Raw genomic sequence first — 127,715 nt, forward strand, 5'->3', positions numbered from 1 at the left:
TAGTAAGGTTTATGCTATTAAACATTCTTCAGATACTGATCAAATCTGGACTTTTCATCTCAAAGACGTTATCCATGATAGTAGTGGTTTAACTGATTCATCATATGTCCTACCATTTACAAAGCAGGCCCTAAAACAAATTTGTTTTTGGTGCCCCTAACACTGTAAAATTGCCACAAACTCCTCACTGAAATGTTTATTTGGGGTGGTTTCCTGTGCAGGGTCATACACTGTCCATCTCAATGATCAGTACTGGTCATCGTTTTTCATACATAAAAATAGCTTTACAAACAGATGAACAACCTCATCAGTCTGATAAAAATTGGTGTAGAAAAACTTTATTTTTCAAAATAACATTAACTGTTTAGTTTCATCAAAAGGTAATGATATAAAGGACAATATTATTAAACTCCAACTGTCGTATTCTATTAGAAAAATATCATTCACTTTATAATTCATGAATAGCAAATTGACCAAAAACCAGCTGTAACAAACAACAAGTTACAAACGATATCTGTCTTTATGTATTTTACATAAATGATAAAAAACACCTAAATAACTGTTAATAAATAGATAACAATTAATAACTAGATAACTATTAATAACTAAATATTAATAAATAGATAACAATCAATAACTACATAATTTTAAATAAATAGATAACTATTAATAACTAGATAAATAATAATAGCTAGATAAATATTAATCACTAAACTATTAAAAATAACTATTAATAACTAAATAACTATTAATAATAAGTAGATAACTATTAATAACTAAACTATTAAAAATAACTATTAATAACTAAATAACAATTAATAATAACAACTAGATAACTATTAATAATTAAATAACTATTAATAACTAGATAACTATTAATAACTTAATAACTATTCATAGCTAAATAACTATTATAACTTAATAACTATTCATAGCTAGATAACTATTAATAACTAGATAACTACTAATAACTAAATCACTATAGGTAATTAATAAACTATTAATAACTGGATAACTTGTAATAACTAAATCACTATAGATAATTAATAAACTATTAAAAGCTAGATAACTAGTAATAACTAAATCACTAAATAATTAATAAACTATTAAAAACTAGATAACTATTAATAACTAGATTCAAGATGACAAATATATTCTTCTTCTTTAATTTCAGTAAGTATTTGAGAAATGTATTATATAATATTCTTAAGTCAGTACTTCATTATATAATACTTCTTATGTCAGTACTTCATTATATAATACTTCTTGTGTCTATTTCATCATATAATACTTCTTGTATCAGTATTTCATTATATAATACTTCTTGTATCAGTATTTCATTATATAATACTTCTTGTGTCAGTACTTCATTATATAATACTTCTTGTGTCAGTACTTCATTACATAATACTTCTTGTGTCAGTACTTCATTACATAATACTTCTTATGTCAGTACTTCATTACATAATACTTCTTGTGTCAGTACTTCATTATATAATACTTCTTGTATCAGTACTTCATTATATAATACTTCTTGTGTCAGTACTTCATTATATAATACTTCTTATGTCAGTACTGCATTATATAATACCTCTTGTGTCAGTATTTCATTATATAATACTTCTTGTATCAGTACTTCATTATATAATACTTCTTATGTCAGTACTTCATTATATAATACTTCTTGTGTCAGCAATTTATTATATAATACTTCTTGTGTCAGTACTTCATTATATAATACTTCTTGTGTCAGTACTTCATTATATAATACTTCTTGTATCAGTATTTCATTATATAATACTTCTTGTGTCAGTACTTCATTATATAATACTTCTTGTATCAGTACTTCATTATATAATACTTCTTATGTCAGTACTTCATTATATAATACTCCTTGTGTCAGTACTTCATTATATAATACTTATTGTGTCAGTACTTCATTATATAATACTTCTTGTGTCAGTACTTCATTATATAATACTTCTTATCTCAGTACTTCATTATATAATACTTCTTGTGTCAGTACTTCATTATATAATACTTCTTGTGTCAGTACTTCATTATATAATACTTCTTGTATCAGTACTTCATTATATAATACTTCTTGTATCAGTACTTCATTATATAATACTTCTTGTATCAGTACTTCATTATATAATACTTCTTGTGTCAGTACTTCATTATATAATACTTCTTGTGTCAGTACTTCATTATATAATACTTCTTGTGTCAGTACTTCATTATATAATACTTCTTATCTCAGTACTTCATTATATGATACTTCTTGTGTCAGCAATTTATTATATAATACTTCTTGTGTCAGTACTTCATTATATAATACTTCTTATGTCAGTACTTCATTATATGATACTTCTTGTGTCAGCAATTTATTATATAATACTTCTTGTGTCAGTACTTCATTATATAATACTTCTTATGTCAGTACTTCATTATATGATACTTCTTGTGTCAGCAATTTATTATATAATACTTCTTGTGTCAGTACTTCATTATATAATACTTCTTATGTCAGTACTTCATTATATGATACTTCTTGTGTCAGTACTTCATTGTATAATACTTGTTGTCTTAGTAATTTATCATATGATACTTCTTTTGTCGGTAATTTATTATATATACTTCTTGAATAAGTAATTTATTGTATAACACTTCTTGTGTCAGTAACTTATCATATAATACTTCTTTTGTCAGTAATTTATTATATAATACCCCTTGCGTCAGTAATTTATTATGTAATACTTCTTGTGTCAGTACTTTATAATATAACACTTCTTGTGTCAGTAATTTATTATGTAATACTTGTGTAAGTAAGTTATTATGTAATACTTTTTGTGTTAGTACTTTATAATATAATACTTCTTTTGTCACTAGTTTATCATATAACACTTCTTGTGTCAATAATTTAGTATATGATATTTCTTGAATCAGTACTTTATTAGATGATACTTCTTATGTCACTATTTAATTGGATGATACTTGATGTGTCAGTACTTTATTAGATGATACTTATTATGACAGTACTTTACTAGATAATACATCTTGTGTCAGTACTTTATTGAATGATACTTCTGAGATTAATACTTTATTAGATAATTATTGTGTAAGTACTTTATTAGATGATACATCTTGTGTCAGTACTTTATTAGATTATACTTATTGTGTCAGTAGTTTATTAAATGATACATCTTGTGTCAGTACTTCATTGGATGATACTTCTTGTATCAGTGAGCCTATTATATATACATTTTTTTCTTATGTTGTAGAAATAAAATAATTAACTTCTCCCTTTCTGTTGAAATAATGTTAGAAGTGAAATGTATACCAGTTTCTTGACTCAGTGGTTTCTGTATATGCATTAGGAAGGTCGTGTTGTTTCTCCATGAACTAAGTATGATTAAAATATAATTACTGATGTGGTGCCATGTTAAAACCAAATCTCTACTGCTTTTTGTCTTCTATTTAATGATGGGGATGATACAACGAGTACAAATATAAATTTTGGCAGAGTAGGAGACATTTTCAGTTAAGACAGGTTTATGTTTCCGAGAGGGTGGTTAGTCCTTGATATACATTGCCTTCAGGTGTGGTAGATACAGGTAAGTTTAATACAGTTTAGTTTAGTAGCTGGTGTAACGTAAAGAGACCTAAAGCTCCCTTAAATCATACGTATATGTAAATGTTGTTGGTGTGGTTCATTTTGTATACATATTGAAAATCTGAAACCTAAGATATTACACACAACTTTTTATTTCTAACATTTCAAAGAGCATGAGATAAAGAGGCTGAATTTTATATTGTTGAGAATCAAAACAGAAAACTAATAAATGTTTAAGAGTTAAACATGCTTTTATCAGTTCATAAAGAAGAAATCAAACAACATATTTTTTCCCTATGTTTTTTGAATATTTATCTTGTAGAACATCTCACATTCTGGAAATAGAAAATTACTTTTATAAATGTTTTTTAGCCTCAATTTATAGGTTTTTTTCACTAATAAGTATCTTTAGTACAGACTTTAAGAGAGAGGTTTATTATAAAAGGATCGTGTCAGACATAATAAAACTTCTGTTTAACTTTATGAAACCTCATAAACTAAGTTATATCATTTTTGCAATTCAAAATATGAAGAAATCACACACAATGTCTTTCAAACTCAAGTGGCTCTCAGAGAATAATTAAAAAATCATAAATCTTAAATAATGAACTTTCATGCTGGCTTTTGAACCTCTTATTAGAGGCTTGGTCAGGGAACTGAGCATTTATATTATCCATACAATTGGAGAATGTTTAGAATTTCACATACATGAATGTTCTGATATTATGTTTGTCAAGAATTAAACATATAATCATGCTTATTTCAAAAAAAGACAAATTAATTTATTATTGTACCCTTTAAGAGATTAAAAAATGTCTTAAATGTAATGATGCTTACTTGATGAAACTAATGATGAGATATTTTTATTGCAAATATTCAGTAATAATATTATAATTATTGTAAGCCTCACCTTATGACATAATTACAATCTATGTTCCTATGTCTGGTCATCCTTTATCTCACACTTGTACATTTTAACAACATCCCTACATGCAGTGCAGCTTCCATCATTTATCTCACAGTTGTACATTTTAACAACATCCCTACATGCAGTGCAGCTTCCATCATTTATCTCACAGTTGTACATTTTAACAACATCCCTACAAACAGTGCAGCTTCCATCCTTTATCTCACAGTTGTACATTTTAACAACATCCCTACATGCAGTGCAGCTTCCATCATTTATCTCACAGTTGTACATTTTAACAACATCCCTACATGCAGTGCAGCTTCCATCATTTATCTTACAGTTGTACATTTTAACAACATCCCTACAAACAGTGCAGCTTCCATCATTTATCTCACAGTTGTACATTTTAACAACATCCCTACAAGCAGTGCAGCTTCCATCCTTTATCTCACAGTTGTGTATTTTAACAACATCCCTACAAGCAGTGCAGCTTCCATCCTTTATCTCACAGTTGTGTATTTTAACAACATCCCTACAAGCAGTGCAGCTTCCATCCTTTATCTCACAGTTGTACATTTTAATGACATCCCTACAAACAGTGCAGCTTCCATCATTTATCTCACAGTTGTACATTTTAACAACATCCCTACATGCAGTGTAGCTTCCATCATTTATCTCACAGTTGTACATTTTAACAACATCCCTACATGCAGTACAGCTTCCATCATTATCTCACAGTTGTACATTTTAACAACATCTCTACATGCAGTGCAGCTTCCATCATTTATCTCACAGTTGTGTATTTTAACAACATCCCTACAAGCAGTGCAGCTTCCATCATTTATCTCACAGTTGTACATTTTAACAACATCCCTACAAGCAGTGCAGCTTCCATCATTTATCTCACAGTTGTACATTTTAATAACATCCCTACATGCAGTGTAGCTTCCATCATTTATCTCACAGTTGTACATTTTAACAACATCCCTACAAACAGTGCAGCTTCCATCATTTATCTCACAGTTGTACATTTTAACAACATCCCTACAAGCAGTGCAGCTTCCATCCTTTATCTCACAGTTGTGTATTTTAACAACATCCCTACAAGCAGTGCAGCTTCCATCATTTATCTCACAGTTGTACATTTTAACAACATCCCTACATGCAGTGCAGCTTCCATCATTTATCTCACAGTTGTACATTTTAACAACATCCCTACAAGCAGTACAGCTTCCATCATTTATCTCACAGTTGTACATTTTAACAACATCTCTACATGCAGTGCAGCTTCCATCATTTATCTCACAGTTGTGTATTTTAACAACATCCCTACAAGCAGTGCAGCTTCCATCATTTATCTCACAGTTGTACATTTTAACAACATCCCTACAAGCAGTGCAGCTTCCATCATTTATCTCACAGTTGTACATTTTAACAACATCCCTACATGCAGTGTAGCTTCCATCATTTATCTCACAGTTGTACATTTTAACAACATCCCTACAAGCAGTGCAGCTTCCATCATTTATTTCACAGTTGTAGATTTTAACAACATCCCTACATGCAGTGCAGCTTCCATCATTTATCTCACAGTTGTACATTTTAACAACATCCCTACATGCAGTGCAGCTTCCATCATTTATCTCACAGTTGTACATTTTAACAACATCCCTACATGCAGTGCAGCTTCCATCCCTTATCTTACAGTTGTACATTTTAACAACATCTCTACATGCAGTGCAGCTACCATCATTTATCTCACAGTTGTGTATTTTAACAACATCTCTACATGCAGTGCAGCTTCCATCATTTATCTCACAGTTGTGCATTTTAACAACATCCCTACAAGCAGTGCAGCTTCCATCCTTTATCTCACAGTTGTACATTTTAACAACATCTCTACATGCAGTGCAGCTTCCATCATTTATCTCACAGTTGTGTATTTTAACAACATCTCTACATGCAGTGCAGCTTCCATCATTTATCTCACAGTTGTACATTTTAACAACATCCCTACATGCAGTGCAGCTTCCATCATTTATCTCACAGTTGTGTATTTTAACAACATCTCTACATGCAGTGCAGCTTCCATCATTTATCTCACAGTTGTACATTTTAACAACATCTCTACATGCAGTGCAGCTTCCATCATTTATCTCACAGTTGTGTATTTTAACAACATCCCTACAAGCAGTGCGGCTTCCATCATTTATCTCACGGTTGTGCATTTTAACAACATCCCTACAAACAGTGCGGCTTTCATCCTTTATCTCACAGTTGTACATTTTAACAACATCCCTACATGCAGTGCAGCTTCCATCATTTATCTCACAGTTGTACATTTTAACAACATCCCTACATGCAGTGCAGCTTCCATCATTTATCTCACAGTTGTACATTTTAACATCCCTACATGCAGTGCAGCTTCCATCATTTATCTCACAGTTGTACATTTTAACAACATCCCTACAAACAGTACAGCTTCCATCCTTTATCTCACAGTTGTACTTTTTAACAACATCCCTACAATGCAGTGCAGCTTCCATCATTTATCTCACAGTTGTACATTTTAACAACATCTCTACATGCAGTGCAGCTTCCATCATTTATCTCACAGTTGTACATTTTAACAACATCCCTACAAGCAGTGCAGCTTCCATCCTTTATCTCACAGTTGTACATTTTAACAACATCTCTACATGCAGTGCAGCTTCCATCATTTATCTCACAGTTGTGTATTTTAACAACATCCCTACATGCAGTGCAGCTTCCATCATTTATCTCACAGTTGTACATTTTAACAACATCCCTACATGCAGTGCAGCTTCCATCATTTATCTCACAGTTGTGTATTTTAACAACATCTCTACATGCAGTGCAGCTTCCATCATTTATCTCACAGTTGTACATTTTAACAACATCTCTACATGCAGTGCAGCTTCCATCATTTATCTCACAGTTGTGTATTTTAACAACATCCCTACAAGCAGTGCAGCTTCCATCATTTATCTCACAGTTGTACATTTTAACAACATCCCTACAAACAGTGCAGCTTTCATCCTTTATCTCACAGTTGTACATTTTAACAGCATCCCTACATGCAGTGCAGCTTCCATCATTTATCTCACAGTTGTACATTTTAACAACATCCCTACATGCAGTGCAGCTTCCATCATTTATCTCACAGTTGTACATTTTAACATCCCTACATGCAGTGCAGCTTCCATCATTTATCTCACAGTTGTACATTTTAACAACATCCCTACAAACAGTACAGCTTCCATCCTTTATCTCACAGTTGTACTTTTTAACAACATCCCTACAATGCAGTGCAGCTTCCATCATTTATCTCACAGTTGTACATTTTAACAACATCCCTACAAACAGTGCAGCTTTCATCCTTTATCTCACAGTTGTACATTTTAACAACATCCCTACATGCAGTGCAGCTTCCATCATTTATCTCACAGTTGTACATTTTAACAACATCCCTACAAGCAGTGCAGCTTCCATCCTTTATCTCACAGTTGTACATTTTAACAACATCCCTACATGCAGTGCAGCTTCCATCATTTATCTCACAGTTGTACATTTTAACAACATCCCTACAAACAGTACAGCTTTTATCCTTTATCTCACAATTGTACATTTTAACAACATCCCTACAAACAGTGCAGCTTCCATTGGAAAATACTCCATCACAAGGTTATCATGTTCAAAGTACTTGGTGCTCTTCATAATCAATCTTATCTAAGAGAAAGATCAGCATCCAGAAAGTCAACCTATACTTATTAAAATATCCATATCATGCTGCAGCTGCTTGAGATATGCTAAGTTTGAATTGCTATGTAATGTAGCTTAACCATTTGGTGGGTTTCGATGGGTTATGTATGACTTGTTGCAGGTTTATTCTGGATGATTTTGAAACCCCAAACTGATCCATATTCTTTTGTTTTCTAATGTCATTAAGTATAAGGAATATCCTCATCTAAACATATATTTATGATCTGAATGTATAAATATTTATATTCTCAAAAATAATTACATTTTGGTAGTATCAAAAATGTCATGTGATGATGTGATACATGCTGTTTCACAATAACTTGTCATGTGATGATGTGATACATGCTGTTTCACAATAACTTGTCATGTGATGATGTGATACGTGCTATTTCACAATAACTTCATAATGACTGTGGATGTCACGTGACCTGCTTACTTTTATATTTTCATTTGATTTAATTTAAAGTATTGAACACTTCGATGTTTACCAAGAAAAAAGATGTAGAATGCCAAATATATCTCCATTAACTTGCAGAAGAAAGCCTAACACATGAAGCAACCAAAATTGTTATGTCTGTAATGTTAACTTCACAAACTTTAACAAAATGTCTTTAATTTGATAATTAAGATCCCTGCACATCTTTAAAACAAATATCTACGTTCAAATGTAGAGCTTTTAACAAAAGTATGTCTATATTTAAAGATAGAATTACCTCTTTAATGAACATAATATGCCTAAACAGGTGTTGAGGGTCTTTGCGACTTGTCTTATGACTTATTTTGATACTCAAGCAAACTTTTCAGCTCCTGATTTTGATATTTCAGTGATAACACCTTGTGGACCAAATTAGCTCGCTGTGTTAGGATTGCACTGAAAGGGAAAAAACATTCACATGTTTATTTACTTTGTTGATCAAATTAACTCACTGTGTTAAGGTTGAACTGAGAGACAGAAAACATTCACATCTTTATTACTTTGCTGACCAGATTAGCTCACTGTGTTAAGGCAGCATTGAAAAAACGAAAACATTCACATATTTATTTACTTTGTTGACCAGATTAGCTCACTGTGTTAAGGTTGAACTGAAAGACAGAAAATATTCATATCTTTATTTACTTTGCTGACCAGATTATCTCACTGTGTTAAGGTTGAACTGAAAGACAGAAAATATTCACATCTTTATTTACTTTGTTGACCAGGTTAGCTCACTGTGTTAAGTCAGCATTGAAAAAACGAAAACATTCACATATTTATTTACTTTGTTGACCAGATTAGCTCACTGTGTTAAGGTTGAACTGAAAGACAGAAAATATTCATATCTTTATTTACTTTGCTGACCAGATTATCTCACTGTGTTAAGGTTGAACTGAAAGACAGAAAATATTCACATCTTTATTTACTTTGTTGACCAGGTTAGCTCACTGTGTTAAGTCAGCATTGAAAAAACGAAAACATTCACATCTTTATTTACTTTGCTGACCAGATTAGCTCACTGTGTTAAGGTTGAACTGAAAGAAAGAAAACATTCACATCTTTATTTACTTTGCTGACCAGATTAGCTCACTGTGTTAAGGTTGAACTGAAAGACAGAAAACATTCACATGTTTATTTACTTTGTTGACCAGATTAACTCACTGTGTTAAGGTTGAACTGAGAGACAGAAAACATTCACATCTTTATTACTTTGCTGACCAGATTAGCTCACTGTGTTAAGGCAGCATTGAAAAAACGAAAACATTCACATATTTATTTACTTTGTTGACCAGATTAGCTCACTGTGTTAAGGTTGAACTGAAAGACAGAAAATATTCACATCTTTATTTACTTTGTTGACCAGGTTAGCTCACTGTGTTAAGTCAGCATTGAAAAAACGAAAACATTCACATCTTTATTTACTTTGCTGACCAGATTAGCTCATTGTGTTAAGGTTGAACTGAAAGAAAGAAAATATTCACATCTTTATTTACTTTGTTGACCAGATTAGCTCACTGTGTTAAGGTTGAACTGAAAGACAGAAAACATTCACATGTTTATTTACTTTGTTGACCAGATTAACTCACTGTGTTAAGGTTGAACTGAGAGACAGAAAACATTCACATCTTTATTACTTTGCTGACCAGATTAGCTCACTGTGTTAAGGCAGCATTGAAAAAACGAAAACATTCACATATTTATTTACTTTGTTGACCAGATTAGCTCACTGTGTTAAGGTTGAACTGAAAGACAGAAAATATTCATATCTTTATTTACTTTGCTGACCAGATTATCTCACTGTGTTAAGGTTGAACTGAAAGACAGAAAATATTCACATCTTTATTTACTTTGTTGACCAGGTTAGCTCACTGTGTTAAGTCAGCATTGAAAAAACGAAAACATTCACATCTTTATTTACTTTGCTGACCAGATTAGCTCACTGTGTTAAGGTTGAACTGAAAGAAAGAAAACATTCACATCTTTATTTACTTTGCTGACCAGATTAGCTCACTGTGTTAAGGTTGAACTGAAAGACAGAAAATATTCACATCTTTATTTACTTTGTTGACCAGATTAGCTCATTGTGTTAAGGTTGAACTGAAAGAAAGAAAATATTCACATCTTTATTTACTTTGTTGACCAGATTAGCTCACTGTGTTAAGGTTGAACTGAAAGACAGAAAATATTCACATCTTTATTTACTTTGTTGACCAGATTAGCTCACTGTGGTAAGGTTGAACTGAAAGAAAGAAAACAGTCACATCTTTATTTACTTTGTTGACCAGATTAGCTCACTGTGTTAAGGCAGCATTGAAAAAACGAAAACATTCACATCTTTATTTACTTTGTTGACCAGATTAGCTCACTGTGTTAAGGTTGAACTGAAAGAAAGAAAACATTCACATCTTTATTTACTTTGCTGACCAGATTAGCTCACTGTGTTAAGGTTGAACTGAAAGACAGAAAATATTCACATCTTTATTTACTTTGTTGACCAGATTAGCTCACTGTGTTAAGGTTGAACTGAAAGAAAGAAAACATTCACATCTTTATTTACTTTGCTGACCGGATTAGCTCACTGTGTTAAGGTTGAACTGAAAGACAGAAAATATTCACATCTTTATTTACTTTGTTGACCAGATTAGCTCACTGTGGTAAGGTTGAACTGAAAGACAGAAAATATTCATATCTTTATTTACTTTGTTGACCAGATTAGCTCACTGTGTTAAGGTTGAACTGAAAGACAGAAAACATTCACATCTTTATTTACTTTGCTGACCGGATTAGCTCATTGTGTTATGGTTGCACTAAAAGAAAGAAAATAATTATAGTGAATTATCAGTAGAGTAAAAGTTTCATATAACAGGTTCACTTGATTCTGTTTGTGGACTTGTAAACTATGTCAAGTAGATCCAAGATCATGAGACTGAGACAGGAAAGAAACAAGCAGAACACATAAACTAAATGATACTGATATTAAGTATCTTCATTGATATAGAAGGAAGATTGTCACTGATCTCTAATATGAGATAAATGACCATGTACCTAATGAGAGAAAAGTGTTCAGATCTACATGTCATGAAGGTTGAATGAGAATGGAGTATTTGGTCAGTTAAAAAATCTTTACTTCAGTCTGATGGGTTCAGTTGGTTTTGCTGAGGTGACAGGAGATGTTTGTAGAAATAAAACAAATAATGTACCAGCACAAGTACTATCAGGTAAACCAAACAGTTTCTGTATTATTGATAAAGGATTAACTGACAAGAAAATAATGACCCCAAACTCTCATCCAAACTACAGAGAAATTACTGTACTTTGCAATAGTGTTAGGGCAAACATCAACATTGTATTAATCTTCATACTTAATACAACAGAAACTCAGAGGAAGTGTTTGACTTCAAGAAACAGTTAATATTTTGTGTGCCCTCCTATTGTTTTAATAACTGTAGACAAGTATATCATGCATGGTTGCAACATATTTAATCAAAGTATCCTCTGGGCATTTACTCCAAATATCTGTAATAAGCTCCTATAAAGTTTCTTTGGATGTAATAATCCATGATGATATATATAATTTTCTTTGAATGTAAGTTTTAATTTGTCACATCATTTGATTTATCAAATCTCAACTCTGTTCTAATGTGTTGAGTCTTACATAAGTAATTTTCATCTGTGTTTCATACTGTTACACATGATGTTTCACAATTATAATAATTCATTTTCACCCTAATTACTTGAAATATCCTATGAGGTATTGCTTCCGTCATATAATATTTATATAGTTTTCGATCACACAAATACTGAAACTACACATATACAAAATAATATCTAATCTCTATGATGAAATATAACATTATAAACACGTAAAAATTTCTTCAACATTTTTATTATGCCCACAAAAAATCAACACAGGATAATTCTTAATACACAAGTAGTATAATAACTCAGACACCTACTAGTACCTATCTAAACCCTGTTGTAAGGCTTCCCACAAATGCTGTCGAGTTTCAGAGATTACATTAAGGAATTTATTCCAGTAGATGGCATCACACACTGGATCAGAAACTGGTTTCTTCTTTTTGAGAACTGGATGAACAGAACTAAAACATGAACAATTCCTTTTCTTTAACAAACAGAGAAAATGGTAAATCTTAAGACAACACACATACATTGTTACAACTTACAGTATTACAGGAAATAAATGTTTACATAAACATTAAGCAACACTTCTAATAAAATCAAACCACTATGACACAAAACTGTACTCCATTAAACATTTATTACCTACAATGTTAAATTAAACATTGTGCTAACAACAGTAACTTATCATATCTTCTAATAGCTACAACATTAAGTTAACCATATTACTATCAATAGTACCTTCATCTATCTTTTGGTAGTGCAAACATTAAGTTAACCATGATACCAACAATCGTAACTTCATATATCTTTTGTTAGTGCAAACATTAAGTTAATCATGATATTAACAATAGTAACTTCACGTATCTTTTGGTAGTGCAAACATTAAGCTAACCATGATACTAACAATAGTAACTTCATATATCTTTTGGTAGTGCAAACATTAAGTTAACCACGATACTAACAATAGTAACTTCACTTATGTTTTGGTAGCTACAACATTAAGTTAACCATGATACTAACAACAAAACTTCATATATCGTTTGCTAGCACAAACATTAAGTTAACCATGATACCAACAATAGTAACTTCACATATGTTTTGGTACTGCAAACATTAAGCTAACCATGATACCAACAATAGTAACTTCATATATGTTTTGGTACTGCAAACATTAAGCTAACCATGATACCAACAATAGTAACTTCATATATCTTTTGGTACTGCAAACATTAAGCTAACCATGATACCAACAATAGTAACTTCACATATGTTTTGGTACTGCAAACATTAAGCTAACCATGATACCAACAATAGTAACTTCATATATCTTTTGGTAGTGCAAACATTAAGCTAACCATGATACCAACAATAGTAACTTCACATATGTTTTGGTACTGCAAACATTAAGCTAACCATGATACTAACAATAGTAACTTCATATATCTTTTGGTAGTGCAAACATTAAGTTAACCATGATACTAACAATAGTAACTTCACATATGTTTTGGTAGTGCAAACATTAAGTTAACCATGATACTAACAATAGTAACTTCATATATCTTTTGGTACTGCAAACATTAAGCTAACCATGATACTAACAATAGTAACTTCACATACGTTTTGGTAGTGCAAACATTAAGCTAACCATGATACTAACAATAGTAACTTCACATAACTTTTGTTAGTGCAAACATTAAGTTAACCATGATACTAACAATAGTAACTTCACATATATTTTGGTAGTGCAAACATTAAGTTAACCATGATACTAACAATAGTAACTTCACATATGTTTTGGTAGCTACAACATTAAGTTAACCATGATACTAACAATAGTAACTTCACATACGTTTTGGTAGTGCAAACATTAAGCTAACCATGATACTAACAATAGTAACTTCACATAACTTTTGTTAGTGCAAACATTAAGTTAACCATGATACTAACAATAGTAACTTCACATATGTTTTGGTAGTGCAAACATTAAGCTAACCATGATACTAACAATAGTAACTTCATATATCTTTTGGTAGTGCAAACATTAAGTTATTCATGATACTAACAATAGTAACTTCACATATGTTTTGGTAGCTACAACATTAAGTTAACCATGATACTAACAATAGTAACTTCACATACGTTTTGGTAGGTACAACATTAAGTTAACCACGATACTAACAATAGTAACTTCACATATGTTTTGGTAGCTACAACATTAAGTTAACCATGATACTAACAATAGTAACTTCACATAACTTTTGTTAGTGCAAACATTAAGTTAACCATGATACTAACAATAGTAACTTTTCACATAGTTTTACATTTGTTACCTTCTCGATGAAACATCTGCCATATAGTTTCTAACAGCCAGAAGAACATCTTTAGTTTTCAAGTTTTTTAAATAATTCTTTTCACTTGTCTCTGGAGTCAAAGTCCTGAACTGAGAAACAAGACTAAAGACATCTTCTTCAGTTTTTATTCCCAGCACCTAAATAAAAGTACTGTATTATGTGAGAAACTAAAACTATTTATAATAGATGTCTAACAAAGAGGCTGTTTGAAGGGCCAAGTTTCAGAAACAATGATATCTTTAGAATGTTGAACTATTACCTCTAATTAGAACATTGGAACAACTTGTTATTAATATATGTCTGTAGAGGATACAAGCTTGATGTTTCTTGATGACGAGAAACCCACTTAAAATAAAATATCTCTATAAATGGCTGGTGTGGGTATTAACACTTTTGCTGATAAGAGGAGAACAACGTTTCGATCTTCTCAACCTACAGATGACCTTGGAAGGTCGAAACGTTGTTCTCTCCTTATCAATAAAGGTGTTAATACCCATACCAGCCATTCTGAGATACAAGCTTGATGTTTGTTAACAAATTACAGCACTGAACCAAAACATTACTTATATCCTGAAATAGACATATTAATTGTATTATCAAGTTACTTACACAAGTCAGAAGTTAAACATGAAGGTAATAAATAGTGTAGCTAATTTGACATCACACTTTTACTGAGAATATTCAGTGTCGTAGAAAATAGAAAACGTGTAACTATTAGAGTTAGGTATCCTCTGTGGTGCAAATGTTTAATCCTGATACCATCTCACAAGATTTAGGAAAAGTAGAGAATGTGGGTTACAGTACATGTGCACTAAAGTTTGGAGCTGGTGTGTGTGGCTCAAATATTGAAATGTATTCTGTACACTTTAAACTGTGGATAAGTTGTTACTTTAACAGTCAGTCTCTTAACACTGAAAGTGGGTGTTATGTTACTACTGACTGTTCTATTATGAAACTCTGATCAAAATTAGACATGGTGGGAAACAGCTTTTTCATAAACCCAAATTAACAATGAAAACTATATATGCACAAATAATCCTCATAATAAAAATATATATAACAAATAAACAAATAATAAAAGTTTATACACTAATGAAACATTTATCCATACTGTTAACAAAACCAACATTAGTGAAACAAGATGTTATACGAGGTCTGTTCAAAAAATACGCGGACTGTTTTAATTGCGCGGCTCCAGTTGGTTCCAGGGGAATCCGCTTGGTGTCGCTAGGTTCGCACAGATCAGCTGATTACGACGCCATTTCCCGATTGCAGATATCTTCATTTGTGTATTAGCTACGCGGTTTTAAGTGAAGTGCGATTTTTTCGTTTGGCGGATTTCAGAATGAATGACCTGAAGTAGCAACAACTTGCTGTGAAATTTTGTGTTAAACTTGGAAAATCTGCGACTGAAACTTTTGCTATGCTTAACACAGCTTACGGTGATGTTGCTATGAAGCGTACGGCATGTTTCAAGTGGCATGAATGTTTTAAGGATGGTCGACAGTCCATTGAAGATGATGAGCGTCCTGGACATCCTTCCACATCAACTGATGACCCGCACGTCGACAAAATCAACACCCTGGTGCAAGCAAATCGACGTCTGACTGTCAGGAAGCTTGCTGAAGAGTGTGGGATATCAGTTGGATCTTGTAACAAGATTTTGACCGAAAAATTGAAGATGCACCTTGTTGCTGCGAAATTTGTGCCACGCCTGATGACGGACGAACAAAAAGCCCATCGCGTCCAGGTTTGTCAGGAACTGCTTGATCGTTCAGAAGAAGATGAAAACTTTTTGTCAAGGATCATAACAGTTGATGAATCATGGGTTTATGGTTATGATATTGAAACGAAGGTCCAATCATCCCAGTGGATGGGTGAAACATCCCCCAGACCCAAAAAAGCTCGCCAAGTTCGATCCAAGGTCAAGGTGATGCTGACAGTTTTCTTCGATGCTAAGGGTGTTGTTCACCACGAATACCTCCCCAAAGGCTCCACAGTGAACAAGACTTACTACATTGAAGTTCTGAAACGTCTGAGGGACGCCATCCATCGCAAAAGACCAGAAATGTGGAGGAGTGGCGACTGGTTTTTCCATCACGACAACACTCCAGCCCATTCAGCCCTCAGAACTCGTGAGTTTTTGGCCAAACACTCGATCACTGTTCTTCCCCACCCCCGCCTACTCACCTGACCATGCTCCTTGCGATTTTTTCTTGTTCCCCAAACTCAAAAGACCCTTGAAAGGAAGAAGATTTGAGACGATTCCCAAGATTAAGGCAAATGCGATGAAGGAGCTGGAGGACATTACAAAAGAAGCGTACCAGGACTGTTTCAACAAGTGGAAACACCGTTGGGATAAGTGTGTGCGTTGGGGAGGAGAGTACTTTGAAGGGGTCCCAGACCTGTAACTTCTAAATAAAGTACATTTTGTTTTATGACGTCAGTCCGCATATTTTTTGAACAGACCTCGTAGCTTGCACAAACAACAATACTTGATTATACTACTATTGATGTACGTTTTAGGAAAATAAAAAATGAAAGTTAATATTTCCATAGACCAAAATCGTATTTCCAACAGATATTCATTTCTCTCCACATAATGCTTTTCTTTACTTCTGTATATGTGCAACTTTACCTCACCACTAGCCTTATGCTTCTATCTACCTTCACCTGATACAGCTGTGTTGTAACATACAAATGAACATTTGAGAACCCTCCCACATTAGGAGTGCAACATACCTTGCAGCTGACTCCCTCTATACTGTAAAATACCATCACCACTTTGAGATTAGACAAAAGAGATGCATCACTAGTGAGGAGGATGGGTGGGAAGTGAGGTAAGCAGTTATCAGAAATACATCTTCAATGTAGAAAAGTTGAGGAACCAATGCAAAAGTTAGCTGACTGGACACTTTTCAAAAAGTGCTTAAAGAGACCCATGGACTGTGATATCCTAATGTATGCGGTTGCACGTGTGGAAGACAGCACCTCCTCTGTGCCAAGTCTACTCTTTATCTGCTGTAAAGATACATGAAATTGGGTGGAAAAGAAACTTATCCAAATTGTAATTGTTGTCAAACCATAGTAAATGGGCCAATTCCAAACCAAAATTAGTCAGCAGTGGGAATTATTTTTAATACTATTGTAGGAGGAGGTGCCCAACCAACCGCATATATGAGAACCTATGTTGGCTGGCTGGTCCTACACAGATCAAACACCAGACCACACAGGAGCCAACATCTAGGCAACAGTAAGATGGAGAGGAAAGACAGCTGGAAGGTTGGACTTCACGTGGTACATTTGTCCAGTCCAAAACCAGGTATCTGTCTTCTGGTCAATGGCAGAAAGAAAGTACTCACCATCTACATCAGTAGAACACCACCTTCCTTCTTTCAAATTGTTGACATTTAGGAAGAAGCCTCTTTGGTTCACCACTCCAGCAACAAGGCACTAGTAAGTGGTGAGAAGTCCTGTACTCAACTGGAAGAGAAGGGTACCAACATGTTGGGGAATTTGGAGGAATGCACCACTGTAAGATAATGTAACTGGTGTCCATGAGAGATGAACAATAATCCCACACTGCTTTACTCACAATAGTCAGTGAGTTGGTATGGTCTGATGCAGGATGTATTTATGAAGCAAGATAACACAAGGTAACCTCTAGCAGTGTTGTGGAACACCCCATCTCTTCAGTGAGTGTTACAGACCTGTACAGCTTATGGTGCAGAATTAAAGTTAAATATACTTTGACAGAAACCACTTGTCACAAAGTAGGATCCAAAGAAATAGAAAGGGGACACTATAAAGAATAAAATTGAAGTAAAAATTTACCTTTTCAGAGCCAATATAGGGCATGAAGAATAGCTATAAACAGTAAGAGATAAATAGATGAAGAAGAGATGGTCAAACAATGAAGGTAGTGCACAATAAGTGTGAAGTGTAGTCCACACATCAGCTTGCATGATGCCCTCTAACAGATGACAGAAGTGAAAGGCTAGAGAAACAAGTGAGATGACAGATCTGGTGAGAAGGTGCAGTACAAATCTTCTGATAACGAAGCATAAGCACACAAATAAGCTGATGAAGCACTAAGTGTGACAGGAGAAAGATTCTCATCAGACGAGAAGTTTCAAAATACAAATTGATGAGGAGAAGAGCTTCTGCTAGCAACATAACTAATAAGAAATACGATGTCCCCTTCATATACTAGCAACATAACAACATAGAGTCTCCAACAGACAAAGAAGTTAATCAAAATAAGAAATATGATGTCCCCTTCATATACTAGCAACATAACAACATAGAGTCTCCAACAGACAAAGAAGTTAATCAAAATAAGAAATATGATGTCCCCTTCATGTATTAGCAACATAACAACATAGAGTCTCCAACAGACAAAGAAGTTAATCAAAATAAGAAATATGAAGTCCCCTTCATGTACTAGCAACATAACAACACAGAGTCTCCAACAGACAAAGAAGTTAATCAAAATAAGAAATATGATGTCCCCTTCATGTATTAGCAACATAACAACACAGAGTCTCCAACAGACACACATAAAGATGGAGTGTAGCTACAGTGGAATAAAAGCTAGAAAACTGAGGTTGCCACAAAAAGGATCAGGAAAGTGGGAGAGATATGAGAAGAGATGACTGAAAGTGGTTAAAGAGTAAAAAACACAGCCACACAGAACAGAATACAATAATGAGAAGAATTCAACATGGAATAGTTTGTATAGGAGAAAGAACACATGGTAGAACATTGATGGGAGGATAGTTTGTATAGGAGAAAGAACACATGGTAGAACATTGATGGGAGGATAAGCCTAATGGTAAAGATTGGTCCAATCCTGACCGAAGATATAGAACACATGGTAGAACATTGATGGGAGGATAAGCCTAATGGTAAAGATTGGTCCAATCCTGACCGAAGATATCCATGGTAGAGCTGAAGGATGTGGAACCAGAGAATAGAAGAAGAAAGCTGTGGTTTGGGGTGGGTAGCAAATGCATCTAGAAGAAGGATATCCAGGTAGAAGCATAACCACCAGAATATGTGAGGCAAAAAGAACCATTCTGTAAGAATGAAAGATACAACATAGTTTCTACTGTACTGAGTGTATGGAAATGTTATGACAATAGTTTGAAAACTAACAGTCAGCAAGCTGTTAGAGTTCATTGTATATTTAGTTTAAATAGTTTGAACGCTAACAGTCAGCAAGCTGTTAGAGTTCATTGCATATTTAGTTTAAATAGTTTGAACACTGACAGTCAGCAAGCTGTTAGCATTTACTGTATATTTAGTTTAAATCAGTGGTTCTTAACCTTTTTCAGTGTTTGCACCCCTTTCAAATCAGTAATCATTTCTCGCACCCCCTGGAGAAATATAAAGCATACTCTTATGTAAAAATATAGATTTGCTTTAATTATTCATGGGCATCCTCGCACCCCTTGGGAATCATCTTCGCACCCCCTAGGGGTGCGGGCACCCCTGGTTAAGATCCCCTGGTTTAAATAGTTTGAACACTAACAGTCAGCAAGCTGTTAGAGTTCATTGTATATTTAGTTTAAATAGTTTGAACACTAACATTCAGCAAGCTGTTAGTTTACTGTATATTTAGTTTAAATAGTTTGAACACTAACAGTCAGCAAGCTGTCAGAGTTCATTGTATATTTAGTTTAAATAGTTTGAACACTAACAGTCAGCAAGCTGTTAGAGTTTATTGTATATTTAGTTTAAATAGTTTGAACACTAATAGTCAGCAAGCTGTTAGAGTTTATTATATATTTACTTTATGGGAATGATGATTCTAAAACCAATTCCAACAAAAAGCATTATTATAAAGTCTTTAAACACTGAAATATAGTTATGAGTGAAAAGTGGTTTGATACTTACATTAAAGATTGCATCCAAAGCCATGAGTAATTTCTCTTTGTCATCCAGTGGATCTGTAAGCTTCTCCACTTTTTGGTCTAACAGAAATTGCTAGAGCAGCAAATTGAGATACAAAGTTTAAAAGTAGCTGTGTAAAGAACATATTTACAAACATAAAGAAAGAGAACAGTTTGTAGCTCTACTATAGTACAGTATGGGACTGTCAAGTAGCACTTTCATTTTTTAAAGTATAAACGTTTCACAGGTTTAATTATTCTTCAATCATAGAATTATTTGACCAATGTACTGAGTCTTTTTACCACATTTCTTAATTATTTGGATAATTACTTTGAACAACTCTTGTTTCTGAACAGTTACTAAAATCAAAACACCATAAATCAGAGCAGGTCTGACAACAAATAATATTATACATTTTCATATATAGAGTCCAAATAAAATGTGATAGTTAGTACCTGCTTTCATTTATTTAAATAGTATTCACTTCTGATGTCATTTTTACTATCAGTGTACATCACCATGTATAATAGGTAAATGAACGTAGCCATAAGTCTACTTTTCAAATGACTTACACCAAAATGGACTTTATATATGTGTGGAAGAATGTGTAACCTACAGAAACCAGTGTTCGTATGTATCAACACTGTGGTATATTCAACATATACAAGTATGAATAGTATCCATCATTACTAAGAGGGTTGAGTACATTATATCATACCACCAGTATTAAATCTACTTACGTTTAAAAGTTTACAGTTGTTCATGAATCACATCTTGTGTAGTTTGATAGACAGATCTAGACTATTTAGCTGTGAGTTTAGCCATAAAAAGGTGGATAGTTTGGATTTTTAAAGTGAAATTATCACAGACTGTGTTGTAATGACAGATTAGAGAAGAATAAGTTGGTTTTTCTGTTGTGTTCTAAAGGAACTGAATCAGCCTGCATGGAATTTTATGAAGAAGAGACAGTTATTTACAGTTCTGGAAAAAACTGTGATAAACAACAGTTATAGTGATGATTTTGAGGTGAAATATTTGCAGACTGTATTGTAATAACAAAGCACAAAGAATATTTCATCATGTAAAATTGTGTTCTAAACTAGCTGAAACAACATGTGTGGGCTTTTATAAAGAAAAAAACAATTACATAAAGCTCCACATACAACAGTGATAACCAACAGTGTGAAGAATATTTCTATATCCATTTTACTTGTTTTAATATATTGTTTCAAAACAAGTGGGCTATGTGTTGTTTTTTTTATTGTTTAAATGTATCACCAACAAGTCACAGACACCTTATGGAAATAATCTAGTCCATACAAAATTAAAAACCTGACACTGTCCATGTAGCCATGTCCTATCATGCACTAGCTTATGACCTGTGCATACTGAAAATAGCCGTGCAGTATAAAAACTAAACAACACAGTCACTGATGTCTTTAGCACGGTTAAACATTCATGACACTATTAATAAAGTTTCCAAGATGATAACATAAAGAGATTATTATAACATGCTATTTCAATGATAAGGTCAAAACAAAAGTTGTATTATGTCTGGTTATGAAAAACAATGTTTAAGAATGATAACATGAAATAAATGGATGTGAATGAAAAACCTTGACGATGGTAACTTCAGAACGTTATTTACAATGAAGTAACACATCATTGAAACAAAAAAATTTCACATCTATATTGAAAGGAGAGGAAATTACTATTAAAAATACAATGAATTAATAACAACACAGAAAATATAACTTTAGGTAAGAAATGTTTTTACTTTCTAATAATAAATACATTTATTCTAAAAGAATGTGAGTGTAATAGCATTTCAACTATGTCTACACTGAATGTTACTTCATACAGACCATCTCTTGACAAAGAAGCTCCAACACATCTCTCACATCAGAATATGAAACATGTCTTTGTGCTGTATCCTGAGAAACAGGCGCTAAGTTATCACTGCACATTTCAGACACAGACTCTATAGAAAGAAAAAAGAAGTTATAATTGTAGAAACTGAAATAAACAACCATGAAATGGCAAAAACAAACTGACAATATGGACAAAAAATGATCATGTAATAGATGAACAAAGTTAACTGTTAATGTTAAAAAAAACCTATTAAAACATTATTATAGTTAAGTGAATAATTAAAATATAAATAATACAAACAACTATTAACCACAAAATTGTGAGTTAATTATGCAGAAACTGGCATGGTGTTTTAGAGGCAACTTTAACCTATTTCTCACATAAAACTCTGTTTTGGGTTGGAATCCCAAATATTTTGTTGTTGATGAAAGGTCTTCTCCAAATAAAGACTACCTTTGGTTATGGCACTTCCACTTTGAATTTGAGTTTCACTGAAATAATGGTTTTAAGCATTTTAATGACATCTGTTACACTCTATACATTAAGTATATATTCTTCAACTATTTATTGTGACTTTCATTGGTTGAAGTCTGATTAGTCATATCTATGCCTGTCAGTCACTAATTTAAGACAATACAAGAGGTTATGAAGAGAAAGTAAACAATCTTAGTCTTATGGTTCATTTTTACATTGCAGCTTTAGTGTCCTCTATTTTGGTATAGTGCTCATGAAACTCTGGCATTGTTGCAGTGTTCTTGTTTGGGATTGTAGTGCATCCCGTCATAGGACTCGGTGGGGTCAGTAGGAACTGAATCTTTCTCCTTTTCTTAAGGGTCACCAAATCCTCAAAATAAAAACAAAACCATAAAAAACAACTAATCTGTATAAGACCAGGTCTTGAACAGCAGTCTCTACCACATTGTGAACCTTTATATCATTTAATCATCCTTCATATTTTTGTCAACTCTGAAGGCAAATGTCTCCCTTTTTTATCAAGAAAGAACTAGAGAGCCTGCTGTCTTTCCAAAATCAGTCATGAAGCTACAATCTGGGGACATCTTGTTTGAAATATCTACTTCAAAGCACAGTGAACTCCTCTTGAATTCAAAAGCCATTGGGAACATATCCATTGAGGTTACTCCCCATGCTACTCCCATTGAGGTTACTCTCCATGCTACTCCCATTGAGGTTACTCTTCATGCTACTTTGAATTCCTCACAAGAATTTATTGCTAAGAGGCATTCACTGGTTTCTCCAACCAAGGTGTTTCTGCAGTGTGATGTATCTCCATTTGTAAATAAGAAAATACACTGCTTACCAATGTTATTATTTTGACATTTACATTTCCACATGCACCTGCCACTGTCAAGACAGATTATCTGAATTGTAAGGTACAGCCATATATTTCCAACCCTCTCACATGATTCAAGTATCAACAGTTCAATTGCTCAAGTGCATCTCGTTGTGGTAGCAATGATCATGCTGTCTATGAATGTCAACTGGACTCTTGCTGTGCCAGTTGTAATAGTTCCCACCCATCTTACTTTTGTTATTGACCTATGTGGTTGCAGGTGAAAGGGGTACAGTTTTTACAAATTGTTAATAACAATTATCTGGAGGCTCAAAAGTTGTTTTGCCCTTCTCCATCTCAGACTTATGTTGCTGCACTATATTCCACTACTATAGCAGATGTGCAGACAGTTCTTTCTGCACTTTCTGATCTTAACTTATAATTTGCATAACGTTAAGCCCTTGATTGATTCCTGTCATCCTGCATGTCTTTCATTACAGAAAAAGTTTCTGAAACCTTCCATTACAGTCACCTTTTAGCAGTTTTCTTTATATATGAATGACAGGCTGTGTGTTGGAAGAATGCGCAAAGTGGCACCATTGATTGTCAACCAGCACATGCCTACCGTGTATGTGCCATTCAACACATACTTGGAAGCTATAGCCATTTGTGTTTCCTTGAGGTGTACCATCAATATTTGTTCTCTATACTTGTCTCCTTGAGAGACCTATGATGCATCACACCTTGATGCTCTCAGTGAATGGTTGTCATCTCCCTTTGTAATTCTGGGAGACTTTAATGGACACAATCCCCTCTGGGGTGGTGTTGATACTGAATACATGAGCCATTTCATAAAGAGATGCCTCAGATCACAACCTTTCCCTCTTCAATACTTGTTCTTATGCTTAGTTTCGTGCACCTAGTTAGTCTATTACTGCAACTGATCCATCTATCTGCGCTTATTCCTTTTCTTTCTCTTTTCTTGAAGAGTTGACAGTGATCCTTGGAGCAGTGATAATTTTCCTATCATTTTGAAGGAAACTGCCTGTAATCAATGCCACCCAACCTGAGTGTGACCTGGTTCTCTTTCACCTCTCTCTCTTGGAACTTGATCCTTCTATTGTTAGTTTCCCATTTATTAACTGCATGGAAGCAGTAATTGATTGCATTGTTCAAGCAGTTGTTCATTTTATGCCTAGAATTTTGATGTGTTTCCCATGATATCCTCATCATTGGTGGTCTCCAGCCTACCAGCAGACACAGAAGACTCAGAAACAAGCCTGTGATACCTTTTATAGGTATCCAACTCATTTGAACCACAGTGCTTTCTAACAGGATCATGCCCATCCTTGGCAGGTCAGATGTCAGAGCCAGAAGGAATCTTGTATTAAGTGCACAACTAGCATCTCTCCTACCACCAGTTCCAAAGTTACATGGGATAAGATTCAGAAGGTCAATGTGAGTCATGCTTCCCACCCCCTTTTCCATCCTGCTTTTCAATGGCCTGGAAATTGATGATGTACAGATCATTGCTGATATTCTTGGTGAGTGCTTAACTTATCCATCTAGCACTTCTGTTTCTTACCCCACTTTCTTGGCCATCAAGCCTAATGGAGAGTGATTGCATCTTTTTTTTATGGGCAAATCATCTCTATGACTAATTATCCCTTTCCACTAATGGAAATAAAACTTGCTCTTCACTGATCTAGCAGTACATCAGTCAGACCTATGATGTTCACTATGAAATGCTGCACCATTTCTCTACTGCTTTTCTTGCTATTCTTCTGGTTATTTTTAATCAGATGAGAATGTTTTCCCCAATGATTAGTATCAGGCTACTGTCCCTCTTTTCTCTAAGCTAGGGAAATATCCCAAGATTCCTTCTAATTATCATTCAATTGCTTTGACTAGCTTTCTCTGTAAAGTATTAGTGAGGATGGTTAATATTCATCTTGTTTGGTTCTTCGAATAAAATAACCTCCTCTTGTACACCAAGCATGGGTTCCATCAACAGTGATTCATCTTAGCCCACCTGATTTGATTTGAAACCTTGATCAGTGAAGCCTTCCTCAAGAGAGTACATCTTGTTTAAGTATTTTTTTACCTTGAGAAGGCTTACAACATAATGTACAGGTATGGAATTTTGCGAGATCTCCACTCATATAGGTTGTGTAGCCATTTACCCATTTTCATTCAGAACTTTACTGGACAGGTGATTCCAAGACTTTGTGAATTCGACTTTTTCCCATTATTTTTCACAGAAAGCTGCAGTCCTTCAGGTCTGTGTCTTGAGTGTCACATCTTTCATTGTCAAGATTAATGTTATCACCACCAAATTTCCTGCTCCTGTTGCAAAATGGGGTCTATGTTGATGACTTCCACATCTTGTGTTTGTCATGAAACATGAGGTTTATTGAGCAGCAGCTTCAGACTGCCCTCAATCACTTGAAGAATGTTTGCCACCAATGAGGTCTACACCCTAATCTCAAGCTCTATCTCAGTGATACTGTTCTTTTACCATGAGCTTACTTTCATTCCTCACATAAAACAGCTTCATTGTTAAGTTTACTAGGGCACTGAACATCCTCTGTGGAGTTTGTCAATGTCCTATGCTTAGGATTTATTGTATTTTAATTTGTTTCAAACTAGACTATAGGTGTCTGGTCCTGTCAGAAACTGAGCCTCAAAGATGCTGGATTCCATTCACCCTCTGGGGTTCACTTTCTACAGGAGATTTCCACACTTCTCCAGTCCAGAGTTTCTACACCAAGTCCCATGAGCTTAATCTTCAGATCTGCTGTTTATAACTTTCTCTATAGTATGCTATTAAGCTTTGATTCTTAACACAGTATTCTGCCTGGGTTGGGTCTTTCTTTCTCAGTGATTTATTCTCTTTCAAAATAGATGGTCTTCAGTTTATTCCACCATGGCTTATCATCATTGGATTGGATCTGTCATTGGATGATGTTGTTGTCTCCATTGATCAGTTTATCCCATCATGACCTATCCTTGCATCACTTGAAGAAGGTGAATACTCCCAACTGGAAGTACCATCTTCTCTTTGTGAAAAATCTTTTGAACCATCCTTCTATTCCAATTTAAACACATGGTTCAAAATCAGGTGAATCTGTGGACTCTGCTATGGCTTGTTGTGGCTTGGTGGTTGTACTGTTTCTGTGTTCACTGTCAATTTGTATGCTATTTCTCCTGCCATGGATCATGCATAAGCAATGTAGCACACTGATTGTACTATTTACACCAACTCTCTTGTCCCTCTACCAGCCCTGGAATAGCTTCACGTTAGCAATCACCCTGTTATCATCATTATTCAACAAAGATTAGCCTATTTTTCTTCATCTTCCAATAATATCCAGTTTTTATGGATACTTGGCCATTTGGCATTCGTGGGAAGGAGCTTATTGACACTGCAGCTAAGTCTGTCTACTCTGGTGCCATTAGGACCATGCTTGTTCCATATATGGACTACAGTCAACTCTTGAAGGCTTGGCTTCACACCATCTTAGTAATGTGATAATAAGTTCTTCCAGATCAAACCTTCTGTTGATCTTTGGCCATCTTTTTTACCATAAGTATCAATGGGACAAATTTGGCTTAGCTAGGCTATACATTAGTTACAGTTTGTAATATATCTTCCCTAGCTATGCTAATCATTAGTTACAGTTTGTAACTCATCTTCCCTAGCTAGGCTACACATCAGTTACAGTTTGTAACTTATCTTCTCTAGCTAGGCTACACATCAGTTACAGTTTGTAATATATCTTCCCTAGCTATGCTAAACATTAGTTACAGTTTGTAACTCATCTTCCCTAGCTGTGCTACACATTAGTTGCAGTTTGTAACTCATCTTCCCTAGCTAGGCTACACATTAGTTACAGTTTGTAACTCATCTTCCCTAGCTAGGCTACACATTAGTTACAGTTTGTAACTCATCTTCCCTAGCTAGGCTACACATTAGTTACAGTTTGTAACTCATCTTCCCTAGCTAGGCTACACATCAGTTACAGTTTGTAATATATCTTCCCTAGCTATGCTAAACATTAGTTACAGTTTGTAATATATCTTCCCTAGCTATGCTACACATTAGTTACAGTTTGTAACTCATCTTCCCTAGCTAGGCTACACATTAGTTACAGTTTGTAACTTATCTTCTCTAGCTAGGCTACACATCAGTTACAGTTTGTAATATATCTTCCCTAGCTATGCTAAACATTAGTTACAGTTTGTAACTCATCTTCCCTAGCTAGGCTACACATTAGTTACAGTTTGTAACTCATCTTCCCTAGCTAGGCTACACATTAGTTACAGTTTGTAACTCATCTTCTCTAGCTAGGCTACACATTAGTTACAGTTTGTAATACATCTTCTCTAGCTAGGCTACACATAAGTTACAGTTTGTAATTCATCTTCCCTAGCTAGGCTACACATTAATTGCAGTTTGTAACTCATCTTCCCTAGCTAAGCTACACATTAATTGCAGTTTGTAACTCATCTTTTTTCGTTTTTTCTGGAATTGATCCAACAACATATGACTTTTGGGACACTCAAGTCACACTGTTACAACCATGAGTGGTGGCACCATTTACATGTCCTTTCCCTGGTGACACTGTCTAACTTAATTGTGTTTTTATGTTGTTATGGCCTTTTAAGTTTTTTAAGTTTTTTTTACCAGCTATTAGAGCTTTACTTGGTTTTTATCATGTATAATAATTTACTTTTGTATAGTTATTAGAGCTTTACTTGGTTTTAATCATGTATAATAATTTACTTTTGTATTTTTGTAACTTATTTGGTGCAGGTTGCCTTGCTGCTTTGCACCATAAAGTATAATTCCATTATGAATATACTTACAACCTTACCCTTACAACAGAACCTAAAGTAAACATTACTTTTAAACCTCTCCCAATGAAGATACATGATATAACAGCAGCAACAGATGTTCCACAGATAAATCACTTTATGGACTTTCAACATAACTTTGACACAAAATGGGTTAAGAATCTTAGGGTTAAAACAAACTAAAGTGTAAATATTAAAAAAGAAACCTCATAAGGTAGTGTAAGTGAATCACAAATAAAAACATCTTATAATGTTCCTAAAAGAGTTATTAAAACTGATAAAATGTAAAATCTGTAAATAGCCAAAGGATACTTTTAAAGCAATAGGCCACAGAGAATACTGTTAGTAAACGTCACCCAAACTCTTAGGGTGTTTTTTTTTAATGAAGAGTGAGGTTCACCATCACAACATAAACCCCCAAAAAGGAAAATTTGTGGGCGTTTGGTGATAGGTTTTGATCTCACTAAACACAGGCCCAAACTAATACTATTGAAAAATAACTGATAAAATAGGAACTTTAAAAAATAATCCATTCTGAATATTGAAATATGTTTATAACAAAACAAAAATATTTCACAACACAGTCTTTAGAAAAAAACAGTATTTCATGTCATTAGATCCTTCAAGTTAAACAAAAATAATTACATTGAAAGTAAGCTCAAATCTCATTTAAATTTTTATGAATAAATCAATTTTGATTGTATGTTCACTGACAGTATTTACCAACAATATTAACTTTTTATGAATAAATCAATTTTGATTGTATGTTCACTGACAGTATTCACCAACGATATTAAATTTTTATGAATAAATCAATTTTGATTGTATGTTCACTGACAGTATTTACCAACAACATTAAATTTTTATGAATAAATCTATTTTGATTGTATGTTCACTCACAGTATTCACCAACAATAAGCCCCTGATAATACTGGATATATGTTTCCATTCAGATAAACAATGAGAAAATTTTGTAAATAGAAGCAACACAAGTTACTATCAGAATACTTATGATAAGAATACCTGATGTGCAATCAAAAAGATTTTGAATCAAATCCAAAGCTGAAGTCTCTGATCTCTCAGAATTCTTTTGTAAAGATTCTTGTTCAGGGCACAGGAACTTCCTTAAAACAAAATGATATCCATGTCTTTCTTGACTACATACAGTGTAAAATAAAACATAAACAGTTCATAGTGTTCTCAAAATAAAAACCATGCTTATTTGGTTATTACACAAATACTTTATTTATACTGACTTCTGTATGCATGTTTCCTGGTATGATGGTATCACAGTGTCACCAGTTGCATATCTTAAACATGTAAACATTTATTTATACTGACTACTGTATGTATCTGACCTAGTATGATGATACCACACTGTTACCACTTGTACATGTTAAACATGTAAACATTTATTTATACTGACTACTGTATGTATCTGACCTGGTATGATGGTACCACACTGTTACCACTTGTACATGTTAAACATGTGAATATTTATTTATACTGACTACTGTATGTACCTGACCTGGTATGATGGTACCACACTGTTACCACTTGTACATGTTAAACATGTAAACATTTATTTATACTGACTACTGTATGTATCTGACCTGGTATGATGGTCCCACACTGTTACCACTTGTACATGTTAAACATGTAAACATTTATTTATACTGACTACTGTATGTACCTGACCTGGTATGATGGTACCACACTGTTACCACTTGTACATGTTAAACATGTAAACATTTATTTATACTGACTACTGTATGTATCTTTCCTGGTATGATGGTACCACAGTGTCACCAGTATATGTTAAACATGTAAACATTTATTTATACTGACTACTGTATGTATCTGACCTGGTATGATGGTACCACAGTGTCACCAGTATATGTTAAACATGTAAACATTTATTTATACTGACTACTGTATGTATCTGACCTGGAATGATGGTACCACACTGTTACCACTTGTACATGTTAAACATGTAAACATTTATTTATACTGACTACTGTATGTACCTGACCTGGTATGATGGTACCACACTGTTACCACTTGTACATGTTAAACATGTAAACATTTATTTATAGTGACTACTGTATGTATCTGACCTGGTATGATGGTCCCACACTGTTACCACTTGTACATGTTAAACATGTAAACATTTATTTATACTGACTACTGTATGTATCTGACCTGGTATGATGGTCCCACACTGTTACCACTTGTACATGTTAAACATGTAAACATTTATTTATACTGACTACTGTATGTATCTGACCTGGTATGATGGTACCACAGTGTCACCAGTATATGTTAAACATGTAAACATTTATTTATACTGACTACTGTATGTATCTGACCTGGTATGATGGTCCCACACTGTTACCACTTGTACATGTTAAACATGTAAACATTTATTTATACTGACTACTGTATGTATCTGACCTGGAATGATGGTACCACAGTGTCACCAGTATATGTTAAACATGTAAACATTTATTTATATTGACTACTGTATGTATCTGACCTGGTATGATGGTCCCACACTGTTACCACTTGTACATGTTAAACATGTAAACATTTATTTATACTGACTACTGTATGTATCTGACCTGGTATGATGGTACCACAGTGTCACCAGTATATGTTAAACATGTAAACATTTATTTATACTGACTACTGTATGTATCTGACCTGGAATGATGGTACCACAGTGTCACCAGTATATGTTAAACATGTAAACATTTATTTATACTGACTACTGTATGTATCTGACCTGGTATGATGGTACCACAGTGTCACCAGTATATGTTAAACATGTAAACATTTATTTATACTGACTACTGTATGTATCTGACCTGGTATGATGGTCCCACACTGTTACCACTTGTACATGTTAAACATGTAAACATTTATTTATACTGACTACTGTATGTATCTGACCTGGATGATGGTACCACAGTGTCACCAGTATATGTTAAACATGTAAACATTTATTTATACTGACTACTGTATGTATCTGACCTGGAATGATGGTACCACAGTGTCACCAGTATATGTTAAACATGTAAACATTTATTTATACTGACTACTGTATGTATCTGACCTGGAATGATGGTACCACACTGTTACCACTTGTACATGTTAAACATGTAAACATTTATTTATATTGACTACTGTATGTATCTGACCTGGTATGATGGTACCACACTGTTACCATTTGTACATGTTAAACATGTGAATATTTATTTATACTGACTACTGTATGTATCTGACCTGGTATAATGGTACCACACTGTTACCACTTGTACATGTTAAACATGTAAACATTTATTTATACTGACTATTGTATGTATCTGACCTGGTATGATGGTACCACAGTGTTACCACTTGTATATGTTAAACATTTATTTATACTGACTACTGAATATACAAAGTGAAAGTGGTTTTAATACATGTTACTTTAAGAATGTTCTCACACTATAAATAAAAATGATGTGTTGAAATTGATTTTACAGACAGTATTTTGACTACCTTTCCAAGCACTGTAGTTTTAATAATGGTCAATAAAAACACTAAGCAGTGACTTAAGTTGATAGTTAAAAATACAAACAGGTCAGGAGGTTCCCAAGGTAGTCCAAGAAGCTGTTCATGTATCAAACAGTCAGCAGTCAAGATCTTCTTAAGAAGTTCTTTAATTTCTGTATCTTTTAGGTTCCACACTTCATTATATTTTCTTCTTTCTACTGACTGAAAGTGTCTGAAATTGAAAGTAAATAGATTTAGCAGCTGCAAATAATTATTAAAGAAACCAGAGTACGGAACATTTTCATATAAACTGATTTTTATACAAGACATAGTAAAGTAGACACGTTCCCTTCCACACAATTAACATAAATCATATTAATTACAAATTAAACAAAACCATTAAAATAATACAGAGATAAACTATGGAAAGAGACTATGGAAAGTAATCAGAGATAACTTCATCTCTAATAATACCTTGTATAAATATTTCATTCTTTATAACTTCAAACAAACATCTTATGGCAGTTTTGGGTCAATCAACCAGACAATGTTAATTCTGTAAGCACATTACAAAGTAAAAACATGAAATTTAAAGTCTCACCAACATCCTTATGAAAGATTAATGTACTTAAATACAGCCTATACAACATGAAAACATGAAGATGAGAGTCTTACTAATGTTGGTAGCAAACATTCATGCAATCAGTTTTGAAAAATGAAAAGGTTTAATGTGGTCCACTTCAACAAGTGAGTGAGGGCAGTCAAAAGCTGCTACTTAAAAATTTCGTGTTTGGTGCCTGAGAAGAGATGTTTCAACATAAAACCTGTTTGCAAGAGTAGGAGAAAGGTGTGTAATAAGAATATTAATCTTGAAAGAGCATGGAAATAAGATGTTCTCTCTTGAGGAAAGCTTCCCTGATTGAGGTTTTGAGTCAAATCGGGTGGTTCAAAGTGAACTGCTCTTGTCAGAACCCACAGTGGGTGGGTGAGAGAAGATTGTTTGATTTAAAGAACCAAATAAACAAAGTATTAACCATTCTATCTAATACCTTACAAAGATAGCTGGTAAAGAGCAATTGGATAATAATTAGAAAGTATTTTGGGATCCTTCCCAGGTATAGAGAAAGGAAGGATAATAGATGGTGCCAAGCATCAGGAAACAATTCTCATGACAGATCTGGTTAAAATCAACTAGAAGAATAGCAAGAGAGATAGAAGAGAGGTGGGTCATATGATTATAGTCATAGAAATGATCAGCCTCAGAAGAAGAGTGGTGTTCTTGCTCTGCCTGAGACATGCTGGCCAAGAAGATGGAAGATGAAACAGAAGTTTTGAATGCACAAGAAAAGTTCTCACAGAGAGTATCAGCAATGTTTTTTGCATCAGTGGTGAATCCATAATGAAAGGAAAAAGATTCAGTTCTCACTGATCCTGTCCACCATGGAGCTCTAATAGGAGACACACTACAATGCCAAATAAGGACACTGCAGTAATGCCAGGGTTTTGTGAGTACCATACCCAAACACCAGCATCAGACACCATGTCCACAATACCCACTGGTACTCATTTAACCCTAGCCTAACAAAACCAGCTGAATGACCCTTGGGGGCCACCCTTCTACAGAAATTCTTGGCCAAACTGTTGCATTGAGGTTGGATCCTCTTTCTCCCTTCATGGATTGCACACACAGCAAACACATTGGTAGATTTTCAGTCATGGAGAAAGTGAACTGAAAAAACAGAACCTTGTCTGGAAGGTTTGCTTATCACTTGTAGGAAGAGAAAGAGACAGGTGAATGTCATGGTTCCAAATGTGGAAAACAGACAACCAAAAAAGGAAAGGTTGACTGTTGATGTAAAGATTACACAAGAGATCCAAAGTCTCAAATACATGAACAAAAACATTTCACCAAAGAAAAAATACAGAAATCCCCCATAAGAGAGAAGGCAAACACACATGGGACAAGGTTTCATCATCACCCAGAAAATCCCAAATACAGTGAAACCAAGTGTGTAAAGTAAAACATGAAAATTACAAATGAGCCAAAGTGGATGTAATAAAGAATCATTAGAAAATGAGGGATACAACACAATATATCTGAAATATCACGTCAAAAAATGTATCATGCATAGCTAATTCTACCAGAGAGGTAGGGAAAAATATAGCAAAGTTTAATATTGTAAAAAGGTAATCAAGTCCCAACTTATTCTGCTTGCTTAGAATGATGAGTGGGGCAAGTTCAGGAGAAGAAGGTTGACCTATACACTCATTGTGGATAACAGTAAAAAAATCCAACGATGTGTTTTCCCAATCTGCAGCCTGTGAAAATAGTGATAGAGGTATAACACCCATAGTGTAAAGACGAATCATAGAATTCATTGTAGAAATATGTAAGTCAGACAATAGTTTCTGATGTAAAATATGTGAGAATAACATAAAGACTGGGAAATGAAGTTAAATTGAAAGATTTCTTCAATGTAAAGAAAAATCAATAATAATGAAGAAATACCACTTTGGAAAATTAAACTATTAAAATCATGGATAGAACCAAAAGAAATAAAACACATCTGAACATGAGTACTGCACACCGGGAACTGATAGTTCTACTGAATAGAGGGAGTCACATGCATCATGAGAGTGTGTGTGTCTCACTTTGATTGGTGGAGGGTTGATGCATGAAGATGAGTACTGCAAACTGGGAACTGATATTTCTACTGAATGGAGGGAGTCACATGCATCATGAGAGTGTGTGTCTCACTTTATTGGTGGAGGGTTGATGCATGAAGATGAGTACTGCAAACTGAGAACTGATATTTCTACTGAATGGAGGGAGTCACATGCATCATGAGAGTGTGTGTGTCTCACTTTGATTGGTGGAGGGTTGATGCATGAAGATGAGTACTGCAAACTGGGAACTGATATTTCTACTGAATGGAGGGAGTCACATGCATCATGAGAGTGTGTGTGTCTCACTTTTATCAGTGGAGGGTTGATGCATGAAGATGAGTACTGCAAACTGGGAACTGATATTTCTACTGAATGGAGGGAGTCACATGCATCATGAGAGTGTGTGTGCCTCACTTTTATTGGTGGAGGGTTGATGCATGAAGATGAGTACTGCAAACTGGGAACTGATATTTCTACTGAATGGAGGGAGTCACATGCATCATGAGAGTGTGTGTGCCTCACTTTTATTGGTGGAGGGTTGATGCATGAAGATGAGTACTGCAAACTGGGAACTGATATTTCTACTGAATGGAGGGAGTCACATGCATCATGAGAGTGTGTGTGTCTCACTTTTATCAGTGGAGGGTTGATGCATGAAGATGAGTACTGCAAACTGGGAACTGATATTTCTACTGAATGGAGGGAGTCACATGCATCATGAGAGTGTGTGTGCCTCACTTTTATTGGTGGAGGGTTGATGCATGAAGATGAGTACTGCAAACTGGGAACTGATAGTTCTACTGAATGGAGGAGTCACATGCATCATGAGAGTGTGTGTGTCTCACTTTTATCAGTGGAGGGTTGATGCATGAAGATGAGTACTGCAAACTGGGAACTGATATTTCTACTGAATGGAGGGAGTCACATGCATCATGAGAGTGTGTGTGTCTCACTTTTATCAGTGGAGGGTTGATGCATGAAGATGAGTACTGCAAACTGGGAACTGATATTTCTACTGAATGGAGGGAGTCACATGCATCATGAGAGTGTGTGTGTCTCACTTTTATCAGTGGAGGGTTGATGCATGAACATGAGTACTGCAAACTGGGAACTGATAGTTCTACTGAATGGAGGGAGTCACATGCATCATGAGAGTGTGTGTGTCTCACTTTGATTGGTGGAGGGTTGATGCATGAAGATGAGTACTGCAAACTGGGAACTGATATTTCTACTGAATGGAGGGAGTCACATGCATCATGAGAGTGTGTGTGCCTCACTTTTATTGGTGGAGGGTTGATGCATGAAGATGAGTACTGCAAACTGAGAACTGATATTTCTACTGAATAGAGGAAGTCACATGCATCATGAGAGTGTGTGTGTCTCACTTTTATTGGTGGAGGGTTGATGCATGAAGATGAGTACTGCAAACTGAGAACTGATAGTTCTACTGAATAGAGGGAGTCACATGCATCATGAGAGAGTGTGTGTCTCACTTTTATTGGTGGAGGGTTGATGCATGAAGATGAGTACTGCAAACTGGGAACTGATAGTTCTACTGAATGGAGGGAGTCACATGCATCATGAGAGTGTGTGTGTCTCACTTTTATCAGTGGAGGGTTGATGCATGAAGATGAGTACTGCAAACTGAGAACTGATATTTCTACTGAATAGAGGAAGTCACATGCATCATGAGAGTGTGTGTGTCTCACTTTTATTGGTGGAGGGTTGATGCATGAAGATGAGTACTGCAAACTGGGAACTGATAGTTCTACTGAATGGAGGGAGTCACATGCATCATGAGAGTGTGTGTGTCTCACTTTTATTGGTGAAGGGTTGATGCATGAAGATGAGTACTGCAAACTGGGAACTGATAGTTCTACTGAATGGAGGGAGTCACATGCATCATGAGAGTGTGTGTGTCTCACTTTTATTGGTGGAGGGTTGATGCATGATGATATGCATGAGAGATGAAATTGATCAATTGCAAGGGATGACAAAAAGAAGGCTTGTGGAGTGTGTAAAAAGACGTTTTACATGTAGAGGGCAGTAGTGAATGAGAACAGCTAATGTAATGTATGAGAAATCACATTTTCTATAAAGATTTGTTTTGTAACACTGAGGTAAACATAATGCTGTGCTTTTGTTTTGATGTTAGACTTTTACAGGGCCTCCTGATAAAAATAATTCTACTTTTGATGAGTCATCTTTCTCTTTTATCTTTACCAAACTATGTTTTTGGTCCTTTTGACTTTCTTTATCATATAGTATTTACCTTGTATCTTTACAACAGCCAAACAATTCTACTTTGTCTCTCTTGATGAGTCATCTTTCTCCATCTTTGTTACCAAAGTATTTTTCTTTGTTACTGACGTATTTAATGACTGCATAATTCCACTTTGCCTGTTTAACAGTGTGTTTCTTTCCTTTCTTGTCTTTAGTAAAAGAGTTTGATATATATTTGTTTCATAGACAGTTTTAAATTGTCCACCAGTAAGTTACCTTGTTTTCTTGTTAAGCTGTTGAAGCTGAGAAACCAAATCACAGTATTCTTCTGTTAGATGACAATTCTCTTCTTGTCTGGCTTTCTCCAGCTTTTCTAATTTAGCTCTAACTTCGATGTACTGATCATGAAGTTTGGTAATGCGACGTTTCTGTTCTGACTTCATGATGGAATTTTCTTCATCACGTTTCTTGAGCACTTGATAATTATACTCTAACTTTTCCTGATTTAACAAGTAAACTACTTTTATCTGTTGCAAGTGTTGTTGGAGTACCTTCCAGGTAAGATATAAGAAAACATTAATATCCATATTACATAAACTTGAAATTGACTACAGATAAAAGAATTCAATAATATTTTTACATCTCTTATGTTTTTGGAGAAATAATAAAAACACATTAATGCTGGAATATCTCATGTATACACAATTTAACATTAGTCATGTTTTGACTATAAAGTCTCAAACTATAATGATGTATACAAAAAGATAGTTATTAAATATACTGTATATAAACTTATAGATATACGGTAAAAAATTAAACCTACAAACAGGGTATAGTATAAACATGTGCTAATAAAAGTTATAACTTGTAAGAAACTAAAATAAAACATCAACACATCTAGGGACAAATGAAACACAATTTACTAAGTTGTAATGACACCAACAATACAAATCAGAATGTTAAAATAATTATAATATATATTTTAATACTTAGAAAGATAAAAACAAAACAGTTAGTTAATTCATGCTCGATACAACATTTAATAAACATCAATGTTATTCATGAATAAAGAAATTAAGTAAGATGAAACCTAATATCAAAATATTCCAGAATTATATCATTTCAAAACCAATAACAATCAGCATTAATCTGTTCTAAACATGTCTTATGATCTAACTCTTTTATCATAAAGACAGAGTGCTAATTCAGTGGTTAGACCTCAGGTAACTAGCTAACTTATATAATCTTTCATCATCTCTACATCATTGCTAGCATCAGTTTCATAACCCAAACATACTTTAACGTGCTCTAACCAGACATACATTATATTAGCTCTTTAATATAACTAATATTTACAGTTCAACTAAATAACAGAAGGAATGGTAAAGAAAACTGTAACAAACTAAAAGTAGACCTCACTATAAAACAACACAATAATACTAAATAACCTACTACTGTATAATGTAAAATATAAACACAAACAACACAACAATACTAAATAAACTACTACTATATAATGTAAAATATAAACACAAACAACACAATAATACTAAATAAACTACTACTATATAATATAAAATATAAACACAAACAACACAATCATACTAAATAAACTACTCCTATATAATGTAAAATATAAACACAAACAACACAATCATACTAAATAAACTACTCCTATATAATGTAAAATATAAACACAAACAACACAATAATACTAAATAAACTACTACTATATAATATAAAATATAAACACAAACAACACAATCATACTAAATAAACTACTCCTATATAATGTAAAATATAAACACAAACAACACAATTATACTAAATAAACTACTAATACATAATGTAAAATATAAACACAAACAACACAATAATATTAAATAAACTACTACTATGTGATGTAAAATATGAACACAAACAACACACTAATACTAAATAAACTACCACTATGTAATGTAAAATATGAACACAAACAACACACTAATACTAAATAAACTACCACTATGTAATGTAAAATATGAACACAAACAACACACTCGTACTAAATAAACTACCACTATGTAATGTAAAATATGAACACAAACAACACACTAATACTAAATAAACTACCACTATGTAATGTAAAATATGAACACAAACAACACACTAATACTAAATAAACTACCACTATGTAATGTAAAATATGAACACAAACAACACACTAATGCTAAATAAACTACCACTATGTAATGTAAAATATGAACACAAACAACACACTAATACTAAATAAACTACCACTATGTAATGTAAAATATGAACACAAACAACACACTAATGCTAAATAAACTACCACTATGTAATGTAAAATATGAACACAAACAACACACTAATACTAAATAAACTACTACTATATAATTAAAATATGAACACAAACAACACACTAGTACTAAATAAAGTACTATATATAACTAGATAATAAACACAAACAACAGACTCATCTTTTGTATGTATATGGTACAATAACTACTAGCTATAACTGATAAAGTAAATTAAAGAACACAGTCTTACATGTACATCATTTTCTAGTTTTTGTTTATAGAGGTTATAATCTTCTGTTTCTATGAAATACATCTGGTGTAGTTCATGTCCAGATTCTTCAACTTGCTTCTCTCTGGCTATCAAATATTTACCCTGTAAAGAAAGACAGTGATACAAAGGCAGTGCACCTATAGTTAAAATATAAATAATTCTTAATAACTGTTCAGACTTCATATAAATGTGTTTTGTGTTAACAAATGCCAGCAACATCTGTAACAAGGTATAACATACAGATAAAGTTGTTTATAATTTGTGTAACAAAAACACACTTACTTCCTGCTCTACTGTATTATTCAAAAACGTTTCCCAGTTTCTCGTATGTTCAGTCATCAACTTTTGTTCATCTTTCTGAAATGCATCCTATAAAAGAAATGATACAGTGGACAAATGTTGAAAGATTAAAAGTAACAGTATTTATAAAGACATCCTTCTGAAAAATTATACAATGGACAGACACGAAGTACATCTTCCAATTTTCATAAGACATCTTAAAGAAAAAGTGAGTATGAGCAGGAACTGTTCCATTCAATTTTCAAGACATTAAATACAAAAGTCATATATACATGAAGTGTGTCTTCCATCTTTCATGACACCCTACAGAAAATTACATAATAAATGGAAAACTAAGTATCATGAAATAAAAACAGTATCATAACACTATCATATTATAAACTTGAACACTGGAGATTCATTTTTGGTTAAATATCAGACAAAATAAAAAAAAAACGATCATTATTACTACTCTTTGAAAGAGAGTTCAAAGGTTATGATAACTTTATATACATTCAAATATATTCATGGTATAATCTTATAATAAAATGTCTTATGAAAATCTTCACTATATAAAATATTATCTGATACTATAATACCTTAAGCAGTATTATTCAGTTATAGACATAACTTCAAAAAGATTAAATGACTTATTTTGACATGAAGATTTTAAAAGGAACTTACTTCTATATATTTTAACAGAACATTCAAAAGATTAAATGACTTATTTTGACATGAAGAATTTAAAAGGAGCTTACTTCTATATATTTTAACAGAACATCCAAAAGATTAAATGACTTATTTTGACATGAAGATTTTAAAAGGAACTTACTTCTATATATTTTAACAGAACTTCCAAAAGATTAAATGACTTATTTTGACATGAAGATTTTAAAAGGAACTTACTTCTATATATTTTAACAGAACATCCAAAAGATTAAATGACTTATTTTGACATGAAGATTTTAAAAGGTACTTACTTCTATACATTTTAACAGAACATCCAAAAGATTAAATGACTTATTTTGACATGAAGATTTTAAAAGGAACTTACTTCTATATATTTTAACTCCTGTTTGCTTGCATGTGATAAATCTGTAACCAGTTGATTAATTCTTTCTCTTATGGTACTTATATCTTCAACGTGTTTCTTGAGGGTTTGAACATAATCTTCATCTTTTAACCTAAGTTCCTATCAATATATATATAACATCATCTTTCTAATCACAATCAAACTAATAATCCAGTCTTTTCACTTGTTCTCTAATTAAAGATTTCCTGTGTTTCACTTTACTACCAATACCTTTTCCTGTTTACCATCTAGTTTTACTTTTATATGATTAATTATTTCACTGTATTACCAATAACTTTACTTATTTACCATCTAGTTTTACTTTTATATGATTAATTATTTCACTGTATTACCAATAACTTTACTTATTTAACATCTAGTTTTACTTTTATATGATTAATTATTTCACTATATTACCAATAACTTTACTTATTTACCACCTAGTTTTACTTTTATATGATTAATTATTTCACTGTATCACCAAAAACTTTACTTATTTACCACCTAGCTTTATATGGTTAATTGTTTCTATTGTTTTAACTTCCCTATATTTCTTAACTGTTATGCCAAAATTAACTATTTTTGTTTATCGCTGCTCTTGTATGCAGACTTTTTCTTTATGCATGCCACAAGCTTTATGCTCCCCACTACTGGGATCAAGTGATTCCAGTGTGTCTGTTACATAAATCATCATGCATTAGCCCTCCACCAATAGAAAAATAGGACACTCATGTGACTCCCTCTATGCACCTCTACCAAACTATCCCCTCTTGTTTGGAAGAGTTTGAGTTCAGATGTGCTCTTTTGTTTTTTGTTGCTGCATGTTGGACTGTTTTTGCAATTGAGTTTTGTTAAACCTTTCTCTGTAATGCATTCCAAAGTTAGTCTTACCACTAACTGACTAGAATTTTTCTCAGGTCTCAGGTATGGTTCACCAAAGGCTGGATTTACCTGCTGTTATATATTGGAAAATTAAATATTACATGGTCCAACCTTTACCCCCAAACTTTGCCAAGTCTCATAGTTAAATTGCTGAGCCTTTGCTGGCTGACAAAATCTTTGGTCATCTCTTTGCACAGTTTGCAGATCATTTCCATTTATAACAGGAGGAGAGTCTCATAGGCTTCATTTGGTCTTCATGAATTTCACATCTCAGATTTGTACTGTTTTATCTCTGTCACCTATTTCATTTCATTAATAGATGAACAATCCTCCCAAATTTTGGTTTTCATCCCTCCCTTGATATTTGGGTTCTTGTCAATACATTGATTGACCTTACCATTACGTGATGAGATTGGCATACCTGTTCTCCCTAGGATTTTGATTATTTCACCTTTTCCTTACATCGTGCTGTCTATTCGGTTTTAGACCAACAACTGTTATGTTAATTGTTACCTATTTCAAGGTATGTCTTTTTCACCTGCCCCATATCCTGCTTACTTCTTACCCTTACAAATTTCTCATGGTTTCCTTGTCATATACTCCTCCCTCTGCAGAAATCCTGTGAGGATTTTTGAAGATACCCTTGCCCTTCTTCACTTTTGCCTGCATCTCATCCTTCGCTCTGGTGCTTCTATGTAGTTTCTCTGTTGTTGGAACTGTATAAGTCATGATGCTGTACTGGTTAAGGTCTGTTTACCCTCAACTTGGAGATTTACATGGCTCCATTTCTGAGATGTAAAATATTTATACTGTTCCAGGTATGACTGAGTCTCACATGACATTGGCCCAACAGTATTACACCAATCAAAATATTGTAGCCCATTTGTTTCCATTTCTTTCTCCACTTCTGGTTTCTCCTGTGACCTATAAGCATCTGTCAGTAGTGCTCTTGCACCAGACATTCAAATATGTTCCCCATTCTTCAAAAGGTTCTTTTTTTTCCTTAGCTTTTTTTTTATTAACGTCTCCAAGAAAACCAGAGTTTAGTGACCAGTAATCAATTTCTCTTGCTTCAACAGCTTCATTTCACTATCCCAGTTCACCATGGAGTCTTTTCTCACACTGAGATGGATGTTTTCTCCTGAGTTGTGGATGAAATCAAGGTATGCCTCCAACAGTTACCTATGTATAATAATATCACCCGAGTCACACCATTATCTTTGATTTGTCCATCCTGGGTTGGTTTAAAATGTTTAAGCTCTTTCCTTCAAACTTCCCTCAACAACTTAAATGTTTTGTCAAATTGCCTTGGCTTTTGCATGGCACCTCCATGCTCAATGACTGAGATTTAATTATTACAGAGAAAACTGGCTCATTCCAGAGAGGAATCAGCCAATCCTACTTGGTAGCTACCTTCTGTGGTGGCTCGAGTGGGTTGGTTGGTCAAAGTCGAGAATTATTTTCTCTTACTCACTTTGTATCTTGTCCATTTCTTGACACAAATATCAGTCAAGCACCGTCTTCTCTTTTATAATTTAGCTCAACAGAACTTTTAGTTCACCATACTCTCTCAGCTCATGAGGTTTTATCACTTTTGAGGATGTGGTCTTTCATAACATCACTGGTTCCTCTCAGTTGTGCCCATATGGAATCCTTTCAGTGGGTGCTTCAAAAACACTGGATCCTTGATTTGGATCTCCTTAACACACACACACATTCTCTATCTTCTTCCATGCAAGATAATCTGCTTTGGTTGCAGGGATGCCACTTCCTTCTCTGTATCCAGGTCTACATCTTTACATGAATGTATATCCTTGGGGATGGAGAGCATAAGTCAATCAGCAGGAAAATTCAACCCATGGGTCTGCAGACAAAACAATTTGCATACTGTTCTCATACCTCTATCCATATTTTTGGCCCAACATCAATTCTTTCTTCACACCCAAAATTATTTGGGAATAATTCCTTTGGATGTTTCTATAGCAATAGCACATATCACCAACCAAGATGGCACCTGGTCCAGAGATGTATGTTTTTCGAACATGGATCTCTTTCTTGACCCTCACACATCACATTTGTCAAATTACATGTAAGGTGTGGGTGATTTCAATCTGGTCACAAATCATTTTTCACATCACAACAGGATGTACCCCACAGAGTGGGCATTATATCCCCTTATTTATAGGGACCTTTACCTTTAGACGATTTTCCACATGTAGATGTCTTTGCTATGATCATCAACATCTAAATGCCTCTGTTTTTGTCACATGTACCTCATCTACTAGCTTTGGCAGTCCATACCTTCAGCCTTGAGGGGTCACATAAATATTGTTATGTGTACCCATCTATACAACTCCTTCATTGGTCGACTACTCTAGTTCAGTCCACATCAGCTCAGTCTTGGGTTTCGAGATTACAAAGAATGTGCTTTCTTCCTGTTCTTTACCTACTTCTCCCTTCCATCTCTGATTACAATGTGTGTGCTTTCTTCCTATTCTTCACTACTTCTCCCTTCTTTCTCTGATTACAATGAGTGTGCTTTCTTCCTGTTCTTTACCTACTTCTCCCTTCCTTCTCTGATTACAATGAATGTACTTTCTTCCTGTTCTTTACCAACTTCTCCCTTCCTTCTATGATAACAACGAGTGTGCTTTCTTCCTTTTCTTTACCTACTTCTCTCTTCCTTCTCTGATTACAATGAGTGTGCTTTCTTCCTGTTTTTTACCTACTTCTCCCTTTTATCTCTGATTACAACGAGTGTGCTTTCTTCCTGTTCTTTACCTACTTCTCTCTTCCTTCTCTGATTACAATGAGTGTACTTTCTTCTGTTCTTTACCTACTTCTCCCTTCCTTCTCTGATTACAATGAGTGTGCTTTCTTCCTGTTCTTTACCTATTTCTCCCTTCCTTCTCTGATTACAATGAGTGTGCTTTCTTCCTGTTCTTTACCTACTTCTCTCTTCCTTCTCTGATTACAATAAGTGTACTTTCTTCCTGTTCTTTACCTACTTCTCTCTTCCTTCTCTGATTACAATAAGTGTACTTTCTTCCTGTTCTTTACCTACTTCTCTCTTCCTTCTCTGATTACAATGAGTGTACTTTCTTCCTGTTCTTTACCCACTTCTCCCTTCCTTGTCTGATTACAATAAGTGTACTTTCTTCCTGTTCTTTACCTACTTCTCCCTTCCTTCTCTGATTACAATGAGTGTGCTTTCTTCCTGTTCTTTACCTATTTCTCCCTTCCTTCTCTGATTACAATGAGTGTGCTTTCTTCCTGTTCTTTACCTACTTCTCTCTTCCTTCTCTGATTACAATAAGTGTACTTTCTTCCTGTTCTTTACCTACTTCTCTCTTCCTTCTCTGATTACAATAAGTGTACTTTCTTCCTGTTCTTTACCTACTTCTCTCTTCCTTCTCTGATTACAATGAGTGTACTTTCTTCCTGTTCTTTACCCACTTCTCCCTTCCTTGTCTGATTACAATGTGTGTGCTTTCTTCCTGTTCTTTACCTACTTCTCCCTTCTTTCTCTGATTACAATGCGTGTACTTTCTTCTGTTCTTTACCCACTTCTCCCTTCCTTGTCTGATTACAATGTGTGTGCTTTCTTTCTGTTCTTTACCAACTTCTCACTTCCTTCTCTGATTACAATGAGTGTACTTTCTTCCTGTTCTTTACCTACTTCTCCCTTTTATCTCTGATTACAACGAGTGTGCTTTCTTCCTGTTCTTTACCCACTTCTCCCTTCCTTGTCTGATTACAATGTGTGTGCTTTCTTTCTGTTCTTTACCAACTTCTCCCTTCTTTCTCTGATTACAATGAGTGTGCTTTCTTCCTGTTCTTTAAATACTTCTCACTTCCTTCTCTGATTACAATGAGTGTGCTTTCTTCCTGTTCTTTAAATACTTCTCTCTTCCTTCTCTGATTACAATGAGTGTACTTTCTTCCTGTTCTTTACCCACTTCTCCCTTCCTTGTCTGATTACAATGTGTGTGCTTTCTTTCTGTTCTTTACCAACTTCTCCCTTCTTTCTCTGATTACAATGAGTGTGCTTTCTTCCTGTTCTTTAAATACTTCTCACTTCCTTCTCTGATTACAATGAGTGTGCTTTCTTCCTGTTCTTTACCTACTTCTCCCTTTTTTCTCTGATTACAACGAGTGTGCTTTCTTCCTGTTCTTTAAATACTTCTCACTTCCTTCTCTGATTACAATGAGTGTGCTTTCTTCCTATTCTTTACCTACTTCTCCCTTATTTCTCTGATTACAATGTGTGTGTTTTTTCCTATTCTTTACCTACTTCTCCTTATTTCTCTGATTACAATGTGTGTGCTTTCTTCCTATTCTTTACCCACTTCTCCCTTATTTCTCTGATTACAATGTGTGTGCTTTCTTCCTATTCTTTACCTACTTCTCCCTTATTTCTCTGATTACAATGTGTGTGCTTTCTTCCTATTCTTTACCCACTTCTCCCTTATTTCTCTGATTACAATGTGTGTGCTTTCTTTCTGTTCTTTTCCTACTTCTCCCTTCCTTCTATGATAACAACGAGTGTGCTTTCTTCCTGTTCTTTACCCACTTCTCCCTTCCTTGTCTGATTACAATGTGTGTGCTTTCTTTCTGTTCTTTACCAACTTCTCCCTTCTTTCTCTGATTACAATGAGTGTGCTTTCTTCCTGTTCTTTAAATACTTCTCACTTCCTTCTCTGATTACAATGAGTGTGCTTTCTTCCTGTTCTTTACCTACTTCTCCCTTTTTTCTCTGATTACAACGAGTGTGCTTTCTTCCTGTTCTTTAAATACTTCTCTCTTCCTTCTCTGATTACAATGAGTGTACTTTCTTCCTGTTCTTTACCCACTTCTCCCTTCCTTGTCTGATTACAATGTGTGTGCTTTCTTTCTGTTCTTTACCAACTTCTCCCTTCTTTCTCTGATTACAATGAGTGTGCTTTCTTCCTGTTCTTTAAATACTTCTCACTTCCTTCTCTGATTACAATGAGTGTGCTTTCTTCCTGTTCTTTACCTACTTCTCCCTTTTTTCTCTGATTACAACGAGTGTGCTTTCTTCCTGTTCTTTAAATACTTCTCACTTCCTTCTCTGATTACAATGAGTGTGCTTTCTTCCTATTCTTTACCTACTTCTCCCTTCTTTCTCTGATTACAATGAGTGTGCTTTCTTCCTGTTCTTTAAATACTTCTCACTTCCTTCTCTGATTACAATGAGTGTGCTTTCTTCCTGTTCTTTACCAACTTCTCCCTTCTTTCTCTGATTACAATGAGTGTGCTTTCTTCCTGTTCTTTAAATACTTCTCACTTCCTTCTCTGATTACAATGAGTGTGCTTTCTTCCTGTTCTTTACCTACTTCTCCCTTTTTTCTCTGATTACAACGAGTGTGCTTTCTTCCTGTTCTTTAAATACTTCTCTCTTCCTTCTCTGATTACAATGAGTGTACTTTCTTCCTGTTCTTTACCCACTTCTCCCTTCCTTGTCTGATTACAATGTGTGTGCTTTCTTTCTGTTCTTTACCAACTTCTCCCTTCTTTCTCTGATTACAATGAGTGTGCTTTCTTCCTGTTCTTTAAATACTTCTCACTTCCTTCTCTGATTACAATGAGTGTGCTTTCTTCCTGTTCTTTACCTACTTCTCCCTTTTTTCTCTGATTACAACGAGTGTGCTTTCTTCCTGTTCTTTAAATACTTCTCACTTCCTTCTCTGATTACAATGAGTGTGCTTTCTTCCTATTCTTTACCTACTTCTCCCTTATTTCTCTGATTACAATGTGTGTGCTTTCTTCCTATTCTTTACCTACTTCTCCCTTATTTCTCTGATTACAATGTGTGTGCTTTCTTCCTATTCTTTACCCACTTCTCCCTTATTTCTCTGATTACAATGTGTGTGCTTTCTTCCTATTCTTTACCTACTTCTCCCTTATTTCTCTGATTACAATGTGTGTGCTTTCTTCTTATTCTTTACCCACTTCTCCCTTATTTCTCTGATTACAATGTGTGTGCTTTGTTTCTGTTCTTTTCCTACTTCTCCCTTATTTCTCTGATTACAATGAGTGTGTTTTCTTCTGTTCTTTACCTACTTCTCCCTTCCTTCTATGATAACAACGAGTGTGCTTTCTTCCTGTTCTTTACCCACTTCTCCCTTCCTTCTCTGATTACAATGAGTGTGCTTTCTTCCTGTTCTTTACCTACTTCTCCCTTATTTCTCTGATTACAATGAGTGTGTTTTCTTCTGTTCTTTACCTACTTCTCCCTTCCTTCTCTGATTACAATGAGTGTGCTTTCTTCCTGTTCTTTACCTACTTCTCCCTTCCTTCTCTGATTACAATGAGTGTGCTCTCTTCCTTCCTTCTCTGATTACAATGAGTGTGCTTTCTTCCTGTTCTTTACCTACTTCTCCCTTCCTTCTCTGATTACAATGAGTGTGCTTTCTTTCTGTTCTTTACCAACTTCTCCCTTCTTTCTCTGATCACAATGAGTGTGCTTTCTTCCTGTTCTTTTCCTACTTCTCTCTTCCTTGTCTGATTACAATGTGTGTGCTTTCTTTCTGTTCTTTACCAACTTCTCCCTTCTTTCTCTGATTACAATGAGTGTGCTTTCTTCCTGTTCTTTACCTACTTCTCCCTTCCTTCTCTGATTACAATGAGTGTGCTTTCTTTCTGTTCTTTACCAACTTCTCCCTTCTTTCTCTGATAACAATGAGTGTGCTTTCTTCCTATTCTTTACCTACTTCTCCCTTCCTTCTCTGATTACAATGAGTGTGCTTTCTTCCTGTTCTTTACCTACTTCTCCCTTCCTTCTTTGACAACCTTAATTATATATCTTATGTTTCCAACCTTCGTATTTTGATTTTTCATGCCTGGTCTTTATCTTGTCTTTGGTAAGAGGTTATTCAGTATCACACATTGAGCCCCTTCCTTGTTAACTAGTTACATCCACCCATCTTTACCGAATGCATAACAAAGCAACTTGAATATATTCCACAGTTGGGGTATTACTTGAAGATTTTCAGCTGTCAAACCTAAAGTGGTGTATATTTCTTAACTGGCTCTTCATAATGATCTTTCACCTACTACCATCACCACTTTGGTTAGCCTTGTGGTTCAAGTTGTCACATCTGATACTTCACTCTTTCACTTTATTGTTATCTTTATTATCAAATGGAGGAGATTCTGCAATCCACCATGTGAATCACTTCCAGTATGTTCCTCTCCTACCATCTCTGACATATTATTGTTTCCTCTCAATCTACAACATGTGACTTTGACACACTGCTCTCTTAGAATTAATACACTTTCATTGATTCACTGTGGTCTTATAATTAAAACACTTCTTTGACACACTGCTCTCTTAGAATTAATACACTTTCATTGATTCACTGTGGTCTTATAATTAAAACACTTCTTTGACACACTGCTCTCTTAGAATTAATACACTTTCATTGATTCACTGTGGTCTTATAATTAAAACACTTCTTTGACACACTGCTCTCTTAGAATTAATACACTTTCATTGATTCACTGTGGTCTTATAATTAAAACACTTCTTTGACACACTGCTCTCTTAGAATTAATACACTTTCATTGATTCACTGTGGTCTTATAATTAAAACACTTCTTTTACACACTGCTCTCTTAGAATTAATACACTTTCATTGATTCACTGTGGTCTTATAATTAAAACACTTCTTTCATACACTGCTGTCTTATAATTAATACACTTTCACTGATTCACTGTGGTCTTATAATTAAAACACTTCTTTGACACACTGCTCTCTTAGAATTAATACACTTTCATTGATTCACTGTGGTCTTATAATTAAAACACTTCTTTGACACACTGCTCTCTTAGAATTAATACACTTTCATTGATTCACTGTGGTCTTATAATTAAAACACTTCTTTGACACACTGCTCTCTTAGAATTAATACACTTTCATTGATTCACTGTGGTCTTATAATTAAAACACTTCTTTCATACACTGCTGACTTACAATTAACCTATGCTTTACAAATAATACACTTTCTTTTATTTGCAGCTGCCTTACAATTAATACACTTTCATTCACTGCTGTGTTACAATTAATACACTTTCATTCACTGCTGTGTTACAATTAATTCACTTTCTTTCATTCACTGCTGTGCTACAATTAATACACTTTCATTCACTTGTATCTTACAATTAATTCACTTTCTTTCATTCACTGCTGTGTTATAATTAATACACTTTCATTCACTTGTATCTTACAATTAATTCACTTTCTTTCATTCACTGCTGTGTTACAATTAATACACTTTCATTCACTTGTATCTTACAATTAATTCACTTTCTTTCATTCACTGCTGTGTTACAATTAATACACTTTCATTCACTTGTATCTTACAATTAATTCACTTTCTTTCATTCACTGCTGTGTTACAATTAATACACTTTCATTCACTTGTATCTTACAATTAATTCACTTTCTTTCATTCACTGCTGTGTTACAATTAATACACTTTCATTCACTGCTGTGTTACAATTAATACACTTTCATTCACTTGTATCTTATAATTAATTCACTTTCTTTCATTCACTGCTGTGTTATAATTAATACACTTTCATTCACTTGTATCTTACAATTAATTCACTTTCTTTCATTCACTGCTGTGTTATAATTAATACACTTTCATTCACTGATATCTTACAACTAATACACTTCTTTCATTCACTGCTGTGTTATAATTAATACACTTTCATTCACCAATATCTTACAACTAATACACTTCTTTCATTCACTGCTGTGTTACAATTAATACACTTTCATTCACTGATATCTTACAACTAATACACTTCTTTCATTCACTGCTGTGTTATAATTAATACACTTTTTACACTTGCATAAAGTTAATATATATATTAAATTGTACTAATAATAGACATTGTTGTAATATCATTCTGTTTTTTTAAGTTATGTTATGAAGTAATTTAAAGGCCAGTCCACATAACACATTAGTTGATGTTTTTCTTCAAGCTTCTATACTTGTCATTTCTAAGATCACAAATGACTGACACACAGAAATACTTCACTGATGGCACTAGGACTAATGTAGAAATAAACTTCTGTGGTTTCCTGGAATATAGACTGAATTATTGAAATATGTGATCTCTAGTACAATAGCTTTTGTGAACTAAATCAAGTGATTCCATACACACTGAGTGTCCCTCTAGCTATCTGATTCTTGTACTTATTACTTATCTTTGTTTTAAACGTTTAACAAAGACTCACACTCATTATGTGATTGCTACCACCAGTATCTCTCTCTAGCCAATAACCAAGTTACAACACTAACAATGTATCTTATAAGTATACAAAGTTATAATGAATTTATTAATTTTAGATACTTACATCTTGAAGTTCTGAAATAATTTGGTTTTTCTGATGTAACAAGTCACTACAAGCGTTATTCAGAATGTGCATTTTCTGCAAAACAAATTGAAAGTTAAAGAAGTGTATCTTAATAAAACCAGGTGAAGTAAAAAAAAACCCAAAGAAATGATAATGCCTTAGTTAGCACTGCTCCAGGGGTATAATTTTATCATATATTATTACTGCAGCATTCAACACAGAAAGATAGTTAATGTTATAATCCACATGGAAGTTGATATCACAGCAATGATAAGCTACATAGGAGGAAATTCCATTAGTGGATCAACTAATACTTCAAAAGCTCTGAGAGCTTCATGAAGTGGGGCGAATTTTATCTAGTAGTCTGTACAGTTCATGTATCTACTTGGATCAGGTAACTAACTCTAACAGTCAACTCAGGTTTATTATACTATTATTATTATACTATTTTTTCAAAGGAAATATAATGTTTTCAAGCAGTTTTCATAGCCACACACTTTATGATTTCTCAGACTTAAATATAAGATAATTATATCATGCTATGATCTACAAGTATTAGAAAACAATAAGCCTAAAATCTGTGACACAAACCAAAAAATGACAGGTTTTTTTTCAGTTAATCTTAATTTGTCTGTATCAATGTCTCATACAACATGCAGAAAACTATCTGTTAGAATATAAAGAGTAGATTTTCAGAAATTATGCATCACTTACAGTACTTACCATATAATATGTGCATATTAGTATATGGAATAGCAGATATCTATAAAGCTAATAAACAAAATAAAATCACAGTGAAAATGCAAAGAAGAGATATAAATTTACTTTATGTAATACTGCTGTGAACAGTAAAAACTACACTGACAAATACCACACCAACATTATTTATAAAATACCATGTGATAACTGCCACGACTTCTATATTGGAGAAACAAGTAGAAAAATGGAAACCAGATTCAAAGAACACAAAAAGTCACCTTCACACGTTTTTGAACACTGCAAATCAAATAAACACAACATAACCATAGAAAACATCCAAATACTATATAGAAAACAAATGCAAAATTAAAGAAGCCTTACTTATACAACAACTCAAGCCCAAAATAAATCAATACAAAGGAACATCTTTATACCTATATTAATAAATATAATCAAACATCTAAGCACACCCTGTACATTCCTACACTCAATTACACAACCACCTTCAAACATGTAGTCAGCTATCAGTCAGTTACCTCTTTCTTTCTTTGTGAACCTAATGATGACTGAAGAAGGTCAAAACATTGTTCGCTCCTATACATAAAAATTTTCTCAACCGAAACCAGCTATTTTTGCATATATATTTTTCTCTGCAAGTGAATTTTCTCGTCATTGCTGAATGAAAGATATATTCACTTATCTGTCACCTGTTGCAAAACTTCTGTTTACATTTTTCTAGATTAAAATTTCTGATAAAAACAATGTCATTTCAGGTCTTTTATGTGCCAGACAGTTTATTGTTGTTTACATAATCATAAACATGTTTATAAACACTGTTTGAATGTTTTATTTATAACTATGCAGTTGCTTAAAGGCTCTGTAACAAACCAAGGGTATCTTGTTTTCATGTCATTTATGTATGTATTAATTTAAAAAGGAAGTTACTGGTTGACAAACCACATCCAAATATAAGGTTCATTTCTCTTAATAAAATCTTATATTTTAGTTCTTCAGTTTGTAAGTTTCCTTTAACATTCAAGTAAAACTCTATTTCTCAGACAAACACATAGTGTATCAAAGATAAAACCTAGTATTTTTTATTTTATATGTGTAGACTAAATTCAAAGTCAAGCTATGTTTGTAAAATAACACCTTTGATAACAACAACTTTATTTTACAAAATGTAAAAACCTTTAAAGAATGAGTAATAGGAACACTATAACACCCTTGTTTTATTTATGGTGAAGCTTCTGATGCTATCGTCACTAACTTTGAGCTGCAGATCATGTAATAATAGGATTGACCATCATGTTCTAATGTTTTCCTCCACAAACTCAGCTAAAGAGGCAAGCATGTTTAACATTTGCTTTCTATTCTGTGGCTTTTGGATGTATGCATTATGGATGCTCGAAGTATTTTTGGATGTATGCATTATGGATGCTCGAAGTATTTTTGGATGTATGCATTATGGATGCTTGAAGTATTTTTGGATGTATGCATTATGGATGCTTGAAGTATTTTTGGATGTATGCATTAAGGATGCTTGAGGTATTTTTCTTGTGGCATAAAATAAAATTAAGAAAAACTTATAATTTTCCTATACTAAAAATTCAAACATTGGTAGACAGCATCATCCTTATATGGTAGACAGCATAATTCCATCCTTATATGGTAGACAGCATATTTCCATTCTTATGAGTGGAGATACACCTCATTGGAGAAACTCTGTGTGTGGAGAAACCAGAGGGTATCTCTCACTCAGGAATGTTCTTTGTGTTCATATCAATAATAATTCCTTGTGAGGAATCCAAAGTAGCATGTGGGGTAACTTCAATTGGACTTCCAATTCAAGAGTACTTTACTGTATTTCTCAGTAGATGTTTACACCAAGCTGTCCTCAGAACATTACTTCTTGAATGATTTAAGAGAACCAGCAATTTCTTCTAATCCATTCTGAAACAAAAAATGGGAAACATCCACCCTAAAAGTTTGTCTGAAGTAGGAAATAATGAAAGTACAGGTGTAGGAGGTGGAGACAGGGCAACCTTCATGATGATACACAAAAGCAAACTGATATGAATCCTTTGGCAAATTGATCATCATGTACCAATTATACATGGAGGGTAAAAATGGCATAAGGGTAAGGGATAAAACATACATATCTGATAAAGAAAATTCAAAAAGCCTGTAGCAGTTCTAAATGAATGCATGAGAAGGCATGGCATATTCAATAGGTGATTCAGGTTCTTGTCGACTTGAAAGGCTCAGCACGCTTGGAAGGAAGTGTGGGAAGGTCTGAAGATAGAGGTTCATCTGAATAATATTCTCCCTGCAAATAACTGTTGATAAATCTACTGCCAGATTACTCACTTCTGAGTCATGTGATATAGTGCTAGTTGCAGTTGTGATCACTGAAGTGGTAACATCAACTTTGGATTTCATAAAAAAAACAAACATAATCAAAATTATAAATAATGCAACTCTTATAAAATGAAAGCAAACTGAAGAACACATCCAAGGACCAGCACTGGTAAATGAGAAGAGATAGTTCAGTAAAGATATACACAGAAAGTCACATATGTTACACGTCATACTAGAGAAGTGATAGTTCAGTAAAGATATACACAGAAAGTCACATATGTTACACATGTCATACTAGAGAAGTGATAGTTCAGTAAAGATATACACAGAAAGTCACATATGTTACACATGTCATACTAGAGAAGTGATAGTTCAGTAAAGATATACACAGAAAGTCACATATGTTACACGTCATACTAGAGAAGTGATAGTTCAGTAAAGATATACACAGAAAGTCACATATGTTACACGTCATACTAGAGAAGAGATAGTTCAGTAAAGATATACACAGAAAGTCACATATGTTACACATGTCATACTAGAGAAGTGATAGTTCAGTAAAGATATACACAGAAAGTCACATATGTTACACGTCATACTAGAGAAGTGATAGTTCAGTAGAGGTATATGGAGGAAGTCACATATGTTACACGTCATACTAGAGAAGTGATAGTTCAGTAAAGATATACACAGAAAGTCACATATGTTACACATGTCATACTAGAGAAGTGATAGTTCAGTAAAGATATACACAGAAAGTCACATATGTTACACATGTCATACTAGAGAAGTGATAGTTCAGTAAAGATATACACAGAAAGTCACATATGTTACACGTCATACTAGAGAAGTGATAGTTCAGTAAAGATATACACAGAAAGTCACATATGTTACACATCATACTAGAGAAGTGATAGTTCAGTAAAGATATACACAGAAAGTCACATATGTTACACGTCATACTAGAGAAGTGATAGTTCAGTAAAGATATACACAGAAAGTCACATATGTTACACGTCATACTAGAGAAGAGATAGTTCAGTAAAGATATACACAGAAAGTCACATATGTTACACATGTCATACTAGAGAAGTGATAGTTCAGTAAAGATATACACAGAAAGTCACATATGTTACACGTCATACTAGAGAAGTGATAGTTCAGTAGAGGTATATGGAGGAAGTCACATATGTTACACGTCATACTAGAGAAGTGATAGTTCAGTAAAGATATACACAGAAAGTCACATATGTTACACGTCATACTAGAGAAGTGATAGTTCAGTAGAGGTATATGGAGGAAGTCACATATGTTACACGTCATACTAGAGAAGAGATAGTTCAGTAAAGATATACACAGAAAGTCACATATGTTACACGTCATACAGAGAAGAGATAGTTCAGTAAAGATATACACAGAAAGTCACATATGTTACACGTCATACTAGAGAAGTGATAGTTCAGTAAAGATATACACAGAAAGTCACATATGTTACACGTCATACTAGAGAAGTGATAGTTCAGTAAAGATATACACAGAAAGTCACATATGTTACACGTCATACTAGAGAAGAGATAGTTCAGTAAAGATATACACAGGAAGTCACATATGTTACACGTCATACTAGAGAAGTGATAGTTCAGTAAAGATATACACAGAAAGTCACATATGTTACACGTCATACTAGAGAAGAGATAGTTCAGTAAAGATATACACAGAAAGTCACATATGTTACACGTCATACAGAGAAGTGATAGTTCAGTAAAGATATACACAGAAAGTCACATATGTTACACGTCATACTAAAGAAGAGATAGTTCAGTAAAGATATACACAGAAAGTCACATATGTTACACGTCATACTAGAGAAGAGATAGTTCAGTAAAGATATACACAAAAAGTCACATATGTTACACGTCATACAGAGAAGTGATAGTTCAGTAAAGATATACACAGAAAGTCACATATGTTACACGTCATACTAGAGAAGAGATAGTTCAGTAAAGATATACACAGAAAGTCACATATGTTACACGTCATACAGAGAAGTGATAGTTCAGTAAAGATATACACAGAAAGTCACATATGTTACACGTCATACTAGAGAAGAGATAGTTCAGTAAAGATATACACAGAAAGTGACATATGTTACACGTCATACTGGAGAAGTGATAGTTCAGTAAAGATATACACAGAAAGTCACATATGTTACACGTCATACTAGAGAAGTGATATTTCAGTAAAGATATACACAGAAAGTCACATATGTTACATGTCATACCAGAGAAGTGATAGTTCAGTAAAGATATACACAGAAAGTCACATATGTTACACGTCATACTAGAGAAGTGATAGTTCAGTAAAAATATACACAGAAAGTCACATATGTTACACGTCATACTAGAGAAGTGATAGTTCAGTAAAGATATACACAGAAAGTCACATATGTTACACGTCATACTAGAGAAGAGATAGTTCAGTAAAGATATACACAGAAAGTCACATATGTTACACGTCATACTAGAGAAGAGATAGTTCAGTAAAGATATACACAGAAAGTCACATATGTTACACGTCATACAGAGAAGTGAAGTTCAGTAAAGATATACACAGAAAGTCACATATGTTACACGTCATACTAGAGAAGAGATAGTTCAGTAAAGATATACACAGAAAGTCACATATGTTACACGTCATACAGAGAAGTGATAGTTCAGTAAAGATATACACAGAAAGTGACATATGTTACACGTCATACTGGAGAAGTGATAGTTCAGTAAAGATATACACAGAAAGTCACATATGTTACACGTCATACTAGAGAAGTGATATTTCAGTAAAGATATACACAGAAAGTCACATATGTTACATGTCATACCAGAGAAGTGATAGTTCAGTAAAGATATACACAGAAAGTCACATATGTTACACGTCATACTAGAGAAGTGATAGTTCAGTAAAAATATACACAGAAAGTCACATATGTTACACGTCATACTAGAGAAGTGATAGTTCAGTAAAGATATACACAGAAAGTCACATATGTTACACGTCATACTAGAGAAGAGATAGTTCAGTAAAGATATACACAGAAAGTCATATATGTTACACGTCATACTAGAGAAGAGATAGTTCAGTAAAGATATACACAGAAAGTCACATATGTTACACATGTCATACTAGAGAAGTGATAGTTCAGTAAAGATATACACAGAAAGTCACATATGTTACACGTCATACTAGAGAAGTGATAGTTCAGTAGAGGTATATGGAGGAAGTCACATATGTTACACGTCATACTAGAGAAGTGATAGTTCAGTAAAGATATACACAGAAAGTCACATATGTTACACGTCATACTAGAGAAGTGATAGTTCAGTAGAGGTATATGGAGGAAGTCACATATGTTACACGTCATACTAGAGAAGAGATAGTTCAGTAAAGATATACACAGAAAGTCACATATGTTACACGTCATACAGAGAAGAGATAGTTCAGTAAAGATATACACAGAAAGTCACATATGTTACACGTCATACTAGAGAAGTGATAGTTCAGTAAAGATATACACAGAAAGTCACATATGTTACACATCATACTAGAGAAGTGATAGTTCAGTAAAGATATACACAGAAAGTCACATATGTTACACGTCATACTAGAGAAGAGATAGTTCAGTAAAGATATACACAGGAAGTCACATATGTTACACGTCATACTAGAGAAGTGATAGTTCAGTAAAGATATACACAGAAAGTCACATATGTTACACGTCATACTAGAGAAGTGATAGTTCAGTAAAGATATACACAGAAAGTCACATATGTTACACGTCATACTAGAGAAGAGATAGTTCAGTAAAGATATACACAGGAAGTCACATATGTTACACGTCATACTAGAGAAGTGATAGTTCAGTAAAGATATACACAGAAAGTCACATATGTTACACGTCATACCAGAGAAGTGATAGTTCAGTAAAGATATACACAGAAAGTCACATATGTTACACGTCATACAGAGAAGTGATAGTTCAGTAAAGATATACACAGAAAGTCACATATGTTACACGTCATACTAGAGAAGAGATAGTTCAGTAAAGATATACACAGAAAGTCACATATGTTACACGTCATACTAGAGAAGAGATAGTTCAGTAAAGATATACACAGAAAGTCACATATGTTACACGTCATACAGAAAAGTGATAGTTCAGTAAAGATATACACAGAAAGTCACATATGTTACACGTCATACTAGAGAAGAGATAGTTCAGTAAAGATATACACAGAAAGTCACATATGTTACACGTCATACAGAGAAGTGATAGTTCAGTAAAGATATACACAGAAAGTCACATATGTTACACGTCATACTAGAGAAGAGATAGTTCAGTAAAGATATACACAGAAAGTGACATATGTTACACGTCATACTGGAGAAGTGATAGTTCAGTAAAGATATACACAGAAAGTCACATATGTTACACGTCATACTAGAGAAGTGATATTTCAGTAAAGATATACACAGAAAGTCACATATGTTACATGTCATACCAGAGAAGTGATAGTTCAGTAAAGATATACACAGAAAGTCACATATGTTACACGTCATACTAGAGAAGTGATAGTTCAGTAAAAATATACACAGAAAGTCACATATGTTACACGTCATACTAGAGAAGTGATAGTTCAGTAAAGATATACACAGAAAGTCACATATGTTACACGTCATACTAGAGAAGTGATAGTTCAGTAAAGATATACACAGAAAGTCACATATGTTACACGTCATACTAGAGAAGAGATAGTTCAGTAAAGATATACACAGGAAGTCACATATGTTACACGTCATACTAGAGAAGTGATAGTTCAGTAAAGATATACACAGAAAGTCACATATGTTACACGTCATACCAGAGAAGTGATAGTTCAGTAAAGATATACACAGAAAGTCACATATGTTACACGTCATACAGAGAAGTGATAGTTCAGTAAAGATATACACAGAAAGTCACATATGTTACACGTCATACTAGAGAAGAGATAGTTCAGTAAAGATATACACAGAAAGTCACATATGTTACACGTCATACCAGAGAAGAGATAGTTCAGTAAAGATATACACAGAAAGTCACATATGTTACACGTCATACAGAGAAGTGATAGTTCAGTAAAGATATACACAGAAAGTCACATATGTTACACGTCATACTAGAGAAGAGATAGTTCAGTAAAGATATACACAGAAAGTCACATATGTTACACGTCATACAGAGAAGTGATAGTTCAGTAAAGATATACACAGAAAGTCACATATGTTACACGTCATACTAGAGAAGAGATAGTTCAGTAAAGATATACACAGAAAGTGACATATGTTACACGTCATACTGGAGAAGTGATAGTTCAGTAAAGATATACACAGAAAGTCACATATGTTACACGTCATACTAGAGAAGTGATATTTCAGTAAAGATATACACAGAAAGTCACATATGTTACATGTCATACCAGAGAAGTGATAGTTCAGTAAAGATATACACAGAAAGTCACATATGTTACACGTCATACTAGAGAAGTGATAGTTCAGTAAAATATACACAGAAAGTCACATATGTTACACGTCATACTAGAGAAGTGATAGTTCAGTAAAGATATACACAGAAAGTCACATATGTTACACGTCATACTAGAGAAGAGATAGTTCAGTAAAGATATACACAGAAAGTCACATATGTTACACGTCATACTAGAGAAGAGATAGTTCAGTAAAGATATACACAGAAAGTCATATATGTTACACATGTCATACTAGAGAAGAGATAGTTCAGTAAAGATATACACAGAAAGTCACATATGTTACACGTCATACTAGAGAAGAGATAGTTCAGTAAAGATATACACAGAAAGTCACATATGTTACACGTCATACTAGAGAAGAGATAGTTCAGTAAAGATATACACAGAAAGTCACATATGTTACACGTCATACTAGAGAAGAGATAGTTCAGTAAAGATATACACAGAAAGTCATATATGTTACACATGTCATACTAGAGAAGAGATAGTTCAGTAAAGATATACACAGAAAGTCACATATGTTACACGTCATACTAGAGAAGTGATAGTTCAGTAAAGATATACACAGAAAGTCACATATGTTACACGTCATACTAGAGAAGAGATAGTTCAGTAAAGATATACACAGAAAGTCATACATGTTACACATGTCATACTAGAGAAGAGATAGTTCAGTAAAGATATACACAGAAAGTCACATATGTTACACGTCATACTAGAGAAGTGATAGTTCAGTAAAGATATACACAGAAAGTCACATATGTTACACGTCATACTAGAGAAGAGATAGTTCAGTAAAGATATACACAGAAAGTCACATATGTTACACGTCATACTAGAGAAGTGATATTTCAGCAGAGGTGTATGTAGGAAGTCATATATGTTACACGTCATACTAGAGAAGTGATATTTCAGTAAAGATATACACAGAAAGTCACATATGTTACACGTCATACTAGAGAAGTGATAGTTCAGTAAAGATATACACAGAAAGTCACATATGTTACACGTCATACTAGAGAAGAGATATTTCAGTAAAGATATACACAGAAAGTCACATATGTTACACGTGTCATACCAGAGAAGTGATAGTTCAGTAAAGATATACACAGAAAGTCACATATGTTACACGTCATACTAGAGAAGAGATAGTTCAGTAAAGATATACACAGGAAGTCACATATGTTACACGTCATACTAGAGAAGTGATAGTTCAGTAAAGATATACACAGAAAGTCACATATGTTACACGTCATACTAGAGAAGAGATAGTTCAGTAAAGATATACACAGAAAGTCACATATGTTACACGTCATACAGAGAAGTGATAGTTCAGTAAAGATATACACAGAAAGTCACATATGTTACACGTCATACTAGAGAAGAGATAGTTCAGTAAAGATATACACAGAAAGTCACATATGTTACACGTCATACTAGAGAAGAGATAGTTCAGTAAAGATATACACAGAAAGTCACATATGTTACACGTCATACAGAGAAGTGATAGTTCAGTAAAGATATACACAGAAAGTCACATATGTTACACGTCATACTAGAGAAGAGATAGTTCAGTAAAGATATACACAGAAAGTCACATATGTTACACGTCATACAGAGAAGTGATAGTTCAGTAAAGATATACACAGAAAGTCACATATGTTACACGTCATACTAGAGAAGAGATAGTTCAGTAAAGATATACACAGAAAGTGACATATGTTACACGTCATACTGGAGAAGTGATAGTTCAGTAAAGATATACACAGAAAGTCACATATGTTACACGTCATACTAGAGAAGTGATATTTCAGTAAAGATATACACAGAAAGTCACATATGTTACATGTCATACCAGAGAAGTGATAGTTCAGTAAAGATATACACAGAAAGTCACATATGTTACACGTCATACTAGAGAAGTGATAGTTCAGTAAAGATATACACAGAAAGTCACATATGTTACACGTCATACTAGAGAAGAGATAGTTCAGTAAAGATATACACAGAAAGTCACATATGTTACACGTCATACTAGAGAAGAGATAGTTCAGTAAAGATATACACAGAAAGTCAGATATGTTACACATGTCATACTAGAGAAGAGATAGTTCAGTAAAGATATACACAGAAAGTCACATATGTTACACGTCATACTAGAGAAGAGATAGTTCAGTAAAGATATACACAGAAAGTCACATATGTTACACGTCATACTAGAGAAGAGATAGTTCAGTAAAGATATACACAGAAAGTCACATATGTTACACGTCATACTAGAGAAGAGATAGTTCAGTAAAGATATACACAGAAAGTCATATATGTTACACATGTCATACTAGAGAAGAGATAGTTCAGTAAAGATATACACAGAAAGTCACATATGTTACACGTCATACTAGAGAAGTGATAGTTCAGTAAAGATATACACAGAAAGTCACATATGTTACACGTCATACTAGAGAAGAGATAGTTCAGTAAAGATATACACAGAAAGTCATATATGTTACACATGTCATACTAGAGAAGAGATAGTTCAGTAAAGATATACACAGAAAGTCACATATGTTACACGTCATACTAGAGAAGTGATAGTTCAGTAAAGATATACACAGAAAGTCACATATGTTACACGTCATACTAGAGAAGAGATAGTTCAGTAAAGATATACACAGAAAGTCACATATGTTACACGTCATACTAGAGAAGTGATATTTCAGCAGAGGTGTATGTAGGAAGTCATATATGTTACACGTCATACCAGAGAAGTGATATTTCAGTAAAGATATACACAGAAAGTCACATATGTTACACGTCATACTGGAGAAGTGATAGTTCAGTAAAGATATACACAGAAAGTCACATATGTTACACGTCATACTAGAGAAGTGATAGTTCAGTAAAGATATACACAGAAAGTCACATATGTTACACGTCATACTAGAGAAGAGATAGTTCAGTAAAGATATACACAGAAAGTCACATATGTTACACGTCATACTAGAGAAGTGATATTTCAGCAGAGGTGTATGTAGGAAGTCATATATGTTACACGTCATACTAGAGAAGTGATATTTCAGCAGAGGTGTATGTAGGAAGTCATATATGTTACACGTCATACTAGAGAAGTGATATTTCAGTAAAGATATACACAGAAAGTCACATATGTTACACGTCATACTGGAGAAGTGATAGTTCAGTAAAGATATACACAGAAAGTCACATATGTTACACGTCATACTAGAGAAGTGATAGTTCAGTAAAGATATACACAGAAAGTCACATATGTTACACGTCATACTAGAGAAGTGATATTTCAGTAGAGGAATATGGAGGAAGTCACATATGTTACACATGTCATACTGGAGAAGTGATAGTTCAGTAAAGATATACACAGAAAGTCACATATGTTACACGTCATACTAGAGAAGTGATAGTTCAGTAAAGATATACACAGAAAGTCACATATGTTACATGTCATACTAGAGAAGAGATAGTTCAGTAAAGATATACACAGAAAGTCACATATGTTACACGTCATACTAGAGAAGAGATATTTCAGTAAAGATATACACAGAAAGTCACATATGTTACACGTCATACTAGAGAAGTGATATTTCAGTAAAGATATACACAGAAAGTCACATATGTTACACGTCATACTAGAGAAGAGATAGTTCAGTAAAGATATACACAGAAAGTCACATATGTTACACATGTCATACTGGAGAAGTGATAGTTCAGTAAAGATATACACAGAAAGTCACATATGTTACACGTCATACTAGAGAAGAGATAGTTCAGTAAAGATATACACAGAAAGTCACATATGTTACACATGTCATACTGGAGAAGTGATAGTTCAGTAAAGATATACACAGAAAGTCACATATGTTACACATGTCATACCAGAGAAGTGATAGTTCAGTAAAGATATACACAGAAAGTCACATATGTTACACATGTCATACTGGAGAAGTGATAGTTCAGTAAAGATATACACAGAAAGTCACATATGTTACACGTGTCATACCAGAGAAGTGACAGTTCAGTAAAGATATACACAGAAAGTCACATATGTTACACGTCATACCAGAGAAGAGATAGTTCAGTAAAGATATACACAGAAAGTCACATATGTTACACGTCATACTAGAGAAGAGATATTTCAGTAAAGATATACACAGAAAGTCACATATGTTACACGTCATACTAGAGAAGAGATATTTCAGTAAAGATATACACAGAAAGTCACATATGTTACACGTGTCATACCAGAGAAGTGATAGTTCAGTAAAGATATACACAGAAAGTCACATATGTTACACATGTCATACCAGAGAAGTGATAGTTCAGTAAAGATATACACAGAAAGTCACATATGTTACACGTCATACTAGAGAAGTGATAGTTCAGTAAAGATATACACAGAAAGTCACATATGTTACACGTCATACTAGAGAAGTGATATTTCAGTAAAGATATACACAGAAAGTCACATATGTTACACGTCATACTAGAGAAGAGATAGTTCAGTAAAGATATACACAGAAAGTCACATATGTTACACGTCATACTAGAGAAGAGATATTTCAGTAAAGATATACACAGAAAGTCACATATGTTACACGTGTCATACCAGAGAAGTGATAGTTCAGTAAAGATATACACAGAAAGTCACATATGTTACACATGTCATACCAGAGAAGTGATAGTTCAGTAAAGATATACACAGAAAGTCACATATGTTACACGTCATACTAGAGAAGTGATAGTTCAGTAAAGATATACACAGAAAGTCACATATGTTACACACGTCATACTAGAGAAGTGATATTTCAGCAGAGGTGTATGTAGGAAGTCATATATGTTACACATGTCATACTGGAGAAGTGATAGTTCAGTAGAGGTACATAGAGAAAGTAACATATGCTACACATGCCATACTGGAGAAGTGATAGTTCACTAGAGGTATATGGAGGAAGTAACATATGTTACACATGTCATACTGGAGAAGTGATAGTTCAATAGAGGTACATAGAGGAAGTAACATATGTTACACATGCCATACTGGAAAAGTGATAATTCAGTAAAGGTATATGAAGGAAGTCACATACATTACACGTCATATTCGAGAAGCGATTGTTCAGTAGAGGTATATGGAGGAAGTAACATATGTTACACATGTCATATTCGAGAAGCGATTGTTCAGTAGAGGTACATAGAAAAAGTCACATACGTTACACATGTCATACTGGAGAAGTGATAGTTCAGTAGAGGTATATGGAGGAAGTCACATATGTTACACATGTCATACTCGAAAAGCGATAGTTCAGTAGAGGAATATGGAGGAAGTCACATATGTTACATGTCATACTCGAGAAGCAATAGTTCAGTAGAGGAATATGGAGGAAGTCACATATGTTACACATGTCATACTCGAAAAGCGATTGTTCAGTAGAGGAATATGGAGAAAGTCACATATGTTACACATGTCATACTCAAGATGTGTATGGAGAAAGTCACATATGTTACACATGTCATACTCGAAAAGCGATTGTTCAGTAGAGGTATATGGAGGAAGTCACATATGTTACACATGTCATACTCAAGATGTGTATGGAGGAAGTCACATATGTTACACATGTCATACTTCTATTGGCAGAGAAGTGATGCATAAAGATTTACATAAGGGAACACAGTGGAAGAATTTGATTCCAATAGAGGAGGATAATGTCTGTAGCACACTTAAAGTAACTATTTTACATACAGAGGGCAGCACTGGATGAGAATATGTAATCTTGTGAAGGGAGGTAAATAATATGTCATAAACATGCAATTTCAGACAGTATGTAAAGTTAGATCTGTGTTTTAGAAATGTCATGCTGTTATTGTTTTGTATTTCATTAAAATATTTTTTATGTATAACACAGAACTCTGTTACTTCTGTCCTTCAATCATTAACATGGTTCATGTTTATGATTTTGGAGTAAATTTAAGGACAGCACTTAAAAAATAAATATGCAAATAAGTAAACCAGTATGAAGCACCAGCTACAGTGTCACCCACCAGTTGTGGCAAACATAGAAGTCACACAGAAGAACACACTCAATGTACACAACAGAAAGCTAACTAGAAATAGCAAATATGTGCAGATTAAATTAGACCATATTCAATAGAATTATGGGAACCAGGGGATTAAAAATGTGGAATGTAGCAAGTAAATTAAAAAATCACCCAAGAAAGAACATATACAAAATACCAGTTTTTGAGGGTATTCCAAAACTGGATTTGTTAAAATGTTTTTTTCTAAACTTTACATATTTCCAATGATTCTTATAAAGTCTACCAACTGTTCTCTGTATTACAAAGTCTACCAATTGCTCTCTGTATTACAAAGTCTACCAATTGCTCTCTGTATTACAAAGTGTACCAATTGCTCTCTGTATTATAAAGTCAACCAATTGTTCTCTGTATTACAAAGTCTACCAATTGCTCTCTGTATTATAAAGTCTACCAACTGTTCTCTGTGTTACAAAGTCTACCAACTGTTCTCTGTATTACAAAGTCTACCAATTGCTCTCTGTATTACAAAGTCTACCAATTGCTCTCTGTATTATAAAGTCTACCAACTGTTCTCTGTATTGTGTAGAATGGATGATACAGATTATCAAGCATAGTGAAAGAAGAAAACCAATAACAAACAGTTGTGGTAATACATTATCTTATCAACTGTATTATGTAATACATCTGTTACACTCAACTAACTGATGGAAAATGTTCTCTCTGGACTATCAAAAAGTGTTATATTAATCTACCTGTACAACATAATTGTACCTAGGATGTGTTCCATTGTTGACTGAAATACTTGACAGAAACTTACATTGAACCACAGGAACTGTGGATTGGAATACAAAGTTAATGAAAATGGAATAACTTTAAGGCCAGGGAAGGAAGGAACAGGATTTTGTGGGTTGTGTTTCTACAAATGTTGTTAAATAAGATAATTCTATCCTCTAAGTAAGCTACTGAAAACAAAAGAGAAAGTTTTGTTGGACTGTTTATTGTGGAAATGCATCCAACAGAATGAAGAAAGAAGTAACCAATATTTCTGTATTAGTGTACACAACTCTCAAGAACACACTTACAACAGACACACGTGTAAGTGATTTTGCTGTTGGAGCAGCATTGTGATACATATAGCATGGAAAAAACAGGCAATAACGTGGTGTAGCGAAGCAATTGATTCTTAAGAAAAGAGATATTGTGCAACTCATAAAGAATAGATAGGTGTTGTTTGAGCCATGAGCAACTTTTATTAGTATATACATGGACTAAAGTTTATTATCCAGACAGATACTGGAACAGAGAAGTGATTGATACATTTTAAAAAAATCAAATAGTAACATTACTCTAGGATAAATAATTTAACATGAAGCAAGGATCTTTATGAAGCTTCACTGCATGGTAGATCACTGACTTTAATGTACTGCTTCTTTATGTTTGTAATGTTTCTAGAATGAGACTTCTGTCAGGTTTTCAACAAAAATTCTGCTATATGTACACTACTTAAATACTTTTACAGTGCTATGTCAATACATACCAAACATAAGGCCATCCAATAATATCAGTACATTCATAATATTGTTGTCTTCTCAAACTAATAATGAAATACAGTCATACTTAAAGATTTTATATCGAACATATCACTTATGTTTAACACTTTTTTCATGAACCCAATGAATATTAGTAGAGAGAGTAAACCTTCATTCACATGTGAAGAGCAGATGTGTTCAGTGGAACCATTTCTGATAGTTCATTTAAACAGAAGTTCAACTGTTGTTGACTTGAGGTTGAAGAAAACCTTTTTAACTTGGTATTGTGCTAATGAAATTTACTTAATCATGTAGTCACTGACATGTTGAGTTTACATACAAATAACTAACAATGCTTAATAACAACCTGTATATTGACCTTCCACAACTTGGCTCAGAATGTCACATTAACAAACTTTCTATTATAAAATGAGAAGCCATTGTGTCTGTAAAGTGTCTCCCAGCATTTAGGGAATTTTTACAGTCCGTATTTATTTAAAACAACACCTGCCCTTATTTCCACTAGCTGAAACCTTTTTCATATCACTATAGAGAAACAATAATCAAAATCAAAACAACAAATGGCCAAGTCTAAAAAAGGAGAAATGTACAAACTGGTTTTATTTAGGATTGGTAACACACATAAAATGTGTAAAAATACACTTATATTCTTCAAAACGATACAAAAAACAACTAATGATGCATAATTTTGTTGAAATTCTATTCATGTGCATGTTTCCATACCAGATAATAAAGATTAGCTCATTTACTTTCTGATAAGTGCACATTACCAAAATTTGGCCAGCCACAATTACACTTTATTTTATAGCAAATTATAACTTTCTATACCATTTTTGTTATTGTAAAACCATACGAACTTGTAAATTCATTAATATACACTGAGTATAAATTTAGATAATGTGTTCTCTTACAACAAATGTTACTCACTCTCCTGTTCATAATAACCTCACCTGACGAAGACCATGAGCTGTTTTCATTTCTGCAGCGTTTTCCCACTTTTCAAGTAACTGAAAAAGAAATGGGTTATTTACAAGTTTCGGAATATTTAAACACTAACCTGTATAGACAGCTGTTATTTTGACTAAGCCAAAACTTTCTGTATCAATCACTTTGAAGCATTAATTATTTATTCATTTTCAGTATCCAGAATCATTTATATAATTAATTTATTAACTAGTACCTTTCTTTAAATTTATTAAGAATAGATATGTTTACATGTAAAAATAGAAAACAAATTACAAAATAAATTCACACAAAGAATATTCTAATTATAAAAACTACTGCACAGTACTCCATGAGCATAAATATAAATGAAACATGCCATTGACCAAAGACAACAGGATACAATAAAATGAAAAGCCTCTCCTTAAAATGTCTGAAATACATCAAAATGAAAAGCCTCTCCTTAAAATGTCTGAAATACAATAAAATGAAAAGCCTCTCCTTAAAATGTCTGAAATACATCAAAATGAAAAGCCTCTCCTTAAAATGTCTGAAATACAATAAAATGAAAAGCCTCTCCTTAAAATGTCTGAAATACAATAAAATGAAAAGCCTCTCCTTAAAATGTCTGACTGAAAAAGAAAAGATTATTGACATTAAAGAAGATGCCAGCTTATATTGAACATATATCTAGTATTAACCACTACCTTTATTTCATTAAAGAAGAAGCCAGATTATATTGAACATATATCTAGTATTAACCACTACCTTTATTTCATTAAAGAAGAAGCCAGATTATATTGAACATATATCTAGTATTAAACACTTCTTTATTTCATTGAAGATGAAGCCAGATTATATTGAACATATATCTAGTGTTGACCACTACCTTTATATCATTAAAGAAGAAGCCAGCTTATATTGAACATATATCTAGTATTAACCACTACCTTTATATCATTACAGAAGAAGCCAGCTTATATTGAACATATATCTAGTATTAACCACTACCTTTATATCATTACAGAAGAAGCCAGCTTATATTGAACATATATCTAGTATTAACCACTACCTTTATTTCATTAAAGAAGAAGCCAGCTTATATTGAACATATATCTAGTATTAACCACTACCTTTATACCATTACAGAAGAAGCCAGCTTATATTGAACATAAATCTAGTATTAACCACTTCTTTATTTCATTGAAGATGAAGCCAGCTTATATTGAACATATATCTAGTGTTAACCACTACCTTTATATCATTAAAGAAGAAGCCAGCTTATATTGAACATATATTTAGTATTAACCACTACCTTTATACCATTACAGAAGAAGCCAGCTTATATTGAACATATATCTAGTATTAACCACTACCTTTATATCATTAAAGAAGAAGCCAGCTTATATTGAACATATATCTAGTATTAACCACTACCTTTATATCATTAAAGAAGAAGCCAGCTTATATTCAACATATATCTAGTATTAACCACTTCTTTATTTCATTGAAGAAGAAGCCAGCTTATATTCAACATATATCTAGTATTAACCACTTCTTTATTTCATTAAAGAAGAAGCCAGCTTATATTCAACATATATCTAGTATTAACCACTTTCTTTATTTCATTAAAGAAGAAGCCAGCTTATATTGAACATATATCTAGTATTAACCACTACCTTTATATCATTAAATAAGAAGCCAGCTTATATTGAACATATATCTAGTATTAACCACTTTCTTTATATCATTAAATAAGAAGCCAGCTTATATTGAACATATATCTAGTATTAACCACTTCTTTATTTCATTAAATAAGAAGCCAGCTTATATTCAACATATATCTAGTATTAACCACTTTCTTTATATCATTAAATAAGAAGCCAGCTTATATTGAACATATATCTAGTATTAACCACTTCTTTATTTCATTAAAGAAGAAGCCAGCTTATATTCAACATATATCTAGTATTAACCACTTCTTTATTTCATTAAAGAAGAAGCCAGCTTATATTCAACATATATCTAGTATTAACCACTTCTTTATATCATTAAATAAGAAGCCAGCTTATATTGAACATATATCTAGTATTAACCACTTCTTTATTTCATTAAAGAAGAAGCCAGCTTATATTCAACATATATCTAGTATTAACCACTTTCTTTATATCATTAAATAAGAAGCCAGCTTATATTCAACATATATCTAGTATTAACCACTTCTTTATTTCATTAAAGAAGAAGCCAGCTTATATTCAACATATATCTAGTATTAACCACTACCTTTATATCATTAAAGAAGAAGCCAGCTTATATTCAACATATATCTAGTATTAACCACTTCTTTATATCATTAAATAAGAAGCCAGCTTATATTGAACATATATCTAGTATTAACCACTACCTTTATTTCATTAAAGAAGAAGCCAGCTTATATTCAACATATATCTAGTATTAACCACTTCTTTATTTCATTAAAGAAGAAGCCAGCTTATATTCAACATATATCTAGTATTAACCACTTCTTTATTTCATTAAAGAAGAAGCCAGCTTATATTCAACATATATCTAGTATTAACCACTTCTTTATTTCATTAAAGAAGAAGCCAGCTTCTATTCAACATATATCTAGTATTAACCACTACCTTTATATCATTAAAGAAGAAGCCAGCTTATATTCAACATATATCTAGTATTAACCACTACCTTTATTTCATTAAAGAAGAAGCCAGCTTATATTGAACATATATCTAGTATTAACCACTTCTTTATTTCATTGAAGAAGAAACCAGCTTATATTGAACATATATCTAGTATTAACCACTACCTTTATTTCATTAAAGAAGAAGCCAGCTTATATTCAACATATATCTAGTATTAACCACTACCTTTATATCATTAAAGAAGAAGCCAGCTTATATTCAACATATATCTAGTATTAACCACTACCTTTATTTCATTGAAGAAGAAGCCAGCTTATATTCAACATATATCTAGTATTAACCACTACCTTTATATCATTAAAGAAGAAGCCAGCTTATATTGAACATATATCTAGTATTAACCACTACCTTTATATCATTAAAGAAGAAGCCAGCTTATATTGAACATATATCTAGTATTAACCACTACCTTTATATCATTAAAGAAGAAGCCAGCTTATATTCAACATATATCTAGTATTAACCACTTCTTTATTTCATTGAAGATGAAGCCAGCTTATATTGAACATATATCTAGTATTAACCACTACCTTTATTTCATTGAAGAAGAAGCCAGCTTATATTCAACATATATCTGGTATTAACCACTACCTTTATATCATTAAAGAAGAAGCCAGCTTATATTCAACATATATCTAGTATTAACCACTTCTTTATTTCATTGAAGATGAAGCCAGCTTATATTGAACATATATCTAGTATTAACCACTACCTTTATTTCATTGAAGATGAAGCCAGCTTATATTGAACATATATCTAGTATTAACCACTACCTTTATATCATTAAAGAAGAAGCCAGCTTATATTGAACATATATCTAGTATTAACCACTACCTTTATATCATTAAAGAAGAAGCCAGCTTATATTGAACATATATCTAGTATTAACCACTACCTTTATATCATTAAAGAAGAAGCCAGCTTATATTGAACATATATCTAGTATTAACCACTACCTTTATATCATTAAAGAAGAAGCCAGCTTATATTCAACATATATCTAGTATTAACCACTTCTTTATTTCATTGAAGATGAAGCCAGCTTATATTGAACATATATCTAGTATTAACCACTACCTTTATTTCATTGAAGAAGAAGCCAGCTTATATTGAACATATATCTGGTATTAACCACTACCTTTATATCATTAAATAAGAAGCCAGCTTATATTGAACACATATCTAGTATTAACCACTTCTTTATTTCATTGAAGATGAAGCCAGCTTATATTGAACATATATCTAGTATTAACCACTACCTTTATTTCATTGAAGATGAAGCCAGCTTATATTGAACATATATCTGGTATTAACCACTACCTTTATATCATTAAAGAAGAAGCCAGCTTATATTCAACATATATCTAGTATTAACCACTTCTTTATTTCATTGAAGATGAAGCCAGCTTATATTGAACATATATCTAGTATTAACCACTACCTTTATTTCATTGAAGATGAAGCCAGCTTATATTGAACATATATCTGGTATTAACCACTACCTTTATATCATTAAAGAAGAAGCCAGCTTATATTGAACATATATCTAGTATTAACCACTTCTTTATTTCATTGAAGATGAAGCCAGCTTATATTGAACATATATCTAGTATTAACCACTACCTTTATATCATTAAAGAAGAAGCCAGCTTATATTCAACATATATCTAGTATTAACCACTTCTTTATTTCATTGAAGAAGAAGCCAGCTTATATTGAACATATATCTAGTATTAACCACTACCTTTATATCATTAAAGAAGAAGCCAGCTTATATTGAACATATATCTAGTATTAACCACTACCTTTATATCATTAAAGAAGAAGCCAGCTTATATTCAACATATATCTAGTATTAACCACTTCTTTATTTCATTGAAGATGAAGCCAGCTTATATTGAACATATATCTAGTATTAACCACTTCTTTATATCATTAAAGAAGAAGCCAGCTTATATTCAACATATATCTAGTATTAACCACTTCTTTATTTCATTGAAGATGAAGCCAGCTTATATTGAACATATATCTAGTATTAACCACTACCTTTATTTCATTGAAGAAGAAGCCAGCTTATATTGAACATATATCTAGTATTAACCACTACCTTTATATCATTAAAGAAGAAGCCAGCTTATATTGAACATATATCTAGTATTAACCACTACCTTTATATGATTAAAGAAGAAGCCAGCTTATATTGAACATATATCTAGTATTAACCACTACCTTTATATCATTAAAGAAGAAGCCAGCTTATATTCAACATATATCTAGTATTAACCACTTCTTTATTTCATTAAAGAAGAAGCCAGCTTATATTGAACATATATCTAGTATTAACCACTACCTTTATTTCATTAAAGAAGAAGCCAGCTTATATTCAACATATATCTAGTATTAACCACTTCTTTATTTCATTGAAGATGAAGCCAGCTTATATTGAACATATATCTAGTATTAACCACTACCTTTATATCATTAAAGAAGAAGCCAGCTTATATTCAACATATATCTAGTATTAACCACTTCTTTATTTCATTGAAGAAGAAGCCAGCTTATATTCAACATATATCTAGTATTAACCACTACCTTTATATCATTAAAGAAGAAGCCAGCTTATATTGAACATATATCTAGTATTAACCACTACCTTTATATCATTAAAGAAGAAGCCAGCTTATATTGAACATATATCTAGTATTAACCACTACCTTTATATCATTAAAGAAGAAGCCAGCTTATATTCAACATATATCTAGTATTAACCACTTCTTTATTTCATTGAAGATGAAGCCAGCTTATATTGAACATATATCTAGTATTAACCACTTCTTTATATCATTAAAGAAGAAGCCAGCTTATATTCAACATATATCTAGTATTAACCACTTCTTTATTTCATTGAAGATGAAGCCAGCTTATATTGAACATATATCTAGTATTAACCACTACCTTTATATCATTAAAGAAGAAGCCAGCTTATATTGAACATATATCTAGTATTAACCACTACCTTTATATCATTAAAGAAGAAGCCAGCTTATATTGAACATATATCTAGTATTAACCACTACCTTTATATCATTAAAGAAGAAGCCAGCTTATATTGAACATATATCTAGTATTAACCACTACCTTTATATCATTAAAGAAGAAGCCAGCTTATATTCAACATATATCTAGTATTAACCACTTCTTTATTTCATTGAAGATGAAGCCAGCTTATATTGAACATATATCTAGTATTAACCACTACCTTTATTTCATTGAAGAAGAAGCCAGCTTATATTCAACATATATCTAGTATTAACAACTACCTTTATATCATTAAATAAGAAGCCAGCTTATATTCAACATATATCTAGTATTAACCACTTCTTTATTTCATTGAAGATGAAGCCAGCTTATATTGAACATATATCTAGTATTAACCACTACCTTTATATCATTAAAGAAGAAGCCAGCTTATATTGAACATATATCTAGTATTAACCACTACCTTTATATCATTAAAGAAGAAGCCAGCTTATATTCAACATATATCTAGTATTAACCACTTCTTTATTTCATTAAAGAAGAAGCCAGCTTATATTGAACATATATCTAGTATTAACCACTACCTTTATTTCATTAAAGAAGAAGCCAGCTTATATTCAACATATATCTAGTATTAACCACTTCTTTATTTCATTGAAGATGAAGCCAGCTTATATTGAACATATATCTAGTATTAACCACTTCTTTATTTCATTAAAGAAGAAGCCAGCTTATATTCAACATATATCTAGTATTAACCACTACCTTTATATCATTAAATAAGAAGCCAGCTTATATTCAACATATATCTAGTATTAACCACTTCTTTATTTCATTGAAGAAGAAGCCAGCTTATATTGAACATATATCTAGTATTAACCACTTCTTTATTTCATTGAAGAAGAAACCAGCTTATATTGAACATATATCTAGTATTAACCACTACCTTTATTTCATTAAAGAAGAAGCCAGCTTATATTGAACATATATCTAGTATTAACCACTTCTTTATATCATTAAAGATGAAGCCAGCTTATATTCAACATATATCTAGTATTAACCACTTCTTTATTTCATTGAAGATGAAGCCAGCTTATATTGAACATATATCTAGTATTAACCACTTCTTTATTTCATTGAAGATGAAGCCAGCTTATATTGAACATATATCTAGTATTAACCACTTCTTTATTTCATTGAAGATGAAGCCAGCTTATATTGAACATATATCTAGTATTAACCACTACCTTTATTTCATTAAAGAAGAAGCCAGCTTATATTCAACATATATCTAGTATTAACCACTACCTTTATTTCATTGAAGAAGAAGCCAGCTTATATTCAACATATATCTAGTATTAACCACTACCTTTATTTCATTAAAGAAGAAGCCAGCTTATATTGAACATATATCTAGTATTAACCACTACCTTTATATCATTAAATAAGAAGCCAGCTTATATTGAACATATATCTAGTATTAACCACTACCTTTATTTCATTAAAGAAGAAGCCAGCTTATATTGAACATATATCTAGTATTAACCACTTCTTTATTTCATTGAAGAAGAAGCCAGCTTATATTCAACATATATCTAGTATTAACCACTACCTTTATATCATTAAATAAGAAGCCAGCTTATATTCAACATATATCTAGTATTAACCACTTCTTTATTTCATTGAAGAAGAAGCCAGCTTATATTGAACATATATCTAGTATTAACCACTACCTTTATATCATTAAATAAGAAGCCAGCTTATATTGAACATATATCTAGTATTAACCACTTCTTTATTTCATTAAAGAAGAAGCCAGCTTATATTGAACATATATCTAGTATTAACCACTTCTTTATTTCATTAAAGAAGAAGCCAGCTTATATTGAACATATATCTAGTATTAACCACTTTCTTTATATCATTAATGAAGAAGCCAGCTTATATTCAACATATATCTAGTATTAACCACTACCTTTATATCATTAAATAAGAAGCCAGCTTATATTCAACATATATCTAGTATTCACCACTTTCTTTATTTCATTAAAGAAGAAGCCAGCTTATATTGAACATATATCTAGTATTAACCACTACCTTTATATCATTAAATAAGAAGCCAGCTTATATTCAACATATATCTAGTATTAACCACTTTCTTTATTTCATTAAAGAAGAAGCCAGCTTATATTCAACATATATCTAGTATTAACCACTTTCTTTATTTCATTAAAGAAGAAGCCAGCTTATATTCAACATATATCTAGTATTAACCACTACCTTTATATCATTAAATAAGAAGCCAGCTTATATTCAACATATATCTAGTATTAACCACTTCTTTATTTCATTGAAGAAGAAGCCAGCTTATATTCAACATATATCTAGTATTAACCACTACCTTTATTTCATTAAAGAAGAAGCCAGCTTATATTCAACATATATCTAGTATTAACCACTACCTTTATATCATTAATGAAGAAGCCAGCTTATATTGAACATATATCTAGTATTAACCACTACCTTTATATCATTAATGAAGAAGCCAGCTTATATTGAACATATATCTAGTATTAACCACTACCTTTATATCATTAAATAAGAAGCCAGCTTATATTCAACATATATCTAGTATTAACCACTACCTTTATATCATTAAATAAGAAGCCAGCTTATATTCAACATATATCTAGTATTAGCCACTTTCTTTATATCATTAATGAAGAAGCCTGCTTATATTCAACATATATCTAGTATTAACCACTTCTTTATTTCATTAAATAAGAAGCCGGCTTATATTCAACATATATCTAGTATTAACCACTACCTTTATATCATTAAAGAAGAAGCCAGCTTATATTCAACATATATCTAGTATTAACCACTTTCTTTATTTCATTAAAGATGCCAGCTTATATTGAACATATATCTAGTATTAACCACTACCTTTATTTCATTAAATAAGAAGCCAGCTTATATTGAACACATATCTAGTATTAACCACTTCTTTATATCATTAAATAAGAAGCCAGCTTATATTGAACATATATCTAGTATTAACCACTACCTTTATATCATTACAGAAGAAGCCAGCTTATATTGAACATATATCTAGTATTAACCACTACCTTTATATCATTAAAGAAGAAGCCAGCTTATATTGAACATATATCTAGTATTAACCACTTCTTTATATCATTGAAGAAGAAGCCAGCTTATATTCAACATATATCTAGTATTAACCACTTTCTTTATATCATTAAAGAAGAAGCCAGCTTATATTGAACACATATCTAGTATTAACCACTACCTTTATATCATTAATGAAGAAGCCAGCTTATATTGAACAAATATCTAGTATTAACCACTACCTTTATATCATTAAAGAAGAAGCCAGCTTATATTGAACATATATCTAGTATTAACCACTACCTTTATATCATTAAATAAGATGCCTGCTTATATTCAACATATATCTAGTATTAACCACTACCTTTATATCATTAAATAAGAAGCCAGCTTATATTCAACATATATCTAGTATTAGCCACTTTCTTTATATCATTAATGAAGAAGCCAGCTTATATTCAACATATATCTAGTATTAACCACTTCTTTATTTCATTAAATAAGAAGCCAGCTTATATTGAACATATATCTAGTATTAACCACTTCTTTATTTCATTAAAGAAGAAGCCAGCTTATATTGAACATATATCTAGTATTAACCACTACCTTTATTTCATTAAATAAGAAGCCAGCTTATATTGAACACATATCTAGTATTAACCACTTCTTTATATCATTAAATAAGAAGCCAGCTTATATTGAACATATATCTAGTATTAACCACTACCTTTATATCATTACAGAAGAAGCCAGCTTATATTGAACATATATCTAGTATTAACCACTACCTTTATATCATTAAAGAAGAAGCCAGCTTATATTGAACATATATCTAGTATTAACCACTACCTTTATATCATTAAAGAAGAAGCCAGCTTATATTGAACATATATCTAGTATTAACCACTACCTTTATATCATTAAAGAAGAAGCCAGCTTATATTCAACATATATCTAGTATTAACCACTTCTTTATATCATTGAAGAAGAAGCCAGCTTATATTCAACATATATCTAGTATTAACCACTTTCTTTATATCATTAAAGAAGAAGCCAGCTTATATTGAACATATATCAAGTGTTGACAACTTCCTTTATTTCATTTATGTATTTCTTCATTATTATTAGTTAGACATTAATTACTAACTAGTTTAGGTCCAATGTTTAAGCTATTAATTTGTCTTCAGGGAAGTCAATCCTCACAAGAACTATTTTACTGGTACTTAGGATTCAATCTCTGGTATTCTTTACAGATGTCTGGTACATCCTACACTCTACTGGGTCATTAGAACTAAATAAACCAATAATGATTTCAAGAAAATATCCATTCATATGTTTTACTGCTAAACTAGGTCGTTTTAGTTAACTGGAGGCAGGACTATTCTTTAAACTTTCTTTAGCTCATGTGTGGCTCATACCAATTAATCACATGGCATTCTTCTATGACATAATGGAATATTACAGACAGATTGGTAAAACCATGTCTTGTAGACCTTTCATGATCAGGAATTCAATTACAAACATTATTCACATTGTATGTTGTAACTGGATCTTTAGGTTATTTGATGTATGATATTTCTGATAGTGTATGTTGTAACTGGATCTTTAGGTTAGTTGATGTATGATATTTCTGTAAGTGTATGTTGTAACTGGATCTTCAGGTTGTTTGATGTACAATACTTCTGATAGTGTTTGTTGTAACTGGGTCTTTAGGTTGTTTGATGTATGATACTTCTGACAGTGTTTGTTGTAACTGGGTCTTTACGTTGTGTGATGTATGATACTTCTGATAGTGTATGTTGTAACTGGATCTTTAGGTTGTTTGATGTATGATACTTCTGATAGTGTTTGTTGTAACTGGATCTTTAGGTTGTTTGATGTATCATACTTCTGATAGTGCATGTTGTAACTGGATCTTCAGGTTGTTTGATGTACAATACTTCTGATAGTGTATGCTGTAACTGGGTCTTCAGGCTGTTTGATGTATCATACTTCTGACAGTGTTTGTTGTAACTGGATCTTTAGGTTGTTTGATGTATCATACTTCTGATAGTGCATGTTGTAACTGGATCTTCAGGTTGTTTGATGTACAATACTTCTGATAGTGTATGTTGTAACTGGGTCTTCAGGTTGTTTGATGTATGATACTTCTGATAGCGTATGTTGTAACTGGATATTTACGTTGTTTGATGTATGATACTTCTGATAGTGTATGTTGTAACTGGATCTTCAGGTTGTTTGATGTACAATACTTCTGATAGTGTATGTTGTAACTGGGTCTTCAGGCTGTTTGATGTATGATACTTCTGATAGTATTTGTTGTAACTGGATATTTATGTTGTTTGATGTATGATACTTCTGATAGTGTATGTTGTAACTGGATCTTCAGGTTGTTTGATGTACAATACTTCTGATAGTGTATGTTGTAACTGGGTCTTCAGGCTGTTTGATGTATGATACTTCTGATAGTGTATGTTGTAACTGGGTCTTTAGGTTGTTTGATGTATGATACTTCTGATAGTATTTGTTGTAACTGGATATTTATGTTGTTTGATGTATGATACTTCTAATAGTGTATGTTGTAACTGGGTCTTTAGGTTGTTTAATGTATGATACTTCTGATAGTGTATGTTGTAACTGGGTCTTTTGGTTGTCTGATGTATGATACTTCTGATAGTGTATGTTGTAACTGGATCTTTAGGTTGTTTAATGTATGATACTTCTGATAGCGTATGTTGTAACTGGGTCTTTAGGTTGTTTAGTGTATGATACTGCTGATAGTGTTGTCATGTGACTGCTTAATATTGCTGTTATTTACATATTCTTTGTTTTTAGAGAAAGACCTTTGACATAGAGGAATGTAACTGTATATTCATTTTTGTTCCTATTTATTCTCAACTTTTAACTTTTTTTTATATTCTACTCTATTAAATGTCTTGGGTATCCACTGTTGAAGACAGTTGGAGTGATGTGTTTTTATTCCATCTTCTTACCTTCTTTGGTATTACAAACCTCATTCATTCAGGAAGTTAGGCAGTCTATACAGCTGTTTCTACAATGTTGTGGTAGTTTGATTTATAGTGAAGATACTTACTGTGGGATTCCTATAAATTAATGTGGTTTGAGTTCTGTGTTTGAGTATATAAAATGTCAAAAATGTTACCCTTTAGTTTTTCCACTGTGAATTACATAGCAGGTTGTTCATGAATTGTGAAACTCATCAGTAGTGTGTGGCCACATTACAAAAGTATTATTAATATACCTGAACCAAACATTGTGACGCAGAGAACTTTGTTTGAAAACATGAATGTGAAACATTTCATGGAGAAGTAGGCCTTCTTGTGTTAGTAGCATTTCAAAAAAGATTGTGTGTTCAGAAAAGGTTTTATTACTGTTTCTTATGACTCCTCTCCTAACACCTTTGATATTTATTGAAATGATTAACATTGAGAATCTTGTATTGTTGATAAACGTTTATACCTAGTCCTGTCCAGAAACACGTTTATACCTAATTCTGGCCAGAAACACGTTTATACCTAGTCCTGGTCAGAAACACATTTATACCTAGTCCTGTCCAGAAACACGTTTATACCAGGTACTGGCCAGAAACACGTTTATACCTAATCCTGGACAGAAAAGTTTCATGTTGGATTTCTCTTATATATTTTGTTCAACTCTTGTGTTAGCAGTGTTTTGATTGATTTAGTGTTTTGATTGATTTAGTGTTTTGTGGTACAAAGCAGCGAGGCTATCTGCACCAGACATTCGGTAAAAATGTAAAAAAACAAAAACAAAAAATAAATAAATAAATGTAGTAATAGACATAAATGGAAATGAAGGTAAAACAAAAAAGTATGAAACCAATGTTGACACCTAGTCTACAATGTTAAGGTAGAAGGCAGAGTATAAGAAGTTGTAAGGTATTTACTCTAGCAAAAAGGTAATGATCATAACACGCCAGGAAGACTAACAGGTAAGTTCAAGAACCAACGTCAATCACCTGAAGTTGGTCTTTCCAGTCCTGGTTCTGGGTTATGTGTCATAGCAACCAGTATCAAAATGTAAAAGAATAGAAGTTTTAAAAGATACATAGCAAAATTGTAACAATGAGTAGCCAAATGTCCAGCAAAAAGATAAAGTCAAGTAAATGGAGTAAAATTTGTAAAAGTAATTGAAGATAAAAGCAAAACGGCAATTAAAACAGAAAATGGCGTAAAAACCAATGTTGACATTCAGTCAACAAAGTTGTAAAGGACTACCTGTAGCAGAATGGTAATAATCATAACCCGCCAGGAAGACTAACAGGTAAGTATAAAAACCACCGTCAGTCACCTAAAGTTGGTCTTTCCAGTCCTGGTTCCGGGTTATGAGTCAATATGGCCAGTACTAAAAAGTAAAGTAGTAAAAGTGTGAAATGATATGCAGCAAAAGTATAATAACAACTCGCCAGGATGACTAACGAGCAGTTCAAACGGATAGTTCAAACAGTGGCGTTAGTCACCTGAAGTTGGTCTTTCCAGTCCTGGTGTCGAGTTATTTAATGTTCTGGCCATTGTCCAATGTCAAATTGAATGAGAGAGATTAAAACTGTAAAAAAGGAAACACAATTAAAAAGGTGTAATGAATAAATATGCAACACTTAAATGAGATTAAAAAGATTAATGGCCATTAAAAAATTAAAAACATTATCAAGGTGGACAGAGTCACCATCACCGATAACTCTGTCCAATCTAACAGACTGACCCTGGGAAAAAATATGTTTAAAATATTGCCGTCGTTGAGAATTGTAACGATGGCAAGAAAGTAAAACGTGGCTGATAGTGATTTGAGTGTTACATAAACTACACATTGGTGCATCAGTTCCAGATAAAAGAAAATGATGAGTTAAAAAACAGTAACCAATGCATAGCCTAGTGAGAACAACTTCCTACTTCCGAACTTTACGGAAGCTAGATGGCCAAAGTCCAATTTTGGGTTTGATTTGAAAAAAGTTTGTTGTCGCGTTGCTCACTCCAAGTGGACTGCCAGCTGGCACGGAGCTGAGCCTTGAAGACAATGCCATAGTCCATGTACGGAATAGGCATAGGAGTGATGGTGCTGAAGCAGACATATTTAGGTGCCATGTCTGCAAGCTCGTTCCCGCGAATACCAACATGGCCTGGTATCCAGAAAAACTGGATTGAAGTAGCTGCTAATGAGAAATGGGCCAGTCGGTTTCGAATATCAGCGAGAATAGGATGTGAGCTAACGTGTAGCGATTCCAAGGCAAGTATAGAACTAAGTAAATCAGTATAAATAGTGCAGTTGGAGTACTGCTCAGCTGCAATATGATCCAGGGCAAGAGATATGGCATACAGTTCAGCAGTGAACACAGAAGCTGTAGAAGGGATTCTGCGCGCAACTACTGACCCATAGCAAACCATAGCAGAGCCCACTGAATTACCTGATTTGGAACCATCTGTATAAATGGGAACTGAATGATTGTTTGAAAGATATTCATTGAATAAAAGATGGTACTTCCAATCTGGAGTATCTGCCTTTTTTAGGTGACTGAAAGAAAGGTCACATTTGGGGGCTGTAATAAGCCATGGTGGGATGGGCCGACCTGTGGAATCTGCAATGTTATCCAAGGACAGACCCAATTCATCCAATTGCGCCCGGATGCGAAGGCCAAACGGAGCAATGACAGATCGTCTGTTCTGAAAAAGTACTGCCCACCGAGGAAGGAAAACACATTTCCAGGTGGGATGCTTTGGTAAGGAATGAAGTTTCGGAAGTATATTGTAAAGATAGTTGCAAACGGTGAAGGTGTAGAGAAAGTTCATGAGATTCAATGTATATACATTGAACTGGAGAGGTACGGAAAGCCCCAGTGCAGAGTCAAAGTCCTTGGTGATGAATGGGGTCCAGCATCTTTAAGGCCGAGGGTCTGGCAGAGCCATAGACCATTGATCCATAATCGAGTTTCGATCTAATAAGAGCACGATATACCTTTAACATTGAACAGCGATCTACCCCCCAACTGGTAGAAGAGAGAACATTGTGCATTTGACCCGAAGCTGCTTTAAGTGTGGTATAAAGGTCAGTTTACGATCAAAGATAAGCCCCAAGAGCTTGGTCTCCGGGACCACTGGCAGCAAAACTTCACCGATATGAAGTTCAGGATCAGGGTGAATATCCCGTCGATGGCAAAAGTGCATGCATACAGTTTTGGAGAGAGAGAAATTAAAGCCGTTCACCAGAGTCCACGTCCGTACACAATTGAGGGCAGTTTGTAGTTGCCACTCAATATATCTCATGTTTGACGACTGACATAAGATGTGAAAGTCGTCGACATACAGCCCATTCGCAACAGTGAGAGGGAGTTGTTCAGTGATGGCATTTTTCTTTATACTGAAGAGTGTAACACTCACTACACAGCCTTGAGGGACTCCAAGTTCCTGTACAAAAGAACGGGGAAAGTGTCGAACCCACACGAACTTGGAATCTCCTGTCCATTAAAAAAATGTTAATAAACATGGGTAGATGGCCACGTAACCCATATGTATGGAGGTCTCGCAAAACGCCATACCTCCATGTTGTGTCGTAAGCCTTCTCTATGTCAAAGAATATTGATACAAGATGTTGGCGGTTGAGAAAGGCTTCTCTGATAGATGTTTCAAGACGAATTAGGTGGTCTGTGGTGGAGTGCTGTCGACGGAACCCACACTGGGTGGGCGAGAGGAGGTTGTTTGATTCAAGGAACCAAACAAGACGAGCATTAACCATCCTTTCTAATGTCTTACAGAGACAGCTCGTCAAAGCAATTAAACGGTAGTTTGAAGGAATCTTGGGATCTTTCCCTGGCTTAGAGAAAGGTAAAATAATAGCCTGGCGCCAGGCATCAGGAAAAATATTCTCCTGCCAGATCCAGTTGAAAACAATCAGAAGGACATCAAGAGAAGCAGGAGATAGATGGTGCAGCATGTCATAATGAATATCATCAGGTCCAACAGACGTACTGGCAGACCGATGAAGGGCCATTTTTAGTTCCACCAGGGTAAAGGGACAATTATAGTCAAAGAAACAGTCAGTTCGAAAGGAAAGAGGTGATCGCTCTGCCCGAGTCTTGATGGCCAGGAAGGTGGAGGAACAAGCAGAAGTGCTAGATACCCGGCAAAAGCTTTCACTTAGAGTATTAGCGATGTTTCGAACATCAGTCACCTCCTGACCATCAGAGAGTAAGATCAAGTGGGGGGACAGAATTGTAGTGCCCATTAACCTTTCGAATCTTGTCCCATATGATCTTGGAACTGGTGGTAGAAGATATGCTGGTTCTGAACTTAATCCAAGATTCCTTCTGGCTTTGACGTCTTACCCACCTAGCATGTGCACGGGTCCGTTGGAAAGCAACCCGGTTTGAAAGTGGGATATCTACGAAAAGTATTCCAGGCCCGCTTTTGAGCCTTCTGTGCTAAGTGGCAAGCAGGATTCCACCACGGACGAGGATATCGTGGAAATCGTGTCGAGGTTTTAGGAATACACTGAGCAGCTGCATGTGTAATACAGTCAGTTACCGCTGCTACACAGTCGTTTATTGATGGCTGATTTACGATGGCAGGATCAAGTTCTGCTAGAGCAGTGAAAGTGGACCAGTCTGCCTGATCCAGCTTCCACCGGGGCACGTGGATAGGGTGGCATCGACCACGGCCAGTCTCTCTCAAAAGGATCGGAAAATGATCACTGCCTAGTGGATTACTGTCAACCCTCCATGAAAAATGGGAGAATAATGAAGGGGAGCAAACTGAGAGATCAATAGCGGTAAAGGACTGACTAGGTGCATGAAAGTAAGTGGAAAAAACCAGTATTGAAAAGAGAAAGATTGTGATCAGAGAGCATCCGCTCTACAGATCGGCCCCTCTCATCAATAATAGCACTTCCCCAGAGGGGATGATGTCCATTAAAATCCCCTAGAATTAGAAATAGAGATGGCAACTGTTCAACGAGAGCATCAAGATCTAATTGATCATATGTCTCCCCAGGGGACAGGTACAGAGAACAAACAGTGATGGTATGACCCAAGGAAACACGGATGGCTACAGCCTCCAAGAGTGTGTTGAGTGACAAAGACCGGGTGGGCACGTGTTGATCAACCAACAGTGCCACCCCTCCATGTACTCGACCATCACACAACCTGTCATTTCTGTACAGAGAAAACTGCCGAATGGAGACAGTATCAGCAGTTTTGAGAAATGTTTCTTGTAAAGAAAGACAAACAGGATGGTAGGAAGCAATCAGCGTTTTGATATCATCCAGATTAGAACATAAACCTTGACAGTTCCATTGTATCAAGGTGGCCATTTTTAAGAACGGGTAGGTGAAGTGGCTGGAGAACCCTTCGGTTTACGACCACGTCTTTTTTCTTTACTCTCTTTAGTCGGAGGAGGTCTATCAACCTCCATGGATCCTGCTCTTGGTCGGGTGGGCAGGTTTTTTGTTATTGGAAGGGGAACCCAGTGACTGAGGACACGAACGAATAATTGTTTTGTCTCTTGTGGTGGGAGAAAAAGATGTATCAGAAGAAATGCCTGTATTTGAAACTGAAGGACGTGGATCTTGAGGCTTGTTGGAAGGTATGGGAGGAACAGAGATGGGTGTGGAAGTCGATTCATCAACCTTTTTAACCACGGAGGTCAAAAGGCTTTTCATTTGTTTTGAAAACGATTCTCTTGGAGGCACAGAGAGATCTGTCTGCACTCCCACTGTAGTTGTGGAATGAAGTGCAGCAGCATATGTCCGAGATGGAGTTGTGGACAGCAATTTCCGAGCCTCAGGATAACTAATGTTATGTGTCGTTTTCAAATGCTGCACCTCTTTTTCCTCCAACCATTTTGGGCAAGAATGAAAGTAAGAGGGGTGAGAACCATTGCAGTTTACGCAATGTGGGTTCATGTCACAGTCATAGGCATCGTGGTCCTTCCCTCCACAACGAGCACATGTCAGGGAACCACGACAAGATGTCTTTGAGTGGCCGAATCTCTGACATTGGAAACATCGAAGAGGGTTTGGTATGTATGGCCGAACCCTGCAAATGAGATAGCCTGCCTTGATGGTGGCAGGTGCACGTGGTGAAGTAAATGTTAAAACGAGGGTATTTGTTGGCAGTGTAACTCCATCTTTGCGAGTGGAGATGCGCCTCACTGCAGAAACTCCTTGAGTGGAGAGACCAGCGAGAATCTCTGACTCGGGAACGTTCTTCAAATCCCTTTCAACAATAACTCCTCGTGAAGAATTCAAGGTAGCACGGGGTGTAACCTCAATAGGTATATCCCCAATTGTCTTTGAATTCAAGAGGAGTTCACTGTGTTGGGATGTGGATGTTTCAACCAATATGTCACCAGATCGAAGTTTCTTTACTGACTTTGGAGGGCCAGCAAGTCCCTCTAGTCCCTTTTGAATAAAAAAAGGGGATATTTGCCCTAAAGGTTTTTCCGAAAGAGAATGTAATATAAGAAAATGAGATACGTGTGTTACTGATGTTGAAGATTGCTGTTCTGAGTATTCAAGACGTGGTCGCTTACCCATTGACTGTATTTTTACAATTTTATTTAAATTTTTTGGAGGATCCATAGGAAAAGAAAAAGTTTCGGTACCCACTGACCCCACCCACCATGGAGCCCTACAAGGGGAAGCACTACAAAGTCATGCAAGGACAATGCAGCAATGCCAGGGTTTCGTGAGTACCATACCCAAACACCAGCATCAGGCACAATGTCCACAACACCCGTTGAGAACTTCCAACACTGGTACTTGGTTGACTCTAGCCCAAGTGGACCAGCCGATTGACCCAAGGGGGACCACTCAAAGGCCGGCCGTCTACAGGAATTCGAGGCCAAAGTGGTGTGTTAGAGTTGGACCCCTCAACCACCAGGATCCTCTCCTCCCCTTCACGGGTCGCCACGCATGGCAAACACTTGGATGAATGTTTAGATCCCAGAGAAGGTAACCAGATAGAACAGAACATTCCCTGGGAGGTCCCCTCACCACGTACAGGAATCCACACCGAGGGGAGCAGTGTTTTGAACATATCATTACAATATCAAGGAAAGAATGGTTTTGAAATGAACAATAATATCTTATAATAATAATAACATCTAAGCAAGCTTGAAAATAAATCACTAATACAATGGCTTTGACCTTCATGGGATACAAAGGTTTCGTTTTTTTGGAGTTTGTTAACCAATGTGAATTTAAAAGAAACTTTAACAAACAACTAAAACCTACAAATTTGAACAGATCTAGTTTCATTTAATTCTACATAACTCTAAACTTTCAAATCAAATATGGTAATGCAATTGTTAATCTATATGGTAATCTTAAGCTTTTCAATTTGAAACAAAATGTTTGTCACCTAGCTTTGGTGATAAAGAAAAACTAAAATTATCTTATCTTTCTATGATCTTGGACTAAATCCACTGCCACTTAAATATCTGTGTAATAATTTTCACATGACAAAAGTCTGTTGAAAAACCATGACAGTTACATTACCTGGGTTATAAGCCATATACCTCTCCAGTATAGTTGTACTTTCGTTTCTGAAAACATTTTTAGTTTTAATGTATAGATTAAATTTTAACATTTGTTGCTTAGACAAAGCAAAAAAACAAAAACTAGGTACATTAATTCACAACCACAGTTTCACCAGTGAATGTATCATCAGTGTCCACGAGATATTTGTGAAACATACAATTTTGTAATTATGGAGTTTCACTATGTACCAATGGTTAATTATATCACTATGACATATTAATATCTTTTACAACGTCAATTACCTACCATTTTGTACTTTTCTTCAGTAGTTTCAGCTTCTTTTTGAATTTTCTTACACCTGTAAAATAATTGACTAGACATAGCAAGTTCTATAAATTGAACTAAATCTTCAAATATTTAATGGTGGTCAAGTCGATGTAAGTTACAACTATTAAAGTTCAAAACCATCATTTTGTTAATCAGTCTATTACTAAAATCATCAAAACAAGTACATTAAACTATGTGAATTTGAAGAGAGTTATATTAGAACTAAAAACAGAATAAAATCTGAGTATAAAGGAGCAGAAGCTAAGTAAACATAGAGCTAAGAAACATCCCAATTACCATAAATAGCTCAATACTGTGACACAACAAACATTATTTATTTTATAATATATTAATTTCAAGGCTACTATGTTTATATATATGAATTTGGTAGGCTTATATGGATAAAGTTTCATAGTAGTTACTCTAAATATTATGTCACAAAAAGTCTATACGTATGTTTGCTTACAACCTAATGTTCAGATGTGACAGAGAGCCCATTGAACCTAATGTTCAGATGTGACAGAGAGCCCATTGTGTTTACCTAATGTTCAGACGTGACAGAGAGCCCATTGTGTTTACCTGATGTTCAGACGTGACAGAGAGCCCATTGTGTTTACCTAATGTTCAGACGTGACAGAGAGCCCATTGTGTTTACCTAATGTTCAGATGTGACAGAGATCCCACTGTGTTTACCTAATGTTCAGACGTGACAGAGAGCCCATTGTGTTTACCTAATGTTCAGATGTGACAGAGAGCCCATTGTGTTTACCATGCAATGAATGAGCTAGCAAGAATTGTTGAATAACTCAATAAAATAAATTACCTACAAGCACAGATTACATTGATTATGATATGTAAATTATGAAATGAAATAAAACCCAACTTCTTGAAGCTACATGTTTTTCTAGCATCATGAATGTAAATCATTAAATAAGTGAAGTTCTGACTATTAAATATATATAACTTACCAGAATACTGTATGGTGATATCTCATTATTCTTATTAGCTCATGTTTAGCTTCATCACTCAGTCACAAGACTTATGTAAATAACTGACTAAATTAACTTAATGTTTCTGAATATTGCTGTTTTTAATTATAACAATTTTCCAAGTGATTGAAATATTAACTATTACTGCTTCTATTGACAAGAGTGCACTTGATGATAAGAATCTGTTCTGCTTTTAGACAATTCACACATGTGGCCAAGTGATATCTGTTGTTCGTGTTCACTTTGTAAGTATAAATAATACTGTTGTTTTACCTTAATACATTACTTAATTATTGAAAGCTAGAGATATAACCAGCAATATTTAGGGTAAGATTACTTTAATAAAAAGAGTTACAGCAAATTGAGATTCATTTTTTTATTTTGTTCAAAAATATTAAATTATAGTTCTGATACATTCCATTTCAATTTGACTTTATATTGACTTTCATACATCCTAATGGTTTGTATATAACATACTCAACCTATCATAATTATGGAAGCTGTTACATGAATATTAAACACAAAGATATCTTAGGTCCCTGATGAGTGTTTTCTGAGAAATGGATCTCTTAACCTCTCTGGTACTTCATAAACGTTTATTTTGCCAATGATTCTTCATCATACCCAGTTGATGTGATCTATCAGTTTATATGTTTGGAAATAGCTGATTTAATGGTTTTCCTTAGACTGGAAATGTGATTACATCTTTGAAATATTCTAGATGTCTGTTTTAATAATGGACAAAGCTTCACAATGTTTTGTGAGATAATTAGAAAATTACTCTACATGGATTAAAAGAATTGTAGAGCTGGTGGTTTAAAAACATTTAATACAGGACTTTCAATGAATCTTTAGATTTTATATCATTTTATAGAATAAAATGGAACTATGATTCTCTACCACTGTTGAGATGCTGTTTCTCTGTATAATGATAAGAGGTGAGTTAAATTGTGAGAAGAATTTCCAACTGACTCAACATTTTACTGTAAGAGAAATGTTACATGAAACAGCCCTAAAGACACGAAAATTGTGAAGACCTTAAGCTGTTGTCACTTCATTTTCCACTATTATGTTACAACCTTATCTGCAACTGTTATGAACAGATTCTCTATATACCACTGATCATTACTTAACAATTTATTATTACAATGCAGGAACTTGCTGTCAAGGTTTTTCCCAAAACATTCCCCCCTTATTCCAAATCTTCTGTGTAAGGAAAGGTGGAATGTTTCTGTGTAAGGAAAGGTGGAATGTTTCCTCATCCTACAATTACTTTTTTATGGTCATAATTTTGAAGCTAAAAATGAGAATTTAAGGCATAAACATTATTAGGTTTATTGACTTTTGACTGAATGTTTTAACAATTCACTGAATTTGATATTTAAGAAGAAAATGTTCACTCACCTAACTGACATAGCTGCATCATTTTGCTGCTGTGCTAAAGTCTCTCGAGAAACAGCTGCAACTTGGACGTTTGTTACTAGGTCAAGTCCATCTTCAAGTAACTTTCTCATGTCCTACAAACGTTTGTTAATTTTTTTTTCAAATATGGTATTTTGGGTTATTTTACTGGCAATAAGTTAACTACCACATAAAAGAGAGTCTTGAAAATTGGAAATTCTGTTAGATTTACAAGTTTCTCAAAGTTAAGAATCATTTTATTATTTGCATGAGATTAATTAAAGTTTCACATCCTTTCACTTATGTAAGCATTCAAGATTTACCAGTAAGTGTTAGCTACAAGAAATAAACAAGTGTTCATATCGTATAATTCTTTAAATGTAACCAAAGAATGTTTTACTAATGTATTGCAATTGCACTAATGACTTTACATTTGTTAGATATGGTTGAGAAGCAAATTTCATTGAGAACTCAAGAAAAACTTATGACTACTACTCTGAAAAAAAACCCAATAAAAAATATAATTTTCTAACACTGAAAAATAGGTACTTTCCTTTCAATGATGAACAAAATCACACAGAAAAAAAGAAGGAGAGAAGGACAGACAAATGTGAAAACATGAATAACAAAATCAGACCCCAAACAAGGCAATTTGTAGTTAAGGGACATATCAAAAGAAGAAGGAGAGGAGGATAGACAAATGTGAAAACATAAATAACAAAATCAGACCCCAAACCAAGGCAATTTGTGGTTAAGGGACATATCAAAAGAAGAAGGAGAGGAGGATAGACAAATGTGAAAACATAAATAACAAAATCAGACCCCAAACCAAGGCAATTTGTGGTTAAGGGACATATCAAAAGAAGAAAGAGAGGAGGATAGACAAATGTGAAAACATGAATAACAAAATCAGACCCCAAACAAAGGCAATTTGTGGTTAAGGGACATATCAAAAGAAGAAAGAGAGGAGGATAGACAAATGTGAAAACATGAATAACAAAATCAGACCCCAAACCAAGGCAATTTGTGGTTAAGGGACATATCAAAAGAAGAAGGAGAGGAGGATAGACAAATGTGAAAACATAAATAACAAAATCAGACCCCAAACCAAGGCAATTTGTGGTTAAGGGACATATCAAAAGAAGAAAGAGAGGAGGGTAGACAAATGTGAAAACATAAATAACAAAATCAGACCCCAAACCAAGGCAATTTGTGGTTAAGGGACATATCAAAAGAAGAAAGAGAGGAGGATAGACAAATGTGAAAACATAAATAACAAAATCAGACCCCAAACCAAGGCAATTTGTGGTTAAGGGACATATCAAAAGAAGAAGGAGAGAAGGATAGACAAATGTGAAAACATGAATTGCAAAATCAGACTCCAAACCAAGGCAACTTGTGGTTAACGAACATATCAAAAGAAGAAGGAGAGGAGGATAGACAAATGTGAAAACATGAATAACAAAATCAGACCCCAAACCAAGGCAATTTGTGGTTAAGGGACATATCAAAAGCCTCAAAGTCAAAGCCACCAGAAAACAAAAAGAACTGAGAGAACAATATTGGATAAATGTTGATGGGAAAGGAATCTGGTTCATGACAACAGCAGAAGCACCCAGAATATGAGATGCAATGACAGGAATATCAATCAACTTGTTAGGCCCAAAACCAGATGCAACATATGAATACAGAGAAATGGACAATGGGCTTCCACCTGGTGAATGAGATAAGTAACCACTAAAGAAAAGTTAGAATGGATCATCACAAGATGACTTCTGGCCATTTGAAAAACACGAACAAAAAATACAACCTACAGTAAGAAATTCCAGGATGTTGATAGGATAAGACCTCTTCAATAAGAACCAGAATCTTCCACTTGATCACTCCCTTCTCACATCTCTGAAGTGATATACCCACAAAATATGTATAAACAGGGCAGGATGAAGCAGAACATCTGATGACATGTGAGTCACATCTAAACACCAATGCTGATTGAAAACAAGGGTAGGAGGAAGGCATATAAGACTGACCCAAGAAGATAAGATCTACTATGGACAATCACATCCCTCAAAAGCAATAAAACTTTGTAAGCTGTAACTGGACTGAATACCCAACAAACAAAATTAAAGAGGGGTAGGATGAAGAAAAACAACAACATTCAAATAGACAAGATATTGGATAGGTTGAAGTAATGAATTCTCCATCTTCATTATAACTGTCTCCAGGAGCAGCTAATAAAGGTAAGAGGTGAACTGCCCCTTGGAAGAAGGAAGCAAAGCAAACAGTAGCCAGTTGACCAAAGAAAGAGTAAAGCACAATCCAAGAGTATATATGTGACAAACAAATACAAAAAATACAGGGCTGAAACAAATATAAAGGGCAGTACGTGAAACAAAGAACCACCACATGTAGAAGAATGTGAAGGGTGGGTCTGGATATGCAAATGGTCAATTTCTCTTTATCATCAACAGCCTCTAGAAAAAATCCACCTAAGGGTGAAAAATGACTCCATTGTATGACAGATCAAATTGGAAATTAGAATGAGGCAGGACAATCCCAGTACAGGATGTCAGTCTACAGTTTGACATGAAGACAATGAACAGCCTGGAGAAAGATGATGAACAGGAACAACATAGTTTGTAGAGGCAGAAAATCTTAGAGCAGATGCAGGCTGATGACAAGATGTTGTCATGGGAAAAAATGGTACCAGGGACAAAGGAGGTGGGGAATGAAATATTAGATCAAATCTTTCTGATAAAACCCAAATCCCCACTGAACTGTGGTAAAAGATTCCCAAAGAGTAAAAATATGACATAAAAAAGTTCCCACTGGACCAGATCTCTTTGGAATTCTCCAGTACTGTTGGTTACATCAACTTTGAATAAAAAAATGAAATCAGAAATCCCTGAAAAGGGGTCAGGAACAGATACATAAACACCAGGATGGGAAAAAGAATAGAAGTGTGTGCTGGCTCCAACTGTTACATACATGCAGCCAAAAAGAAAGAGGCTGAGTGCTGACACACAGATTGTACACAAGATTTCAAAATCTCAGATACATGATAAAAACATATCACAAAAAAAACAGAGGTAAAAATACCTGGAACAGAATTACTTCATGACTCTGAAAACTCCAACTACATTGAAACTAAACGTGTAAAGTGAGAGCTGGAAATGACAACCCAACAAACATGGAAATAGTAATGGATCATATAAAAACAGGAAATTAGCTAAAATATAAAATACTTGACAAATAATGTGAACAAATATAATATTGGGAAAAGCTGACTCTATGCAAGGAATAATTATAAGCTCATTCTACATTATTCTTTACTTATTGGTTTTGTAGATTACCCTGTGTTTTACCCCAATTATAATCTCATTCTTCATTACATTTTAATTACTGGTTTCTAAATTATCCTGTGTTTTACCCTAATTAATCTCATTCTTCATTATACATTAATTACTGGTTTCTAAATTATCCTGTGTTTTACCCTAATTATGATCTCATTCTTCATTGTACATTAATTACTGGTTTCTAAATTATCCTGTGTTTTACCCTAATTAATCTCATTCTTCATTATACATTAATTACTGGTTTCTAAATTATCCTGTGTTTTACCCTAATTATGATCTCATTCTTCATTGTACATTAATTACTGGTTTCTAAATTATCCTGTGTTTTACTCTAATTAATCTTATTCTTCATTATACATTAATTACTGGTTTCTAAATTATCCTGTGTTTTACCCTAATTATGATCTTATTCATTTTTACTCTTTAATTACACGTTTTGTAGATTACCCTGCATTTTACCATAATTATGACTTTATTCATCATTACTCTTTAATTACTGCTTTGTAACTTACTCTGTGTTTTATCCTAATTATGATCTTAATTATTAATTCATTTTAATAACTGGTTTTGTAGATTACCCTGTGTTTTACCATAATTATGTTCTCATTCTTTACTACCCTTTAATTACTGGTTTTGTAGATTACCCTGTGTTTTACCCTGTTCACAGCAGAAACATTAAATAACTATACAAATAACTCTTAAAACTAAATATACTATTTCTGGTTAACCGACATGTCTTCATATGCATTTCTAAGCTAACTGTGCAAAAATTTCAAAATCCTACTAATATGAGTCACACTAATAAGTTCAATGATGTATTCATTAGTTAGAGGTGCATCATTTGTGGCTCTTGAATGAAATAGAATCTCTTTAGTTACCACAAAACTTCTAATAGCTCACACCAAGTTTACACTACAGATTGCATGTTACTATATAACATTTATTATATCATAATATACAATGTAAACATATTTCATCCATAACCTTTAGTACATAAGTATATAACAATCAGCTTATTAGCACAATCTGCACACTGTAATCATACCTGGTCACTTTCTTGAAGTTGCTTTTGGCCTTCTGAAGTATTCTTATTATGACTTGGTTGAGATGGCCCAGTAGAATCTTCCTCATCACCAACACTATTAGAGAGTTTATTATATACATTCAAGCACATACATCAATACAGTGAACACACACTAGGTTCTTTTTAATCATGTACATTTTTAATTCAAAGAATTATTCAGTTTTGAATCCACAAAACATCTAATAAAAATACTGATTTACTTCAAATCAAAATCTAGTAAGTTAGCCTCATGTATCAATGTTTGAAAACACTGTGATTCTTGAATTGGTCTTGGATGAGATCAAACTTTGATAGATGGTAAGACTACTAGTACAGAGGGCCAATGGAAGGAGTCATGCCAAGGCTACAACTTATGCATTAAAAGTTACTTCTTTTAATTCCATATATTATGTTCTGTATGCAGTATTTGTGGTTAAAATAGCTCAACATTGAACCTCATAACATTAAACTTTCAAAGTTTTTCTGCAGACTCTTTTCAAACCCCCTAGAAATGGTATACCTTGCATGCTGATAGGTCATTCATGTTCACTGTATTTCACATTCTTCAGCTGTAGCGATAGCCTAGCCATTCAAAACTTGCTTTCTGTGGCATTACAGTATTAAGTATAATAACACTTACCAAGCTTGTCTGTTTAATAAAGGTAAACAAACAGAGTTAATTAAACCCTGTAACATGGATAATAACAGTATACAAAGGTTGTGAGATTTACCAATACCAGTTATTTCCTTGTTCTAACCACACATTAAGGTTGTAAAATGTACTGATACCAGTAAGTTCCTAGTTCTAACCAAGAATTAAGGTTGTCAGGTGTATTGATACCAGTAAGTTCCTTGTTCTGACAATGAATGAAGGTTGTCAGGTGTATTGATACCAGTAAGTTCCTTGTTCTAACCAAGAATTAAGGTTGTCAGGTGTACTGATACCAGTACGTTTCTTGTTCTAACAAAGAATTAAGGTTGTCAGTTGTACTGATACCAGTAAGTTCCTTGTTATAACCAAGAATTAAGGTTGTCAGGTGTACTGATACCAGTACGTTTCTTGTTATAACAAAGAATTAAGGTTGTAAGGTGTACTGATACCAGTAAGTTCCTTGTTCTGACAATGAATGAAGGTTGTCAGGTGTATTGATACCAGTAAGTTCCTTGTTCTGACAATGAATGAAGGTTGTCAGGTGTATTGATACCAGTAAGTTCCTTGTTCTGACAATGAATGAAGGTTGTCAGGTGTATTAATACCAGTAAGTTCCTTGTTCTAACCAAGAATTAAGGTTGTCAGGTGTATTGATACCAGTAAGTTCCTTGTTCTAACCAAAAATTAAGGTTGTGAGGTGTACTGATACCAGTACATTCCTTGTTTTAACCAAGAATTAAGGTTGTCAGGTGTACTGATACCAGTAAGTTCCTTGTTCTGACAATGAATGAAGGTTGTCAGGTGTATTGATACCAGTACATTCCTTGTTTTAACCAAGAATTAAGGTTGTAAGGTGTACTGATACCAGTAAGTTCCTTGTTCTAACCAAGAATTAAGGTTGTCAGTTGTACTGATACCAGGAAGTTCCTTGTTCTAACCAAAAATTAAGGTTGTAAGGTATACTGATACCAGTACGTTCCTTGTTCTAACCAAGAATTAAGGTTGTAAGGTGTACTGATACCAGTATGTTCTTTGTTCTAACCAAGTATTAAGGTTGTCAGTTGTACTGATACCAGTAAGTTCCTTGTTCTAACCAAGAATTAAGGTTGTAAGGTGTACTGATACCAGTATGTTCCTTGTTCTAACCAAGAATTAAGGTTGTAAGATGTACTGATACCAGTAAGTTCCTTGTTCTAACCAAGAATTAAGGTTGTAAGGTGTACTGATACCAGTAAGTTCCTTGTTCTAACCAAGAATTAAGATTATAAGATGTACTGATACTAGTAAATAATTTTGTTCTAACCAAGATTGATCTGGAATTTTTGAGTTGATGAAAGTATTTGTGGATTGTATAATATTATAATGTTTTAAAAAAATAAATTAAGTAACATAATTAAAGCATTTTCTACTTTAATATATATTTATTATAACTATTATTCTTTCAACTAGACATTGTAGATGTAAAAGATTACAATCAAACTAAATACAAGGGATTCCTTGTTTTTCAAAGAGCTTACAGGTTGTTTATGGGGAGGTAATATTTTAGTGAAATAAGTGTTTGATGTAAATTATGTGATACATATAAAATTAACAGTGTAAATTAAAAACCCACATTGACTCTTAAAGAAACTGTCAGTAATAAAAGAACATTTTACTCATCAATATCATATTGATGTATGAAAATATTTTTCATGAAACTCAAACAGAATATAAATAATAAATACATTAACATCTGTTACACAGCTGTAATTATAATCATAGTAATACAGATATTAAGCAGAAGCTTTATAACAAGAAAAACTGTTCAACAACTCAAAACAACTTAAGAAACTTTTTATACCATCATGTTAACTTGATTTATTCTAAGAGATGTCAAAACTGTTCAACAACTCAAAACAAATTAAGAAACTTTTACACCATCATGTTAACTTGATGTATTATAAAAGATGTCAAAACTGTTCAACAACTCAAAACAAATTAAGAAACTATTTATACCATCATGTTAACTTGATTTATTATAAAAGATGTCAAAACAGTTCAACAACTCAAAACAAATTAAGAAACTTTTACACCATCATGTTAACTTGATGTATTATAAAAGATGTCAAAACTGTTCAACAACTCAAAACAAATTAAGAAACTATTTATACCATCATGTTAACTTGATTTATTATAACAGATGTCAAAACTGTTCAACAACTCAAAACAAATTAAGAAACTTTTTATACCATCATGTTAACTTGATTTATTATAAAAGATGTCAAAACTGTTCAACAACTCAAAACAAATTAAGAAACTTTTTATACCATCATGTTAACTTGATTTATTATAAAAGATGTCAAAACTGTTCAACAACTCAAAACAAATTAAGAAACTTTTACACCATCATGTTAACTTGATGTATTATAAAAGATGTCAAAACTGTTCAACAACTCAAAACAAATTAAGAAACTATTTATACCATCATGTTAACTTGATTTATTATAAAAGATGTCAAAACTGTTCAACAACTCAAAACAAATTAAGAAACTTTTTATACTATCATGTTAACTTGATTTATTATAAAAGATGTCAAAAGTGTTCAACAACTCAAAACAAATTAAGAAACTTTTTATACCATCATGTTAACTTGATGTATTATAAAAGATGTCAAAACTGTTCAACAACTCAAAACAAATTAAGAAACTATTTATACCATCATGTTAACTTGATTTATTATAAAATATGTCAAAACTGTTCAACAACTCAAAACAAATTAAGAAACTATTTATACCATCATGTTAACTTGATTTATTATAAAAGATGTCAAAACTGTTCAACAACTCAAAACAAATTAAGAAACTATTTACACCATCATGTTAACTTGATGTATTATAAAAGATGTCAAAACTGTTCAACAACTCAAAACAAATTAAGAAACTTTTTATACCATCATGTTAACTTGATTTATTATAAAAGATGTCAAAACTGTTCAACAACTCAAAACAAATTAAGAAACTATTTATACCATCATGTTAACTTGATTTATTATAAAAGATGTCAAAAGTGTTCAACAACTCAAAACAAATTAAGAAACTTTTTATACCATCATGTTAACTTGATTTATTATAAAAGATGTCAAAACTGTTCAACAACTCAAAACAAATTAAGAAACTTTTTATACCATCATGTTAACTTGATTTATTATAAAAGATGTCAAAAGTGTTCAACAACTCAAAACAAATTAAGAAACTTTTTATACCATCATGTTAACTTGATGTATTATAAAAGATGTCAAAAGTGTTCAACAACTCAAAACAAATTAAGAAACTTTGTATATTATCACATTAACTTGATGTATTATAAAAGATGTATTTATTCTGTTTTCTACTGATACATCATTTTTCTTCATAACTTAATTTTACCAATACCACAGATACACTTGTAAAATCTTATTTATGAACACAATAAGCTTTAAGTAAAACTGCAAATGATGTAATGAAACTACCCTGGTGAGTAGTTGTGGTGTATGTTGTTTAGGAAACTTTATTTATAAGTACAATGATGTAATGAAACTACTCTTGTGAGTAGTTGTGGTGTGTGTTGTTTAGGAAACTTTATTTATAAGTACAATGATGTAATGAACCTACTCTCGTGAGTAGTTGTGGTATGTACTGTTTAGAAAACTTTATTTATAAGTACAATGATGTAATGAAACTACTCTTGTGAGTAGTTGTGGTGTGTGTTGTTTAGGAAACTTTATTTATAAGTACAATGATGTAATGAACCTACTCTCGTGAGTAGTTGTGGTATGTACTGTTTAGAAAACTTTATTTATAAGTACAATGATGTAATGAAACTACTCTTGTGAGTAGTTGTGGTGTGTGTTGTTTAGGAAACTTTATAAGTACAATGATGTAATGAAACTACACTTGTGAATAGTTGTGGTGTGTGTTGTTTAGGAAACTTTATTTACAAGCATAAATGATGTTATTAAACTACCTTAGTTGGTAGTTATGGTGTGTGTGCTGTTTAGGAAACTCTATCTATAAGCACAAAAATGTAGTAAAAACACCCTAGTGGGTAGTTGTACTGTATGCTGTTTTGAAAACTTTGTTTTTATTCAGTCATTCAACATTTTATGTTCAATAAAATAATTTGGGTTCTTGTCATTTTAATTTTTACAAAAGATGACATTATGGTTTAAAATTTGCAGGTAATGTTCTATTTTAACATTCTGAAAATTGATATTAATTATATTAAATGTTTTTCATACTGAACTGCAGTATTTAAGTTTAAAACGTTTAATATTGAGACAGTATTTAAACACAGAACTTTGAGACTAATGAAACTGAATTACAAGATACAACTGAGAATTATAACAGAATTGTGAATGTTGACAAAAACCACTAAATTCATGCAGAAAATGTTAATATTCGAGTGACTATTTGAAACTGTAGTTAAATACTTACTGCACTCATGAAATCACTCAGTTGTGACAAATGCTTAAAGCCATGTAACATTTATCGCTTTGTAAAAGAGGTTTTTAACAAGATTAAAAAAATTCTATTGTAGCTATATAAATGTTTCATAAAAACATTTGTGATTATAATGGTTATTTCACCTATATATTTTTATTTAAATGTGCATATTGAGGTAATGATTATATACTTATATCTTTAAAAAATAATGAAGGAATTTGTATTTTCAAAAAAGTGGATTCCTCATCAACAAATCTTTGAAAATGTCCTGATTAACTCAGCTTATGACATTAACCACATTGTACTTGTCATCAGATACAAAATTGTCTCTAAATACTAAAGCTAATTACAAAGAATTTGTTGATTTCCAGAGCCAGAATAATATGAAAATGACACACTTTTGTCAAGTCTCTTGGTCAAGCGACTGTGTAAATTGAGCCTTGTGACTAAAAATAGATCCCAGAAGTAATAACAGAGCATTTAGTTGAATTGGAGAATGCCAGTAACCGGCAAGATAGCCTGTAGCATAATTACTGAGGAAACCATTAGTAGAAAGAGAATCAGTAGTTAAACTGTCAGAATGGTTGATAGATGAATGTGGAAACCAGTAATGAAGCAAGTAATTTCTGTTGAACTGTATCTGACTTCCTGCTCCATCTGCTTGCCAATTAATTCCAGTAGAAACTGGTCTATATATTTTTGCAATGGGATTAAGTGCTGTATCATATGATAATAACTGGTTATATAATATGTCATCTAGTTTATGTTCAAATTTTTGGTATATTTCAAGTTTTGTTCCTAGTATAAAGTCATTCAATGGGATCATAAGTTTCTCTCAACTTAGCTATTTGAGGGGTTGGATGAATTACTCATGACATCAGATGTCCTCTACTAGTGGATGTCACAGTAATGTTAAAAATACTAGAAACTAAAGGGTTTAGATTATTTCGTGAGCTGGGAAAATAAATGGTAAATGAGTTTTAATTATGATAAATATAAGTTAATACATGTGGGTTGTCATAATTTTAATTATATGTATAATTTGGATGGGAATAACCTTAAGAGTGTCATGAAGGCAAGGGGTCTTGGTGTAAAAGTCAGTCAGTCCCTTAAGCCATCCAAACATGTACTGTTACTAGTGGTAGGGCAAACAGGATATTAGGTTGTATCTACGTAAATATTGAATATATGTCTAACAAGGTTATAATTTCACTGTATAGGTCACTGATTAGGAAACACTTGGAATATTGTGTTCAGTCTTTGGCTCATTACCTTAGGAAAGACACTGAATTACTGGAAAAAGTTCAGAGAAGGATTACTAGAATGGTACCTGGGTTGTCATACAAGAAGAGATTAAAATATAATTGGTAGTTGAAGTTTACAGTAATACTTCAATGTCATCTGGTTGAATAGCCATGTCCTTGCTGTGGTGTAGTAAACTTTTGGAGCAGGGGCTTTCAAACCAGTGACGATTACTGACAATGTTCAAAGACTGCATCAGGTGACCAGAGGTCAACACACAATGTTCTTGTTCATAATAGTCCTAATGTGCATAGCTTCTCAACCAAACTAGTAGCAGGAACTTGTGTGTACTTTGGTATATTCAGGTAAAACTCTGTTAACAAAGGTTCAGGTCTGAATAATAAGAGAAGATATGACGAGATCTTCCGTTGCAAATACATTAACTACTGTGACCATGTTGGCATAGTTCAAGTTACACCAACCCCTATCTCAGCTACAACTATATTCAGGTATGGAAACCATTTTTAGCATCAATGAAATAAGTAGAGTCATAAAGACTTCTAAACTATAACTTTAACTTTTAATGTAATGTTCTGATATTATGTGTTAATGTTGTCAAGTTCAAACTCAAAAAGGTAATTTTGATTTAAAACCTACATGAAATTTAGAATTACTTCTCATGTTGTTAGTTAATGTGCTCATTACTAAACTTGAAGGTAATCATCAAATCAGAGTAAAACTCCTCGTAAGTTTTAGGTGGAATTACACCTTTGTTCTTTAGTGTGGCCCGTATTCTTAAGATGGTTGGTATGGGTATTAGCACTTTAATTAAAATAAAGTACAAAACAATGTTTTGACCTTATAAGATGACCTAAGGAGGTCAAAACGTTGTTCTATATTTTATTTTAATTAAAGTGCTAATACCCATACCAACCGTCTTAAGAATACATTTTTACTTCAAGTGGGTTTCTCATCATCACAAATTTCACAGGCTCACTGAGAATAACACAAACATTATAAGTAGTAATATTAAAGATATGACCTGTCAGAACACTACAATGTGTACTCAGTATTTCACCATACATATATTTCAATCTGAGAAAAAAAGAATAATAGAGGCCTAGTAACACAGGTTTACCATTTTATAAAAAATGTTAAGATGTACTGTAATGTTAGTCATAATATAAAGAACAGAGAAACTGAGGATTATCTCAAAATATTATTCTTTACCAAATGCTTTTATGTATCTTAAGACAAACTTCACTGGTGTATGCCAACTGAAGAAAACAAAAACACTAAACAATTAATATACACTGAGTGTAAAAGTCAATGTACAAAAATAATACTAGTATATTCTAGGAACAGAGAGGGATGTATTATGATATAACATAAGTTGTAATTCATTAAAATCGTAATATAAAACAGCTAAGTTATTTAAATAAATGTGTTTATAACTTACAAGTTATACAAGTAGATTTCATAATCAGTGATGACGAGAAACCCACTTGTTGAGAAAATTTATATGCAAAAAACGGCTCGTTTGGGCTGAGAAAACACTTTACATAGAAGAGCGAACAACGTTTCGACTTTCTTCGGTCATCGTCAGGTTCTCGAAGAAGGTCGAAACGTTGTTCGCTCTTCTATGTAAAGTGTTTTCTCAGCCCAAACGAGCCGTTTTTTGCATATAAAAGTAGATTTCATGTTATATGATATTGGAAGTTGATATCAGCAATTTACTTTCACACAAACATAAGTGTAAGACTTGTTAAAAAACGTACCAAGGCTACTGAGGCAATAACAATTTGAAAATTATAATTTGAATGGCAGTGACCATAATTTTCACATTTTATGGTCTTAAAATTAATCTCTAGCTGATAATTTGGTCAAATATTTCTAACCTTTGATCATTATGAGAACCCATCTTTCTTGTACTCTTATATCTTCGTGCAAGAATTCGTTGTTCTCGAAGTTTGCTCTCAATAGAAAAAACAGAATTCGATTTATCCACGTTATTAGCTAACATGCTTACTAATACTGTATTACTATTACTTCCAGTTTTACTAGTAGTACGTATATTAAAACTTAAACTATAATTCAGTGACGTGCGTGTAAATAAAAACCGCTTAACTTTCTTAAGATAAACACACAAAAAAAGAATAATGTTTAAATCCAATATTTTCGAGGGGGAGGAAGTGTGTGAAATTGAAGCTTTACCTTCAACCTCAAATTGACAATTAGGCTCTTTCATGACTATTGTATATCAGTAGCTAAGCAACGCATTTCTGACTATGTGCGCTACCTATTGGCAAATCAACCTTACTTTTAGAGTTCGAGAGTAGTTTGAGATAATTTCTGTTTCGTTTTTTTCTTTTCAGCATGAGTATGGAGAAGGTAAGACTTAAAGTTGGTATCTAGAAACTGTTCAAATAATATGTGCTTCTTTATAATCAGTAAACCACATTTGGACTGCTATATTTTATTCATTCAATTCTGTTACTGTGTAGCGTGCACATATTTCTAATTAATAACTAATTAAGTGTATTGCCCAAAAATGTCTTATTCCTATACACGATTCTTCGGCTTATGAAACTAAGTAAAGTAATATTTGTCATTTCATTAATAAACTGATATTTAAATGGGTAATCACTGTATCAGAATTGAGCTTTGTTAATTAGTTTACGCAATTAATAGCATAGTTTTGTTATTTCTTTGTAAGATATTGAAGTTTGAACGTCGTTCTGTCGGTATCACTGAGTGATGCATTGTAATGCTGTACGGTATGTTTTACTATATGCTTATAGTAATTGACGTCGGGAGTGAACCATCGACGAAGGACGAGTTTCGACTTGTTCTGGACATGTTTGAAACATCTTTATGTTATATTTGTGTGTATACATTTTACTTATTTATTTAAGAAATATCGTAAACATCAACGTATTCATAAATTTTAAACATTTAATAAACACGAATTATATTATTATGTGTAGTTCTAAAAATACGCAGAATGTAAGTAAATTAACAGCTGATGTTCATATATACGGAAGCCAGTGTTAATCACTGTTAGGGAGTTGTTGAAATCCGGAACAGCGTAACGCGTAACAAATGGCTGTTGTCTTAATAAGAATACAAAAAAAAAAAAAAAGCAAAAAACTAGTATACTGAAATATGATTTTGGAGTACAGTTATAATTAAATACTTTAGTTGAATGTAGTGGAAGACCATGTAAGTTATTCAAGCGAGTGATTATTCATAATAATGTTTCAAGGCACATATTATGTAGACACCATCAGCAAAACAATTGCACTTATCAATAGATTAACTGGTTTGCTTTCCACATTGGATGAATGTATTGTAGATACATCAGCTATGCATGCTAAGTTCAGTTTGTGAATATTTGTTACATAAAGCTGTGTAACTCGATATGATTTTATTGAAAGCACATTCGGAAGTTGAAAACTCACTTTGATGTATTCCATTAATATCTGAAACATAAATATTATGCTTATGTGACTATTTATACAATATTTGTGTATGTTTGTATATTACACTTGTTTTTCTTCTCCCTAGAACAAAAGGGAAGGAAAGGAGAAAAAAGAAAACCCTATGAAGGAAGTTCGAATTAGAAAGTTATGTCTTAATATCTGTGTAGGTGAATCTGGTGACAGATTAACTCGAGCAGCAAAAGTAAGATATTTTTTTCATGTTTAAATAAAAAGAAGAGATTTAATGATGTACTTGAATTTGTGCTTAATGACAGCATTCTTAAAAAATATCAAAATAAACAATCAGAGGATTGGCTAAGAAAGACAAAAATAATTCAAAAAGTGTTTTGTTTGTGCAAATTACCCTTGGATATTGTGTTATGTAACTTGTGACGATGTAAGATATTAACTAGAAAAAATGTAAGTTGAAGACTAAGAATGACAATCTACTAGTTTAAACATCAGTTATTATAAAACCCTAGCAGCTTTATTATCATCTCTGTCATCATTATATGTAAGAAGTGAATAGTGACCTCACTACACAACAAAAAACTTTACCTCATCTCACTGTTCCTCCAACATGAACTGAAACAGTCTATGATGATAGCCTTTTATAGTAACAGAATGATACATCTATTCACACTGATCTCGTGAGATTAGTGTTTCAACAACGGCTCATTGTGCTCATTGTTTAGATGGGTTTTTAGGTACTAACATGATTTTTTAACTTGTTATTCTAAACCTTCATTACAATTTACAGCATAGTCTTTCTGTAGTTTTGGTTAGAATTTTAAATTGAATCAGGGTTATAGACTTGGCATAGGATAGATTTCATCACTCAGGTGGTTTTGCCCTATCTGTCCACCTTACCTTATTATAATTCCACAGAACAATTCTTTGTTTCTTCTCTGGAATTTTAATTCCATTTTTTTATTGTTTCCACAAAGACAACAAGTTGTTGTTGTCATACATACATCCCACTTGAACCAACATTAGTTCAAGGTGGACAGTTTTTACACTTTCTTAGGATATGGATAACCTATGGGAGCATATACTAGTAACTCAAATCTACATACCATAACCATATCTTCTCTCTTAGTTTGTCAGTAGTTGTCTCTCACATCTTATGTTATTTATAAGGAAAAACCAAAGTTGAATCTGTCAAATGATGTATTACATTATGTTGTTTTATCTACGGAGAATTATCTATTTCACCTCCAGCTCAAAACGTTTCTTCACAGAATTCACATAAACAAGCTTAGTTTAAGTCTTTTTGCATAATTAAAAAGCTATAAAAAGTAAGATAATGATAGAATACCTATGGTTTGTGGATGTTGTTATACTGTGTTATTAGGTGCATTATTTAATAAATTAGTGTAACAGTACCATAAACAAGTAGGCTGAAGTTTCATTACAGTTGATAGTAAAGAACTAGATGGCTCGGGTTAGTACTGTTACCTGTTTCATGTGTGTATTCTTTTTGTGTTGTTATAAAGGTAAATAAAATTATAATCATATATATAAAGTTAGATAAGGTAAGATAATAACAACAAAAGTTTTTCACAATATACTCATGAGTAGCTTGTGCGTTATGTAATTCAATAGGGTAACGTGAGCTGCTATGGTATTATTACTTGAACATTGTTCAGGGGATAATAAAACAACAAATATTAAGTATAAACAGATTCATACTGTTACAATATTTAAGCTGTTTAGGATAAACAATTGTAACTTCATGTCACAATGTTCAGTCATTCTGGGTAAAAAGGGTAATCTAGTTTGTATTATTTTTATGGCGGTTACAAGTGAAATTGACTAAATAGGCTTAAAGTTAAGGTCGGTGAAATATAGTTTTACTGAAGAAAAGCTTCAGAAATTATGTACATAAAGTTTGACAATTTTCATATGAAATGTATTTTTAATTTTTACAAGAAATCACTTTGCCCTTGAAGAAATTAACTCTCTGAATTGGCTTAAATTATTCATATAGAAATATATTGTATGAAAGTTAATTATATATTGTGATGTCTTGTGTACAAATGATGTGAGATATTTTCTGATTATATATATATTAAAAAGGTCAGAGTTATTGTATATTTTGCTTCACTCATGCCATTTCCAATCTGGGGGAGGTGCATTGAACCTATAATATAGGGTTAATAATTCCTTGAGATGTGTACTGTGTCTGTATTATAGGGTTAATAATTCCTTGAGATGTGTACTGTGTCTGTATTATAGGGTTAATAAATCCTTGAGATGTGTGCTGTGTCTGTATTATAGGGTTAATAAATCCTTGAGATGTGTGCTGTGTCTGTATTATAGGGTTAATAATTCCTTGAGATGTGTACTGTGTCTGTATTATAGGGTTAATAATTCCTTGAGATGTGTACTGTGTCTGTATTATAGGGTTAATAAATCCTTGAGATGTGTGCTGTGTCTGTATTATAGGGTTAATAAATCCTTGAGATGTGTGCTGTGTCTGTATTATAGGGTTAATAAATCCTTGAGATGTGTGCTGTGTCTGTATTATAGGGTTAATAAATCCTTGAGATGTGTGCTGTGTCTGTATTATAGGGTTAATAATTCCTTGAGATGTGTACTGTGTCTGTATTATTGGGTTAATAAATCCTTGATGTGCGCTGTTCAGCATGCTTGCCATCACGTTTTGCTTCATCTGTCTGGTTGTAGGATCCATTCATATATCTCCTTCGCCATTTTGTCAGTATATTGAAAGAAAGGCTCTCATTCTTAATATGTCTGTTTTCCTTGCTCTAGGCTTTCTTTTGAAGGCTTATGACTATTCTTTCAATTTTAGACTTGTATTGTCTCAGGAGCTTAGGTCCTGGTGGGGAGTCAACAGTCTTGCCAAGACAAAATCTTTTCTGTGGATTGGTTTCTTCATCATCTGCTGCTTTCAGTAGATTTAGTCCCACTACTAGAATTCTGTGTTCATCACCATTTTGACTCCCTTTGACTTTTTAAGGGTACAATCCAGATTCTCCAAGTCTAACATAGCAAGCCATATGTTTGTAGTAGTTCAATATTTTTGTATGTTTTAGACACGTTATTTTGCTTGTAGGAGTCATTGATTTCAACACTTCCTATACTTGACACCTTTTGTACGATATACTTGTCCATGGTGGAATCCTGCCTGCCACATGGCAAGGAAGGCTCAAAAATGGGCCATGGATACTTTCCATAAGTATCCCACACTCTCGAACGGCATCGTTTTCCAGCAGGCCTGTGCAGATGCTTAGTAGGTAAGACATCAAAGCCAGGAGGAATCTTGGATTAAGTTCACAACCAGCATATCATCTACCAGCAGTTCCAAAGTCATGTGGGACAAGATTCAAAAGGTCAGTGGGCAATATAATTCTGTCCCCCTTTCGATCTTGCTCTCTGATGGCCAGGAAGTAGCTGATACCTGGAGTATCGCCGATACTCTAGGTGAAAGCTTTTGCCGAGTATCTAGCACTTCTGCTTCTTTCTCCACCTTCTTAGTCATTAAGACTCGGGCAGAGCGATAACATATTTCCTTTCGAGCTGATTGTCTCTATAATTATAATCTTCCCTTTACATTGGTGGGAACTCAAATGGCCCTTTATTGGTCTGGCAGTACATCAATTGAACATGATTATGTAGACTATGAAATGCTGCGCCATCTATCTCCTGCTTTTCTTGCTAATCTTCTGATTGTTTTTAACCGGATCTGGCAGGAGAATGTTTTTCCTGGTGCCTGGTGCCAGGCTATTGTCCTACCTTTCTCTAATCCTGTGAAGGATCTCAAGATTCCTTCGAACTACTGTCCAATTCCTTTATTGAGCTGTCTCTGTAAGATCATGGAGAGGATGGTTAATGTTCGTCTTGTTTGGTTCCTTAAATCAAACATTCTCCTCTCGCCCACCCAGTGTGGGTTCTGACGACAGCGCTCCACCATGGACCATCTGATCATACTTGAAACATCAATCAGAGAAACCTTTCTCATATGACAATATCTTGTATCAATATTCTTTGACATTGATAAGGCTTATGATACAACATGAAGATAAGGCATTTTGCAAGACCTCCATATATATGGGTTACATACCCATTCTCCAATTTTTATTAAAAAGTTTTTAATGGACAGGAGATTCCAAGTTCTTGTGGGTTCAACACTTTCCTATTGTTTTCTACAGGAACTTGGAGTCCCTCAGGGCTGTGCTTTGAGTGTCACACTTTTCAGTATAAAAATTAATGCTGTCACTGAACAACTCCCTCTGTTTCAAACGGGCTCTATGTCAACGACTTTCACATCTCATGTCAGTCGTTGAACATGAGGTATATTGAGCAGCAGCTACAGACTTTTTTCAATCGTTTACTGAAGTGGACCACAGCAAATGGCTTTAACTTCTCTCTAAAACCGTTTGCGTGCATTTTTACTGTCAACAGGGTATTCACCCTGATCCTGAACTCCGCATCTGTGAAGTTGTGCTTCCTGTAGTTCCCAAGACAAAGTTCTTGGGGCTTATCTTTGACCATGAGCTGACGTTTACCATACATCAAGTAGCTATGGGTCAAATGTACAAAAGCACTGAATATCCTCCTTATCCTCTCTTCCACCACTTGGGAAGAGGATCGACATTCTGTCCTAAAGACATATTGTGTTCTTATTCGATGCTAAACCCTATTCATCATCAAGGACTTTGGCTCTGCACTGGAGCTTTCCACACTTCCCCAGTTCAAAGTTTATACCTAGAGTCTCATGAACCTTATTTGCATCTTCGCTGTTTGTAACTGTCTTTACTATATGCTTCAAATCTTCGTTCCTTACCAAAGCATCCCATTTGGGGTTGTTTTCTTTCCTTGGCGGGCCATGCTTTTTAAGAACAGATGATTGGCCTTCATATCCAAGTGCAGTTGGATAAATTGGGTCTGACCTTTGACAACATTGCTGTATCCACTGGTCAGCCCATCCCACCATGGCTTCTTACAGTCTCCAAATGTGACCTATCTTTAAGTCATCTGAGAAAAGCAGACACTTTCAACTGGAAATACTGTCTGTTATTTGCTGAACATCTTTAGAATCATCCTTCAATTCTTATTTATACAGATGGACTGTGTGGGCTCTGCCATGGTTTGTTGTGGTTGTACGCACAATCCCCTCTATAGCTTCTATGTTCACTGCTGAACTGTATGCTATTTCTCTTGCTCTGGATCACATAGAAGCTAAGTAGTTCTCAAACTGCACTATTTATACTGATTCTCTTAGTTCTCTACTGGCCCTGGAATTGCTTCATGTTAGTTCACATCCTGTTCTCACAAATATTCAAAACCGACTGGCCCATTTCTCTTTAACATCTACTTCTATCCAGTTTATCCGGATGCCGGGCCACGTTGGTATTTGCAGGAAAGAGCTTGCCGATACCGTATCTGTCTGCTCTGGCACTATCACCACTGTGCCTGTTCCATACATGGACTATGGTCCTGTATTCAAGGCTTGGCTCTGTGCCAGCTGACAGTTGACTTGGAGTGAGCAACACAAAAACAAGCTTTTCTAAATAAGACCCTATATTGGACTTTGGCCGTCTTGTTTCCATAAGGATTGGAAAGAGGAAGTTTTTTTAACTAGACTATGCATTGGTCACAGTTTTTTAACTCATTGTTTTCTTTTATCTGGAACTGATGCACTAAGCCACAATTTATTTTTTTCCATTGTTACGACTCTCAACGCTGGCACCATTTTAAATATGTTCTCTCTCAAGGTTTTGTTCATAACATTAGACATTGTTATTGGTGATGGTGACACTGTCCACATTGGTAATGTTTTTATTTTTTAAAGGCTATTAATATTTTTAATGCCCTTTAAGTTTTTAAATTTATACATTAAACCTTTTTTAACGTGGTTCCCTTCTAAGAAGCAAAGTACATCGAGTTTAATTTGAAATTAGAAAATGGCCATAACATCAAATAACCTGGAACCAGGATTGGAAAGGCCAACTTCAGGTGACTGACGATGGTTTTTATACTTACCTGTTAGTCTTCCTGGCAAGTTATGATAATTACAGTTATGCTACAGAAAGTCCTTTGCAACTTGTATTACCGTAGTTTTTCTCTTAACATTGTTGACTAGATGTAAACATTGGTTTTATACTATTTATGTTTTTTTTTAAAACTTTGTTTTGTTTTATCATAATTTCCTTTTCCAAATTTTACTAAATGTGCTTTAATTTTAACATTTTACCGGATGTTTGGCACAGATAGCCTAGCTGCTTTGTGACATAAAACACTAAATCAACCAACCAACCAACCAAGAATGATTTACTATAGAGGCCACAGTCATGCTAAATGAAGGTATTGTCTGTTTATAATATTTGCCCTTTTAGCTATCAGTTAATTAATTGTGAACATTTCTCTGCATAAAGAGTATATAAATATGATATGCATCACATCCAGAAGATTAATAATAAATTTACATTTTGACCTCTAATTTAAAAAAAAACATTGCATAAACAAAGAATCTGTAAAAGGTAGGAAGAACATAACATAGCAGCACTTAGATGGAGTTGTTAGGAAATAAGTCCATGGGCTGTAAAACAACTAAGAAGAATATTTGTGTACAAGTTCTAGATCATTATTTTTAAAAAAGGTTTAGCTATTTTGCATATTTTTGTTATCACAAATATTAAAACACAATCTAGTTACAAAGTCATTCATTATGCATGGTAGCACAATGAAATATTGATGTTATTGAAGAAATAAAGATATTTGTTGAGTGAGCCCATTTATTATTAGTGACACAATTATACTACAAATGAGTTAACTTTAACCAGCTGAGATAATGTACCTGCCAGACCAAGTACCTTTGTTTATCATTAATGTTACCTGTAAAGGAATGAAACTTTCAAGACTTGTTAATCGATTCAGTTGGAGCTTAGGTAAAGTATTTAGTGTTTTTGTAATAAATTTAAGTAAATGTTTATTTTGATGAAATTGTTAATATTTTTTGTGCTACATTAGTTGATTAGTTGTATATTTCAGGTGTTGGAACAACTGACAGGTCAACAACCAGTTTTTTCCAAAGCTCGTTACACAGTAAGATCCTTTGGAATTCGTAGAAATGAAAAAATAGCTGTCCATTGTACTGTTCGGGGTCCTAAGGCAGAGGAGATTCTGGAAAAGGGATTAAAGGTATGATTATAACACCTTAAGATCACTTGTTTATTAGTATTGAACAGTAAACATTAATCTAAAGACACAATTAGTGAATCATGTTGTATTTTAAAATGTTTAACATTTCACTTTTTCTTTATCTCCAATAATTATTACATATAATAACTGGATGTTAACTTATTCTAGTGACTTTACACATCATTACACAGAAGTCAGACAATACTTATTGCATCCATTAATAACCAAAACTACCCTGATTATATTAAATGGAGTCTAACTTGCTTTTCTGTTCATTATCACATATGTTTTAGTTTTATCTTTGTCTTCACTACCACATGATTTAATACCATAATAAAGTAATGGTTCCTCACATTACTAAATGGTATAATTATCTGAGTTTCAATATGAACACTTTCAACATTTCCTACAGTTGTTGTTGATAATTCACCGTTATTAGTAAATTTAGAAATACTTCGTCTTCCCTAAGAAAATATAAAACACATTAAAATAATGAACTAACACAACTGGTCCCCATTAGTCATGTTGTCCTGGTTTTACCTTTCTTTTTAAATTTGACACTAATACCATAAACAGTCCCATTTACCAGTTAACCTATTTAGTTTATTATCACAGTCCCTCTGCAATTATTTGAAAAAATAAAACCATCTGAACAGTTTGTGAGATGAGGTGAACATGATAATTATTTTTGAAAATTCCTGAATGTTGTTATGTCACTTTTATTCTAAATAAATTTTGTGAGTAGATTCCATTACTTTGTAAATATCAAAGATAAAAATGCTATTTTTGATGATAGTAAAGCTTCCTTCCAGAGTCCTATTCCCTAACATTAACACCATATTTAAACAGCTTTTATGCTGAGGCTTAGAACATAAGTTGCTTTATTTCTATAGTGTTTCCCAATAATTAATTATAATAAATAATGGTTTATCAGAAGTTACGTTTTCATTAATAGTTCAAAATGTATACAGAAGTAGAGGAAACTGGATATGTTACAACAAACCTCTTTGTAAGTTAGACAAGTTCTAAAGAACCACCATTGTTAGGGTTTTAGGGCTGCTAAATTTTTCAACCATATTTGATAAGATGATGGGAATTTTGTGTGTCAAAATAAAACTTTTTTTTCTCAGGTCCGTGAATATGAATTAAGGAAGGATAACTTTTCAGACACGGGAAATTTTGGTTTTGGTATTCAAGAACATATTGATTTGGGTATTAAATATGACCCAAGTATTGGCATATATGGCTTGGATTTTTATGTCGTCCTGGGACGTCCGGGGTTCAATATTGCTCACCGTAGGAGAAGGAAAAGCATTATTGGTGCAAAACATCGTATCAGTAAGGAAGAAGCCATGAAGTGGTTTCAACAAAAGGTGGACTTTAATAAGCTAAATAGTTAAAATTCATATATTTATATATTTTCTATACAGGAAATGTTTCATGCATTTTACTTACTAACAGGTTTCATTTTGTAATTTTAATCAAGTACTACATAGCTTAATGTATGATATCTACAATTTAATTGTTGAAATCATTAGTTATTAACTGATTTACAAACAGATTCAATCAATACAAGCTCTGTGACAGGTTTTGTATATATTGTTTCTCCATGACCATTTAATAAATACAGTGTGTATGGATTAAGTGCTGCATTGTGTTCAGAACCTCTTAATTTACTGTCTACAGTCAAAAACCTTGAATATTGCTGGGTTCAGCCTCTTGTTTTACAGTCCTCAGTTAAAAACCTTAAATTTTGCTGTACTGTGTTCAGAACCTCATGTTTTACTGTCCACAGTCATAAACTTTGCATATTGCTGTACTGTTTCCAGAGCCTCTTGTTTTACAGTCCTCAGTCAATAACCTTGAATCTTGCTGTACTGGGTTCAGAGCCTCATGCTTAACTGTCCTCACTAAGACACCTTGAATCTTGCTGTACTGTGTTCAGACATGTTTTACAGTCCTCAGTCAACAATCTTGAATTTTACTATACTGTCTTCAGAGCCTTATATCTACTTTTTCTTTTCTCATATGGTGGTATTGTACTGTTCATTAGTTACAGCTAATTATGTAAGAATTACTGCATTTATTAATAATGTGTGAAAAATTTGTGGCTAAAGAAAGACTGTTGTTATAGACTATTTCTATCAGTGGTTATTGGATATAATGAAATATTTCCATAGAATAATTACAATTAATTATTGAATTGTTTGTACTTCAACACACTAACTGATCAGAATATGGAATTGTTTGTACTTCAACACACTAACTGATTAGAATATGGAATTGTTTGTACTTCAACACACTAACTTATCAGAATAGTGAAATATGCATAATACTTGACAGAATCACAGCTATTTAAGTTAATGTTTACAAGAGAAATATACTAAACTTACTGTTGCAGCAATTAGTTTTACATGACAGCTGCTCTTTACTTTCACTTTTGATATCAGCATATTAATACAGAGTACTAACTTGTCTGATTTAAAGACAAACTTATTAAGAACTTTTCTTTAGTTACAATCATATCTGACGTGAACTTTAAACCCAAACAAACTGATTGTTTTATATGAATTGCTAAGCTTTGTATATGCACCTCACTTTTGTTCATTCGCAGTTCAAGACGTAGATATTTGAATATTGTTCTCTGTTGTTTGTATTGTGGAACAGTGTGTTTAGATCACCATATACTTGAATGTGTGTCTGATCAGAAGACAGAAACTTCAGACTCACTTAGAGAAGTCAGTCTGCTCTATGTATTGTTAGATTTAAGTTTAGTGAATACTGTACACTTAAGTAGCAGAAGCTTTCCATGTGGTATCAGCTCTGAGTACAGACTAGAGTGTTCTAAACCATTCAGTGTTCACACAAGTAACGCTATTTACCTTATTGATGTCAGCTCTGAGTGCAGAGTAGAGTGTTCTGAACCATTCAGTGTTCACACAAGTAATGCTCTTTACTTTATTGATGTCAGCTCTGAGTACAGACTAGAGTGTTCTGAACCATTCAGTGTTCACACAAGTAATGTTATTTACTTTATTGATGTCAGCTCTGAGTAGAGAGTTGAACATTCTGAACCATTCAGTGTTCACACAAGTAATGCTCTTTACTTCATTGATATCAACTCTAAGTACAGAGTAAAATGTTCCCAGCTATTCACTGTTTACCCAAGTTTACTTTATTGATAGTAGGACTGAGTATGAGAATGGTTATAGGTCATTACTGGTAGGACTGAGTATAAAAATGGTTATAGGTGGTTACTAGTAGGACTGAGTATAAAAATGGTTATAGGTCGTTACTAGTAGGACTGAGTATAAAAATGGTTATAGGTGGTTACTAGTAGGACTGAGTATAAAAATGGTTATAGGTCGTTACTAGTAGGACTGAGTATAAAAATGGTTATAGGTTGTTACTGGTAGGACTGAGTATAAAAATGGTTATAGGTTGTTACTGGTAGGACTGAGTATAAAAATGGTTAGAGGTCATTACTAGTAGGACTGAGTATAAAAATGGTTATAGGTGGTTACTAGTAGGACTGAGTATAAAAATGGTTATAGGTCGTTACTAGTAGGACTGAGTATAAAAATGGTTATAGGTGGTTACTAGTAGGACTGAGTATAAAAATGGTTATAGGTCGTTACTAGTAGGACTGAGTATAAAAATGGTTATAGGTTGTTACTGGTAGGACTGAGTATAAAAATGGTTATAGGTCGTTACTAGTAGGACTGAGTATAAAAAAGGTTATAGGTCGTTACTGGTAGGACTGAGTATAAAAATGGTTATAGGTCGTTACTGGTAGGACTGAGTATAAAAATGGTTAGAGGTCATTGCTAGTAGGACTGAGTATAAAAATGGTTATAGGTGGTTACTAGTAGGACTGAGTATAAAAATGGTTATAGGTCGTTACTAGTAGGACTGAGTATAAAAATGGTTATAGGTTGTTACTGGTAGGACTGAGTATAAAAATGGTTATAGGTCATTACTAGTAGGACTGAGTATAAAAAAGGTTATAGGTCGTTACTGGTAGGACTGAGTATAAAAATGGTTATAGGTCGTTACTGGTAGGACTGAGTATAAAAATGGTTATAGGTCGTTACTAGTAGGACTGAGTATAAAAATGGTTATAGGTCGTTACTAGTAGGACTGAGTATAAAAATGGTTATAGGTTGTTACTGGTAGGACTGAGTATAAAAATGGTTATAGGTCGTTACTAGTAGGACTGAGTATAAAAATGGTTATAGGTCGTTACTAGTAGGACTGAGTTTAAAAATGGTTATAGGTGGTTACTAGTAGGACTGAGTATAAAAATGGTTATAGGTCGTTACTAGTAGGACTGAGTATAAAAATGGTTATAGGTCGTTACTAGTAGGACTGAGTATAAAAATGGTTATAGGTTGTTACTGGTAGGACTGAGTATAAAAATGGTTATAGGTCGTTACTAGTAGGACTGAGTATAAAAAAGGTTATAGGTTGTTACTGGTAGGACTGAGTATAAAAATGGTTATAGGTCGTTACTAGTAGGACTGAGTATAAAAATGGTTATAGGTCGTTACTAGTAGGACTGAGTATAAAAATGGTTATAGGTCGTTACTAGTAGGACTGAGTATAAAAATGGTTATAGGTCGTTACTGGTAGGACTGAGTATAAAAATGGTTAGAGGTCGTTACTAGTAGGACTGAGTATAAAAAAGGTTATAGGTCGTTACTGGTAGGACTGAGTATAAAAATGGTTATAGGTCGTTACTGGTAGGACTGAGTATAAAAATGGTTATAGGTCGTTACTAGTAGGACTGAGTATAAAAATGGTTATAGGTCGTTACTGGTAGGACTGAGTATAAAAATGGTTATAGGTCGTTACTGGTAGGACTGAGTATAAAAATGGTTATAGGTCGTTACTAGTAGGACTGAGTATAAAAATGGTTATAGGTTGTTACTGGTAGGACTGAGTATAAAAATGGTTATAGGTTGTTACTGGTAGGACTGAGTATAAAAATGGTTATAGGTTGTTACTGGTAGGACTGAGTATAAAAATGGTTATAGGTTGTTACTGGTAGGACTGAGTATAAAAATGGTTATAGGTTGTTACTAGTAGGACTGAGTATAAAAATGGTTATAGGTTGTTACTGGTAGGACTGAGCATAAAAATGGTTATAGGTTGTTACTGGTAGGACTGAGTATAAAAATGGTTATAGGTCATTACTAATAGGACTGAGTATAAAAATGGTTATAGGTCATTACTAGTAGGACTGAGTATAAAAATGGTTATAGGTCATTACTAGTAGGACTGAGTATAAAAATGGTTATAGGTTGTTACTGGTAGGACTGAGTATAAAAATGGTTAGAGGTGATTACTGGTGTATGCTTTTGCTGTTGAGTGTTGACTGTTGTTTTTCTCATTAAATGTAGGCTTAAATTGTAATATGTTTAAAAGCTTAAGTCAAGCATTTTTGGCTGAACCCAAAACTCCATATAATGGAGTTGTTTTCATATGTTTACTTCAACATATTACAATTTAGGCCTACATTTAAGGAGAAAATCAACAGTCAACACTCAGCTGGGTAGAGAAAGCACTAGTAGAGGAGCGAACAATGTTTCAATCTTCTTTGTGAACCTGACGATGACTGAAGAAGGTTGAAACATTGTTCGCTCCTCTACATTGTACTTTCTCTACCCGTACCAGCTGTTTTGAAATATATAATGTTCTCTACAAGTGGGTTTTCTCATCATTGTGGATACATGTCTTCAGAAAATAAACCTCCTTGCCTTTCACAACCCCTGATAAAAAGTTTTATAAAGTATCATATATTTTGCAACCATTCTGTAATTTACAAAAAATGTACCATGGTTTGTTTACTGCAATTTTTAAAGACAAATGCTATGTTGAAATTCTTACAAGCATGATAATTTCAAAAGTAAATTCATTTTTATAAATTTCAAGTGAAAAATATGTTAGTATTGACTTATTCTATGCTACTTTGTTGTTTTAGGTAAATATATTAAACAAATATTAGAATGTTTCCAGTTTTGTTAGAGTTTTCAGTAGTAATCCAGTGTTCTCAACTTCTATTTTTCCAGTATGATGGTATCATTCTTCCAAGCAAGAGTGGAAAGTAAAGTACAGCTTTTGTATCATGAAGACTTGAATAAATCAAACACTTGTTTTTATATCAGATATTGTGTTTTGATTCATATGTTCATTGTGTTCTTTAAAGAAATGAAATAACCAAGAAACATTTGGACTTGAATTCCATGTAAGAAGTTATATATCACATAAATACAAGTATCTTAGTGGAACAAATTCTTACTTTTAGCACAGACATACGCTGCTTGTAGAGCAGTAAGTCTACGGATTTGCAATGCTAAAATCAAGGCTTCGATTCCCCTCTGTGGACTCAGCAGATAGCCCAATGTGGCTTTGCTATAAGAAAACAGACACACATAGAACTTCAAGTGCAGAGTAATTGAACCATAACTTATGTTTAATAAACTTAACTTTAAAAATTATATTTCGTTTTAATGGGAACAGTCAAAATTGCTTCTTAGTGTAACTTGATAAAAAGTTTACAGAAAAAATATGAAATTATTGGATTTCTACAAAATTAGCTAGAAATTTTGAAAAACTATATTATATAATGTTTATTAGTTTAGTACAAATAGTTCAATGCATATGTTAAAATTGTATTTAATATACAAAATAACAGATCCTACAACGACCACAGCTACTATAAACTTGTGGTGGTATGGGATGTATTAGAAATATACATTTTGAAATTGTTGGCATTTTGTAAATCTTGAGGTACCATAAAAATAGATCATTTGAAGTTAATCATGTACTCATTACAAATATATGTTTTCAGTGAAAATTTATAATATCCAAAGAGTGAATGTCCCTCATAATTAATACCATTAGAAACCAAGGGAATTTGTGTCAAGTTTAACTCAGCCCCCCAGCGGCATAGCAGTGTGTCTGCAGAATAACACTGCTTGAAACCGGGTTTCAATACCCGTGGTGGGCAAAGCACAGATAGCCCATTGTGTAGTTTGTGCTTAATTTCAAACAAACAAATTTAACTCCTAGTAATACTATCAATTGTCATCCTTTACTTGAGCCACACTGAATGTATGCAGTAATAAAAACCTAAATGATAATACATAAAGTAACTTAAGTTTATACAATAGTTGTTATAGTTAACTTATTAAAAACAAGTTTTCTGTATACGGATAAAGGAAACACAAAGATGATATCTTGTGTCACACAACAGTCCAATGACAACATTCTTACTGATGTCAGTCCTTTAACAAACACACAGTAAACCATTCTACTGAAAATGGACAGGTAAACAGCCTAGTGACAGCATAGTTACTGATATTGGGTACCAAACAAATGTAGAAATAGTAAACATAAAAAATGGACATTTGAACAGTACAATAACAACATAGTTACTAACAATAGTTCTCTACAAACACAAAAATATCGAATCATCTTCCTATAAATGGACACTTAAATAGTTCAATGACAACAATTACTGACATTAGCCTTTTAACAAACACAGAAACAGTAAACCATCCTCCTAAAAATGGACACCTAAACAACCCAATGACAACATAGTTACTGACATCAGTCCTTTAACACAGAAACAGTAAACCATCCTCCTAAAAATGGACATTTAAACAGCGCAAGGATAACAATCTTACTGACATTAGTCCTCTAACAAAGAACTCCTCGGTGTGGATTCCTGTACGTGGTGAGGGGTCCTCACAGTGAAAGCTCTGTTTTTTCAGTTTACCTCCTCTGGGATCTTAATATCCACTCACTTGTTTGCCGTGCGTGAAGGGGAGGAGAGGAACCTGGTGACAGAGGGGTAAAACATTAACATAACATTTTTGCCTTGAATTTTTGTAAGCGGGCAGCCTTGGGGTGGCGCCACCTATGGTCAGTCACCTGGTACACTTGGGCTACGGTCAACCAAGTACCAGTGTTGTATGTTTTCAACAAGTGTTGTGAACATTATATCTGATGCTGGTGTTTGGGTATAGTGCTCACAAAACCCTGGCATTGCTGCAGTGTCCTTGTTTGACATTGTAGTGAGTCACCTCATAGAACTCCATGGTGGGTTTGGTCAATGCGCATTGAAAATTTCATTTTTTATTATGGTTCCTCCAAATAAAAACTTAAATAAAATAGTGAAAAAACAGTCCAAAGGTAAACGATCACGTTTTGAAGATTCTGAGCAGCAATCTTCAACATTTCTGTTGTACCTCATTTTCTTATCCTAAATTATCTTTCACACAAACATTGAGGGCAAATGTCTCCCTTTTTCATTCAGAAAGGACGAGAGGGACTTGTTGACCCTCCACGGTCAGTCAAAAAGCTTCGATCTGGTGACATATCGGTCAAAACATTCACATCTCAACATGGTGAAATATTAATGCATTCAATGGCAATTGGGGATATACCTATTAAGCTTACAGCTCATGCTACTGTGAATTTCGTCAAAAGTAGTAGTGATAATGATCTACTACAACTTTCTAGTAGTAAACTTGTTATAAGCACAGTAAACTAGATGTGATAGCAATCCACAACATCTCTCTTGTAGTAAAGTTGTTATAAGCACAGTAAACTATATGTGATAGCAATCCACAACATCTCTCTTGTAATAAAGTTGTTATAAACACACTAAACTAGTTGTGATAACGATCCACTACATCTTTGTTGCAGTAAAGTTGTTATAAACACACTAAAGTAGTAGTGATAACGATCCACTACATCTCTCTTGTAGTAAAGTTGTTATAAACACACTAAACTAGTTGTGATAACGATCCACTACATCATTGTTGTGGTAAAGTTGTTATAAACACACTAAACTAGTTGTGATAACGATCCACTACATCTCTCTTGTACTAAAGTTGTTATAAACACACTAAACTAGTTGTGATAACGATCCACTACATCTCTCTTGTAGTAAAGTTGTTATAAACGCACTAAACTAGTTGTGATAACGATCCACTACATCTCTCTTGTAGTAAAGTTGTTATAAACACACTAAACTAGTTGTGATAACGATCCACTACATCTTTGTTGTAGTAAAGTTGTTATAAACGCACTAAACTAGTTGTGATAACGATCCACTACATCTCTCTTGTAGTAAAGTTGTTATAAACGCACTAAACTAGTTGTGATAACGATCCACTACATCTTTGTTGTAGTAAAGTTGTTATAAACGCACTAAACTAGTTGTGATAACGATCCACTACATCTTTGTTGTAGTAAAATTGTTATAAACACACTAAACTAGTTGTGATAACGATCCACTACATCTCTCTTGTAGTAAAGTTGTTATAAACGCACTAAACTAGTTGTGATAACGATCCACTACATCTTTGTTGTAGTATTGTTATAAACACACTAAACTAGTTGTGATAACGATCCACTGCATCTGTCTTGTAGTAAAATTGTTATAAACGCACTAAACTAGTTGTGATAACGATCCACTACATCTCTCTTGTAGTAAAATTGTTATAAACACGCTAAACTAGTTGTGATAACGATCCACTACATCTCTCTTGTAGTAAAATTGTTATAAACTCACTAAACTAGTTGTGATAACGATCCACTACATCTCTCTTGTAGTAAAATTGTTATAAACGCACTAAACTAGTTGTGATAACGATCCACTACATCTTTGTTGTAGTAAAGTTGTTATAAACACACAAAACTAGTTGTGATAACGATCCACTACATCATTGTTGTAGTAAAGTTGTTATAAACACACTAAACTAGTAGTGATAACGATCCACTACATCTTTGTTGTAGTAAAGTTGTTATAAACACACTAAACTAGTTGTGATAACGATCTACTACATCTTTGTTGTAGTAAAGTTGTTATAAACACACTAAACTAGTTGTGATAACGATCCACTACATCTCTCTTGTAGTAAAGTTGTTATAAACACACTAAACTAGTTGTGATAACGATCCACTACATCTTTGTTGTAGTAAAGTTGTTATAAACACACTAAACTAGTTATGATAACGATCCACTACATCTCTCTTGTAGTAAAGTTGTTATAAACACACTAAACTAGTTGTGATAACGATCCACTACATCATTGTTGTAGTAAAATTGTTATAAACACTAAACTAGTTGTGATAACGATCCACTACATCTTTGTTGCAGTAAAGTTGTTATAAACACACTAAAGTAGTAGTGATAACGATCCACTACATCTCTCTTGTAGTAAAGTTGCTATAAACACACTAAACTAGTTGTGATAACGATCCACTACATCTTTGTTGTAGTAAAGTTGTTATAAACACACTAAACTAGTTGTGATAACGATCCACTACATCTCTCTTGTAGTAAAGTTGTTATAAACACACTAAACTAGTTGTGATAACGATCCACTACATCATTGTTGTAGTAAAGTTGTTATAAACACACTAAACTAGTTGTGATAACGATCCACTACATCTCTCTTGTAGTAAAGTTGTTATAAACACACTAAACTAGTTGTGATAACGATCCATTACATCTCTCTTGTAGTAAAGTTGTTATAAGCGCACTAAACTAGTTGTGATAACGATCCACTACATCTTTGTTGTAGTAAAGTTGTTATAAACGCACTAAACTAGTTGTGATAACGATCCACTACATCTTTGTTGTAGTAAAGTTGTTATAAACGCACTAAACTAGTTGTGATAACGATCCACTACATCTCTCTTGTAGTAAAGTTGTTATAAACACACTAAACTAGTAGTGATAACGATCCACTACATCTTTGTTGTAGTAAAGTTGTTATAAACACACTAAACTAGTTGTGATAACGATCCACTACATCTTTGTTGTAGTAAAGTTGTTATAAACACACTAAACTAGTTGTGATAACGATCCACTACATCTCTCTTGTAGTAAAGTTGTTATAAACACACTAAACTAGTTGTGATAACGATCCACTACATCTCTCTTGTAGTAAAATTGTTATAAACACACTAAACTAGTTGTGATAACGATCCACTACATCATTGTTGTAGTAAAGTTGTTATAAACACACTAAACTAGTTGTGATAACGATCCACTACATCTCTCTTGTAGTAAAATTGTTATAAACACACTAAACTAGTTGTGATAACGATCCACTACATCATTGTTGTAGTAAAATTGTTATAAACACTGAACTAGTTGTGATAACGATCCACTACATCTCTCTTGTAGTAAAGTTGTTATAAACACACTAAACTAGTTGTGATAACGATCCACTACATCTCTCTTGTAGTAAAATTGTTATAAACACACTAAACTAGTTGTGATAACGATCCACTACATCTCTCTTGTAGTAAAGTTGTTATAAACACACTAAACTAGTTGTGATAACGATCCACTACATCATTGTTGTAGTAAAATTGTTATAAACACTGAACTAGTTGTGATAACGATCCACTACATCATTGTTGTAGTAAAATTGTTATAAACACACTAAACTAGTTGTGATAACGATCCACTACATCTCTCTTGTAGTAAAGTTGTTATAAACACACTAAACTAGTTGTGATAACGATCCACTACATCTCTCTTGTAGTAAAATTGTTATAAACACACTAAACTAGTTGTGATAACGATCCACTACATCATTGTTGTAGTAAAATTGTTATAAACACTGAACTAGTTGTGATAACGATCCACTACATCTCTCTTGTAGTAAAGTTGTTATAAACACACTAAACTAGTTGTGATAACGATCCACTACATCTCTCTTGTAGTAAAATTGTTATAAACACACTAAACTAGTTGTGATAACGATCCACTACATCTCTCTTGTAGTAAAGTTGTTATAAACACACTAAACTAGTTGTGATAACGATCCACTACATCATTGTTGTAGTAAAATTGTTATAAACACTGAACTAGTTGTGATAACGATCCACTACATCATTTGTTGTAGTAAAATTGTTATAAACACACTAAACTAGTTGTGATAACGATCCACTACATCTCTCTTGTAGTAAAATTGTTATAAACACACTAAACTAGTTGTGATAACGATCCACTACATCTCTCTTGTAGTAAAGTTGTTATAAACACACTAAACTAGTTGTGATAACGATCCACTACATCATTGTTGTAGTAAAATTGTTATAAACACTGAACTAGTTGTGATAACGATCCACTACATCATTGTTGTAGTAAAATTGTTATAAACACACTAAACTAGTTGTGATAACGATCCACTACATCTCTCTTGTAGTAAAATTGTTATAAACACACTAAACTAGTTGTGATAACGATCCACTACATCTCTCTTGTAGTAAAGTTGTTATAAACACACTAAACTAGTTGTGATAACGATCCACTACATCATTGTTGTAGTAAAGTTGTTATAAACACACTAAACTAGTTGTGATAACGATCCACTACATCTTTGTTGTAGTAAAATTGTTATAAACACACTAAACTAGTTGTGATAACGATCCACTACATCATTGTTGTAGTAAAATTGTTATAAACACTGAACTAGTTGTGATAACGATCCACTACATCTCTCTTGTAGTAAAGTTGTTATAAACACACTAAACTAGTTGTGATAACGATCCACTACATCTCTCTTGTAGTAAAATTGTTATAAACACACTAAACTAGTTGTGATAACGATCCACTACATCTCTCTTGTAGTAAAGTTGTTATAAACACACTAAACTAGTTGTGATAACGATCCACTACATCATTGTTGTAGTAAAATTGTTATAAACACTGAACTAGTTGTGATAACGATCCACTACATCATTGTTGTAGTAAAATTGTTATAAACACACTAAACTAGTTGTGATAACGATCCACTACATCTCTCTTGTAGTAAAATTGTTATAAACACACTAAACTAGTTGTGATAACGATCCACTACATCTCTCTTGTAGTAAAATTGTTATAAACACACTAAACTAGTTGTGATAACGATCCACTACATCTCTCTTGTAGTAAAGTTGTTATAAACACACTAAACTAGTTGTGATAACGATCCACTACATCATTGTTGTAGTAAAATTGTTATAAACACTGAACTAGTTGTGATAACGATCCACTACATCATTGTTGTAGTAAAATTGTTATAAACACACTAAACTAGTTGTGATAACGATCCACTACATCTCTCTTGTAGTAAAATTGTTATAAACACACTAAACTAGTTGTGATAACGATCCACTACATCTCTCTTGTAGTAAAGTTGTTATAAACACACTAAACTAGTTGTGATAACGATCCACTACATCATTGTTGTAGTAAAATTGTTATAAACACACTAAACTAGTTGTGATAACGATCCACTACATCATTGTTGTAGTAAAATTGTTATAAACACACTAAACTAGTTGTGATAACGATCCACTACATCTCTCTTGTAGTAAAGTTGTTATAAACACACTAAACTAGTTGTGATAACGATCCACTACATCATTGTTGTAGTAAAATTGTTATAAAAACTGAACTAGTTGTGATAACGATCCACTACATCTCTCTTGTAGTAAAGTTGTTATAAACACACTAAACTAGTTGTGATAACGATCCACTACATCTCTCTTGTAGTAAAGTTGTTATAAACACACTAAACTAGTTGTGATAACGATCCACTACATCTCTCTTGTAGTAAAATTGTTATAAACACACTAAACTAGTTGTGATAACGATCCACTACATCATTGTTGTAGTAAAATTGTTATAAACACACTAAACTAGTTGTGATAACGATCCACTACATCTCTCTTGTAGTAAAGTTGTTATAAACACACTAAACTAGTTGTGATAACGATCCACTACATCTCTCTTGTAGTAAAGTTGTTATAAACACACTAAACTAGTTGTGATAACGATCCACTACATCTCTCTTGTAGTAAAGTTGTTATAAACACACTAAACTAGTTGTGATAACGATCCACTACATCTTTGTTGTAGTAAAGTTGTTATAAACACACTAAACTAATTGTGATAACGATCCACTACATCTTTGTTGTAGTAAAGTTGTTATAAACACTAAACTAGTTGTGATAACGATCCACTACATCTTTGTTGTAGTAAAGTTGTTATAAACACACTAAACTAGTTGTGATAACGATCCACTACATCTTTGTTGTAGTAAAGTTGTTATAAACACACTAAACTAGTTGTGATAACGATCCACTACATCTCTCTTGTAGTAAAGTTGTTATAAACACACTAAACTAGTTGTGATAACGATCCACTACATCTCTTTGTAGCTAAGTGTTGTCTAGGCTATGTTGCTTTTTAATTAGATAGATTTATTAGCTATAATTTGCCCCTAGCGGTACGTAAGTGAAAAAGACAATGGAAAGTGAGCCTTCATTTCGATTGAATGAATTGTACAGCTTACTAAACATCCTTCCAATACCTTTCTGATGTAAATACTCTACGTTATGAAAGGTGTGGAGATAAAATATAAACTACAGTTTTTTTTAGCTGTACATTGCTTGGATAGTTTAATAATTTCTTAATTCTTAAAGATTGCTTTCTTGACTTTCTATTGCTTTGTAGTGATAGTCACAGTGGTGTTACCGCTGATAAATGATAGAGATTAGACGACTTCTATTGTTGGGCTCCAGTCTTCTGAAGTGATATGTTGTTGTAATATTACAATTCTTTATTTCTTCATTAAACGTTTGATTGTCATGTCTGCTTGTAGGCTTAATTTCATAAACACGAAGTTTTCAACATAAATTTCAAATCTATTGTAAGCCTATTTTAAAATAATTTTTGAGAAAAATTGTAACTCCGACATGACAAGTTCGTTAAATACTCTTTGTGTAAGATGACACCATAGAAAACGTCTACACTGGAGAAAACCTTACAGATCAATGGGTCAGTTAAAAATTACTTCAGTGACAAAGCAGAACCAGTTTTATCTGACCGAAAACTTTTTACAGATAAAAAAATTGGACTGGGAAATGACTAAGAGATGATAATGAAAGTAAACAAGTAGAAGAACATTAAAAATATCGATGCTGATAACCTCGGGCTGTAGAATGCTGGAGAAGTTAGGAGTTGTGGCCACGGTAATTCAAGTGGTGTTTGTGAAGAGTGTTTATCCTAATAAAGATATATTTTATGTGAGGTCGCTGTGAGCCATGACCAGGAGGGGGTGACACAGGCTATAAATCACTACGACTACAATATTCATTAATAAAACCATATCAAAAGATACGCCACGTGATGCCCTGTAGATCCGGGTACGTTATTCAAACTTTGTTGACTTCCGAAGCTAGAATAAACTGAATTTTCTTATCAAACTCATAAGGTGATCCGTTGACTTAAGAAATCTGTTGTAAAAAACGAAGAAAATTTTAATGTCCAAATAATCTACGTATTCATGTGAAAAACATTACAATTTTTCCTGTTCATTCAACTGTAACTATTCAAGATGTGATTGTGAATCAACCAGTCTGTCTAAACACAGGCGAGTTCTTCCTGCTTTTCAAACGAAAATGTTCACAACATCAAAGTTACTAGGGCGAGAAAAACGGTGAAAATCTGTGGAATGAATCATTTTATTTGGGAATCTAGTTGTAAAAATGAGGCACTTAACTATTTGTTCCAATAATATAAATACATAGAAGTGACGTCACTGAGGGAGGGACGGTATCTCAACAGAATCCCCCCATT

At 33.4% G+C, this 127,715-nt stretch overlaps 2 protein-coding genes across 4 annotated transcripts; one reads left to right on the forward strand and one right to left on the reverse strand.

Moving 5' to 3' along the window:
- Window positions 1-3,752: 3,752 nt before the first annotated feature.
- On the reverse strand, window positions 3,753-103,694 carry LOC143246776 (dynein regulatory complex protein 1). 2 transcript variants are annotated; one of them, XM_076493920.1, is made up of 18 exons: window positions 103,304-103,693; window positions 95,034-95,127; window positions 90,636-90,748; window positions 88,222-88,273; window positions 68,524-68,580; window positions 51,316-51,390; window positions 41,024-41,161; window positions 39,973-40,059; window positions 39,670-39,792; window positions 37,396-37,670; window positions 32,315-32,461; window positions 29,716-29,816; window positions 22,538-22,653; window positions 20,676-20,765; window positions 14,757-14,914; window positions 12,741-12,884; window positions 9,023-9,180; window positions 3,753-3,951 (listed from the first exon to the last, which is right to left on the reverse strand). In XM_076493920.1, exons 1-17 carry the CDS (start codon window positions 103,651-103,653, stop codon window positions 9,078-9,080), a joined length of 2,223 nt encoding a protein of 740 aa, XP_076350035.1. In that variant the 5' UTR covers window positions 103,654-103,693; the 3' UTR covers window positions 3,753-3,951; window positions 9,023-9,077. The 2 variants fall into 2 exon arrangements, with proteins under 2 accessions (XP_076350035.1, XP_076350036.1); XM_076493921.1 differs by lacking the exon at window positions 3,753-3,951 and having other exon boundaries at window positions 7,702-9,180; window positions 12,747-12,884; window positions 103,304-103,694.
- Window positions 103,695-103,734: 40 nt separating this feature from the next.
- LOC143246777 (large ribosomal subunit protein uL5) lies at window positions 103,735-118,222 on the forward strand. Of its 2 annotated transcripts, none has more exons than XM_076493922.1 (5): window positions 103,735-103,796; window positions 104,973-105,089; window positions 111,905-112,054; window positions 113,185-113,427; window positions 118,126-118,222. In XM_076493922.1, the coding sequence occupies exons 1-5, from the start codon at window positions 103,782-103,784 to the stop codon at window positions 118,162-118,164; spliced, it is 564 nt and encodes a 187-aa protein (XP_076350037.1). In that variant the 5' UTR covers window positions 103,735-103,781; the 3' UTR covers window positions 118,165-118,222. The 2 variants fall into 2 exon arrangements, with proteins under 2 accessions (XP_076350037.1, XP_076350038.1); XM_076493923.1 differs by lacking the exon at window positions 103,735-103,796 and adding an exon at window positions 104,136-104,290.
- The last annotated feature ends 9,493 nt before the right edge of the window (window positions 118,223-127,715 follow it).

The sequence above is a fragment of the Tachypleus tridentatus genome, chromosome 3, assembly GCF_004210375.1.
Source record: "Tachypleus tridentatus isolate NWPU-2018 chromosome 3, ASM421037v1, whole genome shotgun sequence".
Taxonomy (NCBI): Eukaryota; Metazoa; Arthropoda; class Merostomata; order Xiphosura; family Limulidae; genus Tachypleus; species Tachypleus tridentatus.

Excerpts from the sequence above, each read along its gene's own strand:
- LOC143246776 (XM_076493920.1), bottom strand. The coding sequence starts at position 103,653 with ATGAAAGAGCCTAATTGTCAATTTGAGGTTGAAGGTAAAGCTTCAATT. Across the intron at positions 14,915-20,675 it reads CTTTGGATGCAATCTTTAAT|GTGCTGGGAATAAAAACTGA; the intron begins GTAAGTATCAAA and ends ACTTTTATTTAG. Across the intron at positions 9,181-12,740 it reads CAGGGTTTAGATAGGTACTA|TGCAATCCTAACACAGCGAG; the intron begins GTAGGTGTCTGA and ends TTTCCCTTTCAG.
- LOC143246777 (XM_076493922.1), top strand. Across the intron at positions 105,090-111,904 it reads GATTAACTCGAGCAGCAAAA|GTGTTGGAACAACTGACAGG; the intron begins GTAAGATATTTT and ends TGTATATTTCAG. Across the intron at positions 113,428-118,125 it reads TGAAGTGGTTTCAACAAAAG|TATGATGGTATCATTCTTCC; the intron begins GTGGACTTTAAT and ends CTATTTTTCCAG.